Consider the following 140,160-nt stretch of genomic DNA (forward strand, 5'->3'; position numbering starts at 1 on the left):
AGGGAAGCGAATTTAAGCAAGACACTTCCTCAAGTCTGTAGCAAATGGGAACCGATAATCAAAGCCATCTTTTACACCAGCAGTTATCAGTCCCCTCTCAGTCCGGAGTGCAATGACTCCTGCCGGTGGTTCTCCTGCCATGTATGCACCTGTTACAGTCTCCAAGTGCCTCCAGTACCCGCGCATAGGGGAAACGGGCAGAGATGAGAAAGCAAAATACTCCTTGGCTTTATTTACCGTTTATGCTCAGAAAAGTTTATTGTTACACACGCTCCGGGGGACGCGCGCCCCCCGCGGGCCTCAAGAGCGGAGCCTCATCAGGGAACCACACAGGCAGCAGCCCCACTGCTCGTCCCAAGGCACCCCCTCACCGCACCTCACCTCACCTCACCGCGCACCCGCCCTCCCTGCGCCGCCTGGCGGGGGGGGGTGGGGGGCGGAGGGCTCGGTCTCTCTCTCCCCTCCCCCAGCAACACCTCACCGCTCGCGCGCCCTCAGCCCCGCTCCCCCCCCCCATCACCCCCGCTGGGCTGCTCTCCAGCGCGGACAGGCGTGCCGGACGGGCCACTGCGCCTGCGCGCGTCGCGGCGCGTCGCATGCTCCCGGCGTGCACGGCGGCGGTGTCATGGCGGCTCCCTGAGGCCGGTTCCCACACATGGGTTGAGGGAGCGCCGGCAGCGCCTGTCAGTCAGCGCGGGGGTCGCGAGCCGGCAGCGGTGGGGAGCGGAGCGGGGAGGGGACGGCGGGACCATGTTCGCTTTGGAGAGCGCCTTGCTGAGGGGCTTCCTTAGCGCGGGCGAGGCCCTGGAGTGGAAGCAGGGCGAAGTCGCGGCGGCAGGTGAGGGGAGGTCTCGGCCCGTCGCGGAGGAGGTGCTCGGACTTTGTGTGTGGCCGTCGCTGTGCGCGTCCGGAGCCGCCAGCGTCTCCATCAGCCCCAGGCTGAGCTGGCGTAGTGGCTGCGGCTCGTTTCATCCGCGCTCGCTCTGGCGGTGGTTGTATCTCTCTTCCACCTGCTCTCTCTGCCGGGCTCAGGGCCGCCCCCTCCCCGGGCTCGTCAGCCTGGAGAAGCGGCGCAGCTGAGGCGAGAGGCGCGGTCCCCTAGGCGTGGCTCTTCTCAAGAGTTTTTCGGCCGCTACCTGCCGGTCCGACCGGGTTTCAGGTGGAGAACCTGCGTCTGCAGCAGGCCCCCGCCGCTCCTCTAGTCAGGCTGTTCATGACAGTGCGCCCTCCGGCTGGCTCATGACCTTCGAGAGAAGGGCTGCCTGGCTCTTGTAGCAAAACAGGAGGAGAAAAAGTCTGCCATGAACTATATTTTACTAGTATTTTACTAGTATTTAGTCAGTGTTGCTTGAGGAAACAATGAAAAGCAGTCGCTTGAGGACACTTGATTCGGTTGTTACTGACCCAGCTTTCAATCAGGGGAGCACAGCAGTTTTTAAAATGTAACATTTGTCACAAAAAGGTACTTGCATATTTCAGAGAGGCTAGAAACACAGTTGTGATCAAGTAATGGTATTTAAAACATTTAGAGGTTGTAGTGTGTTGAAAGACTTGTTTATCTGTACCCAAGCACTTTGGGAATTTTGGAAAAGAACTGTATAGAGCTGCTTAGCTGTTTATGCGGCTTCCTTTTTAATCTTAATCGTTGTACTGTCCAGGAATGTCAGGTGATGTGACTGACCTGTCAGATCTACCTTATCTTTTCACTGAGAGTTGGTGAAAGGTATCTTGCAGTAGAGAGAGAAAATGGTGGGCTTGGTGATGATTCTTAGTTACCACTTACATTGGCCCTTCCTACTGGTGATCTGGAAACTCAGTTTAAAGACTGTGACCTTCAGTTTGTATGGTGTCTTATACGAAGCTAAACACAGAACCAAATGCAGACTTTATGTGCTTACAGTTATGTTACGGTGTTACTGGAAAGAGAAAACCTCACTATTTTTTAATATCCTCACAGCCAATAGTTATTCTGCCAGCTACAGTCTTGCCTGTATGGACAAATATAACCCAATATAGAGAAGCTGTTATTTGGTGAAAGAAAGTCTCCCCAAAGTGTAGATTGGACCAAAATTGTTGTTATTTCTGTTCTCTGTGAGAGCATGATGTCAGTGGGGCTGCAGGACTATTCTTTTGCATATGCCTTTCCAAGTACAGCTTACAGCTTTTGGTAAATGATCTAGCACCTAAATGATCTCTTACATCATTCAGCTGATTGTTTTTATAAAGAACAATAGTAAATTTTGGCCAGCAGCCTGATTAGCAGGTCCAGACTGATCGGAATGAGCGTGTGTCTATCACTCATTCTTCCCAAGTCATCCATTCCTGCTATTGAAATTGGTTCTGTGCTCCATTGACCTGTACGTCTGAAGTTTGGAATACTTGTTTTAGCTGGGTGGGCTTAGGGTTGGTATTTGGTTCATTCACTTGCAGAGCTGCTGCTTGTATGGATTTAATGCTTGGTGCTAGCTCTGGTACTAATATTAGTGTAGCTGTGGTAACACTGAGTGCATGGGAGCTGCAGCCCCCAGCTGGCATCAGAGATTAATATTAAAGCACCTATCCTATGCAAATCTCTGCATTTCCTCAGCTGCTTCTCAGCTGCCTCAGCTTTAACTGCATCAGCTAGTTAAAACCACTTAGTACATCTACATGAATTGCAGCTGCTGTGTAGGCAGATACTGATTTTGCTCAATAATAGCAGGTTTAGCATGATGAAGTTGTTCTAACAACTGCTGGATTGATTTGCACTGTAGCATGTCTGAAGAAAGAAGATACATTCTGTAAACTAAGTTGTAGCCTGGGTCAAGAATCTGATGGCTTTGATGCTTCTTAGTAACTAAATGTGTAGTATTTCATGACTTCTGCTTGTCTTGAAAGGCTTCAGTGGAGAAACAGAGATCTCAATCCACTAGATCTAAATCTAGTTATTCCTAAGAGTCTGATTCCATATACAGACTTCTCATTGAGATAGTAAACGTATCATAGGAAAATAATTCTTTTATAAAGATAAAATCATATTGCCCATTCTTTGTGTACATTCTAAGCATTTAAAGGAAAGACTGAGTAGTTTCTGCAGTTTTACATGAGAATGTATTCACTGAATCCAGAAAATACTGAACCATTTTTATTTGTTGCATTTCCTGTAGAAGGGTTTTCTAGTCTGTGAAATTACTGTCTTATCTGTAGGACTTTACTGGAACACACTCATAAAATATTTTGAAGGAAGAAAAGAGTCTTGTGACAACTGAAGTTGTTTTCAGTAACTGTAGTGTACATGCTTGAAACGCGATCCGTGTCTTTCCCCTGAAATTTCAGTGCAAGTTTGTTTCACGTTGATCTGGCAGTTTGTATTTCACTGTAGCATTAATGCAAGTCCTGTAAAATTTTGGATAAAGTGATGCTGCTACTCCTGTTCTTTAGTTTCAGTGCAACTTCTGCATTGTAAGTGAAGTTTCATTCCTTGAAAGGGAAGTGGTATGTGTTTTGGTTTGATTAGGCCTTGTAAGACAATTTACACTGATTTGTTTCTTTTTTTTTCTTTTCCTTCAGAAAGTGGATCATTATTACAATTGATTTTGGATGGGAAATACGAGGCAGTATTTTCAAGTTCAGCTATCCAGAATGTTTTCAGTGCATCATCTGTGGCAGAGGAGAACATCGACAGTTACTTGGAGAAACAGATTCTAGCATACCTGGACTGTTCTGCAGAGGTTGATAACGTGGAAAGGTGGAAATCATTATTTATTATATTGAAGATTAGTAGAGGCCGTATTTGATTTCTAGAAAAGGCTTAAGGAAAAAGAAAATAAAAATGTGACATAATTCTGCCCAAACCAGCAAACTGATTTCTTGGGTTGCTCCCCCCATATCTTGGAACATCTGTTCATTATCACAGTTTCTTTCACTGGATACTATTGTGATATGAGGGTTTCCTGGAAACACTGCCTTTATTTACATAGATTACCTTTGAAGCTGCTGGTATAAGGAAGCCAACAAATGTAAATTCATGTTGCCGTGTGTCATCAAACAATTTATTAACAGTTTTCTCTCTGCAGTGTTTCATTATATGTACGTGACTACTTAAAGTACCATGTAATGTTACTGTCTGATCAATGCCTGTGTTTCCAAGTCTGATTCATAGTAAGATTCTTCTGTTCTTCTTAATGTAAAATGAGTAAGGTATTACCGAGATGCTATTCATCGATAATTTTCTTCACAAGACTTTCTCTGATAGGTTCTCTAAATTGTACTGCAGATGCCAGTTTTTGCTGTTAATGAGTCTGACTTCAGTGTTTATGGCTTCCTGCATAAATAATGAACAGACTGAAATCTATCATGCTAGGCATGGTAGAAGCAGAAAACTGTATGTATGTATATATATTTGTTTATTTTAAAAGGTGAGGTTGGGAAAAAGTTTTGCCAAAAGATAAGAGAAGATAAAAAGAAAATAAGGTCAGTTATTGCCAGTAAGTGTGGCAAAGTGCACATGCCTGACAGACATAAACCCAAGAGTTTTTGCGAAAGTATCAGGGAGAAACAAATACTTGGCACCTCTAAAATATTGAGCTGAGTTTTGTTAGTGATCATAGTGTGTCAAAAGCTTGTCTTCTAGTGTGGCATATAATGCAATGCCCTCCTTTTTTTCTGAGTTGGAATGTTCAGAGGTTGCTCCTGTGTATTTTGTCTCTAGGTGGTTGTTTTTTGGTTTTGTTAGGGTTTTCTTGTTTTTTTTTAATTACTTTGTTGTGCTGTTGCTGTTAAATATTACCTGTAGTTTATATGGTAACAGAGTCTATAGAAGTTTTTTAATATTTCTAAATTCTGTCATCTTGCAGTAGTTTATTCTAAATAATGTGGCAAGGAAAGAAACATCGATCAGGGCTTGAAACAGACTCAGTCTTCATCCTGATCATTGCTTGAGATATGTGTTGCTGTTTGAAGTATGTGTTGCTGCCTTTATGAACCATTCAGCTTCTTAAAGATAATCATAATCCATACAATGCATTCAGTAGTATTTTATACATATCCTGTTATGGTGATATGTCATCTCCTGCTCTCCCGTGAGCTTTTAGCTGTATGTCATTTACAGGACTCTACTGCTGTTGTCCTGCTGCAGAGAGCAAAAGAATTTGTTCCTCTGGTGCTCGTGTTTCAGCTCTTTGGTCTTTGAGGTTTTTTGTGTTCCCTCAGCAATTTTTGGCAGCATTAGAAGCCCCCTTACCAGAAGATACAGAGGCAGATCTCCAATATTTAGCCTTTCAAAAGCAGACAGTTTTTTGTTTTCTGAAGTGTTATTCAGAATGAAAGCATGTAGTCTTCAAAATATATCAGTGTCTGCCAGGAACATTTTTTGTCAAGTGAATTTTTCAAGCTTCATTAATAATACTGTAAGAAGCTTTGAATTAGTGCTGAAGGAAGTTGAGATTTTCTCTTGATAGAAAAACATACTGAAAGATCATTTCCTATTTTAGATAGGCACTGCTTGTAGCACTTAAATCTGCACCATGTTTGTTAGTTTCCAATGACTTTCTAGGTTAAAATGTGTTACATAGTTATTTTTCCTACTTACAGGCCCTATGCCCTGTGACTGTCTTAGGGCAGGAATTAATGCAACTTTTGCATTCTGACCTTCCATTGCCTATGGTGAAAATTTTTTTGTGTATATGGGTAAAATGTCATTTTCTTTTTATACTGAATGATTCAGAGGAATTGCAGTAAACCTCTGAGTTCTAGCTCAGAAAATTCACAAAGACACTGGTTTTCTTGTAACTTTTAGTAGGCAGTGTAAGTTCAAATACATGCTTCTGTTGCCTGAAATGAAAGATGTAATTATGGAAATGAAAAAACTCAATGGGAGTTGAATTAAATCGGAAACAGAAAGTTGGATAATGTTAATCTTTTTGCACAATGTAACCACAGTATGAAGTTCAGTTTTATAATAGTTTTAAAAGATCTGTTAAGGAGTTCTATTTCTGAAGTTAAAACTGGACAGCTTGAGGGCAAAATAGATCAAAATTTGGATCTAGACTGTAATTTCTTTGGACATAGCCTGTAACTTTTTCCACTTTCAAATCCGTAACTCTAGAAGGAAAATATTTAGCAGCATTTTAAAATCTGCTGCAACTTTTTCTGTCATTTAACTGCTTCCCTTCTTCCCTGCCCAGACATTTTGCACTATGGCACTTTTAAACTTGATGGCTTAAAAAGTTACGGAAAGTCTCAAAGCAAACATTGTTGAATAGGAGATTTTTATTTTTTTTTTTTAGTTTTCCCTGCTATTGCTACTTGTTTCAGCGGTTAACTTTATCTTCTACAGAAAATGTAGCCTTGCAGCTAAATTTTTAATCAGCACATTATAGAGGATGAAGCAATAGTATGTGTGTTAACCATATAGAGGGAGAATGCCTCTTTATTTTTTTCTGAACTCCATATGAAGGAGGTGTATTCATTGCCTCATTCTAAAAGCTGCGAAATAATGTGCAAGACACAATAAAAAAGATAGAATAGTTGTGGAGAGCTTGTTTCAAAACATCTTTATGTTTGATTCCAGAAGCTAAAGGAACAAAAAAATGGGCACTAACAGTTATTTTTATTGCAGTGCGTTTACTACTTATTCAACATAGAAATGAATACCAAACTTTCCAAAACAAATCCATACAATAAAGCTTGCTATGATTTCCCACTGAATGGTAAGATGGGGGCATCTGATGGTTGGTTAATTGGTGTGCCATATATATTGAAAAACAAAAATGGAGAAATTCTTGCTGTTTCCCAGCTTGCATACTTGTATACGAGTTGACTGTTCAGTGTCCAATTTTGTTTTTGTTTCTCTTCTGTAATTTTTTGACTTTGGTAAAAAGAAAATAAATGTTTCCCAGAGAGGTAACCTGATGACATCTTAAGCATAGCCTATTATTTTCTTACTCTTATTTGTAAATTCTGGCGTTATATAAAAATCTATTATTTTGCCAAATACAAATGCTCTATTATTCTTTGCTTTGAGCAAGATTAGGTGTAGCAATATGACTATTACAGTAGGGTGTATGTGAGCATCTGCTTTGACATCATTATCACAATCCTACTGGACTTGGTGTAAACAGTGCTTAAAAATAAGCCAGCAAAACCCCCATTCACATAGAAAGGAATAACAAGATGGATGGGTGGATAGACACGTGTAGGGGAATGTAAGAAATAAATCAAACTACATAGGTCACCATGGTGAGTTAGACACTACCCACAGTCCCTGTTGCTTTTCAGGCAGCCTTTGAGGGGTGAGCATTTGAAAGGTCTGCAGTGTAAGTGTGAAGGCAGTCAGAGGCAGAATGAAATGTTTCTTGATAAAAAAGAGGTGTGGGGTGGGGATAGGCAAAGGGAGCCTGGGATAAGCAATAGAGAATAGCATTTGTGGGGATTAGACCTTGGAACTGACTTTCTTTTCAACCAAGCCTTTCCCATTTCTGCTTTCTCATTGTTCTACATCTTTTATCACATTCTTTCCCACCAGCTGCTTGTTTGTGTGTCTTTTCTACTTGACTTGTTTTTTTTTGCGGGCTTGTATAACGCTTCATCTTTTTTTTTTCCCACCCCCATTTGGAGGACTCTTGCATCTTTAAGTCTCTATTTTATAGGGAGGGGGAGGAAGGGGGGAAGGCTAGGTTTTTCCAGTTTGGCAATGCTCCTTAACGTACCAATTTTTCACCAACACAATTAAAATGTTAACTTTTTGTAGGCAGGCGGCACATCATATTACGTGTCAGGGCCCTTGTCGGCGCATGACTGATGATAACACAGTAAGGTTATAAGTAACCAAGGAATTATAAACCAAACTGGAAGTTTGTGCAAGTCTCCTATAGGCCTACACCTTTTAAATGGGCGATTAATTTCTGAGGGATTGTGCCCTGCCTTCTGCAGGCATAGATTATATGTTTCTGTATGTGCGTAAAGAAATAATATCATAATGATGTTAGATGAGTTTAGTCTTAAATAAGAGAGATTTTGCCTTATTTAGTTTCAAGAGTGAAAGTCTCATAATTCCATCTTTAAAATATTAAGATCTATTTTATTTTCCTAGTAAGAGAGGTTTTTTGTTTGGTTTTGTTGTTTTGTGTTGTGTTTTTTTTTTAAGGATGGGGTTTTTAATTAGTACAAGAATTAATCAGATCTTAGCCTTAATTAAAAATGTAATGTGTTGCTAATTGCTTTCCTTATCTGTATTGCAGGCAGAGGCTGATATTTCTACTTGGTGTGGGCAGTTTGCAGCTCTTTGTTCAAAGCAATTGGACCGGGCCTCCTGTTCAGTTAAAGCTTCATGACTTTTTGCCACCTGCGTTGTTACAGAAATTCTGTGAGGTATATGTGGATTTTAATAAGCTGTCCTTTTATGATCGCTGCTTTCCAGAAATAACTGTAACACACAGATGTGTCGGAGAAGTCACATCTGTGAGGTGCAGTGCTAGAATTGCTTTGATTACTGACCCTTCTGGCTGCTATTGCAAGCATCTTCAGCTGTATCGGTTTTATAAGCAGGGTCCTAATAGTAGTTACTCTGTTTCGCTGCTTAAGACATTTTCTGCTGGAGATGTTTTGCATGAGGAAGATACTTATTGTGTGGAAGCATTTACCTGAAGGGCATGTGCAGCCAATAAACTGCTAATTTATTTATTTATTTATGGATGTGTTCTTGACTGGAATCAAAGAAAGATCTTTATAAATGGCTTAGAAATTTCCCCCTCTTATGCTAAGGTAGAAGCTGCATATCTTGCAAACAGCAGAACATCTGTCAGATACTAAGAGAACAGTAGATTTGGATGCTCAGTATCTTTTTAGGCTCATGAATGATGTAAAGTGAATTGTAGGAGTACAAAAATGCAAACTCAAATAGAGCTTTGGAAGAGGAGGGCAATGTAAGAGATGAAACTGAGGACTGTTAGTTCTATTTACTTTGGCACTTTTTAATGTAAATAGCTGATGAACACCATAATTTATTTTAAGTGAGATGTGCCAGTTGTTTCTCATGGCACTAGCACACTATCTAGTGACTCTCCTGTACCTGTGGTTCAGCACAGCTTCTAGAGCATCAGTTTTTCTCATGGAATTAAAGCTATGGTAAAATACTGGTAAATATGGTAAAAAAAAATGGTAAAAAATATGGTAAAATTACAGCAGTGTGTCAGGGAAGAACTGACGCTAGTGCGAAATCTACATGAGTTTAAATTTAGAATTTCACTGAATTAGTTATGGAACATAGGCAGTGTAAATGCTGTGAACTGTGGAATAAGGGGAAATTTGAGTATGTGAAAAGTTTCACATAAAACCATCAGCTCTGTATTGCATATTGTGGCATGTTTTTGTGAGAATGCAGTAATTCATAAAGTCCTACCCTAGGTTGGTTTGCAAGGTTATATTTCTAAATAACTAATCCTCTTTTCTTCTTTTTAAATAGATGTTTATCAATTTGGTTTATCTTTTAGAGCTAACACGGTGTGTATATAGGCTTATTTTTGCTCAATTTTTGATACTAGAAATTCAAATCTTATGTTCTAGTGACTAGATAAGTAACAATGGAAACCAAGACTGCTAAACCTTCTAGGGTGTGAAATGAGTTAGCAGAAATACGAAAGTATTCTCTTTTTGAGGGGAAAATTAGTTCAATTTTCTTTATATATAATAATAATAAAAAATACAAACTTTTTTTTCCATTCTTATAATTTGTTTATAATCTTTAAGACCAGTGAACTGTAATATTAAAATGTTCTTATAATCCGTGGGTTCTGTTCACTAAAGAACCCTAATCTACGTTTGTGTATATGCACAAGCTGAAGCCTAACAAAGAGGCTGCAGCACAAGATGGTAGTCCTAGAATTGCTGTCATTGACAAGAGTTCACAGACCTGTAAAACACAGTGTTCATAATTCTATTAACCATCCCACTTATTGTCTGTCTTAAGGTGAGAATGAGATACTAATACCTGTTAAATAATGGAATAAGTTTCCTGTTTAGTTTCTGTGGTGTTTCTGCTGTGGCCATAAATGTAATGCATTAAAAGATGTTTGTTTACCCAGAGGTGACATTAGAGGAATAACGAACTGGCAAGAGATTGCAATGGAAAACAGAGTTGATCATACTTGTTTTCTAATGAGTACTGCGTCAGACTTTGATATTGCTGCAAGGTTTAGCTATTTATGTGTTCAGGTGAAAGTTTACTTTTATTTATATTATTGCTATCTATATTCTGAAATGTTAGGGTTTTTTTCTTTTTTTCCCCTAGAGTACTAAACATTTATGTGCTAAAATATAAAATCCAGTTCTCTTCTTTATTAAGCATCTAATCCAAAAGCTCTTGTATGTTTTGAATTACCTATATGTACTTTTCTTTCAAAGGATTCTTAGTATATAAATGCTCTGTAAAAATGAACATAGAATCACAGAATGGTTTGGGTTGGAAGGGATCTTAAAGATGATCTAGTTCCAACTACACCTTTCACTAGACCAGGTTTCTTAAAGCCCCATCCACCCTGGCCTTGAACCCATCCAGGATGTGAACATCTTGATAAGCTGACATTTTTGTGCTTCCATTAATCCAGCTTTCCTTTCTTGCATACACAGATGTTCAGAAAGTGTGTTAAAAATAGAGCTATAACTTTTTCCATCTCTTGTAATGTTCCATATTCCATCATCAAGACTGATACAATCCCTTTTTAAATAGACCTTTCATTTTTCATGTTTTCAGACTAAAATGATCTTTACCCATGTCAAGGTTAAAAAAATGTATGTCTTCATGTTTCTTGTAGCCTGCTCTAAGTAATGTCAGTAACTTTCAGCCTTACAATTGTCTCCTTTTTTTTTCCCCAGGAATATTTTCAAAACTGTTACTTTTATTTTCAGAACCCTTTATTGAATTAGTCTTAACTTTGGATTAGTCTTAAATTTATGTTTTCAGGCTATATAACTGATGCCATTTCTATCCTTTGAAAGTTTCATTTCCGGATCAGCGGCATAGTTTCGTTTCTGCTCCCAGATAACTTCTGAATGCATCATTAATTTCTTATGAGTGCATTAAGACTGCATAAGACTATAATTTCAGTGAAGAACAAATAAAATAGCCTCTTCTAATTGAGTTGCTGGTAGAGGCCTCTTGGATGTCTTTCATGAACAATATCCTGGAGTATATGTACATTATTTCCCATCCCCCAAGTTGATTCCAGCCTTCTCTGTAAATTACAGTTACATTTATGTACTCTATTAGGATTTTTTTTTTATGTCCTACAGAACTGGATTGTGCTTTTCTCTTTTGAATCCAAGCTTAAAAGTAGCTCAGTAGTTTCTAATTAGAAAAGCAGCTAGGTTTTTAGTTACTAGGTGTCTTTCAGTTACCACACCAGTTAACAGTCTGAGTGATACTACCTTGATTTTTTTTTTTTTAATAAGTGGATTCTGTTAAAGGAAGATATGAAATGTACATATGTATTAACACGTACATATGATGTGAGACGTAAAATGTTTTAACAGTTCTGGCTTTGAAATTGCTGGAATTAAGCTAAAACTTTTTTAATAAGTGCAGTGCTTATAATAAATGGGATATAGTAATGGTCTCCTTGTATATTAAAGAACTGTCACTGATTCTTTGCATGTACCATAAAACATAAAGAACTGTTGGTGTTAGTGTGCATTTATTCTCCCTTAAGTTCCATAGAATCATAGAATAGTTAGGGTTGGAAAGGACCTTAAGATCATCTAGTTCCAACCCCCATAGTTTCTGTGTATTAGCTCATACAATTCAACTTAGTATTTTCAGTAGATGAACTGTACAAAGCTCTGTAGTAGGACTAGTTAAGACCACCAGTGACTAAGAATATTGTGCAAACAAGCTGCTTTCATTCTTCATTATCTGTTTTCATATTTACAATATGATATATTTGATAACAGTGAGAAGCTTCATCTGGAAGAAGATTCTGATATGGTAATTGGTAGTACATGTAACTAACTGTTAGGAGTCTTCCAAGTACATTTATCAATAGCTCCTGCTGGACTTTAGTAACTTCCAGGTTGATTACAAATAATGAGTTTTGGAATGCATTTGAATAATTCTTTTTTCTTATACTTGTATTATTGCTTCTTTTATGCATTATTTGATCCTTTTGCTGGAAGCGACTGAAATATTACCGCACATTGAAATATATCAATGAAATATTGATATTAATAGCCATGTTTATAATTAATATGAAAAATACTGATAAACTGTGTAATACTACTGTCTTAAATTCAATGTGATTCCTTAGCCATGTTAATTCAGTGTGTTGGGAATTCCTTTTTCCAGACTCAGATGCTTGGCTTCTATTAGCATAAACTAGCCACAAAGAAGAGAGTTACATTTTAGCCTGACTGTGCTGTTTTGAGTACCAGTGACCAGAAAGATACAGGCTTTGAACATTTTGCAGACTTCTGCCTCTTGTGGGGAATATAAAGATGGATGATAAAGACTGAATGTGGGTGGTGCAGTCTTGTAAGCAGGGATAATAGGCTAAAGTAGACTACAGTCTGGCCTGACATTCTCTTGCTATGAATATAGAAAAGAAGGGAGACTCCTTTGTAACCTCGTAGGGAATATGTAGCAGGAGCATCATAGCTAAGTACTTCTACCTGTAGCACTCTCAGGGAAGACTTGCTTGTGCTAGCTCACCTTTATTATCTTGAGACTACAAGTTGGCTCAGCATGGGTTGCCTGTTGCTAGTTCGGGTCACAAAACTGGGGCCTCCACTGTAATCTTGCCTTCTTTGCAGAAAGTCAAAGAGAGAAGCAGTTACAAATAAACCCATTTTTTTTTATCCCCTGAAATGTAGAGTAAAGAGTGAATTGTGTTCCAAAGGAGCAAATCTTTGCCTAGTAACCTCGGTACATTCTCCATTATTCTGGAAGATGTAACATCTTAGCTTTGTCAAATGACAAATTGTTGTGCAGTAGTCTTCGTACTGTTTAAAATCTAAGAAGCCTGGTATATAAGGCTCCCCTTCCCCTGCCAATTGTTTAAACGGGTCTTCCCAAACCTTTAGTTTGGCTTTTTCTACCTCTGTGTATGTCTTCACTTACCTTTTTGGATTTAGGGGAAGGATCCCCAAGACTGAGGAAAATGCTGATGAAATGTTAGGAAGGCAAGTTCAGAACAGTTTCTTACACGAACAGTTTCTTACACAAAAATAAAACCATAATAATTTCATCATTACTCAGGTGGTAATGGTTGTTCTGAGCAATACTTTTGAAATACTGTGAAAACTGAAGTAGCCAAGAGTATTGTTCAGCATGCAGTTCATTCAGGGTTTTAGTAGTAACTAACAAACAGTAACTTGACAGTAGCCATTAATTTGGTGTTTGGGAGTTGAATACATAACCAGCTATGTTTCAGAGATTAAAAATAATATATTTAGAGTGAATTAAGCTTTATTTGTCTGTATTTAGTTAAATGGAACCACCTGCAGATACAACAAATTGGATGATTACTTCAGAGATTTCTCATCCTATGTTCATACAGTGATTATCTACTATATGTTTCTGTGTTTTAAGAAAATTATTCCTGTATAAGATAATTGCATGTTTTGGTGTCAAGTCTGGTGAAGAAGGTAAGACTCAACAATCTAACCCAGGTTTACTAGGTCAAGAACGTTAGCAAGGTTTGGGTTATGGCCATTTTGAGAGATGAGGAATTTTTGAGCTATATGATATAGCTTCAGAACTTTGGATATTTAAGTGTTTAGGTACAAGGCAAGCTCAAAATTGCTTTTTACTCTTAGTCAGTGCTTTAGGGATTTTTATGAACTTGATTCCTAACCTTTCAGCCCTTGAAGCTATAAAAGCTTAAGTGTCTACCTCTTACATGTAGCTGTTCTTTCATCTTTAAAGTCTACCTTAGGGCAGTAAATTCTGTTGTTAGAATTCTGCACTGATAACGTGGTCTTAGAGCAGAAGCTATAAGAATGAATGCTGGTTTAGGCTTTCTCAGCTAAAAGAAAGGATGTATGCTTTCCCATATGGGATTTGCTTCATGGAAAGAACGTGGATTTGTTTAAATAGGGTAGCAGTTCTTTGGCTCCGAGACTTGGCTTATTGTCAAGGCTGTGACATGTCATCATCTCTTCCCACCCTCATTACATCCCTTGTAATGTTACATTAGTTGGACTGAGCTTTTTCCAGTGAAAGGACTTGAAATGTGAGTTTGAGATTAATTGCTTGCTACAGTGCTTAAACAAGTGTGGATTAGTATAGCAAGGCTGTTTTAGAAAATGGTTTCATAAGAAAACTTATAGCTGCTTTTCTTTCCCACTGAGTATTTTAAGTGCTGTCTACGTTGATTATAGAATCAAAACAGAGCAGACAAGGGAAAAAAGTTCATGTTAAACTGAGAATTATATTAGGTGGGCAATTGCATTATTCTAAAACTGAATTTTTAAAACTACTGAATGCTGACTTTCCCTCAAGGTCAGCATTCCTTGAGGGAAATGCTCATCTCTACTCTAGAGAGTAGAGATGTTGGTAAGGTGGTTCCTTTCTGAATCAGTAGAGGTGAGAGGGATCTGATATACTTGGCAGTTTGTTTCCTTTATTCTTAAGTGATTTCTCAGGCTATTGTAAACTTTGTTTTCCACAGTGGAACTGAAATGACTGCAGCGATGTCATGCAAGATTCCACTGTGAGTAAACAAAGTCCCTAGTCATTGTCTACAGAGTAAAAGTATTTGCAATGTTAATGCAAGATAGATAACTAACAAACCTAAGCAAATCGGGGAAAAACCAAAAAAAAGCCTTGCAGACTTGTTATTGAAAGGTGAATTTGGGGAGTAATGTGGCTTACAACTTCTGTCTTCAATGTAACCTCTCGGTAAAGGTATTGAAAACTGTTTTAAGTAACTTAGGAATTACATTATTCATTCAGCTTAAAAAGTTTAAATGTGATTCAAATAACTTCTGTCCTGGTTGTGTAGACTGAATGGCAAATTTTCTCAGGCAAGGGACTTAAATGCAGGCTGTCATTTAACCTTCTCCTCTTTCCTTTCCCTTTTCTTGCCCCTTTCATACCAACTGGAAACAAAAGCACTACTTTTAGTTTGCAAAGGAAACCTGTCCTATGAGAACTAGGAATAAACTGCTGAACTGATGTCTCCCTGTTCCTGAAGATAAACCGCTTAAATGCTTTCATTGTATTGAAAGTGAGAGAAGAATATGTGACTTGGATGACAGTCACCACAGAGGCAGATTTCCTGGAGAGCCACCTCAAGCACATTAAGTAAAAAAAAAAAATACTATAGGGAACATCATACAGGAAAGAATCCAAAGCAGGGAGAGTTGTTTCTGTTTTTTTTGACAGAGTGAGGAATGCCTCTGATACTGCTGCCCTGATGCCACTCTGACACAAAGCTCCCTCTGGGGAATGAAGATAATACATCTTGACATGACTGGAAGAATACCTAGTGTATTTGAGTGCTGTAGGTTTAATTTAATGAATTATTTTATTTCTGTGATTAAAAATTGAATGGCATGGATTTACCAGAAGCTTTTCTCTGTAGATCATGGGAAGGATATTACTGGAATGTGTTTGGGAATAGTGTTAACTGGACACAGACATTTCAGATGAGAGGAAATCGGAGTCTTCCAGATGTTTTTGATACGGTGTGTCAGGACCACAAGACATAAGGCAGAATTCACCATGACTTGGTAAAAGGTTCAGTCTTCAAGAGATGGCAATTTTTTTTCCCCAATGTTTTGACGAGAATTTTTCCTTAAATACATGAGCAGTTATTTTTTCTAATTCTGTATTACATGACTTGTTCATAGACTTACTTATGTTTCCTGAACCTAGTATTTTTTTCCTTTATTCTTCTTTCAGCCAAAAATGCTGCATGCGGCTATTCTGAAGATGCTGGTTCTAGATGCTGAATCAGTCTATACCTTGACTTCTCATCCTATTTTGCTGCTAATAGCCAGGATAATCCTTGTCAATTCCAGACACAAGCTTGCATCTCTTCAGGTGAGAAATATGTGACTAATGATTATGACTGCCAGCTACTCATTAACTGCTTCTCTCATTCTTTGAATCAGTATAATTCCTTCCCCCCCCCCCCTCCCCCCATCTCTGGGGTTTTTTCTTCTAAGAAACGGGTCAAAATTGCTTACAATTAAACACAAGTATCTTTTTCTTAAGGATAATCTATTAAGAAAATAGATCTTGTCTTCTCCAAGAGAGAAGAATGATACCTTCATTACCTGGAAAAATTAGAAAATTTAATAAGAAGCAATTTTAAGACACATACTTTGTGACATTTGGGGGAGGGGAGAGAGAATGCTCTGTGATGTAGCATACATATATTGTGTCCTTTTTTAACAAGCTTTGGGATACTTTTAACCATTACTGTATGAGTTCTAAGCCATGAGTTCCAGATGGCAAGGAAGTATACTCTTTTGTTTGTTGTTAATCCTCTACCTCTTCTATAGGCATCCATGTGGAGGCCACCTTAATTCTCTATTGTGCTTGTACATTAAAAATGAGAAGATATGATGGACCTTTCCATGAGAGAGGGCTTTAGTCTATACTTGCCTTGTAGTTTAGCAGCAGGCTGTTCGGTAGCAGGAGTCTGGAACTAGGCAACTTTTAACAGCAGTAATGTCTTTTTATTACATTCCAATTGAACAGAATTTGGCTGGAGATCAGGATGACACATGGTCTCTCTATATGCTTGGCTGACAACATCCCTTCACAGCTGGGTCTTTGTTTGATTAATGAATTAAACTGTGTAGGAGATATTGGCTGTGCTGCATTTTGGGGAGCCAAGCTCTTCCATCGTTTTCCCTGTTATTCACAGATGAGTGCTGTTGAATTTCAGTAATTGGGTCAGTCAGGAAGGCAGAAAATGTACCCAGTATAGAGAATTCCCTTGCTGCCTGCCCTCAGACCGACGTAATAGGAGGCCACCTTCTACCTAGTGGAGGTTCAATTACTTAGGTTACATCAAGTTTGGATAGTATTTTAAAGTGGACAACTGATAAAAACTACTTTCATCAACAGGTGAAAACTACTTTCATCAAAACTACTACTGATAAAAACTACTTTCATCAACATTAAAGATTGCCATTCTTTTTTGTTTCAGTTTGATCCTAATGAAGTCTTTTAATACTTTTGCTTTGTTTAGTGCAAATAAATTTAAAGTGGTGTGAACTACTCTGAAATATATTCCCTGAAGCACTGATAAAGCCCTTTTTTATTACAAAATTATACATGGAAGATTAAATGCTTAAAAATAATCAAAAAATTAACTTGTCTTTCAAAAAGCTAACATTGCTGACAGAATATTATACAGAGTTTATCTGGCTTGCCTGAAACTTGTATGTGTGCTCTCTCCCATTCTAACATTTCTGAGTGGCAAGCTTCAGGAAATCGTATCATTAAGCTGAATAATCAGTTGTGTGGGAAAATGAATACTATAAATAGCTAAACTGAAGTAATTGGAAACTAATTTAAATTGCTTTAAGTTTCTAAAGTGATGAAATGCCAGGATCTGGTCTTTTTTCACGAAGTCTGTTGTTCATGTGCTTTTACTCTGTTCAGCTTGATATCAAAAGTCATCTTTCATTGCTTTCTGAAATAGAAGCTGCTATTCTTTTTGATGGCTCCTTTCTAGGGATGTTAGTCAACTACATGTGATTGGTTTAGATGTTTATGCTTGAATACTGTACAGCCCTTAGGTCAGTCTGATGTAAGCATACCTGTATGAAAAGCTCAGAAGATAGGTACATCTTGGAAGCAATCAAATATCTGTTTCATAGAAAATTACTGGTGTGATAACAATAGTAGATTAACTAGTAATCATTAGGGCCTGTGTAGAGGCATACCCTAAATTCACAGGTGACAATTTTCTAGGTAATTTAGAGAATAGACCATTACATTATCAGTCATCTTTTCCCTGCATTTCCACCTGATGCAGCTAGAGAGGGATAAAATATGGTGGGGAACTTATGTTTTCTGTACACAGCTTTCTATTTCCTGAGCTGTGATTCAGCTCTGCTATAGAAGGATTACTTAGTTCAGTAAGGTATTTACCTATTTGAAATTCCACATAGAAACATTAATACTTTCAATTGTGATTGTGTGGTGTTCTCGTGAGCAGTTCTGATCCTCCTCCACCTCACTGTCTCCTTTCTACCCCCACCTGAAAAAAAAACCCAACAAAAAATAGGACAGGAAAATTGCCTAGAAGGGTAACACTGGATGATCAGAAATACAGAATGGCTTCCATTAAAAATCAGCTGAATAGTCTAGGACTCTTCAGGCTGGAAAGATTACTGAAGAGTGAAATCATGGCTGTCTATTAAAATCATGAAAGTGACACAAAAGAAGATATGTGAGAAACAGTTGGTTTTGTTTTGTTATTTTTTTTTTGTCTTTTTCTGTTACCAGAATTAGGAGGTGTGAAATCAAAGTAGCAAGTGGCTACTCCAAAACAAGTACACACAAGTGTTCCTTTTATCTTCTGTTTGAGCAGTTTCTTAACAGAATATGGTCCTAAAGATTTGCAGGATTCAAAGAGCAGCTAGAGAAATTAACTGGGAAAGTCCATCAAACTCTTAGAGCACTGTAGAGCTGCTTGAATATGTTCATCTTTAACCTAGGTTGGTGTTCACTTTTTTATATAAACAGCAATTTTGGATGGTTTAGTATTGTTTAGAAATTAGAATTGAATAAATTGCAAAATCTTTATTTTAAAGCCACTTATCCTTTTTCCTGTTCTTTTTTTGGTTTTGTTTCTGTCGTGTCGTTTGTGTTTTTGTTTTTAAGGATACTTTGAAATATACCTGTTATTTATTTGAAATATCCGTATTTTCTTTCAGACAGTGTTTTGGTGGACTCTAAGGTGTGTGAATATTCACCAGCAGTTGTTAGAGGAGAGATCACCTGAGCTATTTTCTCTTGCCCAGACCTGTATAAAACAAGGTATGTTTCTAATTACTCGGTTTATTGGCCTACAGGATCAGTTGTAAGACATCGTAGGAGAGGGGAATTTGTAGGCACAGCTCTCAGCATGATGCTTGTGTAACTACAGAGAGTAGAGAAGGAACAGAATTCACTTAAATTGACATGGAGTTGTGTGGCACATGCTGTTTTCCAGCCTCTGAGATGAAAACTGGAATAGGTTATTGAAGACAAAGGTTTTCTTCTCCCATGCTTAACACTGTTAACTTGTCACAAGTTCATTTGAAGCCATTCTGTAGTTCTCAACCCTTACTTAACTGAGCTCATTTAGTTTTGAAAAGGGCATGTTCTTCTTCTGTATCTTCATGAAGGAGATAAACTTTTTTCCTTTTCTCTGTCCTAACCTCTTAAGTTTTGAGATTTATTACTACTCTGCATTATACATAGAAAAAATAGACAACATTAAATTATGTAATATATATGTTTACAAAAACAATGTAGAAAGTTAAAATGTCAAATGTAATTATATCACTTGTTTTTTTTTTTTTTTCTAAGAAACATAAACTCTTCCATAGACAGTTGATATCACTTCCTGCAGCAACTGAGAAGGATGAAGAGGCAAGCTGCTTATGGACATTTGCCCGTTGCCAGTTAGTCAGCTAAAGATTCCACATTTAATTTAACAAGCCTAAAATTTCCAACCAGTTACATAGAAGAAATTTTCTATTGCATTTAGAGATGAGTTGTCATATATGTTTTGATGAAGGTGGCAATGTTAAATGCCAAAGTTTCAAGACTCCTCCCCTACTGTACTTAATGGAGCTTTTTTTTTGATCTGCAACATACGTACGTTTTGAAGATGCCCAGCGTCAAAGATAGTTAGATGCTAATGCTTTTGCAGTTCTATTTGAGTATTGCATTTCTGGCTTGATGGAATAGTTTTGTTGTGTGAACTTTGGAGAATGTAGAGCACATGAAAGCACTTTTGGGTTCTGTTATGTAGATAAAAATATCAGAGAAATTTGGAGTATGTTAATGTGACTGTTACTTTTTCTTTTTGGAAAAACATGAAACAAAACTGAAAAAGAAGTCATTAATTAAAATTAATTGACTAGCTGATATTGGGTAGAGATACAGTAGTTTGTGCAGCCCTGAGCTGTGTAGAGGCTGCTGCTGCTTATGCACAGATACTAAATAAGCACTAAGATGTCTGCTTTCAGTGACCTGTTTTGAGACTCCTGGATATGGTTTTCCAAGGAGATGATGTGAAGTACACTTGAATCTGTAGTGAATTTACTTTCAAATTAAAGCCATCTGGTATTTCAAATAAGTACCTTCATATTCCATGAAACAAATACTCAGTAAACCTTTAAATAGTCTTTGATTAGTGCTTGAAAATAACTCATAGAAAACTAATTCTATTTTTTCTGCATGTAAACGGAATTTTTGGGAAATGGTCAGAATGGCACTGTATAGAGTGTGAAAAGCAGATAAAGATGGCAGATGTCCCAAATCATTTACTGGTTTCTTGGGATTTTTATTGCTTGCTCCATCCACCCACCCCCCCTTACAAAAAACAAAGCTTTTGTTAGAAAGGCAGGTGTTTTATGATCCTTAATATGGGCATTATTCTGTTTTTTAAAAGAGAATGTGTTCAATGATAAGTATGGGCAGAAGCATTAAAACCTGAGATCGTTCATTAGTGAAGAGGATACATTACTTAAATATAAGGTTAAAATTTAGCTAACTTTCTCAGTTTTGAAGTGGTATGTTTGAAATAGGCTTTTGGCTCAAAGCAGGGATTAAATTGCGCAGACTTTTGGTTTTTTTTAAATAGTTGTAGTCTCTTGAAGGGGTTATTTAGAAGATTAAGTTGTAACCTGCTGCATTCTCTATCCTGCTTTAGTTGAAAACCATTGCAGTAATATTTTTAAATTACCAATTTGCTTTTATTAAACAAAATCTCTAAAATCAGACTTTGGAAAAAGTTAAGTTGTTAGGTGGGATTTATCCATGCAAATCCTTATTTATGGGATTAAAAAAAGCTGTGTATAAAATATGTTCAGGTTTACCAGCTTTCTGTATTCATTGAAAGTTTTTGAGGATTAACATGTACTAAAAAAAAAAAAGCCTAGGAGGTTTAAACTGTACAATCTGTTCAGGCTGGAGTTGGCTGCCAACCTCTAAATTCAAAAATCAGAGAAAAATGTTTTAAAAAATCCTTGGTAATTTGGGGTAATGAGGGTATTACCTCAACAGTCTGTGTTCTGAGATCGTGTGTTCTTCAGCAGGTCCAAGACAATTTGTTGTTTATTTCCTACAAAAGTAATATATCCCAATTCAGCTTTGCTGTAAAATATGAGCAAAGATTAAACTTTTGGTTGTTGCAGTAGTAATCCTTAGATGTAAAACTTGAAAAATGCTTATAATAGTGCATAACTTCTGTGCACTGACTGTGGGTTTTTAAATGTGTGGTGTAAAGAACAATAGGTCTATTTGAAGCGCAACAGACTTTTTCTCCTGGTGTTTTAAGTGTATTTTTAAAATATCGTTCATGCAGACTGCATCCCGACAGCTGTTATTTTTCTTAATTTGCAGTGACAGAAGCACAAAGTTTGTTCACAAGCAGTGAAAGCCGGCACCTAGCAGTTCAGTTCCATCTTGAGTGTGCCTATACGTTTTTGTATTACTATGAGTATAAAAAAGCTAAACAGTGTTTCAGTATGGCTAAAGACATAACGAAACTGCAGATTAATCTCACAGGTAAGTTTTTGCTTTTACAGTCTTTGAGAATGGTTGGTTGGGCCAAACGAACATGATTTATTTGGAGTTTTTTACGTATTCAATTAGAAATGGACTATATTTTGAATCCTGACTTTTAGCAGTCAGATTTACTTGTCTTCTAAGAATGACCATTACTTGGAAAAAGGAAGAGAAATATGCTGTCTAGTTACAGTATCATCCCTAACACGGATGTCTGTGGTATTGTGATCTTTCCTTTTCGTGTTTCCTGTCAAATTCTAGGTCTACTTGTGTCTTGTGGGATTCCTGAACTAGCTGGTGTCATGGTGAATTGTTTGTTTGTTTGTTTGTAGACACTTCTGAAGAAGTCTGCATGATGATTTGATGCAGTCTTTGACTTTTTATGCCACTAGCCTAGATCGACTCCATGTAAATAGCATTTAAAAGTCACTTCAAGGATTGCTGTTATCATAGGAAATAAGTAGAAAAGTTGAATTTCTAATTAACAGTAGTATTGAGGATTGAATCATTACGGAGACTTTAGGTTCTGAAAGGATAATTGTATTCTTTGGAGTCAGATCACTTTGCTGCACTTGGAACTTCATTTAAAATTGCATAGATAGATATGGGGCTCTTAGGTCTAGCTGGTCCTGCTAGGTAATAAAATGACATAAAACACACACCTTTTCTGTTGAGAACTTTTGATTGTACCTGAGTAAAAATGCAAAACCATTATGTTGTTTTCTCTGTGGGCTTATTAGTGGAAAGCACTCAGGAACTGAAACTTGCAGCCTCCTATTACACCACTGTATGTCACAAGGCAGCACTTTTTTTATATTTAGATTGGAGCTGCAGTTACTTCTACTTGTATCCTGAATCAGTTCAGTATTTTAATTAAAAAATTCCAAAGATACAGACAAAAAAACCCACACAAAAATAAAAAAAAAACAAAATGAAAGATTTTTTTTGTGTGATATGTACTGCAAACTTGGTATTATAAGGTGGTTTTGTTTGAAATTAACCTAAAGTTTTCATGTTTGGGGTTTTTATTTTTATTAAAAACATCAATGTGTGTCATGATACTCAAGCTATAAAAGATTAATTAACTAAAATCAAGGTGGAAGGTGGCTATTCATGGATATTCCTCAACTTACAGCTGTGTGCTGTTTGTTTGGTTTGGTTTTTTTTCCCACTTTGAAAGAGATCTTCAGATTTTGGGTGAATAATTTCCTTAAATCTAACCTAGGAAAATACCCTCTTGTTTGGAAGGGGGTGGAAAAAGAAATTTGGATGCATTGGAATTATTTGTATTTTTGTTATTATTTTACCAAGAGGTTATGCTAGTTCCAGAGAGAGTTTGTGGTCTTACAGACTCTTGGAAAAATGTTGTGAAACTCTTAAAAGTTCTGTGGTTTATCTCCTTAAATCTTTTAGAATAGTTATGAAGGATGTCTAACCTGAAGGCAAATGAACTGAGCTGAACATGTGGGAATTGTTTACATTCTAGGCAAACTCATTTGACATGCATGTTTGGGCTAAATGGAAAGAATGTTACATCATCAGAAAAGACTTTGCTTTAATGTAAAAATTCAGAGTCTAGGAAAGACATTTTTAAGGCTTTTGGAAGGAATTTCCTTTTTAGGAAAGGATCTTTAAGAGGTTTTTATTCTTTAATGATTGCAGTCTGTATGAGTTGAGTATTTTCTTATGGCATGGAAATGTTTGCTGTTCTTAGAGAATTTAGAATTAGTATTTTCCAAAGTTATTCTTATACTTATTTTGGCTTGTGTACTTTTTAAAGTCCCTTTAATCCAGGTTTGTGCTGTATTCATCATTTATTAAAAAGTAACTTTGTCCCTCACAATAAGTCACAACGATCGCTAACTCCACAAAGCAATTTCCAGTAAAAGAGAAGTATGTGGTCCTTCTTGCTTATCAATTTACTAAGATAAAGAATGGTAGTCCAACGTAAATTTAAGATCAACAGATCTGGAGGATTAATAATGCTGAACTCTGAAATCTGCATATTGTCTTGTTTTTGTTTTCACGCCCAGTAATGCATTGCTGGGAATATTTAATATGGAACAGAATCTCGGTAAAATCTCGGAGTGGGTTCCCTCTGTTTTATGAGGATATGTGGTGGTATAAAGCAAGCAATTTTTTTCCCCTAGGTTTAACACATGATGTATAATTTCCAAATAAAAAATATTGTTTTGTCACTGTAATAATAATGAATTCTATACTTAAAGAAATGGAGTGGGAGGTGTATGCAGCTAAGCATAAACAAATCACAGTTTCTGGGTGGTAGCAAGTAAATGTATTATTAATCAGCATAACTTTGCAAGGATGTTTTATTTAGCTATTTAAGCAGTAAGACATAATAGGAAGTAAATTACAGTATAATTATTTTCAAGTGTTATTAAAACTGATAATTGAGCACTACCACATAAAATTAGTATAAATCATTATCCAGTATTTCTTTCTCTGTGTCTTCTCTGCAGTGTGCCTTGTGATTTTTAAGGTGGCATTTTTAGAATCTTTATAAACTCGTAACACAGGGCTTACCCATTAAATGGGTAATTGGCAGGAAAGCAGAAATCAGATTTATTTCCGTCTTCTCTACTGCTGTGTTTTCAGCTTCAGGAAGATAAGGGGTGACTGCTGTTTCAGTGCCTATGCTAGGTAATTCTTAGTGACAATAGCCTTGTCCTCAGGCTTTTGTCACATGAACAGTCAATCATCTTTACCTCAAAGATTTTATGTCCTGCAAGTGGATCAGCATTCAGTCCTCTGATTCTGTTATCTGGCTTTCACATTATTACTATGACACAGTACTCAACAATAAGCGAGCAAGCCTCCAGATTTTAAGTAATTTTTACGTCCGTTTTGGCTCTGGTTAGGATTCTGTTATTTTAAGTTACCATTTTGGAATTGTTCTATGATTTTTCTGATTGCAACTTGGAAATCAAGGTTGCAGCTTGCAACCTAGGTTGCTAACAGACGAAGAACAGGCATGTTTTTCTTTTCAATTTGGTATAAATGCCAATTGCCACCTAAAAATTAGTAAAAAGGGAGGAGAAATATGCCAATATGTCTGAGGGTCCAGTAAAAAACTGAAGAAACAACCTCGAGAGGAATTTCACGTTATGCATTCTGAATATTGATAAATTCGGTAGACAGCTTTCACTGGTTTGCTGTTTCACTCTGTCACGTTACTTTTACAGTGTCTTATATGCTGTATTATGTCTGTGATTCTTCTTGTAGGCCTGTCTCCAAAGGAAGATTTGAAATATTTAAAATGATGGCCTTTAAAATACTGTGGGATTTTCATTTGCTGAAGTGTCTCTATGTTGTCATTAACTTTTTACAGGCAAATCAAACAATTGCTTGTGGCTTACTGCTAGGGATGAATCTTGATTACTGTGAGTTTTCAAGAGACAATATAGTGGAAAATTTACCTAAAAGTGGCTTTGTGAGACCTACCTAGCTGCATTTGCATGTTTGTAATACGTTTGTTTGTATGTCAAGGCAAAAGCACATGTAGCTCACTGCTAAGAGATCAAACAGATTTAAACCACAGCTAAATTTCATAGGCTAATTCTTAATGGGTTTCTGTCTTTGATTTGCTTTATTGTGAGCAACTTTCTTGTGCTTGATGGGATTAGTGGTTCTTAGTGTTCATTAATGTAAATTTATATTGATTTTCTGTAGGTGCTTTGGGGAAGAGAACACGATTTCAGGAAAAATATGTTGCACAGCTTATTTTGGATGTCCAAAGAACAGATGAATTCCTCCTTCCTCACAGTGAACTAAGTCCAGCTCCAACACCTCTAGAAAACTTAACAATGGCAAGTATTTGAGGAGAATTGTATTAATTTCTTAAAATCACAATGTTCTGAAGCTTTTCTTGAGTGTCTTCAAGTGAAAAGTGTGTGTTGCCTCTTATAAACTTAACTGATTTCTGAAAGCTTTTGAAAAAGGTGCAGGGTACATGTCTGTCTGGTATTAAAGGCCATGGGTTAAAACAGTGTATGATTGTCGGCAAGATAGATGTGGCTACTCGGTTAAAAGCATATCTGCAAATATGATCTTTCACAGTTCATGTATTAATTTATAGTAACTAAGAGTGATGGAGTTAGGAAAACAGGTGAGAGACAGTTTTTAAAAACAGCCTGCAAGGCATCAGAAAAAAACATGGATTGCTAAGGACTGACAGTCGGGTTTAATGACAGAGTGAAGATAGGAAATTAGTCTAGGTATTCCTACTGGCATGAATTACATGACTTGGCCCAACTGATCTTAAGGCTGTGCATGATGAGTTCAGCAATAAATGGTTCAACAACCTCTGAATTGTTTTGGAATGGCATTTTTCCCTCATGAGGAGGAGTTGTGGTCAGGATTTAAGGTTATTTGAATTTGCTAAAGAATCCAGAGATAAACCGAGGCATTACGGTCCAGGACTTACTCTTTAAGTTGGAAAGCCCTTTCTAAAAAAGGGTTATGCCTTGATAGAGTTCCAGGTCAAGCAGGGGTCTTAAGCAAAAACTTTGGCAGTACTTCTCTATTTCGACATTGAATGCACAAATATCTTAGGAGACTGCCCTAGCTTTTTTATTTTTTTGCTTGTCCATTAGTATGTCCTTAGTGTTGTATTTGATTTGATGAAAAGAGATTGACTGCATATATCTTAACAAATTGTGCTTAGACCTATGTATAGGAGCCTCTTTAAGGGTAGTGAAAGCTCAGGTGAGGCCACTTGGTGAGTGTCAGACTTAAAGCCTTACCTTACAACTTACCTAGAACTAAATCATAGAATCCTTTAGATTGGAAAGACCTTTAAGATGATAGGACGCATTGTTCTTGGAGAGTCCCGAACTGAGATATTGTGTAGCTGTTTTATCCAGTTATTTGGAACTTTCTGAAGAATTTGCCTTTGTAGACTATCTGATAAGGACTTTAATTTGGCATAAAATAATGACAATACTGGTTTAGGTTGTAGGTATAAACTGGACTGTAATGTATTGTCCTTGCTAATAAAATACTATATTTGTGTGTCCTCTTACTTCAGCAGCTTTGGGTCTGTTCATTAAATTTAGTGGGGAGTTTGAGAAGGACAAGAGGGTACTTAGAGCCTTTAAAAATTAGTAGTGCATATGTTATCCATGCCTTCCTACTAAGATTTTGGAGAATGTATCTTCAAAATAATATTAGAAAAAGTAAACATATCTACTCTTTCTGAAAAGTGAATATATGATGCTAGAAAGGGCTTGAGAGGTTTTGGTTACATGGAGGGAATTAAATTTTGTGCAAGTGTGAGCGACTGTGTCATAATTCTCTTCAGTTGCTCAGTTGCTCAGGGTCTGTATTAAGGAAAGTTAGGATTTCTGTTCCCACAGTCTGCTTCTGGGGAAAAAAAAACAAAAAAGGAACCTTTTATTTCTGCATTTTGTGTGTGTCAGAAGTTCTAGAAAATAATGTTAGTAGAGCAGTGCATGGCTTTAAAGAAAACCTGCGCTTTTTCAAGTTCAGATATTTTATTAACACTGTGTGTGAATATTCTGCCACAGGCATTAGACCAGGCTTGACTAAGTAGATTCTCCAATTCATGTGTTTGTTAAATTACCAGTTAAAGTTCTTGATTTCCCCCCCTGCTTTTTCCAGCATGTCTTTATGAATAATGTAGTATCAAAATACAACTTGTTCATGTAATTTGTCAGTGTTTAACAGTGAGTCCTAGTGTTTCTTTTGCCAGGTATGGTCTCAAATTTGTCAGCCTTGAGTGTACCTTGAAGCTATTTTAGCTAAAATTTGGAGTTAATGCTATTCTCCATCCACCAAAAGCTACCAACAACATCATTGCATCTCCATCTAAGTTTAGGGCAGGCGCTTGATCTGTCTTGTAGACTTTTAAAAGACTATTCATGGAAATGCATAAAGGCAAAAGCCTTGAAAGGTGCTGAGAATTTCCACAGAATTAACATAAATGCATGGAACGGTAAAAGGCCTGTAATCTTGCTGCGAAATTATTATAGGGAAATTTTCTTCTCTTGTCCAATGTTCTTATTTTATGTCTACCATTTTCAGGTAAAGGAAAATACTTTTATTTGTCTAAAGATAGGAATTATCCTGGATGAGTGGAAAAAAAATCCTACAAGAATTATAAACTTTGTCAGTATGTAAAAAGGCCAAATTGACACTGGTCACAATTAATCTTCATCTCCTGTTTTGCAGTGCTTTCTTCTATGGTCTTAAAGTTCCCCCCTTATAATTATTCAGCAAGGTAACTGAACAAGCTATTTTGCAATTAAGCAGTCAGTAATTTAATTCCATTAAAAATACAACCAAAATAGCAATATGACTGATTGTTGGACTGGTAGCTGAGCTGATTTCTGGTCAAGTGCTTCCTGCTTCCCCCTGGTGCTGAGCAATTATGTTGTCCCAGATGGCACTAGATGGAAAACTATTCGCATTTAAAAATATTTGAGACTAAATTCAAAGCTTTGCTCACAAGTCAGTTCCTGTGAAAGGAAAACTTCAGGCTTGAGGTGATGCATAAGGACTCCTGATGTGAAGTGGCATCTTATAATAGTTTGATTAGATCTAAAAAAAATCAGAGCTGATTTTATGTTTATGGGGAATAAGGAATTTGTTTTTAAACCTAGGGATGGAAATCAGGCTTTAAAATTGTAGCGTACAGTTCAGTTGATCAGTATTCATAGTGACGTTAAAGCAATTAGTACTGTTTATACTGGCTAGATTTTAAAGATTATGTAGGCCAGAAGCTGGAAATTTTTTTCTAATTGTATTATATTAAATTGTAACTTAGGCTACATATGCTGAAGTGGTATTATAATAGTGTAGTACTCTAGAATAGTGTTCACCTGGAAGTGGCAGATAATCCTTATATATGCTAATGTAAGAAAATAAAATGATGGTATTAAATATGCCTCTAAGGGTGGGAATGTCTTCATTATCCCCTTAAAACAAATTTATTTTGTTCGCATTCTTTGCCAATTCACAGTTTAGTTTCATTTATACAGTGATAAAATACCAGTTATGAATGCAGATAGCCCACTTCAGAGCATTCCTATTCACTTTTTGTTCTTCCATGGACCCTTGTTTTCACCTTGCAAATGAAAGATGCTTGCTGGAAATAGATACCAATAGGATATTGAATAGGAAGTTTGAAAAACTGTTAGAATAATCCATTTTCTGTACTACTGGTAACTAAAAACCAGTAGTACGATAGCTGGTTTAAGGACTGTTTGGTTTTTTTTTAAATATATATAAAATAAAGGACAACATTTTTGGTAACACTATAAGCAAGAATTTGAAAAGGAAAATCTTCTTCAGCCCTTAAGTAAAAAAATCAATATTCAGATAATTTTAAAGTTACTCAATGCTGTTCTTCCTGCCTGACAACCAGTATACTTGTAGTAAAACTGGTTCGGATGGTACTTCATTCTACTGGCTTAGTTAGTTAATTCTGTCAGAGTTATAGAATGGTAGTTTACTTTCCATTGTGTCTCTTTCTGATGTTGGCATTATCCGTTTCAGACGAGTTACATTTTTTTCATATTTTGAAGGCATAAATTTTCTCTGTAACAGTTTCTATTTACTTTAAAATATTTTTTTCTCTTCCACAGAATTATGACTTAAATGATGATACGTTGCTTAATGAGATAAAATTAGCAGATGCTGATCAGTACCAAGTGCCAGATTTGTGTGCAGAAGAGCTTGCTGTAATCCTTGGAATATGGTAAATTAGTTCACAGTTACTCAAAAAAACTGCAAAACTGCATGAATAATTGTGATAATGAAGTGGCTAGTCAATGAGGCTTTTTTTTCTTCATTATTATGTAGTCTGGCTAAAATAGTACGTCTTGCATTATATGTGGGCAGAATTTTCAGTTATCTCAGAGTGAACTTAGTGTCCAGTTCAGAATTTCAGCACTGTTTCATTAGTTGCTAATATTGTTAATATTGTTCTTTTATCCTTTGCTTGTTCTGTAGCACATTATAATATCTCTACCCCTCCTCTTCCCACTTGCCAAAATTTTCAGTTATTTTCCTCTTTTTGTCCCATAAAGCGCAGTGAAATCATTGGTGGAGAGAAGATTGTTTCCTTTCATATGCCCATTTCTCAGACTGCAGCTTTTTGAAGGCCCCCACACCTGCTTGGCTATATAGTTGAAGTCAGATGTCTGCAGTTTCAGCTATGTTAACTGTTCAGCCATCCACTGTAATCAGGAATTCATGAGTGGAATATGTACTGTGGGTTCATATTTTCTTTATTCCCTGAGCCTTAAGCTTGTCTTTTTTTCAAGGTCCCAAGTAGATCCAGTTGGAGGAAAAAGGAGTGAACCACCCCAGTGGGTTGACATACATTCCTGACCAAGTCACTTTCAATCTTTTACGCTGACTCAAGGCCTTCCCCTTCCCCAGAAGCATTGTCACATGCATTTAATTTTTTAACACAGTATTTTCTTGTGTTCAGAATATTTCATCCCTCCTGCCTCCATCCTTCTGGAGGAAATTTTGTCTATTGGTCTCTTTCTGAAAGGGTAGAATTTGTATTTTACACTGACTTGTCTGCACAGTAGGTTTTTTCACCACAGTATGACACTTTGAAACCGCTACTGTCATGCTCTGAATAGTGGCTAGAAACTATTTTGACTCCTAGCTCTGTGTGTACATTATAATTAATCCAAGTGGTATCTGAGTTTGGCAAGACTCAAGGCAAGAAGCTCATTAAAGAAACTAAAAACAACCAACAAAATATTTTTCAGTGTTGCTTCCTTGCAGGAATGGTAAATGCCATTCAGGGGGTTAGGCAGTGTTAAGCAACTGGAACTGTTTCAGGCATAGATGGCGACAAGATTTGATATCCAGCCATGTTGCAGAAATCCTACTAGAATGTCAGTTTTCAGAACTGTTCTTTGAAGGGAATTTAGGATATAAACCTTGTGACTGAGTGGAGTTTAGGCTGGAATTGCTGGCTTTACCCTGGGTGTTTATGCCAGCTATTGGCATATCAGTTTGCAAGGAAGTATATACATGTTAAAGCGTTTAGTGCTGGCTTTTAAGCAAAACATACTTCTCAAACCTAAGCTGTAAAAAAATTCCTTGGTTTTCTCTTATGCTCGAGGACTTCAGTTCTATAGTAAATAACTAATTTCATAGTAATTTGGCTTTAGAATTTCTTTAACTTTCCAAAGCAGTTGTAACTAGACTTCAGTTTAGGTCTAGCATCACCTCAATGGCATCTGTTGTTGACTGACACTGTCAGCAGTGGATGTTTTTTCTAATGCAAATAAACTTTAAGAGACCGACCTGGTTTGTTGCAGAAAGGCAACCCGCAGGTAAAGAAAAAAGAGTAAATGTGAGAAATTTTTTTTCCTATATATTTCCCTGTGTTTGCTGGTATTTATTTTACAACAAATGTTATGGAAGTGCCCCTTAATTCAGTTGATAGATTTGTGGCTAAGTAATGCTAGCTCAATCAGCAGCATGCAGAAATGTTTGTGGATAGCAGGACAGAGTGAAAATTGTTACAGTTTGTGAAAGACAATTACAGTTGCATAGAATCCTATGGAATTACCTGAATACACATAATGTTTCCATCTGTGAAATAAGCTTAATTTCAAGTAGGTTACAATGATTAAGTATCTAAACAAAGTACTATTACCGTATCAATGCAAACATCTTTATCTCCTCCTCCCTGGTAACATTTTAAGAGGATATAAAGTATTTCATACGTGTTGTCTTTACAAAAATTGAAGCAATATCTCGTGCAGTATGCATAACCTAGCTGGGAAATAGCATGTGTGAGCCTGAATCAGTTATTTATTTATTTATTTATTTTTAGACCTCTCTCTGTTATTCTCATGAAAAATGATAAATTATAAAAAAGTAGCAGTGTAAACTGCACCCAGCCAGTCCTCTGTGGCATCAGTAATTTGAGGCAGTTTCCTTTAGAGTGTTTGGCTATTATATTTCTTCCTCCAAATACTGGACAGTATGTGGAACTAAATCTAAAAAAAAACATTTGCCTCTTACGATAATGAAACTGTAGCTAAAACAAAGCATGTGTGTGGGAAGCCACCTCAGTCTGCCTTCTTTACACAAAGGTTTCCTATTCCAACAAATACAGATTTTGTTGTATTTCTGTAGGAAGAATGTTTTCTAGAGGTGTCTTCAGATCATCTCACTGCAGGAGTAATGCAACCTAAAGGAAATACTAGAATAAACTCCTAGGAGTGCAGAAGCATCACTTGGCTAGGACTTTTTTGTGATATTTTAAATGAAAATAACTAGTCATGATATTATAAAATTTATTTTACGGTCAGGCCTTAAGACTGTGGCCAGAACATTGTATAGAACCTAGAACTAACCTTTCAGAGGCAAATGGAAAAAGATGCTAAAGTTCCAATACAAAAATAAAATAAAAGAATGGACCAGTGTATGGTTTAAATAATGTGTACTATAGTATAGATGCCAAAGTGCTGAGAAACTGAGAGGGGACTCTGTTTCCCTTGTCACTTAAAAATAGCCCAAAGTAGATGGCTGTTAGAATAGGCAACAGCAGCTGTGTCTCAGCAGCTTGGAAAGAAATCCCTTCTCATCACTTGATTCACCATTTTTCTGAAAAGGGGGACCTTTTAGAAGTTCTAAGAAAGCAAAGACAAATGTCCAGTGGCTGGTTATTTCTTAATCTTTTGCTGTTTCTCAAGAATCAAATCAGACAAATAGTGTGTTATATTGGAGGTACCTCAGATCAGTTGCAGACTATGCACCAGTCTTCAGCTGGTAAGGAAAGCATCAGGAAGCGTAACTTTTATTTTACAGTAATTTCTTTTGCATTCGATAATAATATACAGTTTACAGAATGAGTTGTAGAAGCATACATGAAACAGCTGCACAAGCACTAAATAGCATTAAGACTAAAAGGCTTTTAACAGAGTTACTAAATATGAGCTTTTGAATCAATTGAGTAATTAGAAAAATAAAATCCCAATATGCATTTTGGGAAACTTGAGTAGGTGAAACAGCAAAATATTTAGCTACTGGAAATTTAAGAATCTGTTCTTAGCTTCTGTTCTCTAGTCAATGGAGGAACCAGTACCTGCAGAGTGTGATTTATTTCACTTCAGGTACTTATTTTACAATGGGTTGAATCGCTCCCTACATTTATCTGTATTTTTACATGGACTCTGAAGAAATCGTAGACTTTTAGCTAGATTAAAGGCCTAAATTTTACGTGGTTAAAGTTAGGTGCTTATTAAGATTTTAGGTATACATGATTGCAGCCTTCTTTGCACTTTATAGCAAGGTCATGCAGTATAGCTTGTATCAGAAGTACAAGGCAACAGCAGGTCAACCACTGTTTTCACCTCGTTTTATGAGAGAGCATTCTCTCTTCCAAGCCATTGGGATGGAAAAGGTTATATTAAAGTGACTGTGGAAAGCTAGAGCTTACACCTCTTGTCCAATGAAAGTAAAAGCTACAACATAAAATCTTGAGCAACATTAAAAGAGATGACAGTTTTTGTGTTAAATACTTTCTGGCGCTCTGGCCAATCTTTACAAACATATCATGTAGGTGTAAATTATTACTATTTTTTTGAAACAAACCAATTACAGGTGCCGGACAATGATCTCACCATGGTCAGTTTATGGCTGCTTAAAATCATTGCTACAAAATACATTACTGTGCACCAGTACATAAGACTGTGTGGAGAGGTTCCCACTAGGGAAATAAGCTTCCTGTCTTGCTGTTCAAAATGCTCACATGAAAAACATTAGTCTCTTTAAATACTTCTGTGAAACTTCAAAAAAGCTTGTAAAGTGATCAGTTTATTGGATTTAGCTCTTCTCTGTTCACAAAATTAACACAGTTGGTAAAAACAAACTGCATCAACATACAGCAAATGCTCATTAGAATGCCAGTGTGGAAAATTTGACATGTCTGTTCTTCATCATACATTTCATGCTAGTTAACTGTAGTTACCCGAGGAACTTGAATTGTTTGTACTTGCAGAGAGGTAACATGTCAGGAAACGTAAGCAACAAACAGCAGTTGTCTTCAGCCATCTAACTTTACACTCTTCTTCAAGAGTGACTGCGAAGAGATAGCTAAGGGTGAACAATAACAGGGCAGGCATGTGTTGCTTCTTTCTGCCTAATATTTTCCCAGCCTCTGAAAAGTGATTTCCTGAGCCTAAATTGCCTTGTCTGCATCCTCAGTGTATCTTAAACATTTGTCACTATTTAGTTGCCACTGCCTTCATTTAGTGACTTAACTCACCTGTATCCTAACAGTTTTGAAAATTTCTGCAGTATCCCTCTTTGATTAGTCCTACCCTAATCAGACATTCTTTTGTAGAAGCTGTTACATATTTATAAGGCATAAAACAATTATTCATTATCATAAAACAGTTGTTCTAGCTGTTGGTTTCTGAATTTTTTCCAGTACTGAATTATTTTTTTTTTAAATGAAGGCCAAGAACAGAACATACTAGTTGTGGATGGGCAAAGGTTTTATGTGATATTTTATGTAGGATTTGTTATTGATTTGTATACTTTATGTAGTATACTCCAGTGTGTGATTCTGTGTTATTTTCCTAATTAATTACATATTGATTTGCCTTTTTAACAGCTGCCTAGTACTGAGCTAGTGTTTTCATGCAGCTGCAGTGCTAAAGATGTGCTCTTGAATAGAAATGGTTGGATTGGAGCCTACCATTTTTTGTGGAGCCAGGATTGTGCTTTCTATTGTGCATTGCTTGGTATTTTATTTTATTATCCTGTTAGGTCTTTCTGCAGCTTCTTATTGCCTAATCACATCCTTACTTCAAAGAGTATCATTTGTTACCTCAATTACATTTTTCTGTTCCAGTTTGTATATTAATATTATAGTGTGTGGATCACATCACGAAATCTGGATTTTGTGCAAAATTGCACTGGTCACCTCCATTGGGATGTCTGATTATGTCTCATACCATTTCCTATCTTTTAGTCAATTAATGACCTTTGCCAAGACATTCTTATATAAAGGCTTGGTTTCTTTTTTAAAGTCCTTTATGGTGAGAGTCTTCTGAAGATATCCTAGAGAACCAAGTTAATTTCATCAAGCAGCTTATGTATATCCTTAAGCTGGTTAAACCATCCAAAAGTCCCAAACAGGTTTGTAAAGCAGAAATATTTTTCTAGAGATGCCTGGCCGACTCTCCCCACACACATTTGTCCAGGTATTTCTAATCCTTCTGTTCATTATATAGTCTCTTCTTACATACCTTCCACATGATATGCTTACAAGCCAATAGTTTCACTGATCCCCTGACACCAGTTTTAAAGGTTGGCATCGTTTTTGTTGCTCTCTTATCTTCAGGGACTGACACAGTTCTAAATGAGGACTGTTTTTAGTGTCTCAGCTATTTCATCCCAAACTAATTTTAAACTTTTTTTTCTAATTCTTCTTTATCCTGTTAATTTTTTAGCATCTAACTTCTTAGCATATAGCCTCTCCTGCAGCTTCTTAATTTGAGAAAGAGTCTTGTAATTCTCTCCCTTACCCAGAAAGGATCCCTGGGACCCATTCTTCTGCAGTAAATGCTAATGCAATGAACTCATAGAACTTCTCTAAAATGGCTTTTATACCAGGGCTGTGATTTTGGTCCTGTGGACTCTCAAAATTTTTGTTCCTTCTGTATAGGAAGAAAGATCTAGCATTGATTTTTGGCTCTCTTGATTAGTTTCTCCTGAAACAGTTTTTGGACTCCATAATTACATTTTTAGGTGTATTTTTATTACTATTATTATTACTTATTATCCAGACTCCCTGATGCTTTCTGTATTGTTTTAAAACAAATTCAGTTATTTGAAGAACACTGTTTTGGTTTTAATGGCTTTTAACAATATTCTTTAACATTTGTCCGCTTTCTAAACCAGTTCTTGAAACAAAAATATTTGAGTCGTCATCCAAAAAGGGATGCTTTGGAATGGTTGCTATTAATTCCACTGTTACAAAGATTATGGCTATTTATGTTGCAAAACTGGATACCTTATTCATTAGGCTGCCAGTGTGGATCTGATTAATCAGATTAAAGAATTGGCTGTAAATTGAAACTATAGGTAATTAGCTTTTGCTGATTTACTACAAAATACTTTTTTCCCGCTGCAGAATAGATCTTACTTTAAGGTTCTGTTTTATCTGTCTAAAGAATATCTATTTCTCTTTGAGTCTTGATTTAAGCCCAGCCGGCAACCCAAAACCACACAGCCGCTCGCTCACTCCCCCCGTTCCTCTCCCTGCTCCCAAAGGGATGGGGAGGAGAACTGAAAGAATATAACTCCCACAGGCTGAGATAAGAACAGTCCAGTAACTAAGGTATAACACAAAACCACTGCTGCTACCAGCAATAATAATAATGATAAGGGAGATAACAAGGGAAGTGAATGCAGCCTCTCACCACCCACTGACTGATACCCAGCCCAACCTGAACAGTGATCTAGCCCTTCCAGGTAACTGCCCCCAGTTTATATACTAGGCATGACGTGCTGTGGTATGGAATACCTCTTTGGCTAGTTTGGGTCAGGTGTTCTGTCTCTGCTTCCTCCTGGCTTCCCCTCCTCCCTGGCAGAACATGAGACTCACAAAGTCCTTGGTCAGACTAAACATTACTTAGCAACAACTGAAAACATCGGTGTTATCAGTGCTGTTCCCAGGCTGAAAGTCAAAACCACAGCACTGCACCAGCTACTGAGAAGGAGAAAAATGACTGCTACTGCTGAACCCTGGACTCTTTGTTTTCTTTCCTTCTTCTATTCCATTCAACTACCTAAGACATGATTCTAGAGTGAACAGAAAATACAAAAGGTGAATGATGTGGCGATTAGTGAATTCTCTTCATGTCGTTATGAAAAGATGCCTGATCATAAAACCTACAGCAACAGCTCCTAAATTCCACTCTGATTTCAACTCCTGAAATTCTCTAGGGTGAACTGCTTAACCTGTTCTTGAAATCAGAACAAATATAGGGCATAGAAGTGAAATGTCTGGAAGATACTCTGACAGGAGCTCATACAGTCGTTAAAAATGTTTAAAAGCAACCTACAGTTCTACTCTAGATTCAGATTTAAAACACAACTTTAAATTTTATTTGGTTTAGATTGGAAAATCATTAAAACAATTTCATTTTTCTCCTGTGTTTCAAGGTTTATGTTACTGTACTTACGTGTCTTAAGGCATTTTACATGGATGTGGCAGAAATGAAAATTGGAGACCTATTATAGCATTGCTTTGATCTGGAAGAACTGCAGCTATATGCTTCAAAAAGCTGTGACAAAAATCTGTCTAGAATAAGGAGTGGATTAATCCTTTCTGCTTGAATCCATTTATGTTTAGGATGCCAAAAAATAAGTTCCAATTTTGTGAAAATCTAGCTGTCACTTGGTTTATCCATGGCTTTCAAAAGCTATGGTCATGTCAGTGTTCTGGCTGCCTTGCTGCTGTGGTGTTCTTGTTATATTTCAAGTTTTCTTCCTGCCTTCTTTACTTCCCTGTTCTCCCGATGAATAGAGAAACGTGTTATTTTCATCTGAAGTCATTTTTGTTTTAGTGACCAGTGTTTATTGACTTCAGTTGACTACCTCAAGCTGACCAACTATTTCTGCTAGCAGCTGACATTGGACAAGGGAAGAAATGCCTGAAAAAGAGTATTTATTTATTACTTTCCTGTTCTCCTGAAAAATTTTGTCAAGGAAGGAAAAAATCCTGGAGTACACCATTAGCTATTGGCTTCTAACTAGACTTTCTACTACATATCACAACCTTCTGGGCCTACCTGTCCAGCCAGTTTTCAGTCCACCTCACTGTCTACTTATGAGCTTCTTAATGAATATCTGATGGAAACAGTGCTGAAAGCCTGAATGAAGTCCAGGTGGGCAATGTCCACCTCTCTTCCCAAATGTACCAAGCCAACCATTTCAACATAGAGGTTATAAGTTGATTAAACATGACTTCCCCTTGGTGAATGTCTGCTGGCTCCTTCCTCCATGCATTAGGAAATGTCTTCAAGGATGATTTGTTTCATATAATTTCCAAGGAATGAGGTGAGGTTAACCTGGATCCTCCTTCTTGCTCTTCCAGAAGATAGGAGTGATATTTGCCTTCTGTTGTCCTCAGGAGCATTTTTTGATCACCATGTACTGTTAAAGATAATAGATTTTTTGACAGGCAGCCTCTACTCTGTAGCTTGTTCTTGTGGCTAATAACAAGCCTTAATCAAAAGTATTGACTGTAATGGTCAATACAATTTCCGTAATGGTAATTGTATCATGTGCACTACGAAGAATTAACAAAGCAAGAAGAAAGTCAGACTGCGGCAAAGTCTTGCCTCCAAACGAAGGTATGTAATGTAGGGAGCATAATTTCAATTTGTGACCTATCATCACAATAAATATACTATCTCTGCAATTTTAACCTATAATATGAAGCCTGCTGCAAAGTTAAGAAATAGTGTGATGAATTTAAGCTTATGTATATAGCCACTATATAGCTCTAGTGACCATATCCTGGGCTGCATTAAAAGGAGCATGACCAGCAGGTCGAAGGAGGTGATCCTGCCCCTCTACTCTGCTCTCGTGAGACCTCACCTGGAGTATTGTGTGCAGTTCTGGTGTCCTCAACATAAAAAGGACATGGAACTGTTGGAACAAGTCCAGAGAAGGGCCACAAGGATGATCAGGGGACTGGAGCACCTCCTGTATGAAGAGAGGCTGAGAAAGTTGGGGCTGTTCAGCCTGGAGAAGAGAAGCTGCGTGGAGACCTCATAGCAGCCTTCCAGTATCTGAAGGGGGGCTATAGGGATGCTGGGGAGGGACTCTTCATTAGGGACTGTGGTGACAGGACAAGGAGTAATGGGTTAAAACTTAAACAGGGGAAGTTTAGGTTGGATATAAGAAGGAAGTTCTTTCCTGTTAGGGTGGTGAGGCACTGGAATGGGTTGCCCAGGGAGGTTGTGAATGCTCCATCCCTGGCGGTGTTCAAGGCCAGGTTGGACAAGGCCTTGGGTGATATGATTTAGCGTTAGGTGTCCCTGCCCATGGCAATGGGGTTGGAACTAGATGATCTTAAGGTCCTTTCCAACCCTAACTATTCTATGATTCTATGATCCATACTCTGTGCCATGATTTAGAATATATTTTCATGTGATACCTTTTTGTTTTCACAGGGAGCTTGAATATTAGCTATGTTGCTCTATGTGCCACTTAGAGGTATCTCTTGTAGTATACATGTAAATGTTGGTGGGCTGTTGACTAAAGAGAGCATCCGTCCACATTGAGTTGTAAGCCCAGTTTCTTTATCATCTCTGTAAACATGTCCAACTGTCAATAAAGTAATTCTGATCTCAGTATATTCTTCTGGTTTTCCCTATTTGTGTACTACAAGCTAGTGGTAATGGCAGTTAGTGAGAGATGGACCCCTGTGGTCATGTACCTAGAGTGACTAGAAAGAGGGTGTTTGATTTACCCTTTGGGACTTTTGATATTGTTTTGTAGAATCTGTATCCACTTAGTCATAGAATTTTAACTGAAAACAGACCACTGTATAAGCAGAGGATGGATTTAAAACTTGTAAGTATTTGTAAAATTGTTATTCCCATGAGCTTAAACTGAGTAAGCTGTTTCAATTTAGAATGGTATTAGAAAGGTATTACTGAAGTATCTCAGTCTGCTAAGTGGTTCTTTCTGTTCTGCAACTGTTCCTAGGTCTAGGCTGCCTTCTGCACATACCATACTCACATTTGTCATTGCAACGGTTTTCCAGAATGCACTTTACATTTCTTCAAGCTTGAAAAATGTTCCGTATAGCAGTATAGTAAAGTTTAAAATAGCATTTTTTTTGTGTGTGTTTTTATTTCCTTTACAGTATAGACCTTCAAAAGAACAACCCAATACACAAATTAACTGAGGAGGAGCTTCTGGCTTTTACTTCAGTAAGTGATTTATCCTGACTTCTTAGTAAACATGTTATCACTTACTGTGTAAGTGAAGTATCAAGCAGTAACCTGTTAATCACATTAATCATGAAACTATAAACAAATATTCCTTTAGTACTCAGTCATTTCATTAAATTTTGCTTATTTCAAGAAATTAAAGTGATGCTGCGGTTCAGTTCAGTCATCATCATGTGGGATAAGCTTGACATTGAAAAATTTAATTTCATCTGAAAACAGAACATTTTTTGTTTCAATTTGTAGTAAGTATATGAATTAGAATGCAATATTCAACTGTGCATTTTTATAGCGAACACTTCCTACGGCACTGGTGTTGAAAGCGTCTTTCTTTAAACAGTGTTTAAGTGGAGTTTGAAAGGAATTTTAGCTTTGTTCTGTCAGATTTATTCAGTCCACGTATCACATGTTCTGTTTTAACATGTTTATTCCTGGTCCAGTGGCTGATTTGTTGCAGAACAATTCTGTAACTTCCAAAGTGCCTTGAAAATACTTACTTGGTATTTTTTCAATGTGGTTTTTTGTTTGTTTGTTTGTGATGTTTCTTTGGGGATTTTTCTTTTGTTTTTTCTATTTTCTTTTTTTTACTCAAGACGAATATCAGTTTGCTGCCTTGGTCTTTTCTGCTTTTGTGTGTTTTCAACAGTACATTATAGGGGGAGTGGAGGAAGAAAGGCCATTGATTATATTGTAATTTTTTTCAACTTTCCACAGTGTTAGAGGTCAGCTTTGGTGCAGTAAAGAGAGCTTGCTCTCTTACCAAGCATTGTGGTCTGAGACCCCTTTGCTGTAATATTGCCATAGGAAAAAAAATAAATTCTTGTTAAAAATTTGCAGATAGGATCTCAGTAAAAATCCCTTTGATTTCAATTGAGTGAGAATTTTTTTCACTGACTTTGTAATTATGTGAAAGGCAGTAATCTAAAATTAAATGTAGTAATGTTTCATTTGGGTTGGTTGTTGGTTTGGTTTTTTTTGTGGTGGTGGAAAGTTCAGTCTGTAAAACAAAATCCTAATCTTTGCATTAAATAGGTAAATGTAAAATAGGTTGGGTTTACAGTAATGTTTAGCTCGTCTGCGGTAATAAAGTACATGTAAGATCTGCATGAGGGAACTGAGTGAACCGCTGTGAAACAATTTGGGGTTTGTAGGTTTTCTCTTTGCTACAGTGATCATAGTGCTTTCTTATGATACAGTTTTTGAAGTATTTGTTTTGAACTGTAGTTTTGGGGTTTTCTTGGGGTTTGTTTTTTTTTTTTAGGGTAGAAATAGAAGGGAAAAAATTGAGATGTAGAAAAAAATGTTAACTCTCGTGTGTTGTAGTAACTGAAGTACCCGAGTGATGTTATTAAAGTATGGTTACCATTAAAGAGAGGAAAAAACTTACAGAAAGAATAAATATGTACAAAGTAAGGAAATGCACACATAGAGAAGGCTGTAGGAATGAGAAAAGAGCCGAATAGTGCAAGCTTTTAAAAAATGGATAAATTATTACAATATATTTTAAAAAAAGGTTAATGCAAAGGTATGAAGTTTCAAGACATGAATATGATTTCTTTTTAAAACAAACTCTGCCACTTTTGTTGTAAAAATAATATATTTTAAATTGAGGGCTTTGTGTGAAAACTGAGAATTTTGCATCTCGTATTTTATTTCCTGTCAAACTTCCTGGACCTTTTCTGTTACTCCCTGCTTTATTATTTTCACTACCCATTATTATTTGCATTATTCTTGGGTGGAAGCAGCCATTATATACCTGAATCTTGAAAGAACTTCTCTGTATATTCTGTCCTTTTAACATTACATGGAGTTATATTGTGATAACAGAACATCTTTAACGAGGCTGGCCTTGCTACTGTAATGGTGCGCTTTTCAGAAGAGTTAAACTAGGTGTGGGGTTTAGCTGTTTCAACAATTCAGTTTTCAAACATTTCAACATTCTTCAGGTTTTACAGCAGAGGAGAAAAAGTCAACATAGCACATATATAGGGAAGAATCAGCTTTAATGTCATCTTTTATCTGACATTGCTTGACAGATCATATTACCTGTTATCTGAGATGAAGGAAATCTGTTGGGTGAATTCTTTGTTATGAAGAGGAGATTAAACTGCATTTTTCTGCCATCTAGTGGCTGGTTCCTCAAATTCACTGGACAGCTGCTGAAGTTGCTCCTTAACGTTTATTGCAGCGGCTGTGAGGAGCTTGTATGGTTTTGTGGGGTTTTTGTTTGTTTGGTGGGTTTTTTGTTTGTTTTGGGGGATTTTTTTAAGTTTTTTTTGTTTGTTTGTTTTTGTTATAGAGCTGCTATGTCAGTTACAGCTTGCTTCACCGTTGTAAGATCAGCAGCCACTATCGGGATAGATCTCCAGAGAAACAAACACAGCTGGACAATATGTGCAGGCATCCCTATCACTTTGTGCTCTGAAGAGCAAGAAAGGGCCTATAGCAATAAACTAGCAGTAATGTCATTCTTGCCAGTGGTGCAGAATTCAGACAGCAGTGAGTTGAAGAAGTAGTTGGTACCCTAAAATCAGAGGAAATAATAAATTTCATTATCAGAATAGTGTTCTTTTAACCTTTTGCTTAATGTTTCCAAGTTAACTGGATGTAGGGACACAATTTAATGTTACCATTATTTTATCTTTTGATCGTGGCCTGTGTTTCCAAGATACATATGGATTTTAACATTGCCATACTAAATCTTTCCTGGAAACTGAAGGCAGGAATCAGATGTTAGCTTACTTAAATTCTTTTCAATAAAGGAAGCTTTTGTGGATTTTGCACCTGCACCTAAAATTTTGCATAGTCACTGCAGAATTTCATGATAAAATTTGAGTTCTTTTGCATCTTAGCTCTGAGTCCCCAAGGCAAGCAAATCCATTTGCTGTGCTCCCTGGAAGTAGGGATATTCTGTGTGGATGGTAACACAGCCTTGGTTCTTATGGTGTGTGCTAGCTGAGTATGCAAGTGGCACTGCAAATATTATCAGTTGTATCTGAGGTATTTACCAAGCTTTGGTACTACCTAGTGAAACAGGCAAATGAGCACTATACCAATGCTGCTCTTGTAATTTCTTTAACATTATTTAAACTGCTGTGTATGCGTGTGTGTGTGAGCAGGCATCTTCTCAGCCTACATGTGGATTCCTAAATCTGCAGGCTGGTTAGATGGTTGTCATGCATTCATTTCATATCTGCTGAAATTTATGTTTCCTGAAGAAAGGAAAGCGTTTCAAGATGTCTTAGGAAAGTTGAGAAATTGTAAGGCATTTTTAATAGATCAGGGAATCTCCAAGAGATCCTCTTGCTTTGGACATTGCAAAACAAATGCATGTGACCTGCAATTTCTCTTGAGCAGTGGGAATTAAGGTAGTACAAAAGGGAAAGGATGATCAAAGTGAAATCAAGTAGGTGATATGGGCCTGCTTTGTACTAGGTGTAGTTTGGCCAACAGGCTTTCTAAACACCCTTTTTTAGGAATAGAAATTAAAAATTACTAGATCTCTAAGATATATATATATATATATGTATTTTAAGCAACATAGAGTCTACAAATAGTACTATTATGTCACTATTAGTAACTTCTTGGTGACTGCTGTCAAATACAAAAGGATTGCTGCTTTTCTTTTACGGTATTCACTTTGGAATAAATGCCATTCCTAAAAGTAAACTTTTGTAAATAAGAATTACTTCTAGTATTTCTGTTGGGGTGTATCAGATCCTGTGTACTTGGATATGTAATCTCATTGTCTGGGATAGCTTCTCTTGGTACAATAATTTGGACCTCAGTGCTTGAGGAGTTCTAGTCAAATCTGTTCATCTATCTTCAGCATAATATTTCAGTTTTTAAGATGTTAATATATAGCTGAAACTAGATACATTTTTTTTCTTGCTTATAGTTAAATTGTTGATTTTTGATCTTTACTTGAGAAGTAATGTATGTGCACTTAAAAATAAACACAGAATTAAACATTTTAAGGGAAATTAAATATATTTTTTCTCATGCATAATGTTTTAAGTTCTTATTTAGTAATTAAATATCACACAGTATGCTTTAGAGACCCAGTTATGCATATGGTATTCAGCAATCTTGCTGATTCAGCTAACTGAATATTGCACTTGAATGCCATTTTTCAGAGAGGAAAGAAACATAAACCAGGAGTGAAAGCCAGTGCTTCTGTTAGAATTACCAGTTTCTTCCTTATAAACTTTTTTCCCCCAGATCTTTCTGTATAAGAAGTATACGATGCAAGAAACCAAAGAACTAACTCAGTATTGCTTTAACATTCAGGTTTTGCAGCCCAGTTTACTCTCGGCTCCTCAACTTAGTTTTACAATGCCTAAATATGCTTTCTTATCCCGTCTTTCGGTTCAGTGGGTTGTTTTAATGTAAAAAGAGAAATGTGAAGTCTGCTTTATAATAGGTTTTATATTAGGCAGCAGTTTTTCCTTAGAAGTTCAGAAGTACACACACTGATCTTTGTATATCAGTGATCCAAATATCTTTTTAGAAAAAAAAAAACAAACCAAAGCAGCCTTTTTGTAAATGACCACAAGTGAGGTCTTAACATCACTTCTATTAAATATTTGCTGTTTGCATTATTTTGAATAGGTAATGCAGTTAAGACAATATACCAAAGAGAAGATTTAAATGAACACCAGTGTTATATAAATGTACATAATATTTCAGTATACTTTTATATTGAATTTTTTAGAAAATAAGCTTAAAGCTTTATAAAAGATGTCCATCATGTGAATATAAACTTAAACACACGGAACTAAAAAGTAATTCTGAAATGTAAGAGTTCCACGAACACATGAAAGCTGTGTGTAAGAACTGGTAAATCTTCCTTTATGTTTCAAGACTATGCACTTCTTGCAGACAAATAGGGGAAGGATTAAATTATGGCTGGTGCTGCACTTTTCTCTTACAAAAGAGAATAAAATAAAAAAAAACCCCAACCAACCCACTCAGTAATAAAAGTTCTTAAAGCTTTACAGAAAGCTTATACTGTAGTTTATAGTTTACATACTGGGGGCACAATTCAGTGTTTCTAGTCTGATATGACACTCCCAACAGAGAATATCCATGATTACAGAGCTGCAGCTGGTCCTTAATATTACTCCTTCAATCTATCCTAGTCCTTGCTTTGTCCAGGAGAAAGGGGCTTTGTGGTAAATGTGGTAAGTACTTAGCCCGTTGTGGGAGAATTGACTGTTTTTTGCCATATTAGTCTGGTATGATCAACATACTTAGAGTGGTAGCAACAATATTAACCTGTAGAGGACTAAGGAGAAAAAGTTACCAGAAACTGTGGAAAAGAAGCCTCTTGTTTTGTGCTTCCCACATCTTAGCTCCATGTTTATATTTTTTGGAATCCATAGAACATGAAAAGGGACCGTGGAAAAATTAGAATTTAGTTGCATTGATTTGCTATACTCGTGAGAGTTCTATCATTTATAGAGGGTAGAGCAGTTGGTTTCTTTACTGAGTGGTGAAAAACAAGAAGAGAAAGCTCTAGCGGGTCTTCTGTCTTTCAACACTGAACAGGTGAGGATACCCTTCTTAATGAGAAGGAAAAAAAAAGTGTAATAGCTTTTATTTTGCTCAGATTACAAAACTTAAAACTTACTGACCATCTTCTAGCAAAAATACCTGATCATTCTGAAATTGTTTCAGTAATGCTGTGAGAGATACCAATGTCTGACTTGGAGAATGAGAAGGAGTCTGTCAAAATCCAAGGAATACTGTGCATCATGTCTTGTTTTTCCACTGTGTTGTGCTACTCATTACAGACTGGTTTTGTTAAGGAATTTCAGAATGGTTGGACAGGGTGGTTTTTTGTTGGTTTGTGTGTGTGTGTGTGTGTGGTTTTTTGTTTTGTTGTTTGTTTTGTTTCCCAGAGGTGAGCATTTATTGTGTGTACAATAGAAACTGTCTCTGTATGGTTCCCTTTGAACATCACAGCAGAGAATTATAGTCCACATTCTGTTGAGAGTGTGTGTATTGCACATATGAATACTTCTGCTTTTCACTGTAAAAAGGGGGCTTTGGAAGGAGGGAGCAGAAGGTGGAAATGGGAACGCTTTGTTTTTCTCATCTTTTGTATGGTATTTGTGATATTAATGTGGGACTAGGGAGCAATCAAATCACAGCATATGATATTTTTTAATGTTAAGCCTTCCTATCAAAACCTCTATAAAACTAACATGCCAATTTGATTTCTAAAGAGAAGCTGTTTATATAGCTTAAATAAAAGAAGTGCATTTTTCTCTGCTGAGAAAATGGCTGTAGTTTTCTTTGTTTTATAACTAGCAAGGGTATTGAAAAGCTCATTAAGGGTGCCATGTGTCTCTATGGCTGTAACTTTCGTGGCTTTATAAAAAGTCTCTTTCACTTCTTTTCTAAGCTGCGTTGCCCATTTTGAATAGCCTGTTGGTTACAAGATTATAACACTGCAAAGGCTTTCAGCAAAGCCCTGCTAGTACTGGTAAGACTTTTTTTTGTAAATGAACTCAAAGCTGTTCTATTCTTCCCCCCTCCTCCCCCCCCCCCTTTTTTTTCCTCCAAAAGTCTGAATCATTTTCCAGGAATGTTAGGATCTAAACACTTGCTAATTTAAGACATGTATGCTTTCTGGCACATCACACATCACTGGGAAATCAGATTGAGTATAGCAAAAGAGAAGCTGCCTCTTTCTGCTGGAGTATCATGTGCAAAGACTCAACTAGATTTCTTGGAAGCTTATTCACAAAGTGTCTGGTACTTATGTTTACAAAGTATTGTGGATAGGAAATTAACCTAGTGTTAGTTATTTTTGCTGCTGTTGTAAGCATTTAGGTATTTTAGGGTAAAGTAAGTGGGAGCTATAGTACATGTGTTTCAGGAGAGGGGGGGAAACTTGCATTCCATTCCCAAACTGGGATTAAGTAACAATCTGTTTGAAGTTGTTTTATTTTGCAAAATATCAGATTTCAACATAATTGACACTTTTATCCCTTTCAACTTCGTTCTCTGTGGTCTGCATTCTTCCCTGAGTCCATGGGATCCACCGGTCTGCTTGCATCATACCTTACAGGACGTGATTCCTGATTTATTGTGGGCCTTTCTGAGCAGGAAGAAATTTTGGATAGCCTTTACTTTTTAGAATAGTTTGCTCTTTATATAATGTGTACGGAATTACTTAAGTGACAGATTTTAATGGGCTCATTGAAACTGCAATGGTAAGAGAACATGAAAAAATGTGTTTAAATATTGATTATTTCCTTGTCTAAGGGTTTGGGAAGTTAAGCAGGCAAATTCGATGACAGTTAGTGACATTTTTTCCCACAGCAGCCTTTCTTCTCCCCCTCCTTCTTCCTCTTTATCCATCAGCAGTTCACTTATTTCTTTTTCTAGCAATCTCTCTGACAGCCAGTTGACATGTTGCAGGCTTCCCTTCCCCCTCTCATGTACTTCACCAGTTAACAACTGTTAGAATTTACTTCAGCAAGAAGATTAAATTAATCTCCTTAATCAAGAAAATGATGTCTGATGTATCATCTGAAGGAAATAAGATATTTTCTACTACTCGGTGTATTGCATAGTATTCCCTTTCTGACAATATTCTGATGATCAGTTCAGTGAATATGTTATCAGCATTAGAAGTCACATTTTTTTTTAGTGTATTCTACTGATCTGCCTTTTTGGCTGGGGATGGGGCAGATGAGCTAATAAACAAGGGGTAAATCCAAGTATCCCTTTTCCCAAAGTAAATTTACCTTTTTGTTCTTTTACCTCATGTGAGAGAGAATTATTCTTAAATTTAACCTGTCCTAAAATGTTGTCCTCATCTCCTCTGCCTAGTTTTAGTATTGCCCCTTCATTTGGTTTTTTCAGTCCTAATTGAACATTTCAAATATTACTCTAATCTTACTTGTTCCATAGCATCTGAAAAAATGAAGTTGGTTGAAGTCTTTTTTTCTGGTCAAGTTGCTACTGTCTCCAAGAAACTGAGTTTAATTTTCTCTGATTGTATCATGTCTGTACTTTGGATGAAGTAGCATATTTCTTATATCGGCACCCCAAACATTCTTTCTGGTCCTTATTAACGATGAAACACTGAAAAAATATCTTGGTTTGTTGTTGTGTAGGTTATTTTTGGGTTGTTTTTTTTTTTTTTTTTTGGGGGGGGGGTTGGTTTTCATTTGTTGTTGGGGTTTTTTTTTTTTTGTTGTTTTGTTTTTTATTATTATTAAACAGTTTAGGATAGGTTTGAGAATGTCCTAGTCCTTGATCGTTATCATTAATTATGTATTTTTTTAATTCTCTCCCAAGTTGTAGGAAGTGTGCAAATCTCATACTCTTAATTCATTTATCATCATTAAAATGTCAAAGTTCTGTTGTTCTTGGGGGCTTTTGGGTGGTTTTGGTGTGGGGTTTTTTTGTTTGCTTGTTTTTAAGAGCAGCTAGTATTGCAGTCAATTCTAGCTGTTCTTCTGTTTTAGCTGCTTAGGGAAAAATATGAGATGAATTTGATAATAAATCTGTGTTACCCTGCTTCTGCATGAATTTGTTTTTCTATTTCTCTCAAACTAGGGGTGCAATAATTAAATATCTCCAGTGATTTTCTTGAAGTTTTAGGTAGCCATGGTACTGGAAGTGATTTCTAATTGATTTTTTGTTTGGGGTTTTTTCCCCCCTCTTCAGGTGATTTACTGATTTTCAGTTTAACATTTTTGCATAAAAAGTAATGTTTAATCAATTTCTAAGTCTGTAGATCATAGGCTTTTGAAAAGAGATGTAAAAAGGAAAGATTTAAAAAGTTTTCTTAAAAAAAAACACTTAGAGATTAGTTTCAGCAAAATATCCATTTACATACTTAGCATTTCTTGTTTGAGTAAACCCCATTATGTTCAGCAGTGATCTTGGGCATGTGCTTGCACGGTGTGCTGCCCTTATGTGAGTAGTTAGTTGGCTTTAGTATGTTCTGGAAAAGCATGATGCCATCTGTGTTATAGAAGGACAAAAGCTAACAAGCTCAGATTCTGGTCTTTCTACAGCATTTCCTTTCCTGTCTTTTATTAAAAGCAGGGAACAAATATTAAAGTGCTGGTGACCAGAAATTAAGGTGTTAAGATTAATTTGTGAAACATTTAAATACACCTACATGAATGCTGTATGCATGTTTATTTTGCTTATATTTACAGAATGCTTGAATTCTAGTACTGATCATGTACTAAACAGTATATTATGACTAAAGGGAGGGAGAAAAAGATGCATTCTTGCCAGCAGACCACATCATTCTGCATTTTTTTTCTTCCACAAATACATTTTTACTGGGAACTTGCATACTGGCAAGCAAAGGGCTGTTTTAAATAACTATTTGTAACACGAAATATGCAAGAAAATGTTATTAGGTAATTTGCATGAAGTGTTTATGACCTTTGTAAAAACTTATTTCCAGTTGTGCGAATACGTGAGCAGGAAAGGTTCATACTCTGTTTCTAAAGGTTAGCTCATTGCATCAGGAAATCATCAAAACAAGGCCAGCTCATTTAGTGCACTGTTCATGCAGTATCTATCATAAATGAGTCTCATGATTACTGTGAGAAAATTCAGACATTTTTTTTTCTGTGTATAATTTACATGCTTAGCTTATATGATAATATGGTATGGCATAAATACATTTGACATGTTTGGATTGGCCGCGTTAATAACGACAAGTAGAAATTTTAGTTATGAAGACTATTTAAATAAATGCCAATAAAATATTTCAATTCACAAAAATGTTTGAAAAATATTTAGAATATTTAATATTTTTATATCTGTGAAGCTGAGATTTGAGGCCTTTTCTGAACTAAGAACTGTGACACTAGATATAAGTTGGTGTATTTTGACATATTTGATTTTACTGCCTTGTCTATATTATCTGCAAGCATGTCTTGCATTAATTAAATTGGAGCGTGAGCTTTTTTTCCTTGAAGGACTTTGTCGTGTCAGCTAGATTTTTTCTTCAGTAGATTTGTCAGAATATGTTGGCCAACACATTCTACAATGAATTCTATCTAGTCTAGACAAAAGATGAGAAGTAACTTTAACAGATTGCTATAAATAGACAGTGAAAGACTTCCTATGCTGCAAAATGATCTGTTTGATTTTGAAATTACAGCACTCAGAGAGGAACAGCATATGTATTTGAATCCCTCAAATTAGTATTGTTCCTGGTTTGGTTTGTGTCATTGGCTGAAACTGAGTATATTTTCTTTGCTTTTCAGATTAATAAATGTAAGTGAAACCTTTTCAATTTCAGAATAACAGAAGGAAATGTTTAAAAAAGTTGGTTTTATTTTGTTTTGAACATCTTGCATGGTTTGAAGCTGCTTAATAGCTTAGTAATAAGCTTCAGAAAGCCAAGTTGGTCATTTAGTTGCTGGAATAAGGCTGTATTTCTCATCCTGCATCTTACTGTGTAAGAACTGTGTATACTTGTGTGTGTATTTTGTATTTTTGTGTATATTTTGGATTTTTTCCTTATGTGTACACAAACATTTGTGTGTGTGTTGCATCTCCAGCAGAGCTGGGAAAATGCAGAGCTTGGAGATGCATAACTAAAAAAATTGCTTCTTTGTTTTCATCTAAGGAAAATGTCTTGTAGCTTCTTCAGACTAGATATAAGGAAGAAATTACTTACAGTGAGTGTGGTGAGACTGGAACATGTTTCCCAGAGAGGTGGTAGATGCCCCATCCCTAGCAACATTCAAGGTCAGGCTGGATGGGACTCTGGGCAACCTGATCTTGTTGGAGATGTCCCTGCTTATTGCAGGAGGATTGGACTAGATGGCCTTTAAAGGTCCCTTACAACTCAAACTGTTCTGTCATTCATCATCCAATTTTCACAGCTGTTTTAATAACTGCTGTTGTTTACGTGCATAATACAACTGGACAGATGCTCGACTGTTGTGTTTGAATCTTAATCAACTAGAGCTCATATTTTTAACTTCTTTCAAGTCTAAGCATGTCCCAGATACTGCTTTTGGTCTCAAATAAATATATTCAGAGTATAGCTTCTGTTTGCGCAACTCTGTCAGATTTAGGAATGTTACTTACTGTTGCTCACCAAGACAGGATTTTCTTTTATTCTCCCCAGCATTCTGTCACTCAGTTTTTCAGTATTAGTCACTTGTGCCTATGTCAGCTTCCCTTCTTGTTTAGTCATCTGTGCCATATTCCTGCCACCCCTCCTTTGTCAGCTCTTGCCTCCTGTTTATCTGGTGCACTCTTGCTGTCATCTTCCCTAATTTATCTTTCTCACATATTTCTGACACTATTTTTATTCCGTTCCTTCCTTGCTTTTGGTTGTTGCTTAAGGAGTTAGTCTTCTTCCAGGACCATTATGTCTTTGTTCTCTGAAAGGAAGGTGGCTGCAGCTTTGGTTTTGCTCCTTTTGCACATAAGGTTTAAAACCAGGATGCTGGTGACCTCCAGCACCTTCATCCCTTGGCATGTAATGGGAACAGTCGCTCTTTAAAGAGGCAGAATACTTCTGCTGGTGAAGTCAGGAACTGGAATAAGTCAGAAATTGAATATTTTTTTAATGGACATTGAGACTTGCTAGTATGTTCTTTCTTGGAAAACTGTTGAGATCGTCCAAAACTCTCACTGAAATTGTCATCTCCAGACTTTGACCCTAGCCACACTCAGCCCACCAAACAGTAATTGGGGCATGCCACTTGCATTCAGCATGTTACACTTGTGAACGCCAAGTTTTGTAGTATGTAGACTGATGAAGAGTGGAGACTGTTGTAGGCAGAATTCCTGTGGTGGATGCTGACATTCAAAATAGGGGAAAACCAGGTATGACACAGTTCCTGTAGAGTCCTATCTGGCATTGTGTAGGTTTTCCTCTGCTGTGACTCACCCTTCTTATACAAACAGCTGTTCTTCTAAACTGAAGGTTGTGAAGATAATTCTGTAGAAATTTTATCATTTCTACATGACATGGCTTAATAGTAAAGTCGGTGGCAGCCTTGCCGTAAATCACTGGTTTAAACATGTAATTCTTCCTGATTTTTTTTTGGCTGTTCCTGCTACAGAAAAAGAAATGTGATAATTGATTTTGACTAGTTGATATATTATGGGATGGGTTCACAAAGGACATTTTTATACTCTAAAAACTGTATGCAACTGTTACATTATTCTTGTTGTGGCATTGACTACTCTTAAAGTTTTGAACTTATGAAACCATTTAAATTGTTTCTTTTCAAGAAGATAATTTTATGCCTTTACTGAGGATGTTAAGAGAGCTTTTAAGGCTCACTGTTTTGTATAATTTTTATAGTTGTGTTTTAAATCTTTCCAAGAACCACTATTTTTGATACCCTACTTTCTCTTCCTGCAGAAGATACTCAATTAAGGTATTTTCAGAATAATTCTTATTAATGGATATTTGTTCTGGAGTTGCTATTGCAAGAAAAGATACAAGTTTCTTTTAGGCTAGGAATCTGTGCTGCATCAGATAGCAGCAGTGTATAAAGCCATATTCTTCCAGAAGATTTTGGTAGACCAAATAAACAGGAAGCATCACTGGCAGTCTATAGAAGAAACATAGTGGTGGAAGACATAGTAGTGAGCTCATGAATGTGACTAGGCAGTCAGAACAGACAAATCCCACCACCCTGGGGCAGTTGTGTAAAGATGCAGGATCTGTCAGGCCTAAAGGATTTTTCCAGTGGTCCAGAGTGCTGCAAACACTGAGTTTGCCCTGAACAGATCAAATAAGCCAAGAAGCAGAAAGAAAGAAATGGACACTTTAATGTGTAGTTTTACCTAGATTTTGCTGAGTAAGAAGTACTATTATAAAACCGAGGTAACCAGCCTAAAGAAAGCATTGACAAGTCGTGGTGGTTTTTTGTAGCTACAGGCAGCAGTGCCAGAAATGGAAAGATAGAAAGTAATGACTGTCTCCCTGAGGAGTAAATTTGTATCAGCAGAGGATAAGTTAACCTGTAGCACTGTCTGTTCCAAAAATGCTCCTTCTGAGAGGAGAGGCGAGGCTGAGGGTGGAGCAAGCAGGGCAGAGCATTTAAAAGCCTATTGTGGTAGTTTTTCAAGGGAATACCTAGTAGGGGGTAGGACGTGTTTCTTCTCACAGCCAATCTGAATGGAACAAGTTAGAAAATATTCTCCATTGGCACTGGTTTTCTATCTGTCACCCTTTTCTTAGTCATTTGCTTTGTTTGCTTTCAAGCTTAACAGATTGCAAGTCCTCAGACAGCATGTGCCTTTGCATATAGTCCTGAAACCATCTATTTTTAAAACATGGTATCTAGCCACTCTCAAACCAAATTCACTGTTTTACTAACTGTGCAGAGAGGAATTTTTTGAATGTGCTTTTCTGTTATTCAGGATAGTATCAAAAGAGCACATGATGCGTTCAGAACCTTGGCATAGACAGTAAAATTCCTCAGGCTGAGCAGCTAAAATGGGAAATTCAATGTTTAATACCTAGGGAAATCCTTATCGTTGGTACTAAAGAGTTGAAGTCTGGTCTTTTGAATCCAAAAACCTGATTTATTGCTGTTGAGATTGGGCCTTAGGAAACAAATGCAGTACTGTGATGTGGTGTGGAAGTCTGTACTTGTGCTGTTTCAGGAGTAAGTCCAAACCACAGACCTGAAAAAGACAATGCTGCTACAGTTGGATCTGGCTGAAGTAGTTTTCAGCATAACACAGAATAAGTGATATGTTTGGCACAATGGAGTAAGTGTCAGTAGTGCGCCTGGATACCATTCTAGGTGAAAGTAGGAGCCATATCTTATGTGATTTACCCTTCCTTAGTCATTGTAAGCAGAGTCCTTTAAATAATACAGTATCTTCTTTCTTCATGACATTTCCTTTTCTTCTTTAGTTTATTCCTTCTAAAAAAATTGAGAACCTCCAAGGAAAACTAGCTTCCAAACTTAAATATTCTCTCAAAATGAAAAGAAAAATCAAAATACAACCCAAAAACCAGCTTAAGCAACAACATGAAAAATTATTCTTTTTTTTTTTTTTAACTCATACAAGAGGATACAACATGGATACCACTTAGTATCATCACAGAGCATTAAGCTCTTAGAAACTTGCTAAATATCGTCCCCCTGATGCATGTTAATGTGGAAGAAAATTTATTTAATTTTGGGCATCCAGGATAGATCTGCAGTTTGGATGTATAAGTAGAACTGAACAAATAATTTAATACTCAGTACCTCTGTACTATTATTAGAAGTAGAAAAAGGGGGAAAAAGCATTGAAACATTTTCCCAGCAGAACCTGATTTGAGTTGATTTTTTCCAATTAGTCTAAAATTACTTTGAATTGTGATCTTTGTTCCTGCCATAGGCCTCTGAAAGTTACGTATCTGCATGCATACAAGTTAAATAATAGACTGCATTATGCAGGATCAAAGAATCATGTTTATAGCTCTCTGTATCTCCCTACTTTTTGGTTTTGATCCATACAAGTTAATGTAAGCTTGCTTTTCTGTGTTTCTGTTATATTTAAACCCATACCAAGCCTTCCTTGAGTCTTTTTTTTTCTCACTGAAAATTCTTCAGTAAGCATAAATCTCTACTCAGCTTTTTCTGTGGAACATACGAGGCCTCCATTGCAAGGGAACGTTTCTCTTGTGCTCACTTGCTTTGACCTTTTTTTCTGTAAAGTGTATAATGTAGGGGACAGTGAGCCACAATTTCAGTTTTATCTGCAGAACTAGATTCACATCTAGCTCAAAAGACAATCATCATATGCTTGCGTGTATTCTATTGCTGACTAGATTTCAGGTTATAGTGTACTGATGTCCACATCAAATGACCTCCCTTAATTTCATTTTCTTAATACAGACAATTTTTGCATGTTTCTGAGCCTTGAAGTTATGGAGTGAGGCAGGATATTTTCCAAGAAAAGCCATAGAAACCTCAAATTTAAAAGCAAGTGCAAAAAGTTCTTGATGTGTATTCAGAAGATGTAAAAAGTGTAGCAGGAATGAAGAAGAAACAGATAATGGACTCTGCTTTGGACATGAACATTTTTCTAATAGTTGATTAAGCATTTCCCTGTGCAGTATTAAAAAGTGTACTTGGGGAGAGGGAGAGTCGTTTTGATTGATATTCTTTCTGTGTGTGATGAAAAGAAACAGAAAGAATGAAAAAGAAAGGTGCAGCCTTTTACAGAACATGTTTATGGTTGTTAGTAAAAGCAGCACGTGTAGACCTTCCATGTGTTTCTTTTTGCTCCCTGTCCTTCAAAAATAACAAAATTTACTGCAGAGGAGAGCTGGCCTAAGGGTGACAGTTATGGAGAATGGAAATGCAAGTTGGATGTTCTTCTAGCTAGTGATACTTAGAAAACCAAGACCCAGAAATAAGGCAGCCTCATTTTACCTGAATATTGCTAGAGAAAACAAGATGGACAAATAGGGTGTGAAATCTGAATTTATTTTCTTTTGAAAGTTGCAGATGCATTTGTTTTGAGAAAACCAAAACAACCACTCATTCTTTTGTTTTCAGTATCCTTTCCAATATCTTCAGTGAAAAGAGATAATGTGTAGTACTTATAATGCAACTTATTCTTGACTTTAGTTGATTGGCTTTTATAGTGCCATCTACAGAAATATGATTAATTGTCTTTAGAGGAAATAAAGAAGAGTTGTAGACAATGGAGTGATTTCTAAAAAGACAGTTCTTTTTAGAGAGACAGTTCACTTTAGTAATAGGACTACTGATTCATATTTCCTTACATCTGTTGCTAGCATACCAGCTAGTCTAATACTGAAAATGATTACATCTGTGCAAACACTTAAATGCTTCTCAGCTTGGTCTTTGCCTTGAGTTAAAAACTGTATCAGGATGTGAGGTACAGCTTAATTACTTTTCACTTTGAAATCTGTGAGAAAAATCTATAGAGAAAGTCTCCCTTAGAGCATATCTTTTTCACCATGCAGCTAAAACAGTCATTCCAGAGTTGTCTGCAGCCCCATTACAAATTCAAGGGAATCAAAGGAGATTTGAGACTGGAAGATACCAGAAAATTGACAACCTGTGTAGAGGATTCATTGGGAAGAAGCAGCTCAGTTGGGCACCTAACCAATATGTATAAGCTAGGAACCTAGTTTCCTTCTTAAATTCAATGGGGAGAGTAAGAGGCTTTCTCAGGGAGTCCCTGAGGCTGATGCTTGTTCACAGTGGTCTTTTTAGGGACCCTTCCTGCCATTGCTAATTGTGTAAAAAGGACTCAGTAGGACTAACTTCCAAGCTTGTCTGCCTGATTTTTTTTTTATTTTTTTTTTATTCCTTGAAATCCTAGGTACTACAGAAGTGGCACAATAGCCATCACAATTTCTAAGATGACCTAGCATAAGTAATTGCCCAGAAGCTGTTCTTTACAAGGCAGGTGTCAGAAAGAGTTAAGAGTTACTGCTTAAAGACAGTGCCATGGAGGTGAAATATGTTTAGGGTGATGAACGGGATGGAATATGAGGATTCCTTTGGGTGGATGTTATCAAGTGCTATCTGTTTGCTACAGAATACTATTTAAGTGGGGTTAAAAAAAAGCTGTGGAAAATATAGTGAAGATGAGATGATGTTAGCCTTCCTCTGTACACTAGTGGAATATTTCGTAAGTCTTGCAAGACAAAAATTTATTCCATTCTTCCCTTCTAAGTTTTAAATGAATTAAGCCAGCTACTGAGTAATTCTTAGATTGTATTTAATGTACCTTCAGATGTGATAGATTTCAGATACGGTAAGTTCCAGAGAGAGTCAGTTGCTTGCAAACTGAGATTAAGTGAGATATTTAAGAATGTTAAATTGCATTTAGGTATGTGCAATGTAATTGCTGCTATACTGAGTCCAGCATTCATTTCTGTATCAGCCTAGCATAGTCTAAATGATCAACTGTTTAAGAGGTTTTTAACATCTTTGCATACATTTTGCTTTTGGAATGTGTCTATAGAAGAAATTTGTGACAACGCTTCACAGCTTCAGATGAAGGAAAAATGAACTGTCCATTGTGTGTATGTGCATATATTTAATTCTAAAACTCTCAGAATTAATGTTTCTTCCAAATGCATTCAATTATCCAAAACACTGAAATGATATATGTGAAAGGCTGCATGGAGACCTCATAGCAGCCTTCCAGTATCTGAAGGGGGCCTACAAAGATGCTGGAGAGGGGCTCTTCACTGAGGACTGTAGTTATAGGACAAGGGGTAATGGGTTAAAACTTAAACAGCAGAAGTTTAGATTGGATATAAGGAAGAAGTTCTTTACTGTAAGGGTGGTAAGGCACTGGAATGGATTGCCCAAGGAAGCTGTGAATGCTGCATCCCTGGTGGATCTCAAGGCCAGGTTGGACGAGTCCTTGGGTGATATGGTTTAGTGGGAGGTGTCACTGCCTATGGCAGGGGGGTTGGAACTAGATGATCTTAAGGTCCTTTCCAGTCCTTACTATTCTCTGATTCTATGATCTCATTCAAGCAGTTTGAAGTATATAAAAATGAAAAAAATAAAGGAATAAAGATCAGTGTCTTCTCATTTTAGCAGTCAAATTCAGCAACAGGTACTCTGTATTTACAATGATGAAATGTTACAACTTGAGTGCAGAAGCTACCAGACAAGACTAGACGAAGTAAATTTTAAAAATACCATTCTAATTAAACTAGTCCTTGCTACAGATCACTGATGGTGTTTTGGCCTTCCTCTTGACTTTTTAACACCAAGAGATATTTCTAATGGCTGCAGCTAAGAGCTTTAAGCCCAGCTCTGTTTGTGATCAGCTAACACCTGTTGCGGTGAAAAGCTATTTTAGTTGTGCAGTCCCATGATTAGTTTTATGACCAAAATAAACCCTTGTCATACAGTTGAGTAAATAGCTTTAGACTTTGGAAAACATATGCTGAGTGTGTGGTCTAAAACTACTGAAATATATATGGAGTATTAAAGCAGTACTGGAAAATGGCACTGTGAATATGCTGATGTCTCTGCCAGTTCAGGAAAGTAAATCTTCTCTGTCACTTTAATACTTTCAGGATTTCTGCTTGCCTCTCTGGTTTACCTAACTAACAGTCAGACACAATTCATTTAAAAAGAAGGTAGCATTTAAATCATGGTAACTTGGAAATACCTTGGAAAAATAATCACAAATGATCATGATTGACTATGGAATGTGCTATCTTGATATAACAACTAATAAAAATGAGTGAAAGGCCTAATAAAAGAAAATACGGAACTTCTGCTAATGCATGTCATACAGGATCAAGCGTTACATAGTTTTTTTGTTTTCCTGTTACAGTGCGAAGGTCTTGGCTTAATACTCTAAAGGTGCCATGTAGAATTTATATTAGATACTGTTAGGCAGGAAAACATGTAAGACCCAACCAAGTAATAACACATTTTCCCCAAGCAACACTGAGAAAGAAGCAATAACACAGGACTTGGAATCATGCCTGAAATATAATTCATTTGGAATGTATAATACAAGTTGTGATGTTTGCAAAGAAAATGTAAATTACCATTGTCTTAATAGTTTTGTCCTAAGACTGTTTGATCAAACAGTAGTCTGTAACTCCAAAGGCTTTGCATATTGTTGGGTTAAAAAAAAAAAAGGAAGTTAGAGTTGTCAAAGCCATGTGGAAAAAAATGTGGTCAGTTGCTAGCTAAAATTGTTGTCTTCTTATAGGGAACAAAAAAACCCAGAAATTTTGAAAATGATTGCTTTTGTGTTCATGTATATATACTTCTAAATTGCAGGATAAGTTGGCAATATTTTGACTTTCCAGTTCAGATCAGCCTTACAGTGATTTTAAGTTTAGGATAGATTTTGGTGTTTAGTGAAAGTGTGAAATTAAACAGATGGGTCAAGCCTTATACAGCACAGGTTTTGATAACTGTTAAAACCTATCAAAAGGGCCGTTGATGTTGGTTTGATGTCTGAGTAATTCTTTTGATCTTGAGAAGGAGAGCTGTACATGGAGTAGAATAAACACTAATGCATGTATTCCCTCTGCTTAGATCTTAAAGATCTGCTAACCACTAAATATATCCACCGTCATAAAATGTATGGAAGCCTTCCATTCTCAAAGTATGAAAATACTATATTCTGTGTTTGTGTCTCTTATCTTGTTAATGCTGCTCTCTAAGGAAATAATTATGCCATTTATCAAGTTGTAACAAGAAGCATCTAAAGTGAAATCCTAATCTAAGTTTTTTCTTGTTGGGCCTTAGAAAATATGAAGCTGTCATAGCTAGTAAAATGTGACTGCAGAATATAGAGCCTTACATCTTGTAATTACTTGTGCTTAAAGCATTCCTACCTAATGTTTCTCGAGATTAAGTTTATTTATCTGAAGTTTTGCTTTCTTGAATAGATGCTAAAAATTTGTTTTTTTTCGGAGTAGTAGGTCTTAGTCACCTATTGACAAAATATTGAAACATGCAATCAAATATCAGATATTTCTTACTGATAATATAGAGGAAGGCGAGGAATTTATAGGTGCTCAAATTATTACCCCAGTTAATGATGTAAATTGCAAAATTATTATTTGGGATTGTTGTCTGCGGTGCCACTGGTTATAGATGACAGAAGCTGTGATGAGAAGATGGTTTAAAATGGTTTGTTTCAGCATCTTAGAATCACAGAATCATAGTATAGTTAGGGTTGGAAAGGACCTTAAGATCACCTAGTTCCAACCCCCCTGCCATGGGCAGGGACATCGTGTCACCCAAGGCTCTGTCCAACCTGGCCTTGAACACTGCCAGGGATGGAGCATTCACAACTTCCTTGGGCAACCCATTCCAGTGCCTCACCACCCTCACGTAAAGATCTTCTTCCTTATATCCAATCTAAACTTCTGCTGTTTAAGTTTTAACCCATTACCCCTTGTCCTATCACTACAGTCCCTAATGAAGAGTCCCTCCCCAGCATCCCTATAGGCCCCCTTCAGATACTGGAAGGCTGCTATGAGGTCTCCACGCAGCCTTCTCTTCTCCAGGCTGAACAGCCCCAACTTTCTCAGCCTGTCTTCATATGGGAGGTGCTCCAGTATGAAGCAGTTCTATGTTCTTTTTTTATGCTGAGGACACCAGAACTGCACACAATACTCCAGGTGAGGTCTCACAAGAGCAGAGTAGAGAGGCAGGATCACCTCCTTCGACCTGCTGGTCACGCTCCTTTTGGTGCAGCCCAGGATACAGTTGGCTTTCTGGGCTGCGAGTGCATACTGAAGCCGGCTCATGTTCATTTTCTCATCGACCAACACCCCCAAGTCCTTCTCCGCAGGGCTGCTCTGAATCTCTTCTCTGCCCAACCTGTAGCTGTGCCTGGGATTGCTCCGACCCAGGTGTAGGACCTTGTACTTGTCATGGTTAAACTTCATGAGGTTGGCATCAGCCCACCTCACAAGCGTGTCAAGGTCCCTCTGGATGGCATTCCTTCCCTCCAGCGTATCAACTGAACCACACAGCTTGGTGTCATCGGCAAACTTGCTGAGGGCACACTAAATCCCACTGGCCATGTCAGTGACAAAAATTTTATTGTTATATTTGTTTGTTTCCAAGTTAATCACTGTTGTTTGTTCAGAACTATCATATAGTCATGTTTTATACAAATCAAGGATTGTACTGCAGGATCCATTAGTATAACTTCTCATATACAAGCTGTGAAGTCAGTAGGCTTGAATTAGGTGTGTTGTGTTTTGTTGAGAGCTTTACCGATTCACTGAGGCTGAATCGCTCATTAATGCCACCTGAGAGTTCAGCTGGGTTTGGTAGAAGTCGTGTCTGTGTTTGACCTGTGTGTCTTAACAGTGTGCACCTATCTCAAAATTTAGGTATTATTTGCCATTTTCTTCATACATAGTAATGGGGATATTATAAAGGTATTGTACAGTAATGGACTACTTCGTTATTAAGACTTTGAGGATCATGTTATTTCATTCCAATGTCATGTAAGGATAATATATTGAATGAAATACTCTGTTTTGTGTAATACTTTGGTAATCTCCTTTTTACACTTTGATATGATGGGAGAGGATGATATAAAGGGTTCTTGTTTTTAGGAAAAAAATGTGGAGCGGAATTGGAGGAATCTGTCTCCTATGTGAATCTGTTTCCCATGTGAAAACATTCCATTCAAGACAGAAGATGTTGCATAACCTTTCTTTCCTTTCTTCTCACCCCATCTAATTTTCCTGGTTATTTTATTGTTCTTTCCCTGAAGTAAGAGCAAGGATGACTTGTGAAGATTCTCAATAGTGGTTTTGTTTTGGAATTATTGTTTTAATTTTCTTAGCTCCGTTTTGTACAGTACAATAAACTTCCAGATATGTTGACAAAGTTGCATAACCTTGATTTAGTTTTTCTTTTTTTCCAGATATTTCATTATAACCTATATTCTTATTAATAAAGTCTAAATTTAGCTTCATTTAGGTGAAAACATAAAGCTTACAAGACTTACAAGAAACTGCTGATTTTCTGGAATATGTGGAGATTTGGGGTAGAAGAGTAAAGCTTGCTTCATAGTTATGGGTACATGTTCTGAAATTATTTTTTACAGCCCTTGAGTGCAAACATTTGCACCCGTGTGTGTCTTTTTGTATCTGTGGTGCTTTAAATAACACAATTGGGCAATGAGAAGGTGAGCACAGGACTGAGCTCAGTATAAAATTGCAGGTGTTTCTTAACTGAAAAATAGGACTGCTTCTTATTGTTCTATGCAGTTGCAGCACTTTTTTCTCCTGTAACTGTACAGCAGGTATACCTCACATTTTGCTTTATGAATACCTTTTAAAAGCAGGATTGTTATTCCAGATGCGACTGTCACTGCTTCTGCAGAGGAATGAAACATAATTCTCTGCCTTCTTCCACCCTGTTTCTCTTCATTTCTCCTCCCTCCCTGTATGACTTAATACACACCTCATAGAGCATGAGTGCTTAAATCACTGTCAACACAATGGTGAAGGAGGTGCACATGGAAGTAAAGGACAGGCTTTCCAGTTCTCTTACAGAGCTTGATGGTGTGCACACAGAGGCTTTGTGCTGTGCCCAAATCATGCCAGTTGCTAAGGAGGACCAGAGTGATGGGACAAGTAATCTGCTGCTGGAAAAGGGCTGTAATTGGACCAGAAAATATATTTAGGAGAATTATTATTCAAGACCTTTAGTTTTCATTGTTCTTTTAAGAGATGATGTTGTGATTTGAAAAATAAATACTAGTGTCTGTCACCATGTGGTAGAGAAAAAAGGTCCCTTTAATTAAAAATCATATGATGAAATACCAGTAGTGTAGAAAATGGGGGAAAGGATAACCTTTCTTACAAAAGGGAGCTTTTAAAGTAAAGTAAACGCTGTTAAAGTGTTTGACCTAACACTCCCTTAAGGTTTTTTAGCAGCCACCTGGGATAGCCATTAAAGGATAAATTCAGGAACCAGGGTCCTCTTGTAAGGAATGACTCGCTTGTGCCCTGCAGTTTGTCTTCAGACCAAACAAAAGTAAGTAGTAGACTGATCTTCCCATGATGAGACAGGAGAGAGATGAGCTCTTAGAACTAGGATTTGGACCAATTAGCAGATTTACTGATCATAATTAATTTGTAAAAGGGCACTTGAAAGCATAGAGAATGTTGCAGTGGCATTCCACTGATAGAGGACTGTATGGAAGCCTTTGTGTACTTCTTCATATAATACTGACTTGAAGCCATGAAAGAATCAGTGCAGAGATTGTTGGTCACAAGAGGGAGGATCAAGTGATGTTGAAGCATTTGGTGGGTGTACATCCGTTCATACTGCTTGCATTCATTCTTTCATTTGCTGTTCCCTGTCTTCCCGTTGTAGTTTTCCTTGGAGAAAGTTTAGTTTTGCTTGTCTCTAGCTCCTTTCCTGTGAAAACACTAGGGGGAAAAAAGTAGATTACAGTATGACAGAAATGTCAGAAATTTTACACAAACCACCAGCAAAGTATACTTTCTTAATGCTTGGGGAAATCTTTCAAAGAATAAAGCAAAAGGGGCTTTTTTTCCCAGTCTTCAAGTATCTATAGGCAAATTTATCAGAGAAGCTGTATTGTGTTTGTAGTGTCTATAAAACTAGCAAGGATGTTTGCCTGCTGTCTCCCTTTTCAAAGTGAATATCTTAACAGAAAAATGGTATACTGTGTCTGAAACAATACTGGAAAGAATCCAGGTGGTCTGTACATTATTAAGGGATATGAAAGTTGTATTTGCTACATATATCCTATTGGCCTTTCTTAAAAATCAGTGGTCGGAGACTGTCACCAAGTTCCTGGCATCAGGGCAGGGTGTTCCAAGTGATAATTTGCTGTGTCTTTAGAAAAGCTTTTTACCTATATTATTCCGTATCCTCTGCCCATTTACTGCACATCAAAAATTCTTCATGTTATTCTCAAGCCATGGCATATTCTAAATTAATATTCTTTGGTTTCTTAACAATTTCAGCCTATTTAATAGGGGGACGGTGTTAATGCAGGCATCAAATCACTTTGCATGTGAAGAGAAGCTGAGAGAGAGATGGTTTTGTTCAGCCTTAAGTAGGATACCTGCTGCTGTCTACAGCTGTCCAGTGTACAGGTGTGGAGAAGGCTGAGCCAGACTGCTCAATATCAGATTCTTTATTTGCCTTTTATTTGGAGTAGCCATATCAATTTGTGCATTTTGGTGTATGAACCATATGGGTACATGTACACACAGTGCTGCAGTAGCTGAGCGTGAGAAAATAGTTTTGATGGCTGCCTTTTATATTGAAAAGAGATTAATCCATATTCACAGCCCTCAGAAAAGTACTGCAACCACATATTTGGCTTTCAGAATAGGAAACAGCATTCATGCTTGAGAACACTATTGCAAACTTTACTGTCTTTGGTGTCTTTTAAATGAAATAATGAAAAAATGTTACTTTTCTCTGCAGTGCTTGCTCTCTCAGCCAAAGTTCTGGGCCATTCAGACGTCAGCCTTGTTCCTTCGGACCAAGCTTGAAAAAGGAAGTACTCGCAGGATGGAACGGGCAATGAAGCAGACTCAGGTAAGACTTCTGAGCTGCCTTCTTAAAAACAGAGGCTCTTTATATAGCAAATAAAAATAGGCAGGAGTTAGGAGCTTCTGCATTTCTTCTGTGCTAACTGTACATTGAGATAATTTTCTAATTATGTATCTAAACCACAAATGCTTTTATGTCTGCTAGTCTCAAGATAAACTCATAAACATACAGTAATACATACAAGTAATAATTGGTCACTTTCTTTCAAAAATAACAAGTTCTAGAAGATTGAAATTAAAGTTTGTTTTCTTACCTCTAGTTTGTGACTTCTGATACCAGTTTTTATGTAGAAGTTCAATGAATGTAACGCTGCTACTTCTGTCATATTTTTAATAGTTTTCATGCAAGTAAATTATCTGTAGAAAACAGTCAAATTTGTAGTCATTGGTATTGTGAGAACAAGAAAACATATTTGTGAATAAAGCAGTACTTTTGATTTATCATTTTGACGCGATACTTAGTGATTAGTAATTTTATTGCAAGTTTGAGGCAGTGATTAAACAATTTTGCTCTGAAAAAAAGAGAAGATCGGTTTCCAAGTATGAAAAAATAAAAATAAAAATTGGGATTTATTTAAGAAATAGATTTTTCAAAGGAAAGGTCTGTAGGTTTTTTATTTTAAAATCCCTTCATATTACAAACTTTTGTTAGCTGATTGTTATCTTTATGCTGTTAAGTGGTTTTGTCTCACATAAACAGCAGGCATTTCTGTATGTCTGTCAGACAACAGTTCTGCTGACTATAAGAGCCAGGAATGTATAAAATTAAGATTATGGTGCTGTAAATTAAGTTCCAGAAAGCTGATGTTTCATTTAAAAGCACTGTTGATTCATGGATCTCAGAAGGAGCGCAGCTGGGATGTGCTGCTGCAGTTTTGTTTTTCTGAGGAGGTCACAGAGTTGCTATAGTGGAATTTCTTGGGGTCATTGGGAGAGTGTCAAAAGATCCAGGATTCCCAGTCTGGGAGATGAAGTATCTGTTGGCATTTGGGAAGCAATCTCAGGATCCTTGGTGCCCTAAGCTGTAAAACAGTTGGAGTATCTCAGACATTTTTGTCAACTAGATTAAACCTCACTACTGGAAATTGTTGTACTCTACAGTTTGACCATCTCATAATAGAAATTGTTGCAAGTACATTTATGTGACTTCATTGCGTTCCGCAGCTGCAGTAATGTAAATGATTTGATTAACACACACTGACATTTCAGGAAAGTGACCTCACAGTAGAGACAGAATCTGTGGTTTTAAAGATTATCTTTAATCCTAAAATGTCTGTTTTCTTAAAGTTTCTTAGACATGTGAATGTAATAACATATATGAGTTGATTTGATATGGTATCAAGCTCAGTTCCCCAAAACAGTTAAAAGTTGTTTGAGGATTGATATGTACTAAATTAATCAAACAACTTGAATAACTTTCCATTTAAAGTTTTCATTCCTGAGTTCCATCAGATCAGAATTTTTCAATATGCTGGTTTCTTACAGTTCTGAGAAGGAATCAGAAAACATATAATGAATGATGTCATTTTTCATTCATAACACCAAGGGTTTTGATATATTGTCTTCATGAAGATGCCAAAGAGCTAGCAAGTTCTGCAGCTATTTATCACTAGAAATGGATTTCAAACTCATAAAATTTTCATACAAATTGGGTTGTGGGGGGGGGTGGTGGTGGTGTTGGTTTGGTTTGGTTGTTCTATAGTTTCACGTTTACTAGTTGCTGATACTTGCTGCAGAAAGTTTAGATATTGAAGATTAAGGGAGGAGGTAGGTGTAAATACGATTAGATTTCCCCATTGTTTATACTATCAAATTTTTAAAGTAATTGTAAAAATTCTTGTAAGACAGCTCAAATAAGCAGTGGTAAATTAAATCCTCTAAGTTACTTACTGTAGGGTTGTCTGAAGAGTGCAAGAGCCCTTATGTGCTCTGACTTAGTGATGCTGGACTGTCCTGTCCTCTTCTACTGTAACTCTCCTTCCTTTCCCCATTTCCACCCTTGCATGCCTCTACACTGGGTCTGCAGCTGCTAAGCATCTAAAAGTACGAGTATCACTGGGCAGGTATATGCTGATATTCAGCCAAAATCAGGCCAGGCTGTGTTGTTTGTTGAAGAAAGTGGGTTTTGGCTACATGTTTTTTGTTAAATTTATTTTAATTGCTTGAAAAATAATTGCAGCTATTTTTGAAACGAGGATATATTAGTTGAATTAGCTGCCATGCTCCACATATTAAGTGTATGTTTACATTAAATAGTTATTATAAAATTATTTTGTAAGTGGGGTTTTTTTTTGAACTGGAAGGCTTCAAAGAGAAATGATCATTTTCAAAACCTTTTTTTGATTACTTAAAAAATATGAACTCCAGATAACGCAGTCTTTGGAACATGTTTTAAATTGATGATTCTAGGTACTCTGGAACATTGTAGTTAACTCGAAGTGAGTAGGAGAGATTTTTATTCTTAACTTTTTCTGGATGCTACTTGTCATCCATCCAGTTTTTGCCTAAATGAGGTTTGGATCCACAAAAATATGTTGAAAGATTTCTAAAGCCAGTACCGTTTTCAATCAGTTTTCTAAGAAAAGGACAGCTAAAACTTTACATTCCACTAGAATATTTAATCATGACCAGTATAACATATATTGAAGTCTGGATTAAGGTACTGCCAACCCAAAATGTATCGCTGGATACAGTATGATTTTTTTAAGGTTGGGTGTTTAGGTTTTTTCCATATGCGTGTAGGTGAAGGAGGGTGAGAAGTGTTAGGGTGGGAAGAAAGGAAAGAGGAGGAGGGAGAAAACAGAAAGAAAATGGAACAGTTTTTGGTAAATAGCTCTCCACATGATTAGAAACCTGCCACTTCTACATCAGTTTTGGGATCGTCACCTACCTTCTATTGTTAAGAAAGTAACTCAGAAACTATTAATAGTGGAAAATGGGTTGGAATAAGTTGTTAATCCACAAATTACTGCTGAAAGTACAGCCAGAGCTCAAGTGATAGGATGGGGAGAAAAAACATATTTTGAGTGGTGTAGGAGCTATGTAAAAAAAGAGAAAATGGAGGGATTATTTAAAAAAAATCCGATCAAAACCAAACTATTTTAAAGCACATAGAAGGGGATGCTATCTTTTAGTTTCTTGATATATGAAATATAATAAATTGTGGAAAAAAGTGTACTCTTCAGTGGATTTTTAAGTAATTTTAAGAATGAAGAAAAGACATAAAAATCACATGCTTGTACTAAGGGTGGTGGTGTTTCAGTGAGAGCATCGTTTGCTGCTGGATTACGCCAGCAGCAAGAAGAGGTGAAGCTGCCATGTGCCTGGTGCCCAGTAGCCTGCTCAGGTTTATCCTACAGTGACTTGTTACAGCTACCTCCTGGAGCTTGCTCAGGGTGTTCACGCTGGCTACCTCTGTGCTTTCAGCTTTTATCAGCTTGTTATGTGCCCCTTTTCTGATTGTATTTTCTGCTGCTTGCTGCACCTGGTGATAGCATGACTGTAACCTAATTGCTTGGCTTTCCTAACATATAGTAGAACGTATGCAGTATTTCATACGGTTCTCTCTTGCTTGCTTTTCTTGGCAGCAAAGGAATTTGCCCATTGGGGAAGAGGAATGTGTCTTGAAAGGGTGTTTTTAATAAGACTTCAGGAGAGCTGGGAGCAGACTAGGAATATTATAGGCTAATCATTATGTCTAAGATTGAAAGGTCACATGAGATCTTGTTTTATATCCTTAGTCATACACAGATGTATGTGGTTGGGAATTCTGTATCAACTGCCCTGTAATTTTCACTTAAATAATACTTCAGAGTGTCATTTTTTTCCAGCAACTAATGTTTTTCTGTGTGTATCAAGAAGGGAAATAATGTGTTTAAATTGTTCTTAACAATAGAAACATGCTAGCTGACATTCAGTTCTTTCAAATCTAAAAAGTTTACGTACAGCTATAGAGAGAAGTGACTGGTATAGATCTAACAGAAGTGGCATCTTGAGCTCTATGAGCCTGAATGCAATATTGCTGTTTCGTTATTTTCACACTGATGGTCTTTAAATAGTTATGCAAGAAAGTTATGTCATAGATATAGAAGCATATCCTTTTTGTTTTCAAAACCGGATTGTCACTTCTTTGCCATCTTGCTCCCTCTGCTTTATTTGGTGGTTGTTCTACATTGGACAAATTCAACATTTAAGGGAAGAGTTCAAAAAGATGGGAGCAGTCTTCCTCACACTAAGGTGATCTAGAGAGTTTTGAGATTAACGCATTTTTCTCCACTGCTTTTGCTTCTCAAGTCATCGATGTTTCTTGTCAGGCCTCTCAAGACTGGGGTTGGAGCAATATAGAGAGACTTTCAGTATGACCAAGGGAATTATAGCGCTTGTCTGTTCAGCTAAACTGTTAGGTCACTGTACTAGGAGTTCTTAAACTCGCTCTTGTACTCTAAGAGTACATTAAATAAGATTTTAGTAGTTGCTTTGAGTTGTGTATGGAATGGGAGAGGGGAGGAAGAGAGAGAATATTGCTAAATTAATTGCTAAAAATTTGTTTCACATGAAGTTGAAAGTTTTAACAAAGTTACAGGATCTATGAGCTGCACTGTTGAACTGCGAGAGATTTAACTCACTTTCTTCAGGAGGGTAATAAGTGCAAGACAGACCTCTTCTGTAGACATCCTGCATTGATATCCCCGTAGTTCTCAACTATTATGAATTGTATTTATAATTTGAACACATGTTCCAAAAGTGTTTAAAAAGAGGATAAGAGCCAGGTGTCTTATAAAACCTTTCCTTAATGAATTGTATTGCAAGATCACAAGGTCTCCAGAACCCTAGAAATAAACCTTATTACTTCAGAGAGCAATCACGAGAGAGTGACCTCCTAGTGATAGTTATTATTTCAGTTTCGAGACACATATTTCCAAATCGTATTTCATTTTGCTTAAGCAGATGACAGATTAGACAGGAGACGTTACATGACAGAAGAGATTCTAGGGATACATTGCACGCTTCAAAATAATTACCATGGTGGTGCTTGGCTCCCTCTGTTTTATTTCCACTGTGCAATTATTGCAATAAAACCCAAATTAAACCAGAGATCCAGCCTGCCAAGAGTTTTTCAGGAATAAGTGGTTTTGTACCCCTGGCAAAATAAGAAAAAATTGAACAGTATAATTTTCCAGGTAATGATTTCTGCCTTGAAATTTTCTACTGCACTGTTGTATTTGCCAGTTTGGATCAGCGCTATTAGCTGGTGTGGGGAAAAGAATGAAACCGTTTTTATGTGCTAAAGTTTCTTCATATTTTGTCTGCTAGTATTGTAAAGTACAAACCTTTTTGCTTATTTGACAATTATGTTCAATAACTGAGCTGTTCCATTCCTAGGGTCAATGCACTTCGTAAAAGCAGCCAAAAACAGTAAGCCTCCCATTTTTTCCGAATGTTTTCCATTGAACATTAGCTCTGAAGGCATTCACCTTTCTCCCTTTAAAGTCTCTTCTCTCAGTGTCCTGTCAATTAGTGATGGTATTAAGAGTCATAATGTCAGAGAGGAGACTCCTTAAGCAATATTGAACAGTAATGTTACACTTTTTTTATAGACTAAGTGTTGTCAGAGAGTTGCAAAGAAAAATATCAACAGATTGCAAGATGCAACATTCACATCTTTCTGCCTAAGCTTTGCCCTGGAAGGCATAAGCTGAGCTGCAATGAATTAAACAATTAAAATAATTTTCATATGTAGTCAGACCAGATGCAAGGCATGGATGACACACTATTCCCACCTATTGCTAAATTGAATAAATGAAGCTTTACAGATGTTGCTAACTATGAGTAGATGAATCTTCACAGCTGCATGTTATAACTACTACTGCAGATCTGGAGATAGGTATCTCAAGGTAAGCTAACAGACCCTTTTCTGAAACCAGGACAACACAGAGTAAAGCAAAGCTTAGCTGGATATGTTTGGCATTTGAGACTATAGAGTAAGAGTGAGACGACAATGCTATGCTGCAAACAAATAAGCTATAAGCATACCGAAAAGGGAGCAAGGTGCATGTATGGAAATAGAGATGTTCTTTCCCCAAATGCCAAATGATCTAGGCTTTATTTGGACACATTTTAAATGTAGTGCTGTCATGGTAAATTAATGGGTATTATAAGTATTCTTGCTTTTGCAACAGAAAATGAGTGTTCTTTTTTTAAATCCATCCTTCAGAAGTAACCTTGGAAATCTAGCTTCACGTAGAGACTGTAGGGGAAGTTCTGCTTACACCTTTTGATGCATCATAAGAATGTGTAACATAATTGACAAGTGAAACAGCTTTTTCTTTGGAAAAAAACCCAAAACATTAAAAAGCTACACTTGCCTGATAGTAGTCATAACTATAAAATTGTTATGCTTTTATAGTCATAACTAAAAAATTAAATTTCATTAAATTAACATTAAAATAAGTAAAAATAAATGTAAATGGCTTAAAGATAAAAAAATGTACACAGAATTTTCTGAAGATTGTGTCCTCTCTAAATGGATTTGTCCTGAGGCTTAAACCATTAACAGACTTTAACATCGAAACCCATATCCTAAGCACTGGCACTTAGTAACTTTGGCTGCAATATTTGTTCAGATTGGTAAGCATAATTTTGAGCATCAGTAATATTGTTGTGCTGTTAGAGGCCTCTTTTGTTTTCTCATGCTTCTTTAGGTGGTAGTGTTTGACTACAACACAACATTCCAAATGGTAGTTGCTCTATGGTTAGAGCATCTCTAGAGATGCTCTAACTTGCCTAGTATACTGCTTGGCTCTCTGTTTCAAATTAAAAGGAAGTATTGCATCAGACATTCATGAATCCAGATATCTTATGCTCATACCCTTGACCTCTTTTGTACTAATTCTGATACCAAAATGCTTTATATTTCATTTGGGATTCTTGGACTCATTTCCTCTTGTGTGCTTTCCTTCTCCACCCAGCTGCAAAAGCCCTATTATAAAGAAGCTGAAGCTTTTTTAGAAAAATGACACAGTCAGCCTAAGTGCATATTTGTTTCTTCTTTGGCTAGTATTGTTTTCAAAGTGAAATACATCTTTGCAGGGCCTCATTTTAGAAAAAGTAGACAAGCATAGTTCCAGCACCCTAATCAATAACTTCTGCCTAAGCGTGCTTCTCCTTAACAATTATCAACATCATCTTGCATCTTAAATGTTCACCTGGATTTATGCAGACACTAAATCTTATTGGTAGTCCAGTACTCCAGGTTCTGCATAGATGTCATACAAATTTTTGCTCTTCCCTCTTTCTTGCCATCAAAACTTTGCATAGGTGAAACCAGTAGTCTTAAATTTAGAAGATAGTCTCTTCCTCAATGATTTTTGAATTTGAAGTCATTACAATGTGGATGACTTCTGATGATCTTGCTTAAACATGCAAGATATATTTAGGGAATAAGTTTAAAGTGAAGAATTAATTTATTTGCCTGAGGACTTGATAACAATGGAGTGGGGAAGAATGAATGACCAGACTATCACAAAAAGAAAAGGTCTGGGAAATGTTGTGTCAACGTTAGCTTTACAGTTTTCCATCATGTAAAGTAGAAAAAAGAAACAGCTTTTCATTTCAAATACAATTCGTCATTCTCTAACATTCAAAAAAAACAAACAGGAATTTTATGCTAAAGATACAGTTGTCTTAAACATGCCTTCACAGGATCCTCCTGGTTTTAAAAAAAAAAGCTTTGTAGAATTGAAGGACAGTCTGATTCTCATTGCTGATGAAAATTTATCTTTTAAAATTAAAGAACAAACATTGAAGATAAAATAAATAAATACCCAAGCAAACACAAACAAAACAACTACCAAGAAAACCCAAACACCAAAATTAGTTGCTGGCTGGTTGATTAGGGCAGTAGTCTCTTAAAAATACGGAAACTTTTAGTCCAAAAAATAGCATTTTTGAGCCATGTTAACTCAGACAGAATTAGTTTTTCATTCTTTTCAGATTTTAATAGTTTTTAAGAACTATAAAATGTATGTAGAGCAAGTATAAAATTCTCTGATGATGATACTTTTGCAGTTATAATTCAGTACTGGTGGTCAGTTTATTACAGGTAAGAAATTCAATCAGTTAAGTAAAGCAAAGCAGTTCTCATTGTCCTCCCTCAGTTTTCTCTGAGCAATACACCCCCAATCTTCCCCTGCAAGCCTACCAAATGAATAAGTTTTTCAGCATGATGATAAGGCAATAAGCATGTGGGTTATTGTAGTTCAGGAAGTTCCAGGGCCATGGTGAACTGTCCCTCAACATGTAGCGGATGAATTCAGTCTTGAAAGACTAACTTTTAGTTATGCTTATAGTAGATAGAGCCTTCTTATTCACTGAAATGAAGCTAAGATGCACAAAAACAGTTGCTGGGAAGTAGTACAGTAACAATAAGACAGATGTTATTGATAGAAGTGTTTGTGCCTTTTTTCATATTTTGAAAGTGATCCAGCATTGTTCTGAACAAAATTCTTCCGTTAGAAGGTATTTTAGTGCTGCTTTAACCGTTACAGGAAATGAGAGACTAGAGACTGCTTTTAGCTTTAGAAGTATTCAAAGTGAAAGAATATGGAAATAATGGTGCTCTAATACTTGCAAAGGTTGGAATAGGTAATAAGTCAAAGCCAGCTTAGCCCTTAATGGTCCTTGTTTTTGTCCTTATATACTTGATCAATAAAGAAAGAGTGAACGCTCTTGTCAGTAAGGCTGACTCCTGATACAAAAGAAATATTTTACTGCCTCAGGTCAGCATACAAGCTGTGATTTAAAGAGAAGCCAATGCATGTATTTTCAAAGGAGATTTTCAGTGGGCAACATGAGGAAAGCTGAAAATAATTACTCAAATTTTAAATTTGAGGCAAGAAAGTGGTTGTATCAGGGTAGAGTCAGAGAACATTACATGGGAAGCATTTACCTTCTATTGTGTAGGTCAGCACCAGGGGTAATCAAGGAGAATGTGTTCGGCAGTTTGGTTTTTGAGCACCAGCTAAGTGTAAGATATCAGCATACCAGCTTCTGCAACAAAACAAGCTGTGGAGGTTTGTAATCATTGACTTGGAGATTCACCTGAAGTAGTGTGAAGGGATTTGTAAAAAAAGGTCATTAAACTGATGACAAATCTTTGTGAGATACATTTAGAAATAGTGAAAGAAAATACTATTTGCAGAAAAGATAAAATAGAAAAGAATGGACTATTGGGTAATTAATGAGGGTAAATTTACAGATTAAATTATATGTATCATTTACAAAAACAAGAACTAATTCCAAAAATGAAAATGGTCATGCTTTGAAACTAGTCTGTATCTATGATGCTGACGTAGGGAGAGCTGCTTTTTCTGATAGATGTTTCCACCAAACAAATATCCATTACGCCAAGGGTCTAATTTTCTAGTAAGTTACAGGGTGGGTTGTCTTGTTAAGAAAATATTTAGTACATTAGCTGTATGTGGTTTCTAAATGGTCAGAGGTAGAGAACTTGGGGAATCCAGTATGTAAAGAATCACTTGATTGGAAACTATTGTACTGGAGGCAAACTTTGCAATAGTGTTGGCTGCATATAGCTTCTAACCAGAGAACTGCTTGCTGGCCTAACTCAACTCATTTGGTTCCTGTTCCAGTTATTAGTTAGGAATTGAGGAATGTATTTGGCTTCTGAACTTTCCAAACTGGTTTAGGGACCACCGATTCAAATAATCATCTGAATCGGTGCATGGAGAGTTCTATGATGATACAATATTGGCTGTTTTCAGTATTTCCGTTTACTTTTGCAGTTACTCAGTTTCTTCACAGTATTGCTGTCTGTCTGAATATTGTAAATTACAATGTTGTGTTTTTGTGATACGACTTGTGCATTTTGATAGATGTGGACTTGTTCTTGTGAGAGGTATAGCCTACCATGCCCGAACTAGATTTTTAAACAGCATAAATATTATTGTTTGTAGCTATTGTGCACATTGCTGTGCTATACCTGCCCATTTTTCCAGATGCAGATCTGTCCAAACATTGAAGTTGCCTAGAAATAGAATAGAAACATGCAGTAAATGAAGCTGTCTGCGGTAGGATCGTCTCCTGCTTTATTCCGTTTCCCCCTGTGTATAATGCATGCAAACAAAAGCCATTAATAACATTGCAAGTTCAAACACTTAAAAGTTATAAACTGACCATTTATAGTGCAGTTATAAACTATTTCAGGAGCTCTCAAGCTGCGTCTTGCCTGGACAATTCCTCTCATGTGAAATCTGCCTTCTTTGCTCTGGTTCGCCATTGAAAGTGCAGGCTTGAGGACTGGATGCATGGCCAGAGGCCCAGCAGACTCCTGGGCTCACATTCTTTTCTCCCTTGAATAAAAGCGGTAGCAGAAAGCAGGCAGTGGTAGCTACTGGTGGAGGAGTTAATTTGTCCTTCAGTCCTTCCCTTTTGGCCTATGTTAGAGTATCTCAAATAAACTGGGCAGCTGAAAGCAAAGTGATCTGTTCTTCTGGCAGCAATGTGCTACCTCCTCCTGAAGAACTGCAAGAAAATTGCCTCCAGTGCAAGACTGGTACCATTAGAACTTGCAGCTGATTGTCCTCGGTTAAGTAATTGAAAGCTATTAACAGATTAAAGGCTGTACATATTACGCTAACCATCGTTTTGTTTCTACAGCCCACGTTTTTTTTGGGGCAAGGCTTTTAGGATCCTGTGTCCATGCTTGTAGTTGCTCATCTGTGAAGCAGCAGAACATCTGTTTTCCAGACTCTGCTCCTTGACCTGTTTGGTGTGAGTGACCAGCATAGACCATGAAACACCCTCCAGATGAATTAAAATTTTATTTTAGTTCTATTTCTTGGTTGCTTCTGTACCAGACAAGCCATGTCCAGTACTGCAGTGTGATTGTGGAAAGAATTGTGGTTTTGTGGATTTTTACTTTTTTTGATAAAGAAGAGCTGAGTCTTCAGGGGAGCTTGATGTGCTTCTGTCTGAATATGTCATACAATCAGGCATGGAATATTTAATGCATTTAAAGTGTTTTCATTTTACTGGAAGTCAAATTGATTTCAAGCCAATTGTTGCTGAAGATGCTTATTTTCTTCTTTGGTGAGTAAATCAATCATTAACAGCCAATGAGAGGGGGTTTGTTTGTTTTTCCCTGATGTGTAGAGAGCTTTCCAGGAACATGTGAAGAAGTAGATTGGATGTCTTTCAAGAAAATACATATATTGAAAACAGACTTCTTTATATGTGATTGCCTTTCTTTGGGATAGCTAAAGTTTAAACTGTTTGCCTGTGTGTCATATTTCTAATGTACTTACCATCGTATACTGAATGGTTGCTGGGTCAGGCTCAGCTACTGGAAGAATCTGTATTTCCTGCCAAATAATTTTTCAACAGAAACTACTGGATATCAGACAAGGTTTCACTGTATAGGGAAGCTCTTCTTAGGAAAAAGAGTAATGATTTGGTGTCAGGAGCTTGTTGGGGTTTTTTTTTTTTGTTGGTTTGGTTTGGGGTTAGATTGAGTATTTTTTGGTGAGAAGGGAAAACAGTGGATGCTCCAAGATGTTATCTGAGACATTCAGGCCAAATTCAGGACAAAAGAGACTGAACTTGTCTGTCCATTCTCTTCATGCTCTTGTCCCTTTCCCCAAAATAACTAAAGATGTTCAAAAGTTGATTATTTCCAATACTGCAAAATGAGCTGCTAGCAATTAGAGCAGCTGAATATCTATGGTTTCAGGTTGTAGGTATCTAGATACTAGACAGTATATTTTTCCTCCTTACAGACATCTGAGACCATCTAAGTAACAGGACAGAATCATGCTTGGTATGATTGACAGTAAAAAAACTGCACTAGAGTTATCTGAATACACTGTATTCTGTTTTGTGTTATGTTTTTTTCCTTGAGATTTCTATTTCTGTAACAGAATACCATCCAATTTCTACCTTAGGTAGGAGGAAGCTGAAGCAGTTTACATACTTGCAGTTAATAACATGGTCTTAAGAAGTTTTCCTCACAAATTGTTTTAAGTATCTTGTTTACATTTTTCAGAAAATACAACCTAAGTCCCAAGTTCTAATTATTTTTTCCATATATAAATGTTTATTTAAATATTTATTTATAGTAGGTTTACTTATGTTTTGTGAAAAAACTTTAGGGAGGCCTTTTCTGCTACTGCCAAAGACGTCATTTTTTGTTATTGCTTGCATATATATACTATTGTGCAATTTACCATTAGCTAAATGCAAATGTGTGGTAGGTAAACTCTGGTCTGCCAGCAGTAGAAGTACAGGATATTTACAAGAGATTGTTCTTCTTGAGCAGGGTGTTCCAGCTGGAATACAGAATAGGTTAAATGGATCATAGAGGCATGTATTTTTATGAGTGTCATACCTAAACTAAGAACAAAGTACTGCATATAAATGTTATTAAATGAAAGGGTTCAGCTTGACTATCCCCTTCTGATTGTGGCTTTTCTGAGGAAGAACTACATCTCTCAAAGAAAATACCTGTTTGTCCTGGGTTTAGCAGTAGCAGTCGATTTTTCTCCTTCTTGGTAGCTGGTGCAGCGCTGTGTTTTGACTTAAGCCTGGGAACAGTGCTGATAACACCGATGTTTTCAGTTGTTGCTAAGTAATGTTTACCCTCACCAAGGACTTTGTGAGGCTCATGCTCTGCCAGGGAGGAGGGGAAGCCGGGAGGAAGCAGAGACAGGACACCTGACCCAAGCTAGCCAAGGAGGTATTCCATACCACAGCACATCATGCCTGGGGTGGGAGGTAACTGGGAGTTACCTGGAAGGACACGAGCTTCTGGGTCGGACTCGTTTCTCAGCAGGTGGTATTGTATTATCTTTCCTTGTTATTTTCTCTTATCATTGTTGTCATTGGTGGTAGCAGTGGTGATTTGTGTTGTACATTGGTTGCTGGACTGTTCTTGTCTCAACCCGTGGGAGTTGCATTCTTTCAATTCTCCTCCCCATCCCTTCGGGAGCGGGGAAGGGGAGAGCCCACGGAAGCGGGGGGTCCTCAATTGCTTCCAGCCCAGCACCCCTCACTGGGAGTGAGTGAACAAGCTGTCTGGCTAGGTTTAAACCACGACACTGTTTTATATTACAAAACACAAGTGTTTGATGTAACTTACTCTGTATAACACTTTATTGTAATGCCTGATGGGGGTGGGAAGGAAAAATCACAGTACACTAGAATAGACGTGTTTTGGCATGAGATCTGTCAGACCTTTACTAAAGATTACAAACAAGTTCCTCCTTTGCTGAAAAATGGATACAGCCTTTGTTAAAAGAAAAGAAAAAGTTTATTTGCTTATGCTTTTAAAAGGAATAACAGCCTTAAATTCATCAAACACGAAACCTTCTAGAAAGTTCTCTAGGCATAATCTATCTCAGAGAGTATTACTCTCAGGTTGATGTCAGGCACTGACAATGAAATGAAACCTTTGCGCAAATGACGTAGAGATGTTTGTCCTGAAAAAACTCTGCTGACATTATTCTCAGCCCAGAAACTTTACACTTTTAAGTACTTGCTGAGGGATAGGTAATGCTGAGTTTCCTTAGCTGTTTAGAGGGAGAAGGAAATAGGAGATAGCAGGGAAGTCATAAAACAAACATTGCATCTCAATACTATGAGTACTTACAACATCTTAACTGAAGAATTCATCAAAATAAGCTGCTAGGAAAATACTGTGGGGCAGATGGTGCTGAATCCAGTACAAGATGGCCTTTTGTCTTCGTAGATCAAGGAGACTTCTGTGTCCCATGTAGGGTGATAGGGGAAAAAAACAACAAAGCAATGGTTGGGGAATTAGTCTGCTGTTTAAAAAGGGATTATGCTGATTTGAAAGAATATGAATAGAAAAATTTTGTTTTCAATCAAAGGAAATCAACCTTCTGTGTGTGGAACTGCTAGAAACTGGGAACATTTTCTTGTGGCTTTTTTAAAAAAGCAAATAACCTTGAACACTGAGCATTGCAGATTCGTTCAATGTAGCAAATACGTACAATTAAGAAATGTTTAGCAAGACGTTGGGTGACGTAGTTAAACCACCACTCTCAATGCAGACTTAGGTTTGAAAACTTGCAGCCTGAAGCCTTCTCCTTGAATGTTTCAGTTAATTTTATTTCAAGCACTGTTTGTTTTTATAGTTCTAGAATTGCCTTGCCTTGTTAGGCAGGATGCTTCACAAAAAAGAAACTACATCTTTGCTGTAACCTTTCATTTGCAATACAAGTTGCGAGTCAGTGCTGTACAACATTTTAAAGTTAGCTTTAACAAATTTTAAACCAGCTGTTAGTTCCTAGGAAATAGTGTGATACATCATCCTCTAGTTGGTTTAAATATACACATCATTTGAGGTCTATCCTATCAAGCAATAATTTCATGGAAGGATGACTGAAAAGGTGAGCTTGCAAAGTGAGCAAAAATGGAAGTCCTCAAGGCTACAAGGTTTTAATGGAACCAAGGCTTATATTTGAATGAGGGGCAAAAAGAAGGTAAGATTTTTTTCCCTTCTAAGCTGTGAACTTCTGCAGTGTTCTAACAGAACATTTTCATCCTCCTGAGAATGTGAATAATGTAAAATCTCCAGTATGTAGTGATCTTCATCTTGGCATCTTTGCACAATGTAAGAAATGGTCTTTCTGAGTTTCCCTGAATCACAAATCATAATTTATAATAGTCGTGGCTTTAATAAATTTTCCTCAAATATTTCATGTCATAATTCCCCTTTGAAAATTAGATAAATGAGAGGGAGCATTCCTTTCTCAATGTTGAAATGCGTCCTTGCTTAATAGCTTTTGTTTTATGTTTGCATGCTTTAGTCCTTGACTGTTCATAGGTTTTCATCATTTAACAGAAATACATCATCTGTGAGCTTTTCAGAAGGATAGCTCATTATTTCTTTTAAGTCTTGCTAAGCAAGAAAGTCCTGTCTTAAATGTCAAATGCTGTTCTGAATAATGGTTGAATGTTGTAAATATACTGAGTTTATGTCTTTTTATCCAGCAATAAAATTGGCAATCAGTAACCAGTATTTGGTCATAATCTTCCTCATGAAGTGCTCAACTGTTCTTGTTTTTTCCACATTATATCTGTATTTATCAACCAAATGTTATTCTCTCCCATTAAGCAAAACTTTACTGCATTGTTATATGAAAACTGGTTTTATTGCTTCATAGTTCTTGGCATTGCTTCACTGGAAGATTAAGTATTTTGATTAGTGAATCTTAGAAGTCTGGGTATGTGTCAGTTTGTCCCAGCGGCCTTGGTTACAGGAGCACTTGGGCTGGCAAAGAGCTGTTGAAACAAGTTTGTTGTTTGGATTGTAAATATAATTTTTTGCCTTTTTTTTCTTATTAAATAAGTTTACCAGAAGAGCATATCTGAAGATCTAATTACATATCCAAAAGGTGCTACAATATTTACAGTACATGAAAAAAACATTGAATATCTCATCTAATTCATAGGAAACAAATTCAGAAAAGCCCTAATTATTCTGTATATTTAATTTTTTGTATTTGTCACCTGCTTTCTAATGTGTATGCAGTTTCTGAATTTTAGACACCGATTATATGCATTTTCTTCAACAGGAATGCAGCTTTTATTAGTAATTCCGTATTTATGTGTTACTGAGTGGGCTGTTGCAGAACAAGGCTGTGGCAGTTGCTGTTGTAATACATCCCAAATTCATTTGGACTGCAGTTCTTTCTTGTGCAGCATTTTTCAGGCATTATTGTTAGAAAATGTAATTTGGCAGTGAACGGTTTCAAAAATAGTAAAATCACTTCAATTTTTTGTAGCTTTTCTGTTAGACAAGTATTTTGATATCACTGCCCCCAAAAGTAAAGTTTTAAAAGCATTTATAATTGTGTTCAATTGCATGAAGTTTGAATAAATGTAATGATGAATCTCTGGAAGTTTTACAGAAGTCTGTGAATATTGCAGCGTCCACAAAAGCTTCTTGTTGTAGAAGCTTTATAAAATGCCTGCTTTTTGTTTCATAAATACTAAGCATTGAAACTCTATCTGTGTGACTGAATTCTGTGATAAGGAATCAAAGGAGCTTTTTGATGATAAATTTTCCTCTTTATTCATAATTTGTAAAATAAACTTATGGATAAAGCAAAAGCTTTGTAATTGCACAACCACAGATTTACGCATGTAGTTGCTGTTACTTTTGCAAAGTGTTCCTCTACTTTCTTCTTGAGTAAATAACATAGGTAAGCCCCGTCCAGTTTGGGCCATACGCCTGCTAAAGTCTTAGAAGCATTGCCATAGTGCAGTGAGATAGCAGGATTATTTTCCCTACAGAAGTGATTTTATTTCTTACCGTCTTTGTCTCCAAACACTTTATTTCCAAGCAGCTGAACAATTATAGCTGTGTCTTTGTGCCATCAGACCCAGAAGACAAGACCCACCCAGGCAGTCCCAAAACTGGTGTCCATACTTTGGCGCTTAGAAAATGTATACAGGTTGTATAAGTAAAGGCAGATACCCAGAGTTGGCAGTTTGTAAAACCTGTATTATCTATTTAATTTTTAATCCAAGATCAATATGCTAATTTGTTGTTTCAGTGCTGTGCAGTTTTTCATAAGGCTTTCCTTCTCCCTTTCCTTCTTGAGGATGTACTTTTGATGTACTCCTAGTATACTTTTATCAAATGGAGGGCTAGGATGATAGGTGTTCAGCAAGTACAATAGGTTCACTGCTATGTAGTTGGTAATTTTCATAAGATAAGAAAACAGAATAAAAAAGGGGCAAATGTGTTAGTTTTGCTATCTGAAGGGAAAACTATGTTTATGGTATATGCTAGTATATACTTACCTTCTAAGCCTCAGTTATGAGTGGCCTAAACAAGAGACTGAAAAGCTAAGCAGGTGGAAGGTTAATCTCTTTGCTTTCTTGTATAGAAGAGGATGTTGGTGCTCGGGTGTAGTACTGGCAATGGGACAAAGCAGAGGAAAAAGATATGGATACAGAAATGGTGGTATTTTCTTTATCTTTGAGTACATTAAAATTCATTTGCATTACGTATTATTTGGCAAAGCTTATGAGCAAATTATAACCTGCAGTCATAATGCAGATGCTGAAGCTTGGCTTTTTTATCATATCAAGAAGGAAAATATTAACAAGGCTGCACAGTTTGCTGAAGATTTGTTTACTTTTGCTAAATAAACCTACCCGCAGAGCACATGGCCAGCAGGAGAACTATTAGAAGAAGCACAGAGCTAGCGGGGCAGCTAGAATACAAGAGCAGTAGACATCAGCTCGCTGATTATAAAGCATACAGAGGTAATGGACAGAAAGAGAGGAAGGACAAGGAAAACAGAAATAAGTAGTTAGGCAGAGTGTAGAGAGGTCAGGCTGATGTGTGGGATTTTCAGAAGGAGTCTTCAGACTTTGGAGAAATTGAAGAGAAAGGACCCAAGAATTACAAGAACATAGGGAAAATTTTGTGTGTCTGGAGTTTGTGTTAGAAAAGACTGAAAGGTACTTTTCCATTCCTCCTCCTCTGTTTTCCTAGAATTAAGGTACCAGTTGAGGTATCATGGTGATAAAGGCAAAGTGTAACATGACAGGATCAGTTTCCTTTGGCATAAATCAAGCTAAACTCATATTAAATATGGTGAACACCCGTAACAAGTGAGACATCTTAGAGTTGTTAGAGGAGGAGGGCAAAAAATGCCACACTCAACATCTTGTTCAGGGTTAGGTGATAGAAAAACATTGTTGTTAACAGCTGTTGAGAGCATTTGTGTAGAAAGGACTCTCGGGTGAATGGTCATCACTGGAGTCCCAGAGGGATTAACTAGGGATTGAGTCTGGCAAACTGACAAGACCTCTAAACTTGAGAAGCAGGAGAAGACTACAGAAAACTTGTCTAATCTTCCTGCCTACAAAATCATAAAGAGGAACATCAAGTGTTCCAGGATAAATCAAAGGAAGATGCTAACAAGGGTAGAAATGGTGGTACTGATAAGAGCACAGCAAGTAATCAGGTACTAAAATAGTAAAAACTAATATTTTTGATAGGGTTTGGTCAGTGGGAAACAGCTGGTGCCTGGTCAACAGTGGGACAAGGCAGGCCATTAAAATAAACAATCTGTGATTGTTGATGCAGTCTGTGAAACAAGATTTTGTGCAGATGAAAATTCTTGTGGAGCAGTTGTGACTGGAACATAAAACTGGGAATGCTGTTGTTGGAAAAGACAGGTAAAAGGAAAAACAATGCAGTTGCACTGTAAATTACTGATATGAAAGGCTGGGAAGAAATGAGATGAAATTCCATGGATAAAATGCTGCCTATGGATCAAGACCGTTTTGACGGAGATGTTTTATTGGGGCCATCGATATTAAGTTTGAATATGGACAGGCCTATCTTCAGTGTTATTGAGAGGAGAGATGAATAAAATAGTTGCTGCACAAACAAAAGTGGGATGCTGTTTTCAAGAAGGTGTTTTTTTTTATGAGTAATGAGTATCTTGCTCTTTTCAGAAGATGGGTTTGGTTTGGTTTTTTGTTTGTTCTGTTGGTTGGCTGGTTGTTTTATTTCCCCTCAATAAGCTTGGCTTAGGGAATATATAGTTACAGTTTTACATAGTAAGGGCCATTTTTTTTTGAGAAAGTAAGTAAACTATTCCATCCAGAATAAAGAGGGTGAGGATAGAAAGAAGGATGGGAAGGTCTGCCATTTATTTACCTCAACGCAAAAAGTAGTTGGTGATTATATTTTAACAAAGGGATGATACTTCTGACCTGTTGGATGAATAATAAATTTAAAAGCAGTATTATGAGCTGGTTGAGAAAACAAATAGCATTATGTTGTAACAAAAATGGCAAGAAACCGTGAGGATGTGATAGTATTTCCAGAGATTGAGTACAGAGATAGGGTCTGGCTAAAAAGCAAAAGCTCTAACTCTTGTCAGCCATTGAAGAAAAGGACAGTTAAAAATGTGCAGATGATAAAGAGGTTAAAATTCAGGCAGGCTCAAAATCAAAGCTGATACTTATTATCAGGACCATAGTGATGTTACACGTGTTGAATGTAGAAGTGAAGCAAGGATGTGCAATTGGAATGAATATATGGAAATGTCATCCAAGGCGGAAAAAATCATTTACAAACTTCATGCACTCAAGTCATGGGTAATAACCATCTGAATTTGATTAATAGAATGATTAGACTGAGATTGATCAGTAAAGTGGTAAAAACTCTGTGATCATTTCAAATTAATATGGTATACAAATCCCAAGCACAAGCTACCAATTGTACTACTTGATCTTGTACCAGGGATTTGAGTATGAGGTAGGGAGAATGAATTGTAGTTCCAAGAGCTGTCTTCTCCCACTTTCATGTGGCAATAATGTAGTCATTGTTCATGGTATAAAATTCCATGAAAACCATCAATGGTTGTGCCGTTTCCAAGGGGGATTAATAAATCTCTCAGTACTGTGTTTTTTGAAGAAGTCATTGTCCATGGCAGCTCCAGCCTTGGGGAAAGTGTGTGTAAGGTGGTGGTGGTGTGATCTGTTAAGCTTAATGTTTTCAAATTTGTGTGTGGAAGAACTCATGTAGAGTTATGACTTTTAGTTTATATTTCTGTTTTAAAACTTCTAAGACAGAAATTTGAGGCTTGAGTTAAACTAAGACACCAAAATCTTTCCACCATGTTGCAAATATTCTGTATTTACAGAGATTTTTTTTTTTACATGGCATTTATGTTGAAGAGTATTAATGAAGAAAATGCTTATTTGGCAGTGTTTCCTTGTTCACTTTAATGATTTGTTGTTCTGTGATTAGATATTAGCTGTGTAGTAGGGCTAGGATTCTAATTTTCTTGCTGTTATACAACCCAAATTTTATTTCTTCCAGTGTAATTCGGAAACACAGAATTCAGCAATTTTTAGTAACTTATTTGCTATATTCACTAGTAGGCAGAGTTACCAGCTTATTTTTTTTTTGACATACTGGAGAGTGCATAAACCGTGGATTTTAATATTGTCTAAAGCTTATTAGCATTTATTCTTTTTTAGGGAATGTGCAGTATTCATATGTTCTACGTAAATCTGCAGGGTTTTTTGGAACTCAGAACAGAGTACAGTCTTGTGGGAAGGGGGAGAATTTTACTTGCTAATAGTCATATTCTCCTGCAACATGTCATTTTCATTAGGCTTTTCTGCTTAGGAGGTGTAGAAAAGATACTGCCACAAATTTTCCAAGAAAATATTATGCTTTGGAAAATCTTGTTTATTGAAATACAGTTTTTCTTTTGGAACAATAGAAATAATTTTTTAAAAAAGCTGAACCAGGAGCAAAATGTATTGATTGATTTAAAACATTTTCTGCCTTTCCTCTCCCTGTTCTCCTCCAAAAAAAATTGTGCAGGACATTTTTAGGATTTTTCTGGCTTTCAGCGATTATTATTTTTAAATTTTCCAACTGCAGTTTACTACTTTGTCTGGTCTTGTAAAATGATTACACAAGGAATTGGGGAATTTTTCAGCTTAATTTTTGTTGCAACAGAATACAGAAAAATGTGCTTCTGCATAACATGAGAACATTTCAACAGAATTGAAATTACAAAATATGATTTGTTATATAGTTCATAGTAAAGTAAAATCTGTAACTAAATAATATTAGCCTAAAGATTTCATTTGAATCTGACTCCTTTTGGATTGCTTGGAACTGTGTAAAGGAGTATGATTTTATTAGTCTGTCCCTTTACTTGCTATAAATTTTCATGGGATAGGTGTCTGGATAATCTATAGGAATCGGGTTCTGGAGATAATTTTATGAAAGAGAATAAGAATAAGATTGAATATTTTAAATATTAGTAACAATTAGGAGGTTAAGCATTGATTCAAAGACTGTGTTATTGCTGTGTATTGTGATTTTTTTTTCCTTATTAAACACAGCTACCTAATAAATCCCATTAACATCCCTAGCAGTTACAAGATGCTCAACTGTTTAAATCACATAATTGTTTATTTCTGTTATTGATATATGTTGGCTAGCCGACTGCTGGATTTAGAAAAAGAGAGAAAGAAGTGAGCTTGTCCAATTTTTTCTTTTGTTTGGGAGTCTTTGCATTCATTTTCCATGCTGAGAAAATTCCGAGAACCTGTCTAGCTCCTTCTGTAAATCTTTAACTGAGTTATATGTGAGACCTGGGTAGGTGAATCATGTAAAGGCAAATAATTTAATATTCCCTTATTTATATCTCTGGACTTAAACTTGCTAGCTAGTGATGACTGGCATTTGAAGAGGGTTCTCCCTAATCTTGAAATATCAAACCAACTTTTTGACCATAGCTACCTTTAATATTTTATCCTTCTTGCTATTGAATTTTGATGTAATAACTTCATTGTGGATTTTCAGAGAAAAAGTTACTGCTGAAGTGAAGTTGCTGCACTTCTGCTATGTGAAAGTTATCATTCTCTTTCGAAGAGCTTTAGGAGTAAACACTTCACAATAATTCTATATTAGAGCTGTGTTTCCAAAAGCATGGTCCACTATAATGTGTTTGTCTTTCTCTTTTTAATAAGAATTTTCATGCCTAATGCACATCGATACTGCCTTGTGGAAAAGCTAGCTAAAGGATTGAAATGCAGTAGGCAAGGTCATGTTAATATTTGACATAGCGTTACATTGCAAGTATTGTTTGGGGGTTGTAAATTTGATTCTTTTTACTGTTACATGCACTTTGAAATTTTAGTATTTTCAAAGCTTTTTTTTTATTATCTATAATAAAGTTTTAACATATATTTTTATTAGATTTTCTTACATAGGGTAGTAAAACACTATAGTGTAAGCTTACTGGTGTTTAGTGTATCTTTAATGTAATTTGTCCAGTATGTCAAGAATACTTAAAATCCTGAATGCTTTGAATTTTATTTTTTTCAGGTTCATTAAGTCTTAAGAAAATACTAATCTGAATATACTTTGCATTTACCAGGCACTTGCAGATCAGTTTGAAGGTGTGAATACATCAGTATCTGAACGCATGAAGATTTTCTACTGCTGTCAGGTGCCTCCACATTGGGCCATACAGGTGTGAAGCAATCCCATTTCAAGCTTTAATTTAAGTCTGTGGTTCTTTTTATTTTTGATACTGCATGACTCCAAACTTGAGTGTGATAAGATCTTGAATTGAAACACTGTAGAAATAAAGACATAACAACACATCAGGGTTTTCTGGCAAGAAATCAAGTTCCAGAGTGTTTTGCATTCATTTATCTTTTTCTGTCATGCATGGAAGTAATTGCTTGTAGGGCAATTCTTTGTTTTGCTTTTTTGTCCAATAAAAAATGGACCGAAACTTGCAAGCTTCCAACATCTCCCTCAAAAATATCTTGAAACTCTCTTTCTATTTATTACTGTTTAAGTTATGCTACTATTATTTGCATCTTTCTCATCTTTGGGATGACCACTCACCTTGGGTTGTTTTTAGGAAGTGATCATGTTCAAAGCAGCCAGAGTAAGAGTCAAAAGCACAGAGAAGGACTCCTCAAGTGGAGAAAGTTTTTATTTTCAATACATTCCCCTTTTTACTAGTACTGACATGGGTTGGTTGGTTGTTTTTTTTTCCAAAACTACACTGTTTATCTTGACAATAAGCTCTTTCTAAAACAGAAATGTACACGTTAGAGTCTTGTCTTGTGATGTTGTATTTAACAAACAGTTGCATTACGTGCCTCCAAAGGTGTTCATGTTAATTACTTTTAATAGTGTTCTTTTAACTTTTCAATTTCTAACCTCAGTGCATGTTGCTTTAACTAATCATACCTTCTCCTAGCATTCTCAAGTTATTCCACACAGTCTTTCAACAGGTACTTAGTAAATGGGATTTCCATTTCCCATAGTCAAGAGTAGCACTTTTCAATCCAAGCCTTTTTTCCAAGCCAAAGATAGAAATACTAAAATAGGGATTTTTAATCTTCCACTGGAAGATGACTGCAGTCTTCTAGTAATGAAGAGTTGTTGCTTATATAATTTTTACCAAATATGACTCTGAGTAAATTTAGTAAGACATACACGAGGTTTAGTTCCTGATACTGGAAAATGTAGGGTTTTTCCTAAGCGATTAATATCAAGACAACAAATAATTTCATTAGAGATTTTCAGAGTTCTTTCTATATTTTTGTCAAAGAACTGAGCCAGTTCTTAATTTTTCTGACTATAGTCTGTTCCTTGGATTTGTAGAGATACAGAACCTAAGCCCATGGAAAGAGGTCCATGACATCTGCAGAGAACTTCAGGGAATCCATTCAGGGTCACCAACAACATTGCAGAGGTTCACTGTATGGGATCTCATAGCATAATTAGGTGTCCTTATACAGAATGCTCTAATCTGGGCAAACCGAACTGTGTATTTGTCACACATAGTAAATAAGTTATCCTTTCTTAAAAGATGAAACCTATATGGGATTTTAATCTCCTTTTAAAAAGCAAACAAAAGACTGAAGACAGCTTTTCAAAGTCATGAAAACATACCTTGTTTATTTTTAAATTAAAAGGATTACTCATTTATTTTCATAAGCAGACTGAAATAATAGTAGAATGTGAAATAACAAAGAGGATCACATATCTGTGATGAAAACTCAACTAGGAATTTGAACCTGAACTCAAATACAACATTGATTTGACTGAAAAATAGCGCCTTTTGGCAGCATCTGTGTGGGACAGTGATTTCTCACAAGTAGCTGACAAAGTCCTTTTAGAGCCTTTCTCTCTGTATGTATTTTTTCACAGGTACAGATTGCTATGGCACAGTATTTTTAGAAGAGGCTTTAATGCCCTCCTTCAGGCTCTGTTTCCCACACTCAGCATTGACAACCTCCTGCTGCAGCTGCTCTCCAGCACATGGGCCATGTGGCTCGTTTAAGGGGTGGGAGTTCAGCTCTGTCAGTTCCTCCTTGCTATGTCTGCTTCCATTTTTTGCATTACATCATAAAGTAGTTCAAAGTAATTAAGCTACTGACATGAACAAAAGTAAAATCAAAACACTTACTGTTCTACTGATGGCTTCTTTGGTCTTTTTTGAAGTATTTACATTGTTAGAGGCTTTCAGCTTGAAGTTTCAAGAGAATAATTCCATATTCTCTGGTACTTGATGATGTCAGAAGTGCCTCTAACATCTTTTAAAAATGTAAAAAGTATTTACAGTATTTTTTGAGTTACCTGGAATTTCTTATCTTTCCAGCGTCAGCTTGCAAGCTTACTGTTTGAGCTGGGATGCATCAGCTCTGCCTTACAGATATTTGAGGAGCTGGAAATGTGGAAAGATGCAGTAATCTGCTATGAAAGAGCAGGACAGCACGGAAAGGTAAGAAAAACTTTCTTTTTACAGCTTGTCTTGAAATAGGGTCTGGATTATGAAGGGCTGTCTGGCTTCAGCTGTCCATTCAGAAAAGACCTTCACTTCTACAGGGGTATCATGAGGAAAGTCTGTTCAGAAGAAATGGGTACGTACATGTCAGTCTGTCATAAACTGTGAATGCCAAAAAAAATATATATATATTTGGGTTAAGACCTCATGAAGTAGAAATTGGTAAATAAGAAACAAGAAGGCAGTGGTAGTGATTCTTGAAAATACTGAAGGAAAACTAAGTTAACTGGATGTGCAGCAAGGTGTAATGTGGGCATTTCAGAAAGGCTCTTGCTCTCTGCCTGGTGCAGTTGCTCACACAAAAGTTCTCACAGGAACTTAAACTATCAAGTATTGCTTTCAGAATTTAAATAGTTTTCAAAAATACTCATTTTCAGACAAAAATATGATGGGGTTTTGGGTGGGTTTTTTCCCTTCTCTTTTCTTTCTCTCTGTTATATGGTAGCAGTAAATATATGAATGTGCCTTTATGACACCATAAGCACAAATACTATGCTTAAACTAATTTAACCTTATAGAATAGAGAGCTGTAACTTCAATTAACTGAAAAAGGCAGGGATTCTTATACTTACATGGGTTTTGTAATTATCATGCACCAATGCCTAGATTTCGGTCATTATATACTGACAAATATGTCTTGCTGGCAAATTTTGTGTCACATTATGTATGCCATGGGCTAGTATGCTCATATCCCAGTCTTTTCAGTACTGTGGAGAAGTAGAGGTCAATATTTTCCATTTCCTGGAAATGCATTCTGTCCTTGTTACATTCACAAACTGCCCTTAGGGAGTTATGAAAATGGCACTTGGAGAATAGGACAGGATATCTGACACAGGAAACTGCTTAGAAATGCTTTCAGAATGAAGGTTTGTGCTGTGCTTTGAAAAATAGAAAATGCTAAGTACTAAGTAACAGTAGTGCTGGAAAAAAGGCTAGCTTCAGACCAAAAAAAATCAGAAAATCAGAAACATGTAGCTGTACACCAAGGGGAGTGACTGTGCTCGTCACCAGAAAGCTTTCAGATCATGAACTGTTTGTATTTATAAAAAAATGTTTTTATGTTTTTAAACATGATAGTTATTGTTTCAGAAGCGCATGAGAATCTACTAAAGTGATATGTTGTTCAGTGTGTATTCATGTCATTGAAGACCTTAGCATATCTGCCCAAAGGAACAAATTCTGTTAAATAAAATTATGCATGTTTTTCACTCACAAATGCTTTTATGTATAAAGCCTGGATTTAAATACTGAAAAATCTAATAAAACAGCCAGATATCAGCAATATCAATGTGTTTGAGTACATACACATCACAGTATGTTCCTGCCTCCTACTTTTCAATTATGCACTGACAAAGAATCAGAGCATGTAAATAAGGCTCCACGTTATGCACTTGGGAAATACACGATTCGCTCAGTTACAACACAGCTGTGTAGCAGTACAAATTTTGCATAGTAAGTTGTCACTGACATTTAGCAAACTTTTTTTGTGGATCTTTTACTAGATAATGGCTCTATACTCACTTGTAAGAGCTCAGAAGCTTGCCTTTAAGTTGACAAAATGCTTCCTAGATGCAGAGTCTAGTGCTATACTGAGTGCATAAGCTCAATCAAGAGCTTGATTGATTTCCACTACATATCCTAACAGGCAAAGAAGGCAGGTAAGGACTCCTATATGTACCTACAAAATTGAGAAAGAGAAGTAAATGGATAGATCAAGGTCAAGTCTGTAGTGAGTAATGAACAAGCACCACTTTTTATTTAAAATAGAGCCCTCTTTACCTACTGGGGATACTTGTGAAGTGCTGCTTGTTTAATTCCCATACCAACCATAGTAGTCCAGAAAGCAAGACAACAGCCTAAATCTTCACTTTCAGATCATCTGACTTTTGAACTGAGTATTGAACTCCATCCATTCTGGCACAGACCATTCTATGAAAAGCATTGTTGTTCTAGTTACATCCATTTCACTCAGCAAGAGTTATACAGTTTGGGATTGTGTTTTGGTTTTTTTTTTTAATTTATTTTATTTTGTTGTTTGGGCTTGGTTTTGTTGGTTTTTTTTAGATAAATGTGATTGCTAATTTTCTCATCAAAATTTACATGATTTAGATACAATTTTTAGTTATAAAGCATGCTGATTGATCACTGTCTGTTTAATGCGTAATAATAAACTTCTAGTGGTTATATTTTATGTATACTGCATGACCTATGTGGAAACTGTTCTTGATGATATTTTTTGCTGTTAAGATTTGTTGTTTTTTTTTTTAAAGGACCAGGGTTCTTATTAATTTGTGCCCTTCTTCTGTTTTATCTGTGTGCTGAAATATTTATGTTGGCAACGAAGTCTTGTAAGCTTAGACCAGAGAACATGATGAGTTTATGTTCTTAAATGTGAAATACAATTAGTGTATAGTTAGCTTTCTAGTCTAGTGTACGATTAGTACTAGGCACTGCCACAGCTTGGGAATCTGAGCTTGAGAGTGCCCTACAGAGGAAGAGCCAAAGAAGCAGCATGCAATGCACTTTTCACCTCATAGCTGCTGTTTACACAGCAGCATTTCAATCTTTTTTCTTTATCTAAAGGGGGAAAATTACCTTTTGGTGCCTAATGTGGTTCCTGCACACATTAAAGCACCCCGTTCTCTCTGATCTAGAAAAAAGTTATCTTAAAGATCTATTATTAATATGTCATAGCAGCTCATGGAGGCAGAGAAGGGGAAGTAAACTGCCCGTTAACCAAACCCTCTGCAAGTGCCGTTTGTCTTGTTAGGTGAGGTTTTTTAGTGCTTTGACAAGGTTAATTCTAAATTTTAAGTAATGTTTTCTTTGGCTTTCTTTGGAGAACTGTTCCACAGGCATTTAAAAACACTTGCCATTAAGTAATTTTCCTAATATTCAGCCAATCATTTTTTTTCTTAATGGGATTCTGTTTTTGCTAGCTTAAGATCCGTTCAGAAATTTAGACAGTGCATCCCTTCTGCACATTTGTGCACTTCAGATGTTTGTACACTTTGCTGTTACTTTATTTTAAAAAATAAAGTAAGAATGTGTTAAAAAAAAATGTGCATTAAATATTTGAGAACCAAGTAAAACAAAGTACTTCTTCTAAAGATGATTTACCAACAGGGTCAATTAATTTTACGGATTGGAAGAAGAGTAAGAGACTGCTTCTAGAGATCATTTGAAGGGCAAAGAAAACATTTCTTACAGAAACAAGAAAAGCAGTAATAATTTAAATGCAGATATGAACCAGCTTTTGTTTTAGATAAACTAGCTGTGATAGAAGACTCACTAGTATTACACTATCAAACTTTAATTTTTTGGCAGGCTGTGTTGGATCTTTCTTGGTTCAGAGGGTTCAAACAGACTTTTTCCAATCGAAAAATGATACTGAACTGAATTCTGGATGTTGCATTTTTGCAGCAGGGGACTGACTGAGAGAGTTTGGTCCGAACAACAGATCATCTGTGCAGTGTATTTATCTTTCCAAAAAGCCACAGAAAGCAGACTATCTCTTGTTTAAAAGAGAAACAATAATTTTATTGCTAGAGTTAGGCAGTGCCCCGAGATAAAAAGCTTTTGAAAGTTGGAAAGCCCATGATAGATGTCTGGGAGACAAAGTTTGTATCTTCTTTTTCGTAACATGGTGTATCTTCTGAATATATTTTATTGCAAACATTTAGATCAATTTATAACTTCTGCATCTGATGTAAAAGAGTAGCGTTTCCAAAACCAACAGCATGAAAGTGGATGTGTCTTCACCCATAGCAGAATGGAGATCATTGTTTTCAGAAAAGAGTGATTAGAGTAAAAGGAATGACACCTGTTGCGAGATTACTTACTAAAATATATAAAACCCACAGATAATAAACGTTTTTGGATTGCGCATATGTTAATGGTGTTGCTTCTGCATTGCTATGAAGTAGGTGTAAGTTTGATGTCCAGGACTGATACTTGCCTTTGGGACAGAATGCACACCTGAGATATAAAATGAGGAACAAGCTGCTTCTTGTTTTAATAGATATATTTCTCTTAGTGTTAAACCAAAAGCCATGTTGATGTTGAAATGGACTAGTTTAAAAAAAGTTTGGAACCAGATTCTCTCTAGACTTTCTTTGCTGTGTTGGATGAAGATACAGTTCCCTTACTGATGACTGCAAGGTGCTGAAGTGATATTCATTCAGGTAGGTGATTAACTGAAAATAAATTGTCCCATTATGTGTTGATTTCCCTTTGTTCTTTAACAGGCAGAAGAAATACTCAGGCGGGAGTTAGAGAAAAAGGAAACGCCAGGGTTATATTGCTTGCTTGGTGATGTACTTAAAGATCACCAGTATTATGACAAGGCCTGGGAGCTCTCCAGGCACCGCAGCGCCCGCGCCCAGCGCTCCAAAGGCCTCCTCCACCTCCGCAACAGGGAATTCAGAGAATGCGTGGAGTGCTTTGAACGTTCGGTGCAGATCAACCCTATGCAGGTTAGGAAATGATACACATATGGCTTTGGTTTAGTTGGTGCGTTCAGTTTTGCGTGAGGACACACTTTTTAAAAGGCAATTCTGTGCACAGATGCCAAGGTAACAGCTTATTACTATTCTTAGCAAACTTTTCACCATCTACTTTGAAGCCTGGCTGAAAATGGTAATATAATGAAATTAAGACATCCTTTTGCTTTTACGGCCTTGCATACAGCCAGCTCTTTGCCTGGACAGCTCTTCTATTTCAAAAAGATCAAGCCATTGAAAATTAAAAATTATCATCAAATAAATCATGAACAGATGTTAAGCAAAGGAGATACAAGAATGCTGTACAGACTTTAATGAAGTTGTACTTTTGCCTTGTCTGTTCGTTTTGAGTTACAAACTCTGATCTCTGTTTTTCACAGAAATCTTTTTCAGGTGTTCTGGTCTGTCCTGCTCTGGAGTCACTGAGAAACATTGTATTACACTTGTGATGACAGTAGCTTTTATTGCATTAATGTATCAAAACTGAAACCACAGTCAAAATTGAGTTCTCTTGATTAAAGTGGTAATTTTGATTGCAAGCTGTTCTGCAGGCAGTTTTTGCAATCTCTTCTAGTTTATCAGCCACTATGTCCCATCCCAGGAAGATCCACCCTGTGAAAGGTCTTGAGAATTTAAAACAGTTTTATGGTTGTTTATGTATATAAATTGTGCTTTACATAGTCATTCCCAGTTCCATGCAAAATTAGGATATTCCTCCTTCTTGCCCTCCAAAGAGCACTTCCAAAGGAAGGACTTCAGCTCTAGAAAAAATTTCAAGTCTTCCAGCATTTCAAATTGTCTATCATGAAGATGATTCTTTGCATTTCGATGAGGTATTTTATTCCAGTGTATCAGAGTCCTGTTCTCATTTATGTAAATTCCAGGTAACTTATAAACACTGTTAGAATGGAAAGCAAAAATGAGCAAAAATGCTTCCCTTGTTTTTCAGGTCTCTTACTCAGGAAATGCCAGCAAAATATATATCTCCTAGATTAGAACCATATTAAAAACAGGAGGACTCCTGTATAATAAAGGGCGGCAGAAGTTTGCCTACAGGGCTCAAAATGTAGAAATATGCTACTGAGATGCTTTTTTTTTTTTAGATCCTATCCAAAGAAAGCTTAAAATGAAAGGCAATGCAAGAAAAATAGGCCAGTCCATATAGGAAAGAGAGCCCTTCTTCCTCTTGGTGCTCAGAAAGCTCTGTTTAGAATTCAGATGAATTCTTTCAAATAGATTAAGCAGATGGGCAGTGTGGATTGACATAACAATGTCTTCTAAAATCTGTCTGTATTAGAATCATAGAATAGTTAGGGTTGGAAAGGACCTGAAGATCATCAAGTTCCAACCCCCCTGCCATGGGCAGGGATAACTCACACTAAACCATGTCACCCAAGGCTTTGTCCAACCTGGCCTTGAACACTGCCAGGGATGGAGCATTCACAACTTCCTTGGGCAACCCATTCCAGTGCCTCACCACCCTTACAGTAAAAAACTGCTTCCTTATATCCGATCTAAACTTCCTGTGTTTAAATTTGAACCCATTATACTTTGTCCTATCACTACAGTCCTTAGTGAAGAGTCCCTCTCCAACATCTTTGTAGGCCCCCTTCAGATACTGGAAGGCTGCTATGAGGTCTCCACGCAGCCTTCTCTTCTCCAGGCTGAACAGCCCCGGCTTTCTCAGCCTGTCTTCATATGGGAGGTGCTCCAGTCCCCTGATCATCCTCGTGGCCCTCCTCTGAGCTTGTTCCAGCAGTTCCATGTCCTTTTTATGTTGGGGACACCAGAACTGCACACAATACTCCAAGTGAGGTCTCATGACAGCAGAGTAGAGGGGCAGGATCACCTCCTTGGACCTGCTGGTCACGCTCCTTTTGATGCAGCCCAGGATACAGTTGGCTTTCTGGGCTGCGAGTGCACACTGAAGCTGGCTCATGTTCAGTTTCTCATCGACCAACACACCCAAGTCCTTCTCTGCAGGGCTGCTCTGAATCTCTTCTTTGCCCAACCTGTAGCTGTGCCTGGGATTGCTCCGACCCAGGTGTAGGACCTTGCACTTGTCATGGTTAAACTTCATGAGGTTGGCATCAGCCCACCTCACAAGTGTGTCAAGGTCCCTCTGGATGGCATTCCTTCCCTCCAGGGTATCAACCGAACCACACAGCTTGGTGTCATCGGCAAACTTGCTGAGGGCGCACTCAATCCCACTGTCCATGTCAGCGACAAAGATGTTGAACAAGACCGGTGCCAACACCGATCCCTGAGGGACACCACTCGTTACTGGTCTCCAGCTGGACATTGAGCCGTTGACCATAACTCTTTGCATGCAGCCATCCAGCCAGTTCTTTTGCACTTTCACTGTGAGCATCTTGTGAGGCTGGACTGAGACCATTCCAGACATCAAAAGACTCCTGCAGTCAGTTCTCCAGTGGTGAAAGTCTGAATAACAATTTATGGCTTATTAAATTACAGATGTGTTCATTCATGTGCTGGGCAGTGTATAGTTCTCTAAATCTGGTCACTTTATATTTAAATTTTACAGAAAACAGAGTGTTCATAGCACCTATTTTGTGTGCACACTGTTCTCCAGTATGTCACTTTCTTCAAGAAAAGAATAATCCTCTTTTATGCTAGATGATTTATCTCGTAACTTCTCAGGCTGATTTTCTTGGCTGTGAAGGAAGGCAAGTGATCTTTTCTCCAATTTGGGACAAGAGTCACACTTTAGAAGTAGCTTGCCATCAACTACATCTGGAATTTAAAGTTTTGGAGAGTGCAATGAGACCCTTATTCTCAACAATTCTTATCTTGTAGTAAAAGTAATTTAAGCAACAGTTTTAGCTAGAGTCTGTCACTGTAAATTAGTATGAAAGGTTCTATATTTCCTTAAAACCATAGTGCATTCTGTCAGTGTGTTTTGTTCAAAATAAGTTGAATTAAAAGAAAAGAGAAATGATGCCAAAAAAAGAGTAATCAAAAAGGGACTCAGCTAGGTTTGCACTCAACTAGAGCTCTTAAAATTTTATAGTGACTACTAACTCCAGACACTCACTTTCTTCTACAGGGTACAGATTGTTTCTAAACTAACGCTGCTGTACTCCTAAGAGTATTTTACCAAAGAGTTTACTCACTGTGGGGGGTTGGGGGAGGAATGTATTTGTCATGTATTCTTTTTAAGTGTTTGGCTATACTGTAATTAGGTTACTCTGGAATGGTATTCCCACTAATATGAGAGAATTGTTTAGACTTTCTTAAAGCATTTCATAATCATTTAGATTTATTAAAGGTTTGCCTAGAAATTCCTGATGTCAAGTTTTAACAAAGAGTACAAGCTTAAATTATCTTCCTTCACTGGTCACTGTCTTCAGTTGTGGAAAGGATAAAAATTTACAGCTCATTTTCATGTGTTTTTCCAATCAGTAGCACCATCTGAACCTCTTGCCAGTGCACTTTTCTTGGTTTCCAAAAAAGAACTTTAACCTAGTTCCACAGGCCTTGACAAAAGTCTGGTTTTGGACTTCAGATGCAGTTTTCCTTACGCTACCTTTCAGTCAGTCACTTCGCTCAGAACAGTTGTTACATCAGCCAGTGGGACAAGCAGGTTCCATGCCCTCCCCAATAAAAAGGGAATTCTTGCCATTCTTTCCACAGAAAAATAGCTTAAGTCCATTCTTAATCTGTATCCTAAATATATTATTAGAGAGTCACTGTACTTATATTGTGGAAAAAAAAATCATGCTTTTTTTTGCACATACCTGAGGGGTGATAAAATATCATTTCATTGCTATAGTAGATCAAAGGCAATGAACCTTTTTTTGTTTGGCTTCATTTGGGGGTTTTATACAGCTACCATGTTTGGGGATCAGATGTGTTCTTTTTGAGCTTTCTTAATTGTCTAGCACACCAGTGTTTCAAGTATGTTCTCTTATTCTTAATAATCTCCTTTATTTTGTTTTTAACTGTATGATTGCTTAGTCTTTTTAGACCCTTTTTGAATGACAGTATGCAGTTGCTCCAGGCTTTGGAATGTCTTGTCTTTAAATGTGTCAAGTCTTCTGCAGACCTTTACTCTTTAGCTGCCCCTTTTAGTTTTTTGAGTAGCTCTTACATTTCATATCCTCTGTATTAAATGAGACACTTTTGGTTTTGAAGGACTAGTAATCTAGATGGGTTACAAAGTGTCTTGTATGGCAACTTTTTGAACCTGATCGTTCATACTGGTCGGGATCAAGGTGTAAGTGCTGTCTTCTGACTAGCTTCTTCAAATCAAAAAAATTTACCCTTGGAATTTCATTTATTTAAGGTATTTACCAGCCTATGTGGAATTACTGAAATCGTCCTGTATTTTCTGGGATTTCTCCTTTCACAGCCTTCCAGTATCCTCCAGCATGTTACCTTCTCCGTTTTAGTCAAGTATTCTGAGATATAATCTTTATACTTTTTGCCTCCTTATTGTAGCATCTCCTGAGGGTCTTGATTTAATTCTTACCCCAGAGACTTTTTGTCTTGTTCTTCATGTCTACGAGAGTAGTGTGTGTTTGAGCATCCAGGCAAAATTATTGCTTGTGTGCAGAAATATGTATGTGTATCTGTAATCATTGTTTTTTTTTCTCTCCAGTTAGGTGTATGGTTTTCCTTGGGCTGTGCATACATTGCTTTAGAAGGCTATGAAGGTGCTGCCAAAGCATTTCAGCGCTGTGTGACATTGGAACCAGATGTACGTATTTTTCAACAACCGATTTAGATGGCTTATCTAAAAGCAACAAGGATGTTTTCATTATAAACAAGCAAGGCAATAATGAAAAACTTGTTTAAATGTTAGCCCTTCAAATAAATTAAACTTGTGCATGGGTATATATTTTTGTCATGAGGCGTCATAAAAATACTTGCCCAATGCTTAACTTCGTCCAAATATATATATGTGCGTGAATGTTAAAATATGTTTGAGCAGAAATTCCTTTATGCTTGTATACATTGCTAGAAAGAGAAGAGGGAATGAATAGACTGTGAGGAGTGCTGAAAAGAGATAAAACAAAAAAAAATAAATTAAAATACTTACTCCTCTAATCAAATTTTCCTGAAGGAAAAATAATAATAAAAAAAGTAAGTGGTTGTCTGTGTCAGGTGAATTTGTAGCTGTATAGGTCACAGGGAGAATGGAGCCTATTAGCCAGGTTTTCAGGATGCAGCGGGCAAGCATGTACAGTGTTGCCATATGAGTGTGACTGTGGCCTGAGGTAGCAGAATGGTCATCAGAATTACCTCTCAGCAATGAACCGGCAATACTTTTGTCAAAAATCCTCACTACCAGCATGTTGCTCACATGCTCCCTACTTCATAGACACTTATATTCATTCTTTTCTTTTGAGGAGAGAGCAATGAAAGGTGACAGAGTATTCTTTTTTCCTTTATTGCGGCTTCAAGTTTACAGCAGTGAAAGGCAATGGGCAGGAATCATCTTTGTACATGCCTCTGCTGGTTTTACCAGAGGAAAGACTGTAATTCTGTAATCCTTTTCAGCTACAACAGTTGATAAACATGCTAGAACTAACCCTGCTAGTTTTGTCTGAGATGCATTAGGAGATAATTCAGATGTTTTTTTCCATTAAGAGTGGTGCAGGTAAGTAGCTTTCAGCTAGTGAGACGTGATGAGCTGCTGGGAGCACCGACCTCACCCATCATCCCAGCTAGATCCTGAAGAGAGTGCCTGTTTACAGTTTAAAATGAAGGCAAGAGCTGACTTGGTGTATTCCAATGAGAAGGCAGTTAATTGGTATTTATGTACCTGATTGCTGTTTTAGTCAGTAATATTTATGTATTTCTATTTTAATATCATTTCTATTTTAGGGTAATATTTTGGCTGCTTGTAGAAAATATGCATTAATGTGTATGATTAGTGAAATATTTCACAGTCATTTAATTTATGTATTAGCAGTAAGCCTTAGTGACTTTTTGTACTACTTTTATCATTACAGAATGCTGAGGCTTGGAACAATTTATCAACTGCTTATATCAGATTAAAACAGAAGTAAGTACTGTAAATGGATTAGAAGATACTGCTTGCAAAATAAGTAATTGGGATTTCCTTTTATGCCATGAGATTTTATTCTTATTGTGTGATTACCTCATATTTTGTAATTCTTATTCCTTCAATTCTCATTCCCAGGTTGGATCATTGATAACCTATTTCATTTTACAGGAACTGGAGCTTCATAAGCTTTAGAAAAGTACCTCTCCTCCTACACTTCTTTTTCTTGTTAAAACTCTTTGTGATGTAGTAAGTACAACCAACGCAAAATATTAATATTAAAGTTGGGAACTAATTTGACTAGGAAGTTAAAAAGATACATCCATTTCAGGCAAACTTATGTATTCAGGCTTATGTCAATTCATATTACGTTAATCTCACTAGATTTAAGGGGAAAACACTCTTGTGATTTAACATGCTAAATACATACAGAACTTGTGACGTGTTTGTTGTGGTATCAAAAGCAGTAAAGGGGGAATGTTTCTGACCATTCTTCCACAGGAATCCCAAGGAAGAGGAGTATGTGTACAGGAAATCTTAAGTCATGCAAGTATTACATGCAGATAGGCAAGTGTGGCCAGTATTTGCTGTGGAATAGGAAATTCTTGGATTATATGTATAGTCGCTTATAGATCGAATCATAGAATAGTTAGGGTTGGAAAGGACCTTAAGATCACCTAGTTCCAGCCCCCCTGCCGTGGGCAGGGACACCTCACACTAAACCGTGTCACCCAAGGCTCTGTCCAGCCTGGCCTTGAACACTGCCAGGGGTGGAGCATTCACAATTTCCTTGGGCAACCCATTCCAGTGCCTCACCATCCTTACAGTAAAGAACTTCTTCCTTATAGCCAATCTAAACTTCCCCTGTTTAAGTTTTAACCCGTTACCCCTTGTCCTATCACCACAGTCCCTAATGAAGAGTCCCTTCCCAGCATCCCTGCAGGCCCCCTTCAGATACTGGAAGGCTGCTATGAGGTCTCCACGCAGCCTTCTCTTCTCCAGGCTGAACAGCCCCAACTTTCTCAGCCTGTCTTCATACTGGAGGTGCTCCAGTCCCCTGATCATCCTCATGGCCCTTCTCTGGACTTGTTCCAACAGTTCCATGTCCTTTTTATGTTGAGGACACCAGAACTGCCCACAATACTCCAAGTGAGGTCTCCTGAGAGCAGAGTTAGAGGGGCAGGATCACCTCCTTCGACCTGCTGGTCACGCTCCTTTTGATGGAGCCCAGGATACGGTTGGCTTTCTGGGCTGCGAGTGCACACTGGAGCCAGCTCATGTTCATTTTCTCATCGACCAACACCCCCAAGTCCTTCTCCGCAGGGCTGCTCTGAATCTCTTCTCTGCCCAACCTGTAGCTGTGCCTGGGATTGCTCTGACCCAGGTGTAGGACCTTGCACTTGTCATGATTAAACTTCATGAGGTTGGCATCAGCCCACCTCACAAGCGAGTTGAGATCCCTCTGGATGGCATTCCTTCCCTCCAGGGTATCAACCAAACCACACAGCTTGGTGTCATCGGCAAACTTGCTGAAGGCACACTCAATCCCACTGTCCATGTCACCGACAAAGATGTTGAACAAGACCGGTCCCAACACCGATCCCTGAGGGACACCACTTGTTACTGGTCTCCAGCCGGACATTGAGACATTGACCACAACTCTTTGTGTGCAGCCATCCAGCCAGTTCTTTATCCACCGAGTGGTCCATCCATCAAATTGATGTCTCTCCAATTTAGAGACAAGGATGTTGTGTGGGACAGTGTCAAATGCTTTGCACAGCTCCAGGTAGATGACATCAGGTGCTCTACCCCTGTCCATTAGTTCCATAGCCCCATCGTAGAAGGCCACCAAATTGGTCAGGCAGGATTTCCCCTTAGTGAAGCCATGCTGGCTGTCACCAAGCACCTTGTTGTTTTTTGTGTGCATTAGCATGCCTTCCAGGAGAATCTGCTCCAAGATTTTTAGTTTAACTGATTCTCAAAACAAGGGATATCTGTAGTAGCTCATTTCAGCATAACTTATTGTAGAGGGCAGACTGAGTGATGCTGAAAGTGTAAATTCTTATTTTTCAAGACTTCTAGGAAAAAGAAAAATAAAATTGGGGTAGAATTGAAAAAAGAAAACAAAAATAAGGTATTTAATTGAATCATTTTCTTTTGCTCCCTCATCAGAATCAGGCTTTAGTCCAGCCAGGCTTTTAAATCAGTCGCAAGCAAGGATTGTGCATTTGGTTAAGGCTTAGTGGATTCTCATACAATAAATACAAAATCTTAAGTTGTTTTGAAAAGTATATGCAAACAACTTGCTGACACCCAAATAAAAGGGGGTTTCTTGTTTTTTCTTTAAGGGCGTTTTTTTTTAAAGAGTCCACAGGTTTTGTGTATTCTGAATTTCCTCCAGAAAAATTAATTGTGATGAAAGTTTACCAGAAAAACTTCTCTGCGTGCCAGGAAGCCTTTGAGATCTGGATCTCATGTTTCTCAGAACAAACTGGGACTGGCCATCTGTGCTTTGCGTAAAATCCTGGTGATTGCTCTGCAGCAGGTAGTGCCTGCTGTTTCCTGTTTAGATATAAAATGGTTTAACTGTTGCCCCGGTTAAGGATAATCCATTATTATATGATTCATTAAATACATAGGGTGTTTGTTTTGATAACGTGGAGGACTTTATTAGTGTAGCAAGTGATTTGAAGAATACAATTTCCATCCCTCAGGTGTCTTGTCTGCGTTTCAGAGTTCCATCTGATTGACATCTCCCCTCCTGGTAACTTGTTGACTTTTTTGAGAAGATGGGGGAGATCATACAGGCTAATGCTGCAGATGTTGTACAGCAGTTTCAGATACGGTATCTCAAGGTGATTGGGGTACATGAGTCAGCCAGAGCATCTTCTAACCCGTCAGAGAGTTGTGGCAGATCCCAGCTTCCATTGTAGCAATATCCACAGAGGAAGGAGCAAGTCTCTGTTCTTTTCTAGTATAATCTATCAAAGTCATGGCTCGAAATCCCTTGCTAAGACTGTTAACAGTGGAGGAGACCTAACTGTTAGTACGTTCACTTGGCAATATCATGTATATCAGAAGAGAACAGGGAGTGAACACGGAAAGATCCTGCCTGTGCCAAATGACCTGTTTTTCTTCAAAAATTTTGCTCTATTGGTCAGGTCTCTTCATATGTATTTGGTGACTCTTTTAATACTATATGCTTAGATCAGTAGTTATTTAGATTTTTCCCGGACCCAGTCATTCCAAACTTTTACTGGCCTTATCCATTGGTTAGATATTCCCTTCTCCTGACTGGGATATTTACACTCTTCTGGGTCCTGTTTTTGAAACTCAACCAACAATTTCTTTGAGCTGTCTTACTTTAGACAGTGCTTTTAGCAACTTACTCAAGCAATAGAGCAAGTGAACTGCAAACTTTGAAACAAGCCATCTTTGTATGATCTTTATTAAGAAGAGACTTACTGTAATACCTCTCCAAAGAAGATTTTTACTGGCTTGGGAAAACTCTGTTTCAAGTTTTCATTTAAAGGAATTTATTTCTTTGTATTTGTTCTATATATCATGACTTCCCAGATGAGAGTAAGCTTCAGTCTCTTAAAGTCCCAAGAACCATACCATTCTGATTCTTTAGCAAAGCTGTTTTTATAGTTTCTAATTTGTTCAAACTTCTGGCAGTATGTTTAAAGCTTTAAGCAGTAGGCACCCAGACCTTAGTAACATGTGCATCATATTGCATTAAGATTTCTTACTTTTATGCCTCCTTTCCAGCACCTTTGGTTGCATGTTGCATAGGATGTCATACCTCTGTAAACTGTAGGTCAGCAGCTTTCAGCCCATACTCTTGTTTTGGCCAATCTGTCTTATGTTCCTTACCAGAGAATTCCATTACCTCTCTCCTTGAGTAAGGGAATGCTAGAGTTGCCTGCAGTGGATCTATGTGGAAAAATAAAGATGCTTCCATACTTGACAGTGAGTTTATAGGAATTATGCTGCCCACCTTTATTCCACAGCCCTTCTTCCTGCCGCAGTAAGATGATACACTGGACATCGCCTTTGATGAGGGACCCTGGTAGTGTTTGGGGCCACTCTGACAAATTTGTACTGAGCAGCACAGCATCAGGAAACAGAGTGAAAGTAATGCTGCCAGCTGGCATGAGAAAAGAAAAAAAAGGTTGAAACTGATGGGATTCTGTGCAGTGGGTGTGCACCACGTGCCAATGTTTGAAATAAATCACAGTCACTATTATTCTGCATCCGCAGTGAACTCAGTGATTTTATTTAATGTGTGTTACAACTGCAGCATAAATAAGCTTCTTTTCTCCTCATTCCAGTTAAAAATTCGGAAAAGCAGATGCTGACATAGATGGTGCAATTGTCATTATTTTTTTGACAAATGTAATTGTGACTTTTTTACAAGCACTTTTTACAAGGGCATGTATCACAGGACAAGAGGGAATGGCTTTAAGCTAAATGAAGGTAGATTTAGGTTAGACATTAGGAAGCAGTCCTTTACTGTGAGGACGGTGAGACACTGGCACAGGTTGCACAGTGGTAGCCCCATCCCTGGCAGTGTTCAAGGCCAGCCTGGATGGGGCTTTGAGCTTGGTCTAGGGGAAGGTGTCTCTACCCATGTCAGGAGGGTTGGAACTGGATGATCTTTAAGGTCCCTTCCAAACCAGACCATTCTATGACTCTATGAATTAACAGTATTGAAAATTATAAACAGTAACTTTTACATGGCACTGTTTTCTAAATCTGCTTTTTTTAATAAGCAGCTTTTTAGTTGATACAATGGCAGATAATTATAGTTTAGAAATCTTCGATATTTAGTCTTTAATACAGAATCTTCTTTTCTCTACTTTTTTATTATTGATTAGAATCAAAGCATTTCGAACCCTTCAAGAAGCTCTCAAGTGCAACTATGAGCACTGGCAAATATGGGAGAACTATCTTCTCACCAGTACAGATGTTGGAGAGTTCTCAGAAGCAATTAAAGCTTATCACCGGCTCATGGACTTAAGAGAAAAGTACAAGGATACACAGGTGGGGAAACTTTCATGTTAAGGCATCCTATATGTTCATTAATTTCTGCTGATAATGGTTATTGGTAATCATAGTATGCATGCCAGTGAACTTATGTAAGCAACCCATTTAAATGTTTGAGATCTGAACCATAAGGCTAAGTATTTAAAATAAAAATGGGCAAAAAGAAAAACTTTTGCATCCAGCTTTGCCTCAGACTTTGTGGAAGGCCAAATATGAGCGTTGAGGCTTAAGATCTATTCTTAAATCAAACATAATGCATAAGCCCAGCTGTCCATAGTGTTCCTGCATATCTTAGTATCAGAAATCATATAAATTATTTAGTTTAAAGAAAGGTAAGATTTTCTCATGCATTTGAAATTTCCACAAATGAGCTTTTGAAAGTGAATTAAGTTTCATTAGATTGATTGAACAGATAAAATAATTATGGTTGTGGAAATGTCTCATTTGTTCATGGGGGGCAGGGATGTTAAAAACTTTTTTCAGGTTACCTTTTAATGAAATTGTACTTGAGCACAATACTCGTTCTACCATAAAACCAACCATGCGCAGGATAACATTATGTATAAATAAAATCCATTCAGTTTGGTATGGCTGAACATTAAAAGGTCTCAAACTGTCATTTCACTAAAATGTTTCTGTGGAAAATAGTCTTATATATGGTGAAGATTAGCATGTTTGGCAACTATGGTGTTGTGGCACTGGTCAGTCCTGTGTGTCTACTGCATTATTTTAGTCAGATTGACAAGTGACGAGGAATAGAACTTTCTACATGTATTTGTCCATTTTTTTGAGATGACACAGAATCCTATTAGTGTGTTTCACTAATAATTAGTGTTGTATAACTCTTCTCATACAACTTCTGTCATTTTTACAGAAGTATATATGCTATGTATCCTAACTTACATGTTTTTTTATCCTGATTTTAACTTCGACGTCTGATATGTAAAGTGCTTTATGGATTTCATCATAACTTCTAATAAACTTTCCTCAATTACAAGGATTTTACTACTCAGCCAAGTAAAAATTCAAAGTCTGATTAAAGAGCTTCAGAAAGGCTCTAATTGATAATCGTACAAGGAAGAGTATTCCCTTAGGAAAAGAAAAACAAAACCACATAAAAGTAAAAGCTTCTGCTGAGATTGTTTGCAAAGCTCACCATTAATTTCTGAGCCTCTCCCATTTGCCATCTGGTCTGTTTTAAGTAGAGATGCTCAGTAACCCTCTTGTGCAATTGTATTTAACAAAATAAAAGAATGGAACGTATGTGGAAGCATACACCTCTGTTTCCATGCTAACATAATACGGTCTTCCCTCAAGTTATCACTAGTATTTGTAGTTGTCATAGGTTTGAATTGATAGACTACTAAGCTAGATGCCATAGTGATGAGAAAGAAGGTTGGAATTTAAAAATACAGAAAAATAAGTATGCACAGGACTGAAGCAACAAGTTGAGTCATTGATTACAGTTCCTTGTGAAAACAAAGCCGATCACCTACCACTTTTAACATAATCATCATTGCGAAATACCCCATGTGAAACTGAATGCATCAAGTAAGAGCGTGCAATTGAATATATAATTTGAAATGTCCATGCTTGTGTGTGGACATCAGATTTTGTTTTATTTTATTTGAGCACAGTATGAAGTCATACTCATAAATCACTAATTTCTTATAGTAACAGTAAGGCATTCATATCTTCATTTGTGGTTTCTGGTAGGCCATTGATGTCTTTTTGTATCAGACTTCTGAGTACGGAAGGCCGCTTTGGGAGACTTTGCTTCTAAGCTATTTTAGTTATTTAATGATGTCATCCTTGTGGCAAAGGTTCAGGATATCGTGAGGCTTGAAGATATGTACGTATAGATTCTGCAGGCAAAATTGAACAAGGAAAAGCTGAAGGGCTCTTTATAAATAGGCAACAATGCAATAAAAGATTACAGCAAAGGGCATACTTTCAAAAGCCTCAGTTTCTTTATAACATAAATGTTATAAGCATTCTTTCTTTCCCTCCTTCCTGGTTCTTAAAGCTCTTCAAATTTCCATATTCTTTTAATGATCATGAATCCTAGAGAAATTATACCTTAAAACCTTTAATACAGATTTATGTAACTAAAAAAACGAAAGCTCACTAAATTGTCTCTAGTTTCAGCTAGTAAATCAGTCACTAAAAAGGACCCAAGGAGAAAGCCCTACCTGTTGTAATCATCACTTTAACCTCTGAATTAGTGTGAGATGATAAATATACCTGAAAAATTTCATACTACTTTGCACCACATGCATGCTTGTGGAGACAAGCAATGTTTTTTTACTTGGAAAGTTGCAGTTCTGTAAACAATAAACTTACTTTGTGAATGGAAAAGCTGTTTTGCTACATGGCTTTCGGAAACCAGATCTTCATCCTGTGCTGTCAAAAAACATTCAATCAAAAGTATGGACAAATGACTCTTTTCTGCAGTTCTGTGTTCTTGAGAATCTAGCAAAGATTTTTGTTACCCTTTCCATCAAATATCCGTGTTTTAGCTGTCCGTATTGCCAGACTGTTTCTAATAAAAGGCTTCAAGAGCATGTTCCAAGGGGATTTTGAGGAGTGAGGTAAGGAATTACTAATTTATGGAGCTCTTCTTTTAAGAAGCTTCGTAATGACAATTGTCTTATTATAAAGCTTTAATTTGGGAGGAGCATAGGGAAAGCTCATAAACTGCAGATAATGTCATTTTGGATCTGGTATCTGAGAGTTCTGTTCTTACTTGAACGTTGTCAAGTTTGATTAGTATTAGTGAATATTTTCACCAACTGAATTTTCATATGAAAATAGCTGTTTGGAGAACAGTTGTGGAATGAGATTAACTGATAGACATCACAGAGTTTTAAAACGATTTGGTTTGTTTCTGAGGTTTTGTCCCATGGTTTCTTTTGCTGAGTTTTCAGTCAGTACACATTATTCACAAAAGTGAAGGAAGAGGAAAGTAGATTGTGTGATGTCATGCTAAACACAAACTCAGCACAGTGGTCATATGGAGCCCAGTTCAGTAGAAGAAGCATTTAAAAAATCCTTGTGGGGGATCCTGGGCAGCAGAGCATTGCTGTAGTAGTTTAGTATGTATGGCAGTTTAAAATCTCACAAAGATAGGAATTAAAGTTTAACACTTAAGACAACTGTCTAAACGGAAGGTTCTTGTTACGCTGCTAATACTTTTTGAAGATCAGCATAATACACTTGCAGCTTGAAATAGCTTTATTTAACAACTAGGCACAGCTAAAGTAGTATTAACGATTCATTACTGTTTAATGGACCCTTTAATCCAGGCCTTCACACTAGTTTTATTTTAACTGTTGTAGTGTTAAAGCTTACATGATGAATTACAAAAAAGGAGATAGATTATAAAGATGAAAGTGTAAACCAAGCCTGAACTCTGTGGGAATATGGGTAATTTTTCAACTGCTAAATCCTACTGTCTGGGGAAACATTTATTTATTTATTTATTTTCCATGTGCAAACAAAACATCATTGTCTTTAAAATTCTTTATAACTGTACATGATATTCATGTGAGCTAACTTTCTGGACCTGAATGACCATTTTGTTAAACTGTGAAATTGATTGAGATGTCATACAATCCGCAGAACCAGTTCTAGTTCCTTTTCAAAAGAGAACATAGTTTAATGCTGCTTTTTATACCTCTTCTCTATTTCTTATTGCAATGCTGTACTAATGGAAACATCAATACTTGCTCATGTTTTTCTAGCAAATCCTTATAGAAGACCTGATTGGTTTAATGATAGGGTTTAGTTTCTAGATTCCAAATCACAAATGTAATATGAATTTTAGAACTTTTGGACTATTAATAGTTGATCATGTTTTCTATTATCATAAGTGAAAATCTGAATGTTTTAAAAGAAAGAACAGCCAGTTTGTTGTATCATTTTACAATTTGGGGAGAGCTGTTGAGCTGATGTTCAGATGCTACTGTGATTTCATACTTGAAACAACTTTTCTTCTATAAAATGACTCAATTGAGTCTGAAAAGATACCAAGGAGATGCACATTTTTTTCACATTTTCTGTTGCATAGATTTATTTCATAACATCACCAGCCATTTTGATTTATTTGGGTTTTGTCAAAGATTTCCTATATCTGATAAAACTCAGTACTTAATTACTGGGATGTATTTTAATTGAGTCATTGTACAGAAGAAAATTGCTTTAGGAAAATGACATCACAAATATTAAACTGGATATGTTTTTATTATAATATACTTTGATACTGTCGTAATTTTTGCATTACTTTCTGTCAGTAAACCATGTCTTGATTTAGGAGGGTGCACTGCTGTCCTGCTTTTACTAGAGTAGTGATATACCTGTGTGGTTTGGGCTACTCGCACATCATAATTGAAATAGGTTTTAATTACTGTCTTGATACTACTGTTGCTATTAATGTGATTACATTGTAAGTATCACATGGACAAAAGTGTTGAAACATTAAAGCTGCCAAATTGTAGCCTCATGAGTTAGGAACTACAACATGAAGGTGTTTTTATACCTTTTGTTGGCCTATGTTAACTGCAAGCCTTATGACAATTCTATTTTGTTCATATCTTGTTTCTTCCCCAGTTTCTGCATCTCACACACCACACCTGTGTGACAGGTAGCTGTCACTTAAGAATTCACAGCTTTTTGGGGAATTATTTCCTTCTAATTCACCATATGATCCAATATCTTAATTTACATTTGCTGTCTCATCTTATTGAGAAGGAGCTGAGGCATGGCAAAACTGATTTTCAGTGTTCATTCTGGGACACAAAGACTCAGGTCTTTTTCAGGGACACTTGGTATTTTGTAGGATTTTATACTTGCAAAGCCCAGCTTCCATTTAGCTCACTATCACACATGCTCAGCATTTCTGCAGGTCAGATCCCACATTCTGTAGCCAGTGACTCAGGAAGCATGGCTGTTAAATGGGTGCTTATAAGTTTGATTAAACTTAGGATACTGCCACAATTTCCTATTCTGTTCTTTTTCCTGTTCCATTCTAACCTGTCATGGTAACCCAAATTTTTGTTTTAGCTCTTTGGCCTCTTCACAAACTTTAAAATCTTAAAGGTTAGGTTTAAATTAATTGAATTATACCCCTAGTAATGCATTTCTTAATAAATATTGTATTGTCATATGGTACTATATTTTTATTTTACTGGATCATTAACAGACATGAAATATTACAGATATTATATATACTGATGGTTATTTGAGTTAAAAAAAAAACAACTTTCCTGTTGCCATTTTTATTGTTATTTTCCTTTTTTTCTTCTTAAGGTGCTGGCTATTCTGGTCAGAGCAGTAGTGGATGATATGGCAGATCGCGCTGGAGAAGTAGCCAGTGGATTAAAGGGGAAATTGCAAGAGCTCTTTGGCAGAGTGACTTCACGAGTGACAAATGATGGGGAGATCTGGAGACTTTATGCCCGACTTTACGGAAATGGACAGAATGATAGTGGTGAAGATATTGAAAAGGTAAATGTGTTGTGAGGTGTATGTTTTTATAGATACACACTTACGGTATAAACATTCTGTTGGCTAACTAACTAGGGCTATAGTAAGATGTGGTCTTGTTCCAGACATGTTTTGGTTTTAGTTTTTCTTCACGCTTATTTTCCGTTTTTCAGGTTACTGCAGCACGCATTTTTGTTATCTGACAGGAGCAAGATGTTTTACATCAGGCTTTATGGATTTTAGAAAAATCTTTCTCTTTTATCAGTGTTTCTTTTTAAAACATCATGTGACAGCATATATGCTTTGTCTTGGATTTGTATTCTGAAAATTTTCTCGGCAGCAATCTAATGTTTCTATTTAATAGTGGTGCTCATTATTTTTTAAATCAGAATCTGTGATACTAAAACCAAGTTATTTCAGTTCCTGGAAGAAGTGGATCTTAATAGCATGATCCAGTGGCATCATAAGCCATCTATATTCTTGTCCTGGGTTCAGCAGTAGCAGTCATTTTTCTCCTTAGTAGTTGGTGCAGTGCTGTGGTTTTGATTTCAGCCTGGGAACAGTGCTGATAACACCGATGCTTTTAGTTGTTGCTAAGTCATGTTTAGTCTAGGACTTTCTTTAGTTAGGACTTTCTGAGTCTCATGCTCTGCCAGGGAGGAGGGGAAGCCGGGAGGAAGCAGAGACAGAACACCTGACCCAAACTAGCCAAAGAGGTATTCCACACCACAGCACGTCATGCCCAGGAGGTAAACTGGGGGCAGTTACCCAGAAGGGTTAGATCACTGCTGGGGTTGGGCTGGGTATTGGTCAGCAGGTGGTGAGAGGTTGTATTCTCTTCCCTTGTTATTTCCCTTATCATTATTTTTATTGGTGGTAGCAGCAGTGGTTTGTGTTATACCTTAGTTACTGGGCTGCTCTTATCTCAGCCTGTGGGAGTTACATTCTTTCCATTCTCCTCCCCATCCCACCAGGAGTGGGGTCAGGGGGAGGAAGGGCAGGGAGCGAGCAGGCGAGCTGCATGGCTGACTGGGCTTAAACCAGGACAATTCTTCTTTGCAATCAGCAAGAAAAAATGCATTTAGAGTTCCCAGAGTAAAAGTACTTTGTCCTTACTTAGCTTAAAATTGAAGTAAAGAATGCTATTTAATTCCTAATCTATGGAACCATTGGTTTCTCTTTATCCATCTCTAGTTTTGCTACATTAACTTCCATCTCTTGTTCCTATCACTTCCCAGGTAATCAAGTTGACTGCATTTCCAAAATAATCACTCTGTGCTGCTTGAAGTGCTTACTTTGTTTTATGCTGCAGTGTGCTTCGCATTTGATGTTAAATTTCCAAAATTCAAATGGTCTTGCATTTTGCACTGCAAAAATTATTTATGGGTTATCAGATCTTCACTGAAGCTGACAATATACAAGGTCAGCATTCAGTATTTTTCCTAATGGCCTGGGCAAAAATGTCAATCTGGAGGACTGCTTGTCACTTGATGTCAAGCATCTCAGGCAGATGGTTGGGGCTACAACTCGTATGTCTGTGGAGTTAAAATTTTTAGGGCCTTGCTCATTGCTTTCCTCTTTATGCTCTGCCCTGTGAAATGCCTTGTTTAGTCATTGACAGTGTCCTTTATACCTCCAATTCCTCCCTTTCTTCCTTCCCTATTTTTCTTTACTGCTAAACAATAAAAGAGATTTGGCCTATTAGGAATTCAGAAATACAGACACTGCAATATCCTGTAATATATCCTCAAATTCTTACTCAGACATGCAAAGTAGCAGAGGTCCTGTCTATACTGTAAATGTAATCGTTTCAGAATCTGGTTACATCACAGTATTTTTTACTAACCCAGTTAAAAACATGGTTTTAATTTGTAGAGGAGACAGGACTTTGTCTGTGTTTTCCTAATCAGACTGGTTATGGGGCTCGCTTACGGCCTAGCTTGGCCTGCAAAATGGAATGATGCTTATAAATACTTAAGATATGCTTACATGTGTATCCCAATATCGTGGTATGACAGATATAGATCATGAAAGTGTAAAATTGCCTGTAGCCACAGCACATTCATTTACAGTGTAAAATTAATTTGCAATAAGTTAGCTAATCGCTGGTGGCTTTTCTGCTATTATAAATTAAAAATTTTAAAAACAACATTTATTTGCTTCACTGCCACAGGCACCATCATGTGTCAGTCAGATATTAAGTGGATATAACTATCCATAGAAAAATTCCAGATGTATCATTGCAGTTTTCCACCCGTGGTCATTATGCAAAAGGCCAGTGAATTCTGAAAGGACATTGTCTCATAGAATGAATCACAGAATAGTTTGGATTGGAAGGAACCTTAAAGATCATCTAGTTGCACCCCCCCTGCCATGCGCTGGGTCACCTTCCACTACACCAGGTTATTTTTTACTATATTTTGGCATTGTAAGACAAATATATGGCAACAGATCTATCACAGCGTCATATACGCCCTTACAAAGGTAGGGTTTTACTTTTATTCCATAAAGTAGTAACTTATTTAGTGCAAATTTAATTATATTTAACCTTTTTTTTTTTTTTCCTAGCATTGCATTTGAAAGAATAACCTTTTATGTCTGGCTATTGTAAAAGGTGGATTGATTGCTGGGATTTTTTGTCTTTCTGTTCTGCTGCCATGTCTGATGCCATGAATTACTAGAATATAGTTACAATTCATAACAGTGCTTTGTGAATTGAATTAGACAGGGTTAGCAAGTTAGGAGTGTAAAACTATTGAAGTATTGGGTTTGAAAGCCTGGTTTCTTTTCTTTAGCTTTGTATATATTTACTCTTACAATTTTACATATCTGACCTGCCACCTCATTCAGTACTTCCTTCTTTCCTATGCTGAACGCAGTCCTGTCCACCCCTTCCCACCGAGGAATCTTTCCAACATTCAATTTTCCTGCTGATCCGTACTCAGGCTAGGAAACCCTTCTGTTACTTGAACTTTTCCCAGCTCATAACTGTTTCCTTCCAGGATAAATCCAGGTTCCAGAAGTGCAAACAAACAACCCGTTAGACTTTGAATTCTTTCGCCTCTCCAACATCTGTCAGCAAACCCCCCCCTATTTTGCTGCAATGACTTAAGACACATGCAGACTGAAATCAGACTGCTGTAAAAACTGTTGTTCCTTCTCTTGGAAGTTCTGGCCAGCAGAGGCAAGAACTTCCACCAATTATAACATAGGTTATTATGAAAAAAATTGATTTGCTTTGCTTTGACTTAATACACCTCTACTGTAATTTACAGTAGCATGAGCAGTTCAGTCACCTATGCTATAGTGTGATTTGAGCTCCAGTGGAAGAGAGAAGTTGGAAGCTTCTGAGGTGACGACCCCCAGATTTAATCTTTGTTCAGCAATCGGAAGCCTTTATTGTGCTCAGGTACCTGTACTGCACTGAAAGGTTTTTATTCCTTTAATATGATATTTAAATTCTTTTAAAAGGTAATTAAAGAGTTGTCATTGAACCAAGCCATGTAACTTCTGGCATGTATTTGTTTTGTATTTCTGATGCTCTAAAAAGAAAACACAACTCAAAAGCAAAAATTAATTTCTTCTGCCTTTTTTTCCCCCCTTCCATATTGCTTCCATTTATTTTTCCTGTTCACACTGAGAATCAGAGCTTTATGGCAGCTAATAGCTGTGTCTGTAAAATACATTTTTCGCCAAGAATACATATACAGAAAGAAGTCTTTGATGTATTCAGTTATAATTTTTTTAGGTGCAAAATTGGTGTTCAAAGTGTGAGTACAAGTATTTTTCCATTTTTCATGTGCATTTAATTATGATGACTTGGCAAACATGGGTCACATCCATCAGTCTAGACAGATTTTTAGAAGATAAAAATTAGACACATGTTACTTTATATGCCTCTCATACTTGGGATGCAGTATTGGTGAAGAACATCTGTGTTACAGCTGGTGATTACTGTTGCAGAGAAGGACACTACTCCAACTCAAGGAAATCAAGCGTAGTAAAGATACATTCATTTTCTGGATTGAGCATTAATTTCATGGACACTTAGAACTAAATTAGTTTCATAGTTTGCTTTCTTACATACTGATCATTTTTTCTCTTGCTTGCAGTCACTGCAGTATCTCAATAAGGCACATAAATGTGAAATTCAATCAAGCAATTGGGAGAAAGATGTATCTTCTTTTAAGGAAGTGGTGAAAGGAGCCATAGAGATTGCACATGGTATGTTCTACCTGAAAAGAACTTTTTTATTGATGAAGAGTGTATAAAATATTTATTAAGCTTTGTAATAAAATAATAATACACTTTACACATTAAATTTATTCCTACTATTGGGAGTCCTCTAACAGAGAGCATGTAAAAATATACTTGGAATGAGGCAGAAATTCTGTTGTGTGAGTCAGTAAATGTATGACTAGTAAACGTGATCCAGTAATTTCATGGTCCAGCAATTTCTTAATGCAAGTGAAAATGCATCTATAGTTCACTGCAGTCCTCAAATCTTCACATAAGTTTGATTGACTTTGCCAGTCAGGAGATGGACAAAACTTAGACTTGCTAAGACTATTCACTGTGCTGTGATATTTGTGTTTAAGAAGGATACATATACCTGTTGGGCTTAGAGTTATCTTGTCAACATTGCTTAGTAGTCTGTCTCTTTTTGTTTGTTCTGGGAGATATTACATTAAAAAATTGAGTATGAAAGGTATCGAGATTTATAGTTAAATGTTGATGTATATAAACTACTGCTATGGAGGTAATGCTTTTTTCTTGGCGGGGGGGGGGTCCTGTGTTTGGATTCTAGTGGCTATAAAATGCAGCAAGAACAAGTCTAATCATCAGGAAGCTTTACAGATACTTTCTTCAGCTCGGCTCAACTTACGTGGCTTGTCAGCCAAAGCAAAGGTAAGAATCTTTGAAAGGTAGGAAGTTGTGTTTGAAAGCTAGGAATCTTTGTTCTTTTGCTATAAACCATTTCTACATTTTGAATCAATTATAGATGAAATAATAGCTGCCTGTCTCAATGCATCATCAGATGGACATTCACCTCCATTCTGTTAAGGATTCCGGTTTTAAGTAGATGTTTATTTCCCTTCTTCCTGCTAGGCTTTGATTGAAATAAATCTGTTTTTCTAAGAGATAGCATTGACATTTTAGAGTAAGTTAGAATTTTACTTAAAATAATGGGCAGTTTTGAATGTTTGGAAGAAATCACTCATTTCAAGTATCTTAAGTATTTTCAAATATCATTCTTATGTGAGTAGTCATGTGGGAAGCATGGCAGGCTCAGAAAGAATGGATGTGAACCTGCAGAAAGGACCAAAACATATCAGAACTACTTTGCATCACTTGAAGTGTTTTAAAAAACAATTATTTATTAAAAGACTTAAGATTTCAGAAAGAATAAAGGAACAGTGAATATTTCAGTAAGGTTTTCATGGTGGATACCCTTCCAATTCAGGTACTAATTTGTTGGAAAATGTCATCGTTTGAATCATATGTTTGGTTTTTGGAGTTGTGCCTCCATAGCTAGACACCCAAAGAGCTGAGTCTGTTTCTGCACCACTATTATCCTGATTTTACCTTTCATCTTACAACACGAGATACAGTTATTGTTTAACTGAACACTGATCTGAAATACGTTTTCATTCAAAATACACTTAATGTCTTCAAGTCTGGCTGTGTGTGGGATTTAGTAAATGTGAATTACAGAGCATAAGTTTTATAACATGTGTGCTTGTGTTACAAAGTGTTGATCCATCGTGTGCTAAACTTGGCTCACTCTCTTTGAAGTCCTATAATTTTGAGCATAAAAGCCTAAGAAAGTTTTATAAGCAGACACAAGCTGGCTCTGTAACTGCACTTTTAGATACTGGCATGCCAAAGTCTTTGGAATGTAGTGAAAAAACGTCATAATATGTATGTTTTGTTGTGATTCACAGAATGGTTGTAAAAAAAAAAAAGTGTGTAGAGTGTGACTGTAGAGAAAACAAAACTACTTGATATGAATTATATAAATACAAGTACAGGTGGTTTATATTATTCAAGATCATGCAGTATCTGAAATATTAAGAATAGGTGAGTAATAAATTTTATCATTAATTCCTGAAGGCACTAATTAAATGAGCATCTATATTACTGACAGATTATGGTGCCTCTGAGTTTTATGACTCTTCTGAGGAAACTGACATGTTAGAGATACAGCTGTTGGTATAACCTCACTGTTTGTGCATACTTTCCAAGATGCCATCTTATTTTTAATATGAAGTCATATTGAATTTCCAAAGTTTTGTGGTTTAAAAACTCAGTCATCTTCTGTGAGATCCTATGCACAAACAGTTCAGTGCTGTTTATGCCTGTCCAAGCGTGACATTGTTGCCAGTTAAATCAGTATTAGTGTGGAGTTGTTGGTTGGGGTTTGTTTCCTTTTTTCTTTTAACAGAAAAGAAAACCTAAAAAACTGGGCTAGGAGCAGATTCAGTAGTTACAATTTCATAAGGAATAAAGGAATGGTGAAAGAAACTTTTAGAAGATAAGGTTTCAAAATTTTGAGGTCAGGATATGCAATTGGAACAAAAGAGTAATTTTTGTACAATGTTGCTTCTTGGACTTCTCGCCTGTCCTGGGATCTCCATCTCCAACATTCCAGCTGCTGTGCCGTGCTAGACCTATCATGCACCCACAGTCTGCTGAAAGCTGCAACTCAAAAATGTGTTGTTAATGGGCTTCTGTCTGTATGGAGCCTTCTGGGGAGTTGCATTTTCTGGTAAATAGCGTAGTGGGCTCTTTTCTGCTCCTTGTGCCCATGCATCATTTGGATCTGACAGGTGGGGGTCTCCGAAAAGGAGAAAGGTCATGGAGCTGTGTCGTAAATGCATGAAATGTGGGTACTGTTGTGGAGAAACATGAGGCACAAAGAATAATGGTGCATGAAACTTCCCCAGGCTGCATGTAGTTGACTAGATCTCTTGAACTGGGGCAGGGATAAAAAATTCTATCATCCTGATTTATTTCAGCTGTCTTAGCCAGAAAGAACCAAACTTTTTTGTCACATTCTCAGTGTGAGGTTTTGGGGCTGAAAGTCAGAAAAGTTTCTCTGCTACTTGTAGCAAGAATACATGCCTATTTTTGTTTAAGATGTTCCTTTGTTCAGTGACAGCACTGTTCTGAGGCACATTGAAGACCTTGGTTCAGGCCTTTTAAGTAAATTCTTGTTTATATATGTATCTGCAGTGTCCCATTATGTTTTGGTGATATAATGATGTACAGATGTATTATAGAGCGATTTTGTTTTCTTAGTTTGTTTTTGTCTCTAAATGTATGCTTTTCCTTTATGTCAAATGAAGTGTTAATCACTCTCTCTTTACATAATAAAGGGGAAACATATGTTTGGGGGGTGTGTTCCCCCCCCCCCCCCATATTTCTCTGAATCGGTACTTCACACAGCCTCCATGTTACTTCAGTCAAGTGAGAGGTCCTGGCCTTGCAACAGCAACATGTTCTGGTGCAGCATGCACAAAGCTCCAGTCTGAGCTTGCCTGTCTCAAGGCTTTAGAAAAGTCTTTAGCGTTCCTCTCTCTTGGTTTCCCTGTAAACATATGAAAATTAAGATTGCTCATGAATTAGCTGCTTTGTGTTCCTGTTATTGTCTTAAGGTCTTTAAGAACAAACTATTTTTATTACCCTGTAGTGTTTTGTTTGCTCTTGTATAACTTAATTAAACACAGATTAATATCTCCACCCACGTACGTCTTCACGTCTAATGTTAAAACATAGTTATTAGAGGTTTTGGAGAAAATGATGCAACAGAACATGACACTGGGAAAAATGGCCATTAAAACTCACAGCTCCTAATTTATCAGCAGGTGAGTTTGTAAACTGCAGTGACATTATGTGAGATGCTCTTCTAATTTGAGTTTCATAGTAAACTCCTTTACTTTCAATGGCATCAGGAGTCATCACAGGCAGTCAGGCCAGAGCAGAAACCCACCATCTACAGGAGGAGGATTCAGCCCCTTTTGCAAAACTTCAGGTGTGGGGCACAGACCTCAGGTCTATGTGTGTGTGTGTGTGTGTGTGTGTGAATGTATGTAAAGATATATATATATATATATATATGCTGCTTATTAGCCACAAAATGGCCTTTTTAAAGAGAGAGAGATAGGTGTCATCATGTACCAAAAATACAAATGAGGGATAGTGGTGATGTATTTCCTGTATTGTCTCTGTGCTGAAACAGAGAAGCTGTATGTATATATTAAAATAATGCATTTCTTTTTGTCATGCAGCAACTTTTTGTAGATGTAACAAGTAATGAAGTTCACAGGGAGATAGCTGATGAGGTGACAACTATGGACAACATGATTGCTGAACTTCAGGAACTGAGCAACCAGCTGAGAGACCGGTGCTGACATATGGACCAGATTTTGTGACAGGAAGATGATAATGACACGTTCCTTTTGCCACAGTTTTAAGAACAATTCTTATGCAACAATACTCTCAATAAACATTTTTCTGTACAGCGCTGCTCTCGTGGTCAGCTTTGAGTTCAGGCTGCTTTTTAAGATTCTTACCTGCTCTCACTGTCTTGCGAAGTTGCATGTTTTGGATCCTCAGGCTGGGAACAGAGTTACTTGTATGTATGAGGTGATTACTGAGGGTTAGTTCTGCCTGACTGCATCGCACTCGGGTGCCAGACCTCTGTGGACACCCCACCTGTGCTGCTTGTGGGGGAGCAGGAGGGACACTAGGGAAGGAGCAGAGGTAGGAGCTGGGCCTGTCACCCTCCCCAGTGAGGTGCACAACCAATCAGAGGGTGCATCCGTCTGCTGCTGGCCAATCACAGGCGCTGTAAGGCTGGCCCGTCAGTGGTGAGAAGCTGAGGTGAGGGCAGGCTGCCATGGTGGGGAGCGCAGTTGGGACTGGGGAGGCTCACTGGGTTGTCCGGGACTTTCGGTGTTAATCAGTGTTAACTGCTTCAGAGCAGTAGGAGTGGTGTTCTGAGAGTAAGAATTTCATCTTTTGTTATTCTTGTAATACAACTGAAGTAGCAGGATGCTTGCTGTGTTAGGATTTGCAAACAGTTATTTAAAGGAGTATTATATTAATCAAAAATATGCAACTCGTGGGCAATAGACTAGCACTTCATTTGGGCCTCTTACAGGCATGGGGAATTCCCCCTACTGAAGCAGCAATGAAACTGCAATCTAGGATCAGTTTGGGTTGGAAGGGAACTTAAAGCTTACCCAGTTCCTACCTCCCTGTCATGGGCAGGTACACCTTCCGCTAGAACAGGTTGCTCCAAGCCCCATCCAGCCTGGCCTTGAACACTGCCAGGGATGGGACAGCCACAGCTTCTCTGGGCAACCTGTCCAGTGCCTCACCACACCGATAGTAAAGAATTTCTTCCTAATATCTAATCAAATCTACCCTCTTTTAATTTAAAGCCATTTCCTCTTGTTCTGTCACTGCATGTCCTTGTAAAAAGTCCCTCTCCAGATTTCTTGTAGGCCCCCTTTAGGTACTGGAAGACTGTTATAGTCTCCTTCCCTGGAGACATTCAAAACCCACCTGGACACATTCCTGTGTAACATTATCTAGGTGTTCCTGCTCCGGCAGGGGGATTGGACTAGATGATCTTTTGAGGTCCCTTCCAATCTCTAGCATACTGTGATACTGTGAGCCTTCTCTTCTCCAGGCTGAACAAGCCCAGCTCTCTCAGCCTATCTTCATTAGGAGAGGTGTTTCAGCCCCCTGGTCATCTTCATGGCCTCCTCCAGACTTGCTCAAACAGGTCCACGGTTCCCTCAGGACCTGCAGATGCATCTCATCAGGTCCCATGGACTTGTGCACTTTCAGGTTCCTTAGATGTTCCTGAATGTGACTGGGTGGTTCTTCATTCTCCCAGTCCTTGCCTTTGCTTTCAGTGACTTGGGTGGTGTGGCTGCAGCATTTGCTGGTGAAAACTGAGGCAAAGCAATCATTGAGTACCTCCACCTTTTCCATATCCCATATCTCCATTTTTTAAAATACTTATATCTGACTAAACTTGACTGAGTTATTTTTATCTAGACTATTTTGCACTGTTTTATTTTTGAGTATCTTTACTACAACTCTTAAAATGGGATTTTTTCAGGTTTTCCAGAAACATATGCAAAATAGTTTCCTCACTCATCATGATTTTGGCTCTTCTATATGAGAATGGTGCAGTCTCCAAAAATGAGGTTATCTGTATTCTGGGCATGCATCTGTGATATGTTCAGTAAAATTATACCATTACTAAATAGGAAGAATACTCTCCTGAGGAGAAAGTTGGAAGGTAAAAGGAAACTAAACAATTGCTTGGATTTGAAGCAGCAGTAAAAGCATGTTATTTTGGTGCATGAAAGCGAAAAATATCTTGATGCCTTTATAAAGCTTTGTATCCTTGTAAACCTTCTTACAATGGAGAGTAAGTAATTTATTGCCAGTGTTTTAACATGAGATTCCCACAAAAATTATTAACTTAGAACAGGTTTACCTGCTTGTGAAGGAGAGCTGGCTCCAAAACACTTCTTCAGTGAAATGGCTCAGAAAGGGAGGAGGCATTAAAGTTTGTGCAGAGACATTTCTGTTTTCCTTACATGCATAGTGAGGGTCTCACCTGACTGGAAAAAAAAAGCTGCGAGTTTTGTGACAGACTCCCACCACTGCTATCATTTTATAACTATATTTTGATACTATTTACCTTATTCATAAAACAAAGGAAAAAAGTCTTTGAGACTACTGTTTTGTTTCCAACATTACGTTTTATTTGGAAGAAATGGTTTAGGTGTGGAATTGTTCAGTGGCAGAAAAATCTCCCATTTTTCTTGTGATCTTATGGCAACTTTTAAATCAGAATTTTATCCCACTATCAACTTGAAAACATAAGACTTCAATTCAGTGGTCTTGGTTTAAAAGAAAATAACTTCCTTTGAGTTGGGCTGAGACACTTTTATAGCTAGTTTGGAGTTGCAGAACATGAAGCCAGATTCATTTTTGTGGAGTGGCTTCTGCTTATCATTTAATCACAATAGATGAAAAGTTAACATCTTGTATAGAATATTAGAGAGATCTGTGAGAAGACCTTTATTTCCTTTCCCTTTTGATTTTTATTTTTTATTTTTATTATTTTTGTTTCTTTCCTCAAGGTAGTAACATGAAGAGCATAAGGACTTTTTCCAATGTTAAGTACCACAGGGGAGCGACATGTTTTCTCAGCACAGATTTTTAACTCATTTGAACCTCCCTCTCTTAACACGTGTGGAGTATGAACTTCATCTTTCATCTAATGCTGGGAAAGCCTACTATCCACAGACGTGTTCCTGAAGTGTAGGATGACTAGTGTTATAATAGCACACCACTTTTCCTGTCATAATTAATGTAATAGAGAAGGGATCTCTGCAGATACTGAAAAATACACAATTTAATTACATACAGACGATATACATGGTGTGGAAGATGGAGAGGCAGGAGCTGGCTCACTGTTCAGGAGATAGATACTGACTTTTCAGAACAGATGGCCATCCCAGAAGATCTCAGCCCCTTTATCCATGAGACTGAATGCCTGAGGTAAATCTCTTAAATGTTCTTGCTACCTTTTTCTTTGTATTAGTGGCATCTTCCTCAGATACAAGCTGAGCCTATGCTGCTCCTTTGGATTTCATCATAGGGTCCTTTTAAAACTTTACAGATACAAAAGCTGCCTCAGTTTTGTATGGTACTCATTTTCTGTACTCATACCAGTGGCATTTGGTTCAGAACAGCTCTAGGAGTAGGAGACTATTGTCATGAAGACAATGTTACTATAAAAGCTCTGGCTTCAAAAAAAACTTGTTAGTATGAGAAGAGGAGGGAATGTTTCCTAAACAAACTGCAGACTTTCCATATCTTCCATCTTACTCGGGGCATCTGTCTTCTGGCATGGGAATGTTTCTCACTCAAATCACTCCCATGACAACTGCAAAATCCTTGAGGGTTTAGCAAAACTGGACAGTCCTTTCCCAACATAGTTAACACACCTACAAATACCTCTATAACAGCTATGTTATTTTCAAGTGCTCTGCGTACAGCTAAATGATAATGATTACTTAGTGTAGCATGGGCTTCATTAAGCAATGTTTCACAGGAATGGCTTATAGTTCACAGTAGAACTTCAGATATTTCTGCTCTTTTTTTTTATTTTAATCAAAATTAACCTATTTTGTCATCTATCTGCTGTTAGAGTTGATGTGTAATAGAAGTAAAATGGATGAGTTTAGAATCTTTCAACTTCTACCAGCTCAGATAGGGGCTTTTTGAAGATGAGTATAAAGCCAGTAACGCTTGAAGGAAGTATGGTGTATGAAAAAGAATTTATGGCCCAAGGGGGTTTGTTTGTATGTCTTTCACCAAATATAGTTCAACCTATGATATATTTGCAGTTACTGGTGGTTAGAACCCAGGGAGGGTCTCCTGATTCATCCCAAGTGCTGTGTCTACATAGAGGAAGGGTACACAGCCGGGTGTGGTGCTAAAAGTTTTTCTTGGGTTGGAACATTACTCATGCACACAAGTGAATGTTCTTAGGGCCAGTGAGGCCAAACTGACTCAGGTTGGTCATCCTGAATAAATGTCAGTAAATGAGGTGTTTCACATCACATCATCCTTGATGTTCCTTCCACTGCACTAACTGGTACATTCAGAAAGGCATTCATATAGAGCTCTGTACTAAAAGTGCCTTGGAAAGAAATAGGGCTTGAAATAATTTTTCAGATCTAAAAATGGCGTATGACTTATATGCAACTACAGAGGACACATTTACAAGTTTAGGTTTTGGATCTGTATATACATTGGTTAGAACTACACCTCTAATTATTTTCAGAATAAATAAGGCAGAAAACCCAGGTATTCATTTTATCCTGCTTTGAAGCAGTACTGCCCAGGAAGATATAAAGTCACTTGAAATTATTTTGAATTAACTCTTCAGTGTATCTGTCTTAATATCAATGCCTGTATGAATGACAGTACAGATGGACATTATGTATGACAGGGAAAGCTAAAAAAGTCATGCTATTTCCAAAGTAATACAAATTAAAATGATATCAAGTAATAAACTTTTCTTCCTCGGCATCCATGCAGAGCTCTGCACCAGAAGTGTGTACGAAATAGGGAAAGGTAACAGCTGATTGATAGTGCACAACTTGGGTTCTCTGAACTAAAAAATACGCTGGAATTTAATAGGAAAATCTTATTCTAAAGAGGACAAAATTGCCATCAACTGTAGGGAGTTGTTTTCAGTGTGATTATTCAAACTAAGTACGAAGTTTTTCAGATCTATTTTGAGAAATTTAATTTTTTTCTTTATATTGTGTGTATATATGTAAGTGCATATGTGTGCATGTATGTATATGTGTATAAACATGCACATATATACATAGAAATAATCATGTGCGTGTCAAAGAGATGTTAATTCTGAAGGTGTAAGAGGTACCTGTACCGGAAAGTACATCTCATGAAAGCAGTATGCATTACAGAGACTGGAACACACATCAGCCTCCTATCTGTGCATTTCTAGCATTCTTGCCACTGATCTAAGTGGTAACTGCAGGATAGATAGTCTTGCTTTTCAAAAGTGACTAGTTGTTTTGAGTGTACTGTTGTACACCTTTAAAGAAACCTTTAAAAGCACCTGACTTTAGAAGTAAATGTGCTAAGCACTCTCGAAAAACCAGGCAGAGCCTTTCCATCTCTCCTACTTTACTCATTCCAAATCCCTGTTTTCAAAGTCCTATTCAGATTTGAGAAGTTAGGCCTAAATATCAGCCCAAACATGGACCATCTAAATTTGTTATTAACAGGCAATAACTAGAGACTTTGTGAAAGTTCACTGTAGTTGGGGGGGGCAGGCGTAGCTTTGATTTCGTTATTAAATACCTTTAAATACTGCCTGCCTTCACTCTGAACTTCCTGCTCTCTTTGTTTCAACTCCGTTGTTTATTGCTGGTCTAATGGTTACGTTTAAGCTATGTAAACAGATATATTTTAATGTATGTTGTTTTCATTTTTTTTATTCACATAAGAGTTTTCCACTGATGTCTGCCATTACAAAAGTCTGGTTTAATCCATTTACGAAGTATTTTAAAATCAAATAATAACAGAATTTACTTTGTATTAAAGCTGAAGAATCAACAGTGGAATTTTGGAAATCATTTCATTTTATTAAAAAATTTTGATGGTTGCTCTGAATTCAGTCAGGCATGGATATATGTGCTTTAATTTGCATCTCTGAGATGTTTTAGGTACACAAGTACATATAAAAGATGTGCCTATCCCCTGTTAAGAACTGCAAAACCAGTAACACTTTTTGGTTTTTTGAGCTAAAAAGTCACAGGCAAATCGAGCCAGATATAGGAAAGTCCATCCTGTATGTTTTACATGATAGGTTTCAGAAATAAAACTGGCAAATGAGGTGAGTTTCACAATATGAATGGCAATAAAATATTTACTACTGTGCAAAAGCCACTGTAATACTGCAATACAGGTAGGTTTTGCACCATTCAGAAGTACTTGTCAATAGAAACCTATCTATTTATAAGTAGCTTATTCAGGCATGTGCTCATATAGTAACTGCATTCATTAGACAAACATTTCTACTAATCCTTCAGCTATAATAAAAGTGTTATCCTTTTTAGGCTGAGTGTAGTAGCACAGGGTTCTTTTTTTTAACTGTTAAGATCCTTCAAAGAGCAAGGGTGGTAATTATTGGTGACTGTATTTGGTTTTCAGCAAATGAGTTGAAAATTGATAACCCTTGGCAGCATGTAAAGTTAGGATTCCTTGCTGAAAATGGAGACACCCTTACTCTCAGGAGCAGCTTATTACATATACTGTATCTTAAGTAGATTTTTTTCTGCTCTCTAAAGAAACAAAAACCTCAGAGAAAATAGCAGTCTTGTTGGGCTTGTTAGTTTGTTTTACTGTTTTTATAGCATTTGCTCTTTCTTTGATTTTGTTGTTAAGGCAAGAAAATAAGTTTGTGGGTTCAGGGCGGCTTCACTGAGCAAGACAAGGATGACAGGAAGGGGCTGGCAAGTGAGTCACTGCCCTTCTGTACTGCTGTGGATAAGAGACCTATTACAAATTTAATCTATTACTGATCTAAACCTAAATTGTGTCTCTGCAAGAACAGGGTGGTTTGGGATCAAAAATCTGTGATATTAATTCTGCGTTCTGTATAGAAAGTTGACCTAAGGATGGAAGTCCATTTTTCTGTTTGCACTTTACTCTGACCTGAATGTTTTCTCAGAACACACCAAGAAACTTCCAGTCACCAGTGATGTCACATACCCTTTCTCCATTTTTTCCCATTATTTATTTTAAACCTCAGTGACTCCTGTGAGTCACTGTAGCAGGTCTTGTCCAAAAATAAGTGTAATGAACCAGGCAAAGAAATACTAGGCAAAAGCCATGCAATGAAAACTGGGATTAACAGCATGAAAATCTTCAAAACTTCAGGTTAGCCTAGTAATGACATCACTGCTGCAGTGAAGCAGCTACATTTTGCAAGTCACATTTAGAAGTTAACCCCCACGATTCAGCTCTTTTCCACTGTCATCTGTAAATGAGCACCATATTTTTTCTGTGTTAAGTGCAGTTATTCCATCCACCTTCAAGCCTCTTGTCTTGCTTAATTTTCAGTTTCAGCTTACCAGAATGGTGAACTGCAACCGTGGAAACCACCTTTGTGTTTCTTTCTTCAGTTTCTGTGGCATGGAGTTGGCTTGCCCGTTTTGTATTTCTCAGCTCTCTGCCAGTTTTGTGACATTGTGGTCTCTAGAAAAACACCCTGGATTTTTATAGTTCTTTGTGTGCTTTTGCCCCACAGCATGTTGTCCCTTCCTAGTAGTAGTTCCTCTTCCTCCCCTCCCTCCCTATAATCTCTCTTCCCTACTTCCCTAAATTTTCATCTATGAATTCTTGGTAGGAAAGATGCTAGGAAGGATCTTAAGATTGCAGTTAGTGCTAGCAAATTGTTAGCAGCAACATGAAAAATGTAATTTGTAGTGAGATGAGGGTTACACGAAGGAGTGGAAAAGAGGCATTTTTCCCTTTGCCTTGGCTGAGCCCCTTGTTTCCCCCCTGGGAGGGGAGACAAGGGCAAGTACCTTTATGTTTAAGGGGAATAAAGAGCACTATAAGCCTTTGCCAAGAAACTTGACACTGTGGAGGAAGAACAGCAGCACAGAGGCAGTGATGATGGTCCCCATGGAACTGCTGAAACAAGGAAAAAGCTTAGCACTATTCATCAGGAAGGAAGGCACAAGTGTTTCCTTGAGCAGAGGATTGGGCAGTAAATGACCAGACCAACTACTATGTTGCCAGAGACAGATGGCAGACCAACCTAAAGTAGCAGATGCAGCTGGAGAGCAAAGGTAAGTCACAGCTTGGCAATAGCCCAAAATTAAAAGAACCAAAATTAGGCACAAACGCCAGTGTACTGTAGGGCTTTTAATAGCCCATATGGTCTGACTGATTGTGGCTGTTTGGGAATGCTCCAGCCATATCTATGATTTTTTTGTTTTATTCATAGCAGCCTATCTTAAGCTCAGGTTTTGCTGTCGTCAACACTATCACTTCCTATTTTAGAGGCCTGTAATTTAACTGTAAATTCTATCCAGTCCTAAAACCAGGTGTAGTGAGCATAGCTTTAACCAGTCTGCATTTTTTGTTTGCAAGTGAAAAACAGGCAAGTAGTTCTTAAGCTTGGCAAGCAACTTGAATCAGATATGTTTGTAATCTGTAACTGCAGAACTAGCTTAAGTGTCATGATAAGCAGAGAGGTAGATTGTAGCTGAAGTATGTCTTGTATTTGATCTCCACTCCACAAGGGTTTTTACTGCTGTGGTAATCTCTAAGAAAGCTGATAGGCAAGCAAAACGACTTCAAAAGAATTGATGTAGAATAACTTAATGCAGTTTTAAATAAAACTTCAGCCCAAGTCTTGTATAAATTAATGGGGGGAACCAAAAAAAGGAAATGGCCTATGGAAACAATTTAAGAACTGAGGGGAAAATGAAACAGTGATAGTACTGAGAATGTGCAGTGTTGTGACACCATTCATAGAGGGCACAGACACCGAGATACTCCCTTCTGTCTGCACCTGCTATTTTACTGCAGAAACAGTTATCAAATATGATTCAGATTTTGAGGTGTCCCTAATCAGAACTATAGCGAACTTTTGGCTAACTATTAATCAGGAGGATTGACACTGAGGTCAGTAGGGTTTTCCCAAGTTTCCTGAACATCTTGGAGAAAGATTCAGTCTCCTGAGGTTAAGCTTCTGCTTATCCTGTTCATTTCGCATCCTGTGTCAATTATACTTTTACAAGTGCCTCACTCTCTTGCACAATACCAAGAGGTTTGTGCTTTGATTTGTTGACAGCAGCTACCTAACTTACTGCAGATGTTGCAGACCACCCTTCTGTGTGTACAAGGACTCATAAATGCGCGTACGTGTACCCTTCTCTTGCTTGTAGTGGCCCTCTCTCCACCTCATGGCAAAACAGCAATCTAGGATGTTCTGCTGCACAAAGTGACATGTCTGAGAGTCTTGTTTCTCAGTGGTTTATCCATGCTGCATGGGAATGCTCCCACTCATTGCTGCAGTGTTTGAGTGCCTGCTGCATAACATCACTGACTGTAATCAACTGTTGTGGATATCATGGGATTTTTGGATTTCTCCTCTTTCAAGCATTCTGCTTGAGGCAGAATTTCACAGTCTCTGGTTAAGGTTTTATTCTCTCCATGAGGTTTAACTGAGTGAAAGAGTTGTCAGTTCTGTGAATGTCACTTACCATGGTGGGGTGGGTTGGTTGGGTTGGTTGATTGGTTTAAGAGGAAAGGTTTGCAATTTTTTATTAAAAGCAGTTTTGAACCCTGTGTTGTTTTGCTGACAATGCCTTTAGCTGAATGGTCAGTTTGATGCTGTGTATAGAGGCCTGGGGAGCTGGGCCAAGGAACCTTGGAAAGAGATGACATTAATTTCCTAAAACCAAAAATAAATTTGTTTGTGTGTTAGATCTTTGCCTGATGTTTTCTCTTACAGTCATACTTATAAATTAGTTTGCATACTGCAAATGTTGGGGTTTTTCATATGAGTTTACTTCCTTGTGAAAGTATTGGAAAGGCAGTGAAGTTACCTGCTGTGACAACAGTGAGCCACAAGTAGGATATGTTGACACCCTCTGCCTGTGTGTGTTTTGGATCACTGCAGATATGTCCACCTTCCAGGACATAAATCCAGAGGAAAACCTGATATCCTCCCTGATGCTGCTTCTTACTGTAATGACATTTCTACAAGGTTCTGCATCAGTGAAAACAAATGAGCAAGGTAATATCTATGCAGAAAAGCAATTGCATTTGAGTTTTAAGCATTCAGGCTTTGATTTATTGTCACTGAAATTTAATCCAGGGGGTGTTTTTCCTTTGGATTTACTCTGAGAATTCTAGTGAGCATATTGCATCAGCACTTCAGGAATGGAGCAGCAGTGTTATTCTGATCTGTCAAATACAGGGGCCATGAACTTCCCCTGAGAAACCCAGTGAAACAACCCTTCTACTCACTTCAGGACTGGTAATGTAAAGAATACTTCCCAAACTGGGGCCCCTGCAGTAGCCCTCACAACTTGTGCACGTGAGCCTGACTTTCCTGCATGTTCCCGCAGTGGAGGAAAGTTACTTATGTGTTTGTAGATTTGTCAGGGTGGATCCCAGCACAATAGTAAGAGCAGCATCCCTGAAAAAATAGTGACTCTGCAAATTTATCTCAGCATAATGTTATCAGACCTTAAATGTGCCTTTATGCAAGCTTAAATATATTTAGCCCTTGTGAATATTTCAAAATTTATTTGGAAAAGTAATGAAAACTAAAAAGTAGATCATTGAGGAAAATAACTGAAATAATATTAGACATTTCAAACATATACACATCCTCACAGAAGTCATGCATCTATTTGACAGAAGCTTAAAAATAACTTTGTTGTTAATGCTTGGCAAAAGTCCCTATGTGTGAGTTCATGTATGCGTGCGTTTTTGTGCCTTTTAAAGGCGAATAATGCTGATATGTCTTTATAATTTACTGTCCTGTTTGCACTTGATACCATCTGGGATCTCAGCACAACTCTGGAAATGGTGTTTAATTGTGGCAGAATGAGAGCATGGGTATAAAATTGTTTTGTAAATCTTTCTCCTAAATATTTACTGTATTGCAGCCATGGGATGGGAGGGTTTAAGAAATGGTGTTTGGAAGATGTCATAGCTCAGTTCTGTGCCAGGGCTTGGAAAGGGTGATGTAGCACTGCTTTGACTAGGAGTCCCAGTTAGGAGAGATTTGAATTACTGTTCTGATTTTTCCTCATTTAAAAACATAATCTAGATAAGGATAAGGAGGATGCGTGTATATTCTTATTTGGTTTTATTGCCCCTAAAATGAAGTAGCAGCAAAACCTCCATGTGCTATTGTCAGAAGCATGCAAGGAACACGATGACCACTCTAGCCTTCCAGCACCTGATGCTTGGCCTGAGAATGGCATCAAGCTGTGTGTGTGTTGACAGCAGAGGACATGTGGTTCTTGATCAGAGGTTCTTGCTTCCGTTTGATCCTTTTTTACTTGTGGCTTTTGCCATGAAATTCTCCTTTCTAAGGCACCATGAGAGACATATGGCAACCTCCCAGGTTCCTATTCATGTTTTCTTCTACTCCCTGGACTTGGTGACAGGCCTTTTTGCAGGAATAACGGCTTTATCTGCAGTCATACCAAGGGGGTCTTTCACACCCTGCTCCCTCCAGCACCATAGGGAGTAGTAGTTGCTGGTTCTGTTGCCTCTCCCTTGCCTTAAATCACCACCTCATATGTTTGCCTTCACTGTTGCAACTCATTTACAGCTGCCTCCTTGTCTTCAGGATGCTCTTTGAGAATGTCCCCAGGACCCTCCTTTCTCTGGCAGCACAGCTCTTCTGCAGTTAGGCTCTCTCCAGCTCCCACTGCTCCAGCATGGTCCCCTGAAAGGAAACCACAGGCTTCATAGGCAGAATTTGAGAAGAAAGTTTATGATGAACTTGGCTGTTAACCCTTGAGTCAGCAAAGGTAATTCAGATGGCTTAAGGAAGTGAATGGGAGTGCAGAGATTTCTGATCCTTCCTCTTGGCTTCTCTTGGATGGAAGGGAGGTTGGAATTAAGTTTTCTCCTTAAATGAGTGTTAAGTGGGATGTCCCTGTGTGTTAAGACAGGGATACTCAAATAATGGGGGGGGTGGGAGGAGAAGAGGCAACATTATGCACTCATAAAACCTTAGAAATGGAAAAAGACAGCTATTGTTTTGTTATTGAGGTTCAAGCAGCAATGTGAGATGTCAGTCATGGCTGATACCCCCAGGGGAGTGGGCACTGCATACATCCCTCTTGCAGGAGCTGCAGTTTACAGTGACACCTAGTTGGATGTCAGCTTACTCAATGCTGATATGGCAGAGCTCACGTCCATACAGCTAAACAATTTTTCTCTCTGAAACAACATTGGACCCATCAACTGCCTATTGGGAATGGTCCCTGTCCCATCCTAATGTCCAGACTTGACGATGCCCACATATTGCTTGGAAGAGAGTTAGCTGGCCTAAGCCAAAACCAGAGGCCTTGCTACCAATTCAGCAAGATGACTGTGCCTGTGCTCAGACACTATTAGTTTGACCAGTCTAGATATAGCTGAAGAATACAGTTCCTCCTCCAGGAAAACCACAGCCCAAGGGCTGCCAGATAGGCAGAGGAGTAAAAACATCCGGTTTTAGCTATTAGTTTTATGTACGAGTTACTGTGATTTTCTGTGAGCAGGTTTAGGAGATGTGAGGTAAAGCATCTTCTAAAAGGCAAAGGACTTTTCAGGTGACCTTAGAGCCATTGGTTTTAGATACAGTTACACGTATGGAAGAGGTCCCAGAGGCAACCTTGGGGAGCTGACAAAGAGAAGCTTGTTGCCTTGGCAGAACAAATAAACCACAGATAAACGAAGCAGGTAACAGCAGTCTTGACAAGAAAGCATAAAAGAGGAAAAGATTGAATTAAGCCTGTCTTGAAGGTCTCCAGTCTCTAAATGACTGATGATAAGGGAGAACAATTAAACAGGAAAAGGTAAAGAGATGGGAACCATAAAATAATCAAACTTGCCACTGAGCAACAGCCAATAGAATTAATGCCTGTCTTTTGCCCCAAAACAAGGATTTTAATCTTCTGCTTCCATTTAGTCAGCTCCTATCTCCACCTCAATGTTATTTTTATATATTGCGTGTGAATAATATGAATATAGCAGATGGTGAATGTAGCAGATGTAGCTTCCATATGAAGTCTAAGAAGCCTCTCACAGCTGCACAGAACAAATACTAATGCCCAGGATACCTTTAGAGGAATATAACCCTAAAAGGGTTTAATTTGTAGGAAGAAATAGAAATCTGAAATTGATGTATACCTGCATCCCCCACATTCTGTATTCCAGGACCAGTGGGGCAGCCAGGCCACAGCAGGTCTTTGCAGAGAATCTGTAAATTCAACAGCAGTGGGACCCATCCTATGGCTAAATGGAAAGGGAAGGTGTAGCTGTTGTTTTCTGTAACCCGTTTTATGGATCCCTGGTCCCTGCAGTGGGACCATGTTGTGCTAGGCATGCTGCCAACATTTCAGTCTGCCCACAACCCCACACAGAAAAGATCTGCAATATTTGACCCTCTGAAATCTTTCCCTGTCTCCCGCTTGCCAATGGCGTAAGTACTGACTGAACTTTATGAAAGGTGTTGGGAAATAAATCCCAGTGCCTACTCTCAGCTGCATCTAGTGGGGCACTTTCAACACCATTTGGAAGATTTCATTTTAACTGACCTTCAGGCATGACTTATTTTTGTGCTCTGGGTATTTTTAAGATGGGGCTGGAGGAACTCCTAAGTGTCTCACTGCTGAGAGTGGAGGAGGACACATGCTGTTGCTGTTTCTAATAGCTCTGAAGGGTTTGGAAAGTCCCTGTGTGGAGTTTTCTACTTTAGAGGGACTTCTCTAAAAGTAGAAAGCCTGAGCCCATATGTAATCTTTGTTGCCAAATGGCTTAGAATGAGGGAAAAAGATTTGTTTGTAGCATGTAGAACCTACCCTGTCCAGCGTTATGCTGCTGATTACACAACAGTGAGAATCTCTGTACTTCAGTGTGTGGCGCGCACATGCTAGCAAGGCTACAAGGAGTTTGCATGTGTTATTTGCAACCACACACTGGGGGTGAGCAGCTGGATGGGGAGATAGGAAATGGTTGGCTTCCCACTTGAAGTATGGTGGTACTTGTAACTAAACTGAAATGGAAATAAGCACAATGTGGATGGGAATGGTAGAGCAGGTTTTTGGTTAGACCTGCCGAGAAGTAGCTGCTCCAGGCTGAAAGTGTGGCCGCTTCTCTTCCTTGGCTGTGTGTGCCACAGGTCATCTGCCCTTGATTTCTGCTTGCTGTAACAGGGAACCTGGGGAAGCTGCTCTTCACTTCTTCACAGAGCTCTGGTATTTCTGTGTGGCTGGCTATCTGTAGAAATGGACACACAGGTTCACGAGTGCTGGACATCTTCCAACAGCCTGCTCCCAGGGAGATTATGCTTGGAACAATTGCATAAGGGAGGGCTACAAAACTGAATAGTTTTGATAGTTTCCAAGTCTGACCAGTCTCAAGCTAGTAAGCAAAATGAATATAACCCACAAGGCACCCTCTTGGCTTGATTCTCCCTGAGGAGCAAGGAAAGGAACTGAATTAGGGCTTTGTGCTGCAGGAGCAGGGTATTTAAATGGTGTTTCTCCTCTCAGTAGGCTTGCAGAGGGTTAAGCTTCCTTGGAGAAAAAGCAGAAGAATAAAGGAAGACATAGACTGCTGGGTAAAGAGATAAATGGTGGTGGCTGCAGCCTAATTACTGTGTCTGCATCTCTAATTAACTTTTTCCCCCCTTTTTTTTTTTTCTGGAATGCTTTTTGAGTAATCACTGCTATTATTTGTAAACAATAATTTTATAAGGTGTGAAATTCCTATACTGCTGTGTTTATAATGATTCATGACCTTACACCCCAGGGGAAGGGTGTAGTCAGCTTGGCATAAGCAGTGCTGTGCCAGATGCAGGGTGGTTCATATTCAGAAATGTTATTTACAGAGATACAAGGCAGTGGGGGGAGGACAAGAGTCAGAGGATCATGGTCCCAGATATCCTGGAATGTGCAGGATCAGATATCTGCATTGGAGCACTTACACCCTTAATTGCATTTCCCAGGATGCCTGACTCTTAGAGATCACTTCTCTTCACAATGAACACGTGCCTACATATAGCTATTTCCATTCCAGTTGTACCCCTTGTTTATGTCACTAACAGACCTCATCACATTTGACAGTGTTTTTTTTCCATAATGACTAAATCAGTGGAGGACCGTGGAATATGCAGTATACAAACTTTGAAATCAGCTTGAATGTGTGCATCAGCATGGTTTAAAAAATTGCAGAGGGACTTAGAGAAATGATGCATAGGTGCCACAGAGTGTAGCTGGTGGTGGTTCTGGTATTAATTAGCCGTTCAAAATCATCAAATCACAGAGTCAGTTAGGTTGGAAAAGACTCTTAAGGTTGAGTCCAGCCGTTAACCTGACACTACCAAGTCCACCACTAAACTGTGTCTTTAATCATCACATCTGCACATCTTTTAAATACCTCCAGGGATGGTGACTCAACCACTGAGTTGCAAACAAAGATTGATTAGGGAACATATCAGTGAAATTCGACAAAATACTAAAATAAGAAAAGAAAGAATGTCAAATAATTACAAAATGGCTTGATGAATGACCCATAAACACTGGAAAGAGTTATGTATTTATCATCTAAGAATTTTCTGGGATTCAAGAAACCCAGGTTGAAATCCCTTATCTAAACATGTCCATTAAATGCAAAATTACATTTAATTGGTGTGGCACCAGTCAGCTCTGCCCAAGACATGGAAATTTGCTCCCAGGGCAGAGCATTATGTGAGGCAGAGAATAGTTATGGCATGCCAAGCTAGGAAAAATAAGCAGGTATTTCTTTGTTTAGAGGATGTCTATTACCTTCCCAACATCAGTGTTTCTCCTAGCACATCTGCTGCTCGGTTATTTCCTGCATTCTGTTGTTGCTCCAGTTGTATTAAAACCTGGATGGAGAGAACTGAAAATTAGATATGAAGAAGTTGTGACAACATACATAAAGCAGGTTTCATGGCAAAGGAATGAGCTGGAAATGGTTCCAATGTTACAGAAAGTGAAAGAAGGACATATCAAACTGAGCCAACTTTTAAAGTGCAAAGAAAGATTATGGGGAGTTTATTTAAGGAAGGGGCAGGAGAAAAAAAGAAAAAGGAGGATTTAAATGAAACAGTAAAGGGAAAAAGTTAATTTCAGTAAGTGGGGTTTAGGAAGGGTAAAGAAAATACTATTCAACAGAAGTTTTTATCAGGGTATAGCAAAGAAGTGTTTTCCGGTCATCCTACTAACTGGGAGCAATACAGACAAGAGACTAAACTAAGGAACTTGTATTGATCTGTATCTGCATGACTGCAGCTCTTTACAAACTGTACTTTCTTTGCAAAGATGGGATGAACAATAAGTGCAATCATGAGAGGTGTGAGAAAATGAATAAATCCTTCAAGCAACTGCTCTCCAGGGCAGTGGATGGATCTCTGTCCGTACCAATGTGTGTATTTCACATATGGGACTGGGGCCTTCACCCTCCCTGTTTTCTGAGGCTTTTAAGCCAGAGCCCACTAAGGCTTATGGTTGTTGCCCCACTTGGTTTGAGGTGAACTTGGCTTGCTGGGTTTTTTTAAAGTCTGTAGCCTCCTTCCTGAAGCAAACCTGAAAAATGCAAACCAGTATAAATCCACACTAAGAGACCACCAGAGAGGAAAGCTGTCGAGCCTTACTTTTTCAGCCTGATGATACCGTAGAACCTAAAGATTCAATTCTTTGACCTTGGCCAAAGTCTCTAGCTTATTTTTGTGAATGCTGGTGCAATCACAATAGCAAAAGATTTCCAGGGTGTTGAGGGTATTTTGTATGTATGTGTGAAATCCAGAATTCAATGGACAGATTATTACAGTTCTATAATTCGCTTTACTGTTTGAAGAGTACCTACTGTCAAGAATACAGAGGGATTCTTGTGACTAAATTTCCTTCTCTCTCAAGCAGAGTGAGAACTCCAAGAAGCAAAAACATATGCACATAGCACATGATTAAAAATAAGATCACTGAAGGTTTTGCATGCCTCATCTCTCTGTTGACCAGCTATGAGACATCAAATTAGACTTGGATTTTTAGCTGTATTTCAAAATTCATTCTCTGATAATAAATCTTATTTCAGATGTTTTGGCTGAAAATTTAGGATACAATACTCTGCTGAAAAGGAAATTCTGAATGCTTGATTTTGGTTGTTTTTTTTTTCCCCTCCATGTCCTGCTAAAGATTTACATGTTAAAAATCAGGCATCACTTGTTGGCAAGGTAGGCCAGTACTTTAAATTGTTCATTCTTTGTTGTTTTCAGTAGACCTGTGTCATGGTTTGGTTGTGCAAACATTTGCTCGGCTCATGTTGTGTGCTTCATAGGTCACTGTTTTATTTGTCTTCCTATTTCTGGCAGTGAGACTGTTTTTTGGTGCGTTAGGTACACAATTTATAGTTTAATAAAGAGAAGAGAAGCACTTAGTGAAAAAGGACAAAAGAAATCCAAACTTGCACATGCCTACAGTACAATGCTTTTCTTTAAAACTTCTGGAATAGCCATTTTGTTAAACAAGTAATTTTGTGGCAGCAGAACTAATGAAGCCTGGTTTCCTATGGTTTTTTGTCTCATGGGTGATTGACTTTCACTATCTAAGAGGATGTGAGCCCCAGGCAAAGCTTTTCCCATCATTGGGGTGTTTATATAAGGGCTTTCTCCCATGAGGCTTCTCTCATATCTTGAACTCACAACTGCAAGTTTTCTCAGAGCCAGGACTCTGATAGCATCTCTACCCATCTGTCTATTTTCAGGAAAAAAAGGAAGAGGAATTCAACTATCTTTCACAATTCTACCAGTGTTAGAAGCTGGTTGGAAATCTCATTAGGAAATTGCTGGAATGAATACACAAAATGAATGATCATACAGGCTCCAATTCTGTAGGAAAATTCTGAAAATAACTTGGGCATTTCAGGAGACAGTGCTGCAGTGAGTATCAGAGATATTTTGTGTGCTTCAAAACCCTGATTCAAACTTTTTACCATAAGAGAAGGCAGATTTGATGGTTTATTTCCTGATTTTCAATGTTACGAGCACAACAGCAGATGTGTAATATGTTTCCAAAATGGTGGGTTTGTCCTTTTCTTTTGGTGAGTCCACACATCTATCACCATCAGCTGTTGATTAACTATGCTCTTTAATCCAGACTTCATAGATCTGGAACACTTTGGAACAGAAGCTTTCCATTTCATCCCTGCTATAAAAGCCTGCACTGGTAAATGTTAGGCCTTTTTTTTTTTAGTTTTCACAATTGCACATGCATTCATAATTGTGTAGATATTTACCCAGTCAAAATCAAAGTATCCACTACTATTTTTATAAGAATGCTGTTCTTCACTGCAGTCCACTGAGAAAACTTCCAGCACTTCATGTATCTATTTGGATAGTAAAAACAAAGTCATAAAGAGATTGTCCTAGTGAAGCCAGGATATAGCAATGCCTATATTAAAGTCAGTGAAGTAAAACTGTAGTGTGTATCCTTTGATGCTCTGCCTCAGTGATGCAATACAAATGTACATTTTAATGGCTCTTTCATGGTACTTGAACTCTTGGCTATACTGAAATTCAGTTTTTCATCCTTGATGTTTTTAGAATGTGTTGAGAGCATAATATCCATGTTTATCCCAGAGAGACCTTCCTCTAACTTTTCTTTTGCCCAGTCACAGTAATCCCTGCCTTGTTTGGGTGCTGGGGAACTCTTGTGAATTAGTCATCATCAGTGAGGTAAGAAGTGAAGTTTGAGTTAGTTGTCTATATTTTAATTAAATGAGAAACTCCACATTCTCATTAGACAGGTTCTTACGTTTGGACCTAGTTTGTGTTTAGAGTTTGAAGTGCTGGACGTTTCCTGGCATTTTAAAATTACCTGCATTTTTGTGAGAGGGTCCTATGCAATTTTATGAACTGCTGGGGAAATGAGCTATTGATACTATCTCGAACTTTTCAGTCATCCCTTTCCAGAGGCTTTAGAGAGGTATCATTATCATTTCACATGTGGGGAACCTGATGCACGGAGGATTGAAGTGACTTGCCCCAGACCATCCAGCAAGTAAGAAACAGAGCTAGAGTTAGGAGCAATGACTTTTAAGTTGTGCCAAAATCCATTCAGACACATGCTGCAGCCATCATGAGTGGAGGAGACATGTCTTATGCTAACAGTGAATAGTAGAGATTTTAACCTTTACAAATAGCAATTATTTAACCTGTGTGTCTACAGAGTAGAAAGAGCTGGAGACTTGCACCTTCTGACATTTGGACAGCTTGCACCAGTGTGCTAGCAAGGAGAAACTTTAGTCTCTGCCTGGACTAGACAGGAGGCATGCCTCTATGGCTGAGTCAATCTTCACATGATCTCCTCTCTCACTTAATGGAAAAATGCAGAATGAGATTCTACTATTTTCTACAGTATTTAATTGTGATGGTGGCTGGGCTGTCAAGATGCCATGAGAGAATTATTCTTTCCTTCTGTGCTGACACCTCTTATTTCTTTAGATTCCATCAGATCTAATGTTTCACTGGATGAGGCTCTGATGCTTAATCATAGCCAAAACAAGTTTATTGTGTCCATGTGTATCACAGTAGGAACCTGGGCAGGACATACCAAATTTTGAACTTCTCAATTGTGCTGTCTTACCTGAGTAGTTAGAGGTGGAAAAATACTTGGGCTACTCTTCCTACCTCAACTGCCTAGAATCATAGCTTTTCAGCAGCAAAAGGATGAACACATCTGATATTTTTCTTGGTTCTCTCACAGGCTTCCTCATATAAGAAAGGGAGGCAAGCAGCAGAATAATAGCTTTACATAGTCTCCTGCAGAAAGGGGGAACAGCAAGAAACCGCAATGGGGAAAGAAAGGAAGCTGCAAATAGAGGAATTCAGTTCTGAAAGACTTTGAAATTCTCCTTTTTTGCTTATGGCCTTTAAATCTCAGTGTCGCCCATTACATAGCATAGTCACAGCACAGGAACTGAGATGTGAACTCCAAACAAACAGTAGAGAAGGGGGAGATGTGCTTACATCTGTTTTAAAGGAAAGCAATGTAAACATTCACTGAAATCTTCCTGTTGAATTTTCTTAACAGCATTGAAGAGTAAGGAACACTGTGTAAGGAACGCTGCCCAACAACAGCTTCATCTTAAAATAATCCCATATTCCTAAAGCTGTGTACTATTGTTTTGTACTGGTGAACCATCTTCTCTGTGTATTCAAAGTTTTCTAATTTTTTTTTCCCCACTAACAACCCTCACTGTGGGCCAAGGGAGATCAAGATGAGGTTTTCATTTCATTCACAGCTCTGGAATCCAGCCCACTGGAACTTGTATCTTTTGAAGCACTAATAATTAACATGCCTGCATTCCTTAAACTGCAGCGCTCACCAAAATGTGCTTCCTGCAGAGCTGAATGAGGGCGAGGACTTTGTCTGGCCAGTTGGAAGAAAAGGTCGGTGACCCTTCCTGGAAGGATTCCTGCTGTCTTTGGGCTGGTCAGAAGAGAGGACTTACCTGAGCTGGGGGTGGCCAGAAGCCTTTGTACATACAGGAGGTATGTAGGATGTGCCTTCCTCTTTAGTCCCCTTTTTTAACTCAGATAAGAAGCAGGCTCTTTCCAACCCCAGGGCTCTGCTTACTGCAGATATGCTCTTGTTCCCTGTTAATCCAGTTTTGGAAACAGATGTAAGAGAATTCTGTTGACCTAAAAAAATACATATATATATATATATATATATATATATATATATATATATGTATATAAAAAGCTGTGATTTCTAACAACTGGTGTGAGGATATGACTTCTTTTCCCAGACTGCTTCCTCCTTAAGTGAAAGAAGGCCACATGAGGCCCTATGAGTGACTGGAAAACTGTCTTCTGAATCAGCTCCTAGATAAGCAGAAATTACTTGGAAATGGCAAGTACCAGTACGTAAGTTTCACACACAGTATGGGCTGAAGGAGTCCCCGGAATCCTCCTCTGAAGTGCCAAGGGTTCCATTTGGCCCGTCAGTATGGTCTTCCTGACTTTTATTCACATGTAGTGTCTCAGGGTCTGTAGTGTGACCATGACATACTGTTTATCTAATGTAGAGTATGTAGAGTTTTCTCAAGGTATGATCTCAGGAAGGTTATGAAGCCCGCTCCCTGTCCCAAAGAAGGATCAGTTAAACCAACGTAACTTCTCATGAAGATTGTCTGCTCTGTTCTTAAATACATAATACACAATCTGTAATGACCTATCCAGAAAAACTAGCCAGTCTTCTATTTTCTTCTTTGCTAAAATACTCTGTCCCCAAATTTCTCATACTGTAAATCAAGCGTATTACTCCTCATCTTGTCCACACTGGACCTGGGAAACAGTTTGTTGCTTTCCTTTTCTTTTTGCAGCCTTATACGCTGAAGATTGTTATCAGGTCTCCTCTCAATCCTTTTCTCTAAATAAATACAATATATCCAGCCTTTCCTTCTACGTCAGGTTTTCTGGACCTCACATTAGTTTCCATTGCTCTTCTTAGGCCTATCTCCATTTGGCTCTATTTGTGAAGTGCACAATCCAAATGGGGCAGAGTACTTGGGCTGAGCTCTTTCCCATGCTGAGAAGAGGAGAGCATCTAGTCTTTCTATATGTTTCACAGCCCTACCAGCATTTGCTATTCCAGCACTTAAGCCAACAACTATTCCTCAATTTAAGGGTACAGCAGAAATCTCTAGCCTGTAGCCAAATCAAAGCAGGTGCTCAAACGTCATGTTTCTGTACATCCATGGCTCTGGGTGGACTGGTGGGTAAATCCACAGAGGGCTCTTACTTAGCTTCCCTTCTTTCCTCTCTGCTCAGAAAGGGTGACAAGGTGTGGCTTGCCAAGGCAGAGTGCCAACAGCTAAAATTTCCTATAGAGCTGTAGAAATAAAGAGCTATTGGGCATGCCAGGTCCCCCCCACACCCTGTCTCTGGCTCTGCTTTGCCCCTTCTACCTGAAGTACCCTGCTTTGCTGCCTGCCTGTGTAGGGTGGCACATAGGGTCACAAGGTACAATCCCTGCCTTTTCTCATGCCCACTTCCCTTTTTTTCCTGCATGTTTTGTCCTGCATGCCTGCCCCCTACCCCCCACCCCCCCCTTGCTATACTGTGCTTTTTTCTAGTACTTTAGGGAGATAAAAGCTTCTAGGTTGGCTGCTTTTATTTCACTCTCAGATAACAGCAAAGGTGCCCCATAAGTTCAGAAAGACTAGATGGCACACTAGATGGCACAAAGCTTAAGCCCTGCTTTTTTGCCCCCCTTTTTTTTTTATTTGTTTAACAGAAAACTGATACTTCAGTTATGTCCCTGGCAGAAAAAGGGAACAGGCAGTCCTGAAAACTGCTTTAAAAGCACCTCATAGTTATATTGTGACCACGTCTGAAGCTGTGAATGCAGGGGCTCAGCCCTTTGAGATGCTGAGAGTACTCAGCTGCCTGGAGGTCAGCAGAAGTTAAAGTCACTAAGCATTTCCTAGATCGCTCTTACCACCCCAGTAGGACAAGAACCAAATAAAATCAGTTAAGTGACTGACCTGGTT

At 37.6% G+C, this 140,160-nt stretch overlaps 1 protein-coding gene across 1 annotated transcript; it reads left to right on the plus strand.

The window, feature by feature from the left end:
- Positions 1–589: 589 nt before the first annotated feature.
- TTC27 (tetratricopeptide repeat domain 27) lies at positions 590–117,775 on the plus strand. The gene is made up of 20 exons (XM_062629564.1): positions 590–838; positions 3,550–3,727; positions 8,220–8,349; positions 15,875–16,015; positions 18,871–18,973; positions 21,551–21,715; positions 25,406–25,542; positions 29,341–29,453; positions 39,627–39,693; positions 63,648–63,761; positions 85,753–85,848; positions 88,000–88,122; positions 92,433–92,660; positions 97,309–97,407; positions 98,666–98,718; positions 103,599–103,764; positions 109,075–109,272; positions 113,364–113,475; positions 114,059–114,159; positions 117,543–117,775. The coding sequence occupies exons 1-20, from the start codon at positions 751–753 to the stop codon at positions 117,663–117,665; spliced, it is 2,535 nt and encodes an 844-aa protein (XP_062485548.1). The 5' UTR covers positions 590–750; the 3' UTR covers positions 117,666–117,775.
- The last annotated feature ends 22,385 nt before the right edge of the window (positions 117,776–140,160 follow it).

The sequence above is a fragment of the Pezoporus occidentalis genome, unplaced genomic scaffold (genome assembly GCF_034315485.1).
Source record: "Pezoporus occidentalis ecotype Australia unplaced genomic scaffold, CSIRO_AGI_Poc_V1 ctg34, whole genome shotgun sequence".
NCBI classification, from domain to species: Eukaryota; Metazoa; Chordata; class Aves; order Psittaciformes; family Psittacidae; genus Pezoporus; species Pezoporus occidentalis.

What these genes read in the sequence shown, in the direction of transcription:
- TTC27 (XM_062629564.1), top strand. Translation starts at nt 751, where the DNA reads ATGTTCGCTTTGGAGAGCGCCTTGCTGAGGGGCTTCCTTAGCGCGGGC. An exon ending in ACAAGCTTGCATCTCTTCAG is followed by an intron (nt 16,016 to 18,870) that starts GTGAGAAATATG and finishes ATTTTCTTTCAG; the next exon opens with ACAGTGTTTTGGTGGACTCT. An exon ending in AAAAGTACAAGGATACACAG is followed by an intron (nt 103,765 to 109,074) that starts GTGGGGAAACTT and finishes TTTCTTCTTAAG; the next exon opens with GTGCTGGCTATTCTGGTCAG.